Below are 109,347 nucleotides of genomic sequence, written 5' to 3' on the forward strand. Positions count from 1 at the left end.
TTGAAATTGTGAACTATTTTGAAAGTTTTTATTTTGAATAACTTTGTAGATAACTTTGGACAGCAAAATCCTGTCTACTGTTCTAATTTTCATTAAACGAGAGAAAAATGTGACATCACCTGTTTCAATATTTTATGTGTATAAATCATAAAGGCAGGAATTCTTAGTTTGATTCAAATTTTTATTGAATTTTTATCACCTTAAACCTGACATGAAAATGTGTTTGAACAAACTGGTTATAGAAACCTCTCATGGTCAATATACAACTGCGTATGTGGAAACCTCAGAACTCCAGGGCACATACAGGGAGAATCAAAATTTCAGTGAAATGGGAGTATTATATTCCTATTACTTATGCATAAATTATTATTCAAAGCAGAGTATTCTTTGTGTGTGTGTGTGTGTGGTGGGGGGCGTCTTTAAATATTGAATGTTGCTAGAAATGATTCTACAACCATGTGATAATAACTGAAGTAACTTTATTCTAGTGTCAGCAGGATTTATGAACATACAAAAGTGTACACAGAGGTAATGGCGGGAATTTGTCTCAATCCACTCTACCCCCTCCACAGGTGTTAAGACTGGAGCATATTCAGCGTAGAGCCAGCAGAGTGCAAATCATCGCAGTGTAGAAAAACATTGATTGTCACTTTCTCTCAGCTAAAGAGTTAAAACTCTTAAACACGAGGAGGTCCACACATGTATTTACAGGATCTACAAGGCCTTAAGTACATAGCGGCACAAGGCAAACACATGTATGAGGTTAAACAAAAAAAAGCTTGTAACATGTTCAGTATTAACATATGCTCCATTCAGGAAAGAAATCATCAGAGAAACAGGTATGAATTAAATCGTTTTCAGTATCAAAATGTGTTCCAAGATAGAATTGTTTTGATATGTTCGGCTTTGTTCACTACTGTAACTGCTAAAGGTCTGACACACAATCAATAATCACAGTTGGATGTCGCCACACGAGGCAGCCTTTTCCAGATGATGTATGGGCAATACTGTGCTGTCACTAATAACAGGAGTAACAAAGACTTTCTGTTGAATGGATTTACAGTGTTATTGGGCATCAAATGATATAAAACTGTAAAAAAAAAAAAAAAACGTGCACAAAGTCCCTCATTTATTGTTCCAGAAGTTTATATGTTCATCTATGAATAAATAAAAAAATATGCTGGCACTCCTAACTTCATATATTTGGATTTGATCTTCATTCATTTAAAAAAAAAAAAAAAGTAAATATATTTAAGTGAGTGATGCAAAATTAATATCCAGATACTGTGTATAAGTTTAACATATTTGATAGGCATAAAAAAGGAAGAGTTAATAACTTCATGTCGTTCACAGAGTCAGAACTGGTTGCGATGTTTTGCAGTGCAGTGCAGTGTGCTTTCAAGTTTACTAATGCTGAATAATCATTGACAAGCATGTGTAATCCATTTGTTAAAGAAAATCCACTCGGAATACAACTGTAGATGTTGGATGGGTAAGACTTAAAGTGGGAATGGAAAATAACTTCAACAGTATATACATTTCATTTCTATGGGACAGGCTAAAACACTAAAACTTTTTATGACTTAATCCGTTAATTACAGAGCTGCTCCAATAATACTGAGTGAATTTACCCACACTGAGACTGTACCCGGACTAAACATCCAGGAGAATGGTGTGTTATTGTTTACGTGTGGATTTTCACAGAAATAGCTGCAAAGCCTCTGAATATTTACGCAGATGTTGCAGAGTAAAAGCTACAGAGGTCTCCATCCATTTGGTCCAACAGTGCTGCAATTAAAGCAGCTTTATTCTCGAGCTCAGAGTTTGTTTACAAAGTGAAGGTGGATAAGATGTTGTCCTGACTTGAGGAGCGCTTGTACCCCGATGATGAGCTAAAGTATGTCTCCCCATCTGTGCTGATGTCATCATCATCGTCATCCAGGTTGTTGAGCAGCGGAGCAGAGGTGCTCTTACGTCTGGATGAGACAGAACAATAATAAAACCTCCACAATGTCGGTTTAAGGCCTTTCGTTTTTTAAAGCACTGATCTGTCTGTTATGGATGACAAATGATGGATATGGTCCTTTTATGGCTTTACCTGATCTCACTTCGCAGAGCTTTGAGCTGGCTCTGGAGCTGCTCGTTGGCCTCCTGTTGCTCATCCAGGTCTCTCTGCAGCTTCTTCTTGCAGTGTTCCAGCCGGTCGATCTCCTCCTCAGCCTCATCCATCTGCCTCTTCAGGGCCTTTAGACGCAGATTCAGCTTCAACAAAGAAAACAACACAGAAGATTAAGAGGGTTCAAGATGAACAGTTGTGTCTAAAGGATGGTACTGTACAGGTCTTTGCTGAATGAGAGTGTATTACATACTTGGTCCTTTTGATCTTGCATTGAGTGGTGTTCTTCTTCAACTTGCATCATCATCTCTTTTACCTTTCTTTCTAGGCGGCGGTTCACCAGCTGCAGGTTGGCACGCTCCCTAAAACATATTTAAATAAACTCATTTAAATAAATCTTAAAACACAAACAAATTAAAAACTGGTTGATCACCTGGAGTCTGATGGTTCTTTAGAGTAAGAAAATTATACAAAAAGATTCTGGGTACTTCCATTACCTGCCTATCTACCTATTGATTCATAACCTCATCAAGTGCATCTTGCTCCTCCAACAGCTGAAACTTTGTGGCCTGGACATCCATGTCAGTATAAACAACTCCTGGCTGTCATCTCCAAACTCTCCCTAAACTTTTCCACTTCCATCACCTCAACTCCAGCAAATCAAGCATCTCTATTCCCAGTTGGAGCCTTCACCTCACCTTTCCTCCCCCTCCAGCCTCTCCTCCAGCTCCTGTATGCGCTCCTCCAGCTGGGCTACCATACCCTCTTTGTTGGACTTCTGGGAGCCCTCTAGATGAGACACTCTGCTTTTCAGGTCTTTATTCTAGAGAAGAGAGGAAGGTGATGAGGTTCTGTGTGTTTAAACAATATTTGTCTTATACAGATGTAAAAATGAAATTAAACAGAATGGATATGATCAAATGAAAATGGTGACAAAGACACATGAATGGAATGAGTTTGTGATTTGAACTGAGTTTGTGGAGTAACTGTATGTAGTTGTTTTCCTGCAGACAGGAGAGTGTGTACCTGTCTCTCCAGAGCCATCTTGTCACACTCCAGGTCCTGTCTGCTAGCTCTCTCCTGCAGGAGTTCATTCCTCATCTGCTCCACCTGTCAAGCCGACAGTCCAGACACTATCATTGCTGCACTCCCACACAGTCTGATGATTGTTATTGTCTCACACACTACAGTAACCACTGTAGCGTTCTGTGAGTCAAAACGCCAAACAATAGACGAGTTCATGTTGAAAGGGCTCTGGTTAATTGTTGGTGGCTTTTCTTGTTTGACTGCATTCCACCATTTCTCAGTGACAGGGGACAAAAGTATCAATAACAGTTTATTTAATATTTAGCTGTAAGCTTTTTAGATTGAGGAAAAAAATATATTTTTAAACATAACATGGAAACATACAGCATTAAAGGAATAGTTCAGCATTTTGGGTAATACGCTCAGTTGCTTTCTTGGCCAGAGTTAAGATCGATACCACTCTCCAAGTCTGTATGGAAAACATGAAGTTAGCACCAGCAGCTGGTTAGCGCCTCACTCATAAACACATTAGATCTAAAGTTAAAAATGACAAGTTGTGGCTTTACACAGAGTTATGTGTAGGTAGTGTGCTTTAGAGGTTTTTGTTACAAGGCTGCAGATCCTCCCCCCTGAATCCAGTTATCATGTTAAGCTAAGCTAATTATCCACCAGATATATGTTTAATGGACAGATATGAGAGTGGCAGAGATCTTCTCGTCTAAGTCTCGTCAGGAAAGCAAACAAGTATTTCTCAAAATTTCAAACTATTCTTTTAATAATAACTTAGTGTCATCACATTTCAACTAACTGCACATTAAAATCACACCAGAGAGGCCTGACTGCATGACCACGGCTGTTCAGTTATAGTTCAAAGGAAGGGGGGATAATCGATACAGCAGTGACGGTTCTTTCTTTGTAAGAGGAGCTTTGAATTGGTGATATTTTATGCCAATTAGTGGGTGACAGTGGGCTGCTCTGATGAACGATGGCCCCTATAACTGGTACACCCAGGACAGTGCTTGGGGGAGCTGAATCAGCAGACTGGAACATACAGCGAAACTAATCTGCTTTGTGAGAGACGGCAGGAGAGGAGAGGGGAGATTACTCTCATTTAGACAGGAGAGGAGCACCTGGTGCCAAGAGAGACGCAGGTGTTCTTCCTGCTGCCTCTGCTGCACCCCCTCCACCCCATAGCCATACATCCCCCCCTCACCTCCCCACAGACATCAGAGGCCGCACACACACCAGCACATACCCGTGTGCGCCACGCGTGCGTGTACGCTCACAAACACACACCACTCGACCGACTCCGCTCCGTCTGCAGTGTTGCCTTGACAACCAGCCAATGCCACTTTGTCACAACACCACTCTTTTCTCTCTGCCAACATTTTTTAAAAGGGAAACCATTTAAGAAGATTTAAATACTCTACTCAACCACACTAAGCCTCTCCTAATGTCACCACACACTTTATTTTGAATTTTGGTCAGAGCCTTAGAGTCTGGTCCAGGTCGAGGCCAAGGGGAGGCTCTGACCAAGCCAGATCTTACAGGCCTGTCTTTGGATCTCATAGGTTTCTATTTAATATGAACGGGTTGCAGAGGTGCCATGAAACTCTGACTACTCCAACTACACAAGACAGACACATTAGCATAAAAACAGCAGGGTGGCAAAAAAAGCACTGATATTTAGTAAACACTCTCCCATCAGCAAGCAACAGTCTTAAAATCGCACGTACTTTATCTAAACCTTACTTCACAGTGCCTCCGTCAGCAGCTTTATCACAGAAGAAGTTAAACTCAAGCATTTGCTTGTAAGGATATAAAAACCAACTTCAAGCACAAGAACTGCATTTGTTCTCAAGATGAATTTACAAGTGAACTCCACAACCTGAAAACTTGAGACTTTTGGCAGCTTGCATATTTTGGCTTGTGTGCTGTGTATTAAGAAGGGTCTTTTGTGACTGTACCATGAAAATTGAAAAGACGCTCTTAGACCACGCTGGCAGGCTGCCAATCTGAATGATTATGTAAGATCATCTTACAAAGCAATAACCCGTCTGCTTTATCCACACCAGAAATAAACTGTGGATGTTATATGCAAAGACGCACATGCCCGAGAGTGTGCAATGCACCAAAGCACTGATATAACCCCATCAACCTGCATATGAATTCTGATTTGGTTCTTTCAGGACTATATCTGAGACCTGGGACTGTTTCATAGAGGTCACAAGCTCCTTTCATTCAGAGATTAGTGGTTGCAGTTATGATGTTAGAGGTGGAAGACAAAGCAACAGGAGATGTGGATATCATTTACAGGTTGGGATGGAACAGAGACACGTCTGTGAGAACTGAAGTGATCATGAACAGGAGGTCATTGACACAGGTGAGCACTGATAATGACAATGTGTTGAGTGTGTCAATGTGTGTGTGAGATGAACCTGCTCTCGTCCTCGGTCTATCCTGTCCATCAACTGCTCTCCATTCTGACGCTCCTCTTCCAGGTCCAGCTCCAGTTGAGCAATCCTGTCCTGCAAAGCAAAGCAGTTCCATCCGTATGATCAGCCTGTGTCTCAGGTTGTCTTCTACTAACAGCTGGTGAGTGACCTACTCAGTCTACTGAGATGTTCTTGCATTCTGAATGAGTGTCATGAAATCTTTTACAAGGATTTGACAATATAATGTTTGTCACATACAAAGCCTTTATCAGCAGCTTTACATGGCATCCTTATGTACCTGCATGAGTTTCATTTGTCGGGATTTGTCTTCTTTAGTGTTGGCGTTTGTCTCAGCCTCTGTCTTCAGATCCTGAACCTCCTTCTCTAGCTTCTTCTCCTTGAGCACAGCTTCGTCTTGTTCCCTCTGACACTGCCGCAGGTCCTCCTCCCGGCGCGACAGCTAAAGCAAAATGCATCGACACACTTCAAGACCTGAAGAATTACTTAAACATCATTGCTTCTTACTCCGATTCATTTTATTGTCCTGTGTAAACACCCAGAGCACCTCATAGAAAATATTTTATGACAGTGTTCTATCTCTGAAGATCAGTGAAACTAAAGAACCCTCAGCATGTTACAAATATTTCTGCAGTAAGTGCAGATTAAAAGCAGCCCTCCTGTGAAAAGTCTATTTCACTTTTCAATATGTCGCCGTGCTTCTTTTCAAGTATTCCTGCTTTAGCAATAACTAACCATTTAGTTGCTGCTTAGAAAAACTATTATAAGGTTCAATTGAATGAATAATGAATCCAGTAGAGCCAGTATTCCCCTCAGCTGCAATACCCCCCAAAGCTGAAAATATGCCCCCCGCCCCCACCCACTGCTTCATGCTTAGACAAGGAAAATTCATCATCTGCATCTGCAATTTCTCACCAGAATAAATATTTGGCCATTAGTGCAGAATTATTAGATATTTCATCTTGTAAATACTTAAGTAAGACCTAATTTAAGCTATGGCGCTAAAGCTGAGCAAACAAAGACCTAGTAATAAGTCTAATGGGATAATCATGCATCCTCTCACAGGACCTGAATAGCCATTTGTTTGGAAATGAGTGACTTAATGTGTTAATGAATTAATGAGAAGGATCTATGGAGTGGAATGATTTATTGCCATTCTTATGTTATCTTTATGGCCGCATCTCCCTTGAACATCAATTAAATCTGTAAGGTTTTTACCTAGTTAAATATAGAAGTATGTATTCAGCCTACAGCACATTTGCAAATTTAGTAATGATTCGCCAAGTTCACATGGGTGGAGACTGAACATTTCAAAGCAGCTGGAAAAGTGGACTCACTGGGCCCAGTCCAGAGCAATCAGTCTCTCAGGAGAGGCAAAGGAGGAGGATGTGAATATAGCCAGCACAGCTTTCACAACAATGATATCACAATACTGACATCCTCCTCTTCCTGTGGAGCAGCTGAACAAAGACACATTAGAGTGGATACAGACAGAAAGAAAAAAGAACCTGTATGCTGACCTTGTCCTGCATGTCCACTTTACTCACTTTACTCCCTACCACATGACATGTACAGCTGAAAGCTCATCCACATCAACTAATAAATACCTGTTCCAGAAGATCTGTCAATACGGAGGAACTGCCAATAAGCCTGTTGAGCTGAGCATCAAGACATTCACTGCCAAAGCCTCTATTAAAGGACTCAAGTGAAGCTTTTATTATAAACAGACACTGGGTTGCGGTTACTGCATTGAGTCTATCCTCATGTTTTTAAGGTGTAACAAACATATAAGAAGCAAAATTATTTACACACCTCTATAGAAGTTTTGATTTATGCATTGTTTACACCTGTTTTTTTTTTTAAATAATTACCTTCTCTTCCTTTAAAAAGGGACATTTCTACCTTTCAGGGCACATTACCCCTAAAAACTGTCCAGTCAGCAGGACTGTGTATCATATCATCAGTGTGCTCATGGTGACTTTGTGTAGATACAACACAAGGTACAAATAATCTATTTAAATTATAGCTCGGTTTTTATATCAAAAAACATTTGAAAAACACCATAAAATGGTGCCAGTGCACAGTAGTCAAACGCCGTTAGGTTTCACTATTAAGGCATTATGACCACACACCTCGGAATTACTAAGGAATTCACCACATTTGCCTTTTAAATCTACCACTGAGGGTAAACATGAATTTAAATAAAGAACTGAGATTTTCTCTGACCGCAGCTATTGCACTTTAATATCATGTTTTGGGCTTGAGAGGACAGTGGTGATACCGGAGTGATGACATCACCCTCTGAAAGGAGAGGGTGCTGATGGGAGGAGAGGTCAAACTGGTTTAGCCAGAACAATGGCTCATCGTCTGTTGCTCTGTATGGGAGGCTTAGTTTGACCTCACTAACGATAGCCTCGATTTAACCACTCTCACCATGAAAGCAGGGTTAGGATTCAAATCAGTGTTTCCACTCTGAGAGAACATTATATAAGATGAGACCGACACAGCCCACTGTACCTCTTCCTGCAGGGTTTTGGTAGTCAGCAGGTATTTGTCCACCTCTTGTCCTCGCTCCTTCAGAAGCCTCTGCAGCTCCGCCAGCTCCCGGCGGTTCTTTTCCTTATAAATATCAATCTGCTCCTGTAGCTCCTGGGTGGACGACTGGGAGGCCTGCACAATATCATTCATCTACAGGCACAGTAAGAGAGAGGGGGGTGAGGAAAAGAGAGAAATATGAGAAAAGTAAAAAAAACTGTAATGAGGTTGAAGTGGTTCATGAATGAGGCAGGGATTTTATATCATTGTCTCACAATTTAATTCCTCATTAAATTGGCATATTGAACAGAATCTTTTGCATTCCTTAATCTTTAATAACAACAGTGAAATAATCTAATTGGCCTTAGGTGAGAAAATGTTCTCCAGGCTTCATTTCCACCCTGAAAGACACTGAGGTCAAAAACCAGTTGGTATTTTAAACCAGTTAGTCTGACTAAATTTACTGTTTGAGATGAATACTACAGGTAACTTTTGGTTCCTGTACTGCAGACTGAGGTAATCCTCACCTCCCTCTGAAGCTTCTCCACTGTACGGTCCAGCAGCCTCCTCTCATCCTCTATGTCATTCTTCATGTTTTTGAACTGCTCTTTCTGAGCCCTCTCTTCTTGTAACCTCTCTTCCAATTCCTTATGTTCACTGCTCAGTTTGGTCAAGTTTCTCTACAGAAGGTCACAACATTAAAGCAATGAAATTGCACTTGTGATAAAAGTCTATGTTGTTCTACAGGAATGTAGTTCAATGTTGCAAATCTCACCTGCACATCCTCGAGCCGGATGGTTAACGCACGGTTGGCACGTGACATCTCCTCTTCTTGCTCCTTAATTTCTGCCAAAGACTCTTCCAGTTGCTTTTTTTCTCTCTATAGACATTGTTGGATATAAAACAGTCATATAGTACAATACACTACTAAACCTGCAAAATAATAAAACTAGCATCAGTTAACTGTTAACTGCAATTGTCCCCTTTATTCTACTTGGCCCCTCACCTCCAGTCTGCCAACTCTGTCCCCCAGCCTGCTCTCCTGTAGCTTGGCCTCATCGATGATGCGGTTGAGCTTGGCCACCTCATTTTCCAGTTCCTGTGCCCGCCTGCGCAACCGATCGGCCTCTTGGGTGAGCCGTCCTGCTTGGCCTTCCACTGCACCCTTGGCTGCCTCCAATTCTGTCTTCTCACGGACCACCGCTGCGCTGCTCTACAGATCAGAACAGGAAACGAGGGTTCAGTACAAAGGAGGCAGGAGTGTGTGACATTTAGAAGAAAGTGGAACGATGCATGATGGAACATTTGAGACTCCCTGAAATGCCTCATGCAACAAAGAGCCATTTGTGGTCCTCAGTTTCTCTCTGAACTTCTGTTGCTGTGGAGACAGAGAATAACTATGGCCTCCTGCGATTCTCTCACATTTTATAATAAACCAGAGATGACGGCAACTAAATGTGAGCTTTCGCTGGCCTCTGCTGACTGATACCCACACAAAGTTAGTGAGCTAGTAAGGTAGGTCTGCTAGTCTGTGTTGGCACTACATTCAAAGTTTTTCCAGCTGATATAACTGCTGGGATATGGCTGACCCCTACCTATCCTGAGAAATCAAGAGATAAGCCAAATTTATAGTATTAGTCTGGCTCTGGCCTCTCAGGGTGAGGAAAGAACAGGAGACAACCACAACTTTGAATCTTTACAACAAATAACAGGTTTCAATTGTGAGAAACAGCATCAGCTGACAACAGACTTGGCAAGGTTTGATTAGAAAAAAAAAAAAAGATGTTTTGGCACCGAGGTGGAATGTTAGGAAACTGGTTTGGCAAATTGTTGTTTACGTCAATGCCCACACTCATGTACGTGTGGAAAACTGTAACTGTGAAATTTTTCATCTAATAACCACACTTTAAAAACTTCAATAAGTGCAATTAAAGTTCAGTGCTGTGTTCCTACACAGACTTGATACTCTTTGCTACTTAACACACTAATATCCAAGTATGTCACTGCATGGGAATGGGTGCACCAAAGCATTAAAGAGTGCACACCCTGCTACCTTGAAGAACCTGCTGTCTGAGTTGTAACCCAGCACTGACACAAGGATGAAAGATTATGCAGGAAATTGCATTAATACAAACTAAAAACCCGTTTCATGTTCTCAAGAAGTAGCCTGGGAATCTCGACAGCAGACACCTTCCTGCTAAATTAGATAATCACCAGGAAATAAGAAAATATTAGATTCTTTGATGCGCACTTTGAAGCAGGTAACTTTTATACAAATACAAACGTCGGTTTCTGCTGTAATCCAAAGTACTCATCCTCCCTTAAAATCTTTAGTGACTAAGGTGAAAAGCACTTGGTCCGGTTGTTTTGTCATCATCATGCATGAATAGAGGCACCTCTTGAGCCAGAAAGGTGACAGGTGCCTTCCCTGTTTCAGTGCAGGCCAGTCAGACCTGTTTCCCCCGTCACCACGGAGCCACCCTCATCTCTGCCTCGCTGGGTCATTTCCTGTGTACTCAGAGGAACGAGTGCTGTACAGACTCAGTGCCTCCAAATCCAGGCATTACACTGTTTCACCTCCAAAGATTAGCCAAGCAAATACAAATAATGTTGAACAAATTAGAGAAATACCACAGGCCTTTCCAGTTCTACTTACACAAAGTTACAAACAAAGCAGATGTTAATATTTCTACTGAATGACTGTAAAACCAGTAAATAAAAGTGATGGTATTGGTTATACTGCGATTGTACTGAGGGCTGAGCCTCAGGAATGCGAAAAGGGGGTTAGACACAGCTTTGACTACAATCATGAAGCAGTAATAATGTATGTCAGGTTTTTAACAACATACACAACAGGTTCAGGCATCACACTTCACTGCCTGTCCCACTTCCCACAGTGGGTCATGCAAGTTAAAAAGGGGGAGACCCTGCTGCTGTCTGCGACAAGAAGTGTGAAGAGATGCAGTCTTTTAAGACTCATTTAGTGCTTTTAACAGGCCTGACTGACAACTTAATATTACCTATTAGCCTATACACTAGTTATTACAAGTTATTTCATTTTTTTTCTCATCCACTACTACAAAAAGTGAATCATTCATTAAAGGTGTCATTAAAGATTACATAACAATCACTAAAGGCTTAATCCTAACACAATCACTTTATCAGTTATTAGACAATGATTTGTTTATCTTGTATATTTTACACAATGCTGTATAGACTCTTTAAACAAACAAACCTAACAAAGACAACCCAAGCTGAATTCAGTTTATTAGTGCAATCTCAATACAATATGTGTTAATATCACTCCGCTAGGCCATTTTTTTCCTCCTCTACCCTAACTCAAAGTTTGACATCGGTCTTCTTATGTACTCAATCTGTTTGTCTAATGTTGCACATTAACTAAGTGACTTTGTGCAGTTATTGAAGTGCGGCTCGAATGCTGAAGGGTCTGTATGACACTGTGTGTTGGGGTGAGATCTTGGCTCTTACTTTTATTTCCACCAAATCAAACTTGTGCATAATAAAAGAGCTGATGGCCTAACAATAAATGCAAATATCATAATGATGGACGTCGACAAGCTTCATACATTAAAAGTAAAAATAGGCTGAAGTCCTGCATGAACTGGAAAAGTATTTGACATTATGACAAAGACTCTAGATAATAACTCGTAATTCAGTGCAACATTCCAATTCGACGATAAGCTGCAAATTCACCAAACCAGAATGTTCTGAGAAACATTTATGTCAAAATCAGCTGAAAAAAAAACTATGCTATGATTTCACTGATAAAAAAGGGCCCACACCAACACTGACCTACTAATTAACAAATATATTATAGATCTTAGTTCTCTGTGTCTGGCAAAAAGTTTCAAGAGGAAGACATGTTTCTTCACATTTCCCTTTTCTTTCCTTCTTTTGGTGGATTCATTGTTTCCTGCTATTCCTGTTCAATCTTTACTCATGTTTCCTGCCTTCAGTTAATCTCGTTCATGCTTTATCACATCCCACGATATCTGTTCATTTGACTTTCTTCCTGCATCCCACAAACAAACATGTATGATTCTTTCTTTTAGACCAACTGTTGCAGAACCATAACAATTACACCATCACTGCCAACAACTGCAGAAAGTACTACTGCTTCAACACACCTGCTGGCTTTGTACCACAATGGATATAACGCAAACACACACACAAACATATACTGTAAGAGATGACATCTTTGCAATGACACTAAAATATTCATGGCAGGCTATAAAAAGCCTGTTAACTTTTCTACAGTATACTGTATGCACACAAAACAATAGTATGGTGAGTTTTGTATTTACTGGCCAAGCAGGGGTTTTATTGTTCTGGGGATAAAATAAAGCCAAAGATTTTACTTATCACAGGTTTGAGCTTTTTAAGAAGGGATGTAGTCTTGATTTGTGTTTGAAAAGGGGCTACACATCCTAACATGATTACATAACATAAAATTACAAGGTTGCTCAGAGTACAGGTAGTTTTCTGTGTGGTATCGCATTATCTGAACTTAACCCTCATATGAAGGGGGGGGGGGTGTCTTTGGCAGTGCAGACACGTTGCTTTGCCAGCACAAGTTTGTCTTACTAAAGCCGTGCCTCTCCTCTTTAAAGAAGGCGCCCAGACCTGAGGATAACTGGAACAGAATGCCTGTTATGAATGGCAGCACTTAGGAAGCATTGGCATTTCTTGGGTCAGTGGAGGACAGCAATAAAATCTCAATTCTTGTCCACAGAGAAGTGAAAACAGAAACCTGCTCTATGCAAAACCAGACTGCAGCGGTGCTGGCACATAACAGCTCCAGGATGCACTGATATTTCTCTTACAAACAATAATGCTTGAAAGTCCTGATAATATTTTGATGTGATTTCATCACAGCACACCAAGTGTGCCTGATTCAGCCCAATCTGAAATACGCAGGTCATAGGGCCACCTATACGAAAATACGCAGAATAAATTCATTTTTACTAGCCATCAGTATAATCACTGATGATAAACTGTCTATAAAGCTATGCAGTCATATCTAACAAATCGAACAGATTTTAGAATCATCTAATCTATAGCCTTTTGGGTTTGTGAAATATTCAGCAAAGGTCTCTAAATCCATTCATTTCTCCACTCAAAAATCAGGTTCACAACAAAAACTGAAGAACTGTACCAGACTTACAGCTTCATAAAATAATCACATTAATTACAGAGAAATAAAGACTGTTTATTGGGACTGACTCAGAGTGACTTTCACTTAAAGGCCTCACAGTACAAATTCAATCATGCAAAGTCTCAGCAGAAAATTCTATATTCAGGTTTTCCAGGCCAAAGGCCAAAGAAGACAAGTTTGTATAAATCCAAAAATCTACATCCTCCACAACAGTTCAACAGCTAAAACACAATCTCAGCCTTTATTTGTTACAATTCATGTACTAAAGCAGATATAAATTCAAATATAAGACACATCACCAGATCCAGATTAAGGAGTGGCATAACTGTGTAACAAACTGTGCAAGGAATAAGGAATCACCCAAAACTTCAAAAGAAAACAGAGTGACCATGACTTGATAAGCGTAACCTCTCAGGTTTTAACTGTTAGTCTCAAATGGTTTAGGTTATCATAGTATGTGGCATGTATTTAACTCCTGCAAGTTGTTTTGGTAGATTAGACTCCCACCATATCAGGGCTCATAGGCAGTGAGTGAAGAAGCTCTCAGGCCCACACCTGGTTTCACCCAGACCCTATGCAACAACACTTTCTGAATTTAACACTTTCTGACTGAATTTCTGGGTATTTCGTTCCTGTTTTTAAGTGTTTAATGTCATCAATCTATAAAGTTGTCAGTGAAGCTATTTGGAGACCCAGACAACCTCACATTTCAACAAGGATAATTCCGTGCAGGCTCTGTCAATATCCAGAAAGTCTCTTCTTTTCCTTCCACACTTGCGCTTCTGTGTCTCCTTCCTCCTCCTTCCAGTCTCCTACCAAAAGCAGCTCCTAAAGCTAAGCTGGGAAATATAGTGCTATCATCAAAGACACAGACTCATGCGAGAGAGTTTACGTTCAAAACAGGCCCGAGGAGGGGGGGGGCCTCTTCTCTAGGACACCTGAGTTTGATGATCAGACAGTGAGACTTCAGTTCACACAGCGGCAGAGATTACTCAAGAGGCAGGCTGAGATACACGCGGGAATGGCACAGGCCACAAAATGAACTGCTGAGCGGGAGATCACCGCAGCGTCTTGTGTGAAAACTGTGGAGTTAGGAAATGAAAAAGTAACATTTGGAATTGAGGTTACAGATGAGAGCATGATAACAATGTGGCCATGTTACACACTGGGGCACAGGGCTGTAGGTGAAACAACAGAAGCTGGAAATAGTGTGATAAGCACTGGCTCTGTCTCTACAATTAGGATGGGGAGAATACAGCTGAGACCTATTAAAGCCTCTAACCCTGAGAACACTGCAGAGATGGAAATGCAACTGCAGCACCCTAAAGATGTATAAATGAAAAGATCCAAGCCTCTCACACACACACACACACACACACACACACACACACACACACACACACACACACACACACACCGGAGTGGGTACATCATAACGGTGCTGGAGCTGAGGGAAAGAGGAGGTCTGCAGGGTGCACATTCTCCAACTTTGACCCCTACATTCCTGGAAACAAATCTTTCTCTTCACTCACTGCACCTCATCCTCTCGCATTTTCTGCATACCAGCAGATGCTGACACAAAAGCTTAAATCAACTTCCAAATGTGTAAATATAAAACATCACAAAGCCAAGTTAGTTGAGCGAACTATAGGCATAGAAGATTTTTCAACCTTCATAAAATTCCAGATTTCAGCTCATTGAAAACACAATGCAACTTTCAATTTAAGACACAAAACAGGCCCATCACTCCTTTCATGGGGGCTGGCCATGCATCTCCTTTTCTACAACATACTGACCCACTTATTCAGCATGTCCCAACCCCCGCTGCTGGTATTGTGTGAAACAGACTCATCATTCATCACCGACTGAGGTCCACAATTACCCCCACTCTTTCGGGGCACAGAAAGAAGAGGGGACACGACGCAACTCAGGAGCGGCAGCTCATTAGATTAGTGATGGCCTGCCACTGCAATTAACTGGTATACAGAGCAATTTAGTGCTCCAGTTTTCAGCATTCTTCTCTGCATGGGTCGCTCTGGTCACCCCAAACATCAGGGCCACACAAAGAGAGACGCTGCACTTTGGTTGGAAATAGGGCAGGAAAATAAAAGATGCAAAGTTGACTTTGGTTCTGTTTTCTTTCTGACAACTTTAGAGTAGAAACACAGGACGTATAAAATATAAAGATCAGAATACTGGCCACAAGCTGTTTACATTTCGGACTTCAAAGGCCTTGGGGTTTCATAGCAATGTTTATCTTACTACTTTGCCAGACACAGAGAACTAAGATTTATAATATATTGAACTGCATTGTCTTTTAAAAGCTTCCCTTATTTAATGATTATTTAACCTCTTGTCTTTTGTAGAGCTCATTATCCATTAGCACATTTACTCCAACATAAGCAGCACATTTAAAAACACAAAAGCATAAATGGTGCCACTGTATAGACGGAGTTAATGTGTATCCAATGCACAACTGTATAACCAGTAATAATAACCGACAGACACGATCTTCTGATGTACAAATGTCTCCTAAGGAGATTAACTCAAAGACATAAAGGACAAACTCCAGTGAGTGACTTCTATTAGATCTTAAAAGAGAAACAAACAATGACTTCATCTCGCTCAAGTGTTTACAAAGCACTGATGGTAAACCTCTGATGGTACGCTCCCTCGGGGGAGCAGCACCTCTGTTCAACAAAAGGAAATGTTCTCATAGCCTCGTTCTGCAATGCGCTGCAGTGGACCCTGACAGGCCCGCAGGAAGCTGAGAACAAGGACAACTTCCACTCTTGGAGACAAACAGGACACACGGGTCACACAGCAACCTACTGAAAACAATGCGAGTTTAGGCCACTCAGTGCGTGGTGTGTGCTGCTAGTCTCACCAGAACTCACCTTCCTCGATTTAAAAGACAACAGCTGACAAACCCTCTCTGCTCTAAAGAAAATTTACCTTCACATAGTTTACTTTTAAATGATGGCTGCTTCATCACCAGTACTGCCGTCCTAATGGTGTTTCAATAAAACTAATTAGCTTAATAGGAGGTTCAAGAAGGTTTCTTAATTCTAACACTGTTTGCCAGTGTACTAACAACAGAACTGCATCTGTGTCTATTTTTGAATGTATCGGGGCCTTTGAGACTAAATTACCACTGTGACCTTGCCAGTAAGCCAACTTTTCACAACTTCACGTTTCAAACACCATCCTTCCTGTAAAAGCCTCTCCATCGAGGAGAAGGCTGAGATAAGAAACCCCCTCCACACTTTGTGAAAAGTGATGACAAGGTACATGTAACGGTTCTCATCACTTTGCTCTGCTGACGAGGCTCAAGTTTATGCACTCTAGCTGAGCTGAATTTCCACTTGTGCTCAAAAACATACCAACTTTGCACTGCTGTGGGTGAGTATGCAGAGTTAACAGTAATCTATGGGTGAGGATATTTTAAATGTGATGTTTCATTAGATATCAGATACTTATACAGAAATTCAAGGTTGAAGCTCAGTCTCGGTATTTAGAAAGTCAATGCTTCAGCTGTGAAACCACTGAAAATATGTAAATTATGTCTTTTTAATCAGCGACTCTGCATCTGATGGCAAACATATGGCACAATTTACAATTCAAAACACACATGGGTGTGTTTGTTCATTCCTTGCAGGGACTTTACATTATCCTAAATTCTTTTCTTGGAGACTTAGCCTAACCTTAACCATAACCACCACTTACCTACACCGACCCTTAACCAACCCTTAGATCACCCTAAAATTAATGACCTGGTACCTACATGGAGTCTCCACACTGGGAGTGTGTAAACAGATTTCCCACAGTGTGAGCAACACAAAGTGCACACACACACACAGACACACGCACACACAGTTACAGCTCCCCTGATGCAACGCTTATCTCCACACTCCTCTGTGAAAGGGTGTGTTTCGGGCTGGGGGAGGGTGAGAGCAAAGGAAACAAGAAGGAGGGAACATAGGGAGTCAAACTGGAGGAGAGGGCAGGGAGTGAGACTGATTACCTTCTTGGCCTCCTCCAAAGACATCTGCAGCTTGCTTATTTCCTTCTCATACTGCTCCCTCATCTTGTCCACCTCCTGATCATGAGCGGCCACTTCCTCCTTCAGAGCTCCTTTAAGAGCTGTCAGCTCCCTCTCTCGCCTCCTCAGCACTTCCTCCTGCTCCTCTTTGGCCAGGAGAACTTCCTGCATCTCCACCTTCAGCTGCATCATGTCCTGTGGAAAGTTGAAGTTTTTAATCATTTCAGAATTTTAAAGCTGAATTGCAGATTCTGACTGTGACCGTGATGTTTGCCCTTGTTTTTGGTTACACACTCTTCTCTCAATGCAAACACATTTACTAAACTGTCTAAACAGTTTCATAACTGCATCCTCCCACTTGTGAGTTCATTAAGATTTATATATGCTGCAGTGTCTCAGAGAGAAATCTTTCACCATATGTAGTTAATCAATAAAATCTTCAGTAAAATAAAATGCATTCTGTGTTAATGTGGTGTGAAACAGTATTGCAACATAGAACTCAAAACAGCGAGCCCCTTTGAGACAAGCTAGTCTCTACAGTGGTGCAAAGAGCAACCCAATGTCACCTCACTCCAAAACTACATTTTATCTTGTGGTTTTATGTACAATTTTGAGGTTTTCAGAGTCCCAAGTGAAAGACCTTCATCTTTCATGGTGATTTTGGTAAACATCGGCCATCAGACACTGCATTACCGTCATAATCATGTCTTTCTCTTCATCAGCAGCTGACTTCTTGGCTGAGTCAAGCTCATCATGCATCTCTGACAGCTGGTCCTGCAGGTCTCTGATCTCCGTCTGAGACTGTTCCCTCTCCATCTTCACCTGAAACAACCTGACAAACCACCCAGCCTGTCACCACAATACACATACTGTACACATATACTGGACATACGCACCTGCAGCTTCATTTGGACATACAAATGGAAACACCTGCACTGGGTCTGAATGGGAGGCCCACAGAGGTCGGAGGGTAAATTGAAGAGCTAAATCAAAGCAAACTAATAATGTCTAAAATGCCTCTACACAACAACACTGAGTGAGGGGTAAGGCTGTTAAAAGATGTAAGACAACTCAGCACAACATAGACTCAAGTAGAACATCTATTCTGCTGTAAGAAGATACTCAGAGAGGAGCACCCAGGAACTGAATGGCTATAGCCAAAATATATTTTAAAAAAAACTAACTTACTATTGTGACCTAGGACATGTAACCCCCCCAAATAAAACCAGCAAGCTATGAAGGTATTAACTATGTGAAGGGGCGAATATGGAGCTGTCAGAGTTAATATGAAATCAATCGGCAGGCAGACATTATTATGGGGGGGTGAAAGACAAACTTAATAAATGATGGGAACACAAAGGGCTGTATCATAAGACAGAGGGACTAACATGGTAACCACTTCAGTTACTATCAACAGCCTGTATGTTTTCATCAACAGACATCTGACACTGGTATCAGTGTGACACTTCACGGAAATACTGGGTTCAAAGGAACTTTAAGCTGCAGACGATGAATCAGACATCAAGCTTATTATTGTTATTGTTGTTACATAACCTGGTGAGGGTGTTGACAGCAAAATATGTCTAGTAAATCACTTCCTCATTTCAAATGCTAACAAAGAGCATCACCAGGAAGGTGTTAGGTGCAGGAGGTTCATGTTATCCCTCGCTGTTCCTGCCTCCCTCTGTGCAGGATCCCCAACAAATCAGCAGGGATCAACAGTGCAGCATAAAGAACATGATCCCTCACCGGCTTCCCACCACCAACACCGACAGTTATGTTCACTGGAGAACACAACCAAAACAGCAGTACCAGTTGTCCTGTACTTACTCTTCTACTGCGGCCTGAAGCTCAGCCTCCGTTTTGGCCAGTTTTTCCTTCAGATTGTTGATCTCCTCTGCACATCGCTCCAGCTCCTGCTGCAGCTCCTTCAAACTTGCTGTTGTCCTCTTGTCACCCTGATTCTTCTGATGGTGTTGGTGAAAAATGTGAATGATGACATTTCAGTATAGATACATACATGTTTTATATCTCCTGCTCAAAGAGTGAACTGAATTGAATTGATTATGGTAAATCACTGCTTCATAAAAACATTAAATATTGCAAAGAGCTATAATATAAACAAGTACATAACATGTATATTCACAAATTAACTCAAAACCCATAGATACCTTCCCAACAGTTTCAACTGTTTAATTTGTTTAACATTAAACAACAGTAAGCACAGGTAAGTGATTACTGAAATACGCACACACTACACAAAAACAGGTTTTGTCTATTTTGTCAATGAAAATATGCCTTTGTGTTAGGCTTAGCCAGGTCTACCTCCGACCAATAGACCCAAAATATGTCTTCAACAAGTTGAACAGTAATCCCTTAAACCTCCTTTCCAAACCAAACCCTTGATTATCCGATGTTCTCAAACAAGCAGTTCAGCAACAAACTGAAAATGGCTTCATAAAGCGCCTGGTGTGAGAGGCTCAGCCGCAGTGAGACAGTAGTTACCGAGGTTTGTTCAGCAAGTTGTCTCTTCAGTTCGACCATTTCTTTCTCCAGTTCAGCGTTTTGCTCCTGCAGGGCTTTGGTCTGTGCAACAACGTCTAGGGACTGAACAGAACGGACGTTTACAAATAAAAACTTTATACCGGTACTATAGTTTTAGGATTCAATTAGGGTAAATATTTAGTAGGAAGGTAAACTGCCTGAGATTGAAATCATCTGACCCTGAGATCAAGCACAGTTTAAATAGCTTTGAGATCACAATATTTCTCATTTTCTGGTACAGCTAAAGCATAAATATAGAACTGCATGATTTTAATTTAAAAATATTCAAAGATGTCCTGCTGACATGTAAGTGGCATATCACAACAGACGTTTGATATTTCACAGGTTAACATTTTAAACTGGTGCACAATTGCAATAACAGAACTCACTTTGTTGTCAGCCTGTGCGCTCGCTGTGGCTCGAGACTTCAACGTCTGTATCTTCTCAAAGACGAGGTTGACCTTTCTCTTTGTCGTTTCATCATTATCATTGCTTCTGCAGACACAAAATACAAAATTGTAGATTACAAAAATCCTTTCTCAGTGTTTGGGGGATCAGGAATTCCTCCCCAAGTGCTCTGGGAACAGGGTAACTCATTCCCAGCTCAGGAAGGATCAGGAAGGATCAATCTGCTTTGATGTGTCACCACACAGCACAAACAGCTTTATTACACTCACCCAATAAACTATAGGGCGCATGCACAGACGAATTAAACGTATGGGCAGTATCGTGGGATTGTTGGTGTCTAATTTCATTACCTGGAAAACTAACAGGAACCAAAGGTAAAAATGTTACAGCAAAACCATCCAGGGTTTCAGAAACACAGCAAAGTCTAGCACTTACTCACACACCTGGGAAACTACGAGTTTCGTTCTTAAACCTTTATTGGCTGCTACCTCCCAACATACAGATTATAACCTAACATTTACATTCATTGAGTAGTGTTTGTTATATTAATAATTCTAACTAAATCATAATTCATTTTTAAATATTATTATAACATTTATTTTTTTACTTTTTTTTTTTTTTTATTAAATTTTGGTAATCAGGTTTATTTTTTCTCTGGTGGTGGCATATGTTTTACAGTAAAAAAACAGTCTTGTTCTAGACAGTAATAACATTTCAACTTCTCTAGAGCAAAAGAAAAGCAGCTCTGTCGTTGCCATGAACAACAAGCATTTCTGAGTTTATCGCCAGACGTTTGAAAGTCCAAAGATGGGAGGATTACTGTACAGAAGAACATTTAATCCTTCAGTTGAAGTGAAAACATCAGAATCAACAAAACTGCAGTTGCACCACTTTCATACAACAGCAGGGATATATTATTTCAATAAATTACAAGGCTGACACAGAAAGCCAAACCCCCGAACCTCCACTCTCCTCTACAGATGACTTTCGTTAAACCGTTCTAGCCTCCTTTGGTGAATGTTTGTCTTCTGGGCTTTGGGAATGCAGCTCAGTTTCAGCCCCTACACTTCCATCTGTGTTTCCTTTTCTTTGTCCTGTGACTCTTGACCTGTGGTCCGACACACCCAAGCAGTTTCCTGTTCTCTTCCTACAACACCAGAGAGCTTGTAGCACATGCAAGAATTGTATGAACCTGCAAAATCATGCACAACTGCTGCAGAGTATAGTTTAACTGTGTTTAACTTCAACAGTCACTGACTTGCTGCTTCAATGAAAGACAGCACCATATGCATAAACCTCCTGCAGCTGTATGTGTTCTTAAAACATAAACTGAACTTAACCTTTCAAACCAACATGTCTTTTCTTTATAGTCAATAGCTGTCTGATTAGAGAAGCAAACACAGGCCTTTCCCTCGTTTCACACTGCAGGGGAAATGAAGTGGACAGAAAAAGTGGCAATCTGCAAGAAAACGAACTCCAGACAGCTGGATCGCTCACAGCCTAGGTGGGAGGGTAAGAGCACATTCCTTTCACTTTTATCACAACCAGCACAATTCTGATAAAAACCACTGATGCATTCCCATAGAGCTGTTTCTCTATGATGCATTGCCTCGTGGTGCAACTGGCCAACGTGGTGACTTTAGGCTTCAAAAGAAAAATAGACTCAGTTCACAATTAATTAACTAACCAACTACCTAACTAACCAATTAACCAACGAACTAAACTAAGGGTAAAGACTCTAATCCAACAGATGGTCACATAAAGCTTAAACACACTTTGAAAAGCGCAGAGAAGTTAAGATAACTCACCCATCCTTAAGGTAATTGAACAGAATTTGTTTGGCCGTCTCTTCGTGTGTTTGTTGTGAAAGCTCTTGCTGACCTTTCAGGAGATCGGGTGTCACCTGGACATGACAGGAAATGAGAGCGAGAGAGCCTAATGAAATGTGAAAGCTCTTAAAGCATAAAAAGCTAGTATCGATATTTGAAGTAAAATAAGACAGTTATGAAAACAAAAAAATCAGAATCCAAACACAACACTGAGTCATGACACTGCAGTGTTGATCTCTGGCTTTGTACCTGAACATCTGCCTCTGCGCTGTCTTTTTTGTCAGCGGTGGAAGCAGGCTTTGACAGTGTTGTTGACAGTGAGGTCGTTGAAATCTTTACAGTAGGAGAGGCACCGTCCTCACTCTCTTTGCTCTTCAATGACAATGAAGTGGACTGAGTCTTCTTGTAACCCTGGAGGGAGCCGACACCTTTCGGGATGGTGCTCTGGGGGGAGGCGGGTGCGCTGGTGGTATGAGATGAAGCCCTGGAGTCGACCTTACCGTCTACAACCATGGACCAAGAGTCCTGAGCACCAGCTGATTTCTGCAGCCTGAGCTGTGAGGGCCGCAGGACATGCTCCATTGACGTCCCACGTTGGCTGCTAAACTCACCCCTGTTGCTAGAGCCATCTCGCAAACCAAAGGCACTGTCCACACTGCGTGAGCGTTTCCTATCCTCTGGATTAATCCTGTTCCTGCGCCCTGCCCTGCCCCTGCGCTGGTGGCTGCCATCTTTGCCATCAAACTTCTCAATGAGCTCATCAACACCAGGAATGGAGCCTGTGTCAATGTCTCTGCCTGAACCCGGTAGAAAAGGGATGTAGCGGCGGTTCTCATGGCGGTTGATGGTGTCTGCGTACAGGGCCTCGACCTGTTCATCGTATACAACCTTAGTGGTGGAAGAGGATGAAGAATGGCGGGAGCGGGAAGAGGACTGAAGAACCGGCCCACTGGAGTCAGTCCTACGCAGAGGAAGGACGTCAGGCTCACGGTGGGCGCGCTCAAGGCTGGAGCTGCCACTGCTCAAAGTACTGGGGGATTGGCACGATGTCTTGTTCTGCTCACTCATGGGACTTGACAAGGTGGAGGACTGAGCCTGGGACGGAGGCGTTTGTTGGTGCTGAGTTTTAAAGGCTGGCTTAGACTCAGGTGGATTCAGGGCGGTGGGTCTAGACTGCAGCTGAGCCATTTGTGATTGCGGCCTGGTCTGAAGTTGAGTGAGCTTGGCTGGAGGTGCAGACTGAGGCTGTGACTTTGGCTTTGGAAGGGTTGTCTCACTCTGGGATGGAAGCTGCCTTTTCTCCTGCTGTCCAGGAGCTTTACTCTGGTCCAGGCTTGATGACCTGGTGTGGGGTGTAGTAGGCACAGGAGACTGGGAGGAGGAACTCTGGTGTTGGGTCCCAGTCTCAGTCACAGGCAGACGCCTTGAAGGCAGGCTGTGGAAACCTTCAAGGTTGAGGGAGTTTTTCTCTGGATCATATGGCTGCAGTATCTCAGGGTGCTTCTGAAAGTTAAGAAGGGTGGACGGTTTCTTTCCTTGTGAATCTGCAACACCATTTTCAGAGCCAGTGTAGTGCATCATATTCTGAGACCTGTACTCCATGAAGGGGCTGTTGGATCCAGCCTCTTTACCTCCTCCAAAATCATACTCCTGGTAGTTCTCAATAAAAGATCCGTCTGTGTCAATGTACCCATTACTGTTAGGGTCAATAAAGGACTGGGGACTCCTGTCCTGGTTGTTGAGAACTACATAAGGGTGTCCATCTATACCCTGGACGCGGATGCTGAGACCGTATGTGCCAGCTCCATTACTCTGGGGCCTGAAGGGGCGGGAAGGCTGAGTGTAGCCCCGCTGTGGTCCACTGTTAGGAATGCTAGTTACTCTGTAGGACTCCATCAGGAATGCAGAAGGAAAATAAATCCCTCTCCCCGGATCAGGTGGTCCACCTCTGCCGGCAGAGATTTAGACAGAGATCAGACACAACATAATTTAGCAATATCAACAACACACTCAGCCTCTAATGAAACACCAAAGCCTCAGAGCATTTAATGAAGATTTCTCTTCTTGTTTTGCATTCTTTATGCTTTGGCTTCTCTACACATAGACCTTTTCTGTCAAACTGCTCATGTCATGGGCTCTGGCCAGATAAAGACTGGTGCTTATAATATCTCACAACCAATGCCTGTGAAAAAATATGACTCAACATCAGCCACATTCTTTAGAACAACAGATATAACCAGGTAGTGTTTAAAAAGGCCTTACAGGTGAGGGTGTAACAGGCACAGCATAACAAAATGACTGTTTGCTGTAAATGACAGAGATTGTAGGTTAAACAGGTCAAGAGACAGGTGCTCGGAGAAAGATAACAGTCTAACATGAGTCAGGTCTGACTCTGTTCTCCACAGGACTTTGGAGGGCATTAGGTTTAGAGTAAGATGTGCAGTGTGTGTGCGTGTGTATACACAGAGTAGATGATCCTTGTAAATGACACTGTAATTTGCTGCCCACGCTCATGGGAAATGCCATGAAAAGAGAGGCACGAAATCTTATTCTGCTCAATTTTGTCACATTTTATAATAATTGCGGGGTTGTCAAAACTGACGGATTTGCTGCCCGTTCCTGAGAACACAGCTGGCAATAAATATCAAACAGCAGACAAATATTAAAGTAATTTGCGCCTGGGAAGGCGGTAAAAACAAAGTCATCAGCAGCCACCATGTGTTTCACCGGACAATGGGCTTTTAGCTGTTCCTGTTTGCTTTGCTGATAGTGTCCCATTCTACCTGATGATACAATACAAAAGGCAGAGCAACATGGGCCTGGAAGAAGGACAATGATAAGACTGACAACAAAGGCAAAACAGGACATATCACAATAGCACAAAGGAGGTAAAGACAGGCCTCTAGACAACTGATAGCCTATGTAAAAAATAAACACAGCAATATGACAATATATACATCTGTCACTGACAACAATGTTGGCATCTTGCTTTGTTTCTGGGTGCATTAGGCCATTGTAGGTAAAGCGCAAACATATAAGGAGGATAGCTGTATGGTAGCAGTGGGTGTTTTATTAGGTTTGCACTCATGTGTACTGATTTGTCAGGTATTCTGGTATCCACTTTCTCTGGTACGTGGGTTTGCCAGAAAATGGATTACACTACAGTATTTAGCAACATAGAAAATTTCAGGGTTTCCACCAATGATTTGTTTAGCCAAGGCGGTAAATCACACAGATCCTGATCGATCTCGTCTCGCTGTCAGTTTAGTCAATAGACACACAATAGGCACACATGTTAACTATATGGGAGTAGCTAAAAATCACACAGCACCTTGTGCCACTTCTCCCCCAACGTTACGCTCTATTTCATTGTACTGTGTAAATACAGTATATAGTACAGTATAGGTGCTTCAGACAATGTTCTTTCCCTCTGTATAAAAAACTGTTGTGTAGGCCACTCCTTCAACAGCACAAGGAGAATTCGGCTCCACCTGGGTCTGACAAGTCAGCAACTATGTAACTGGTTGGTCCTGGTGCTTCAGTTCCTCCTTAACAAGTTTCACTTTCTTTAGTCTGCAGAGGATGGAGGACAGAAAAAGACCACGGTAAAGCGTCCAGTCTAGGAGGCCAGATTAAAGCTAAAGACAACACAGACCCTTTCATCCGTAGAGCCCAACACACAGGGGCTCCAAAACAAGTGTGCAACTTTCCTCCCATTGTCCTTTTCACTGCAAAATTGGAGGAAACAGCCACTGAGCTGCCCCACTGTCCTTCACGGTGGCCGTGCTGCCTTCACTGACACCTAAGCTGCCTTCAACGACCCCTGCCCCGCAGTGCAGGGAGTTCAGCATTGAGCACAGGTTAGGATTTCCAGGCCTGATCTGATCCCAATCTGAGCTGCGCAGAAACTCATTTACCAAGGCTGACACCTCATTCTTCACCAGTGATCTGAGGAGTTTTCTGTGTGGCAGAGGGTCCTGACCTGCGTCTATAGCTGGACGGCGTCACTAAAGGAGCAGATCAGGACGAAGTGACTGTAGGAGGTGAACTTCCAAGACAGTGAAGGATTTACACTGTGGGGAAATATGATCAGTTGCATAACATGAAGGCGAGTTAACACGGAGGCTCAGGTGAATGCAACATGAGCGCACAGGAGCAGCACAACAAACTCACAACGCCTGTGCGTAAATGATAAAACAGAGCATAGTTAGTTAGTTAGTTAGTTGGGTGCGCTGACCCAACAGCGGCGGGTGGAGCTGACGCAGTTTCTGGATATGTTGAGTGCAACAGGTGGCATCAAACACAGCTCCAGCCTGAGATTCACCCTAAAACTTTGCGTTTACTTCGCGTCTTTCATACGGCAACTAGTCACCCTAACGAAGTCGCGTTTATAGCCTGGTCATTCGCCCCTTTTCCATGTTAAGTGCGGAGTTTTAGCCCTTTAGAGTTTAACTCACCGCAGACAATGAACACTGTAGCTCGGTACTCACCGGCGTCGTCTCTCTCTCTCTCTCTCTCTCTCTCTCTCTTGTTCAGTCAGCGAAAACTTTGCACGTTTGTTCAAAACTAAGAACCGAACAACGCAGTTTGCCAACTTATTTGGTTAGGCGTTGTGTTGTGAGAGGCAGAGAGAGAGAGAGAGCAGCACAGTTTCAGGACGTCCGACCCTCCGGGCCGCTCCGCCTCCAGAAACAAGCGCTCAAACCCGCCCACCCACTCAAAAGCAGTCCGCTGGTCCGGCTGTGAACATGGTCCAGTCCCGGGCCCATTCCCGGGCCCAGCTCAGTCTGCCCAGCCTCGAGAACGGTAGAGTTAGGAGCTGGAGCTGACTCTTATATCAACTTATTATAAACAAACATATTTTTTTTCCCAAAAATCTGAAATAATTGTTTGTCAGATTTTAGACCTGCCTGTGAAGAAACTGGGCCAGCCTTAAAAACTAAATGACAGTTTCTGTTTGAGGGGTGACTCACTATCTTGCTATGGGAGAAAATCTGCATGGGTGGACGAAGTATAGCCTACCCCGTGGAGAAAAACTACACAAATAAGCCAAAAGATATTCCAGGCATATATATATATTCCTATATATATTCCTGGAATATATAATATATATAAGTAACATCAGCAGAATAATATAACAGCCTGGACACTTTAAGTTCATATACATTTCTTGGAAAACTAGTGCTTTTGTAAATGATTGAATGATATACGCGCCCCTCTGGTGTAAGTTTAATTGCATAAATGCAATTTGCAGCTGCATGTCTTTAAAAACCGACAGCGTCATCTAGTGGATGGTGAGAGCGGTTAGTTAAAGGTGCATGCACGATAACTCCCACAGAGAGTGGTCAGTAAACGCCTCACCACAGACAACATCCAGTGACCCAGTTCTTATGCTGAGTGGGATGAACACATGTTGAATACATGCTGAGGATATTATTTCTGTATGATAAGAAACTCTGGACAATGTGAGTAATATCTAAAAGTAGGTAGCAGCAGGAGGATAACAGTCATATTTTAGGTGCGTTGATGTGTCTTATTTTTTATTTTTATATATATACTAAAGTCATCCAAAATACCCCATGGAAAAAAAAAGTGATATATTGTGAGAGCCATATACTGTAGTGTATTACAGAATAAAGCACATAGTTGTGGTCATCATTAATTATTTGGTCTGTAAAATATCACAGAAGTGAAAAATACCTTTCCTAGAGCCTGATGTGACATATTCACACACCTCAGTTTACTATGATATAAGGCAGGAAAAGACAGGAAATTCTCAGTTTGTAAAAATCTTTGGTATTTCTGTTTATAAATGGACCCAAATCATTGATCATCATCATTGTAAATGCATGAATTGAAATGGCAACTCTGATTTACAGTGAGATTCAGAGGAAATGCTACGGTCAAAGTTGTTTTTAAAACTCTTGCCACTGCAGTATAACCTCCCTCAAACTGGCCCAGCTGTCTGCCTGCCTTTGCACTGACCCCCTGTTTATGTTTGAGAGAGAGAGAGTGAGAGAGAGACAGCGCAGCAGCACAGCCTTTAATCGGAGCTCTATGCCACTGTGTTGGGTTACAGCCGCGCACAATGAGAGCTCTGTTCTCTGCTGAGGTGCCACAGCTGGGGCCGCTGGGCATGCTCAATGCCCAGCTCAGTCTTATCCTGATTATACAGTAAGGAGGAGGACTGCAGGGCACCTAACTGACATGTGCCAGACACATCACAGATGCGTTCTAACTCGATTGATTGAATCTTTTCTATTGTTGTGAGTTTTGACAAGAAGCATGCTGGAAAAATGTCTGAACCAACGTGACAGGCAGGAGCTAAGACTGAATACACTGTATCTCTCCTACCCGTCAGCAGCACATCTGTAGAATTTAGTTTCTGTTTCAGCCAATTTTGCCTTATTTAATCCCTATTTATACTTATAAACATATTTGACAGTTATTAATATGCCATGTTGATTATTGTAATGATATATGTGTGTTCTTGGAAAATAACATACCACTCAATAAATCTTAAATAAAATAAATAATGTACATTATGGCAGATGGATTGGCCAGTCCTTCTCTGAGCATACATGTGATCGATCATGTGATCATTTGAGAGTTGCTCTTTGCTATAGGAGGAAGTCACTTGATAAATCTGTCTCACTCTCAGCCCAGAAGGTTTTTGCACTCCAGAGCAATTTTAAGTCTAATTCTGATTCCATACACACAAATGAGGTTTCTTCCCTGGTCGGCTGGCGTGCAGCCACGACTCTGGAACGTTCCCAAAATAAAGGAAGTACTGGTGAATTTTAAGAGTGTTCATCTCCCTCTGTTCATGAACAGCAATGCATTTTAACAATTCAGTGCTACAATAGGAAAGCTCAGCAAAGATATGTCTTTTTAAGACAGCTAAACAAAAATGTTTTGCATATCCCAGGAATTGCAATTTTGTGCAATTTTGTCATGATGGGATCAAAACTTCACCTTCAGAAATGTTTGTCCAGAGGGAACTGCAACAATTAGTGGCCTTGCATACAGTGTCCATCCTTCAGAAAAAGATGAATCAATGCAAATGCATGATTGAAATGAGCCATTGCTGTTTTTTAAACTTCCTCTCTTCTTTTAAAAGCCTGTTATTAGAACTAAGACAATTGGGTTCTGTAACAGCATGCACCCAGAGGTGTCTTTAAAAGGGATAGTCACATTTTTTAAAAGTATGTCCTAAAGCAATATTCACATGCCCACGTCCTTATTAAAGGCTTTCAGTCATTTTAATTGTTTATCCTTCCCATTCTTGAAGCAGTTTCATCATAGGTTCCTAAATCCAATTTTCCCCTTAAGTGAGTTGGGCTGATTTGATCTTATTGTGTTGCTGTTTGTATTCACATGTATCCAACCGTGTGTTAGGCCCTGAACTGCCCAGCAGGAGCAGATTTAACTGCATGGATACAAGAAAAGCAGCATAATTTGTGCAACAGTCAAATTATGTAATTTCCTCAAAAACTGCTCAGTTATGATATGTTCCTTTCAGTTTGGCTTCTCAGTAAATGTCCAACAAATACAAGACATCACCATCTCTCCACTGACTCCTGTCGCTGTGGTTGGAAAGCTCAGATCTGAGTCACTTGGATGGAAAAAAATTTGGATTTCGGCAACTTCAGTACATAATGTGAACATAGAGCTTTTTGGTGGGACTTCAATGATATAAGCCAAGTACTTTATGTCCGCTGTCCCAGCTGCCATGACAGGAAGTCGAACATGGTGGTCCCACTCTTACAGAAAACAGCAACACCCACACCACCACTGCCACCCCATCACACTAACATCTTCTGCTTTTCCCTGCAGGGAACACTGAAAGACGGCAGTCATGATTTATGTTGGATCACCTAGCTCACGACAGAGAAAACAGCAGTCAGCAGTATTCCTCCTCTGAGTGTCATCTCTGTCAAAAAACTGAACTGGGATCAGACCTCTCAGGATGTGATGAGTACGCTCATCCTCGCATCTGCAAGACGATAATTCTGTGCAGATGTACAGGCTCTGAGATTTACAGCACCACAGTCCCTCAGGAACACAGCCTCATTTTCACAACACTTTTGGGATCCATTAACTTCAGTCACAGCACAAGTAGTAGATTGAATATGGCAGTCTAAAGAAAGCTGCTTCCACAGAAAATATTTATTAGAGAATATGGTTTGGATTTGTACTTTTCATCAGTTCTTGATTTCATCATTCCTGCATGCTAGTTTCAGTTCATGTTTCATTTTATTTATTTATTTATTTTTGCTCCTGTAGTTAGTAGTCTTGTGAAAAAAAGTTAAGAATTACTAAAGATACAAGGTCAGATTCAGATAATAAATTAAAAAATAAAAATAAATGTGGTATAAATATAAATATTCTGTGTTGATAAATATTGCATTCGTTTTGCTATAGTGGCTTACATGCAGAACCCGTCTCTGGCTCATTTCCCGTAACTGGTGTCTAATGGTAAAAAAGCAGGACCACAGCACATGTACAGTATGCTGCTATCACACTTTATTAAAAATAGAAACATATACTGTATTCATAGTACTTTTCATACAGACTACAATGGTCCACTGGTATTATTTTCAAAAATTAGTTACATACTATAAAACACTCATTTGGCCTAAATCCACTGTAGAAATGCCTCATAAAACAAAAACACAAAACACAAAACAACAAAAAAGGAAGTTTAAAGTAACCCCCATGTTTCTGAGCTCATCCTACATCATCCTTCCTGTGCTTTTTCAAAAAACAAAACCTTATGGAGAGAAGAAAATGTAAATATGAAGAAGCAAAAATAAACAAATGTGTTTGCTCAGTGAGAGAAATAAATGCACATACAATTGAGTTTAAAAAAGATGGCACATTTATTGCAACATAAATGTTATATACATCGTGTTTTTCTGTTGAAAAAGACAGAAAATTTAAATTCTCCTTGCCGCAGTTTTTTTTTTTTCCTTTGATGTTCATTGACAATACCTTTTGACACAAGAACAAATCTTTTATCAATCAACAACGGAGACTTAAGAATAAGCTGGAGGTCGCACTTTTAGGAATCTGGAGCTCGTGTGAAGCCTTTTTAAGTACTAGACTACGAGCAACAGTTCATCTATGTTCTTGAGATAATTTGTAAATTTCTTGTAATAATCGACAGGTTATGGTAAATAACCGTACATTTTACTATCTAATATAGTAAAATAAAGTAAGAAACTTTTTACTCAAAACTTTTGCTTTCAAAAATCTAGAAAGAGTAATATTTAGAAATCAAGAAATATTCTTACAGTATTATTGTATAAAAGACTAACTACAGTGAAAAATAAGCCAAATGTTTTTTTTTTCTTTTGATTTTCTTATTTTTTCATATATTATACAAGGGAAAGCATCTGGGAATACAGCAATGTGTAACTTGGCAAACAGAGGAACAAAAAAGTATAGGAAGAAGTGGAAATTTAAAAAAAAAAAAAAAAAGAAAGAAGCAAAGAGAGCAGGAAGTGACATACATTAAACCCTCAATCAAAGTCTGCCACGATGAATACTCATGAATACTGAAATGAAGTACAAGGCCACATTCAGTCAGAGAAGACAGAAAAACTGTCTAGGTTGTTTTTTACTACAACAAAGTGTCCCAAATCCTTTCTGTAAACTCTCAGTGTGGCATCCTTTATTCTGATTTAAGTCCCTTTTTGTACAGAATACTCAGTCTGAGCGTGGCAGCCTTGTTTAAGGTGTAGATAATGACCAAAGACAATATACAAAGAAATAAATGGAATATAAAGTAAGTCTTAAGACCAAAGACTTAAAAAAAAAAAAAAAGGAGAAATGTAAAGCATGCACGCTGATAGGGAAAACAAAATAACACCATGACCAATGTCTTGAAACATAAAAGAAAATCCTGTTAATTTTTTGTTCATTATTATGCTACAATTCTATTAATTTCAACAAAATTCATGAAAAATCTACTCTTGCGTACTGTATTGAGTATATCACGGCTTGGATCAAAACATCACTGAAAAATAACTTAAGAGGTTCTCTCTTCTGACTGAAACTGGACATTATAATGCTGGAAGCCTAAAGACAGGACTTGATACAACACAAAGAAGCATAACTAAATTTTACTCAGAATAACTGTTTGAAATTTAATGTCTTGAAATAGTAACATAAGAAAATTTAAAAAGTGATATGTTCATCAGGCCAGGAGAAAGTGTGGTCGTCGTTTCAGTTAAAACTACTTCTTCATTATGCAATCTCTGATAAGCTGGTGGCAGAAAAATGACCGAAATATACCACTTCTGTGCTGTCATCAGGAGTGTAACTGTCAGGAGGCTAAACAAAGACAAGAATCTGCAAAAATATGTCGCTGCTTACATTTAACACTATATGGCAAAGGATCGAAGGGCAGTGAAGTCCCCTTTTCCTTTAGTTAAGACACTAAAAATATGCAGGGAATGCTAAGAATTTACTCTGTATTTTCATTGCTCTAACTAAATCCGAGCTTTCAGTAAAACTAGAGTTTGCCATTTGTCTGTCACCTCTGTAGACAATATTGCTGACATATTCGGGCGTATTATTCTGCTGCCAGTAGCACAGAAATTGATCTAAACTACGCAGAAGCAAACATAGGTAGTTTTGGTTACAGATGAGGCCAGTGGCAGAATGAATAAAATATAAATATAAATAATATATCCTCCTTTTTTTCTTTTTTAAAAATGGGGGCGCCTTAGACTTTCACTTCTAACAGCTAAGGGTAATTTTCAGTCAGGTATAAATATCACTCTAAACCGACTAATAAATTAATCTCAATTTTCCCAGTGCTCAAATATTTTACCCTCATCTCGGACTTGCCAAAGATTTACCCGGCTGGAGTGCTCAGTTTTAACGGTGACACTGGCAAACTATAGGTCAACTGAAAAGCCTCTGACTTCTCTTTGAATTTACTTAACTTTCCCTTTAGACATACACCTTATAGCTCAATAACATAATAAATAGAAAAAAGAAACAGACAAAAACAATTGTTGTTACAATGCATTCGTCAATTCAGTTTAGGCACAAGGCAATTTCCACATATATTTGGAGGAGATTGCGAAGTCTCAGATTGTTCAGAAGCAACACACTTCTTGCAGACAGTGATATGTGCTGAAGATTTTTTTCTTTGTGGGGAGAAATTGGCAGATTGAAACTGGTCACAGGGAGCTGGACGCTTGGCTCTTTTTCAATCTAAGGGCTGGACTGTGTAAGTCTCGTAATTTTGCCTCAAGCGGTCTGTCTCCTCCAATTGGTGTCACAGACTGTGAGTCCTGTCTGTGACTGGGAAGCAAGATCGCCAACTCAAATGGGACAGAAATGATCTGGATCACTTAGATCTGGAAAGAAGAGAAGGAGCACAGTGACCAGAGGTGCATGTCGATAATCACGCAATGCACCAATCAACAAATTATTATTTGAAACTGCTGCAGCAACTGTTTGATAAGATAAGGTCATTCTTTATTGATCCCACAGTGGGGAAATTCAGTTGTTACCGCAGCTACAGCTTATAACAATAAGGTGCAAAGAATGAAAAATAAAAAGTGTGCAAAATGTGTGCAGAGATTAAACATTTTACAAATTTATAAATATTTACAAATAAGAATGCTATACATAATATGTCTAAAATAAAACTAAATAAATAAACTACACAAGATAAGCTAACATGAAAAAATCTATGTGCACAGTTGAGTTTGTTAGATCGATAAAAAATTCTCCTCACAGCTAGGTAAGCAGAGTGAAAACAAAGATAATTAATTTATTAAAGATAAAGATAAAGGGAACTAAGGAGACCTGATGGCCTGTCTGAGTGACTGAAATCATTGATTAATAGATTGCTTAAGAAAATCATGAGATTAATCAATAGTGAAAATAACGGTGAGAGTACCTGTCTGCTACTCAGAGGTGGCCCATGGGGTTGGATGTGTCAGTCATGCCTGGATGGACTCCTGTGTGGCCTTGCTGGGCATCCCCGGAGCCCCCAGACACCTTTTCCTCCTCCCTTCTCTTAAGGCAGGCCGCTTTGGGGTTCAAATTCCTCTCTGGGCATTCAGAGAGACAGAAATCAGACTTTTCTGCTACTCCTTCCTCCTCTGAACACACTGAGCTTTGATCTCTTACACTTCTTTTTATCATACCACATCAAAAGTAAAAAAAATAATAAGATGAGTCAGCATTTCAGTGACTAAGTAAAACATTAGGGGGATTATCATGACAAAATTTTTGACTGATATATTTACCAACTTTAATATCCATAAACATTTAACTGTAGAAAGCAAGTTGACTTGAACAGCTTTCCAGCAGTTTCTCTGTTTGTGTAAGTGGAACAGCTCTGAGTGCAGCTCTGTTTACGGTACTGACATAGCCTTGACATTTCAGTTGCTTTAAAAAGGCTTGGTCATCAACTGAACACTGACCTCTCACTTGTTGCTCCAAGCTAAGTATAACAGCCACAGCCTGGTGGAGGATGAGGAGTTTAGTCTGGGGCTTCTCGCTTTTCAGGTGCAACTGGCACATGCGACCCAGCTCCTTGAAGGCCTCGTTGATGTCCCGCACTCTCAGGCGTTCGCGGGCGTTGTTAGCCATCCTCCTCTCGCGCTCTCGTTCAGCCTTCTGCTCTGGATTCAGGTCCTCGTCTTCAGTGATACTGTGGGAGGCAGAAGAAATGTCATATTTACAATGAAACTAAAATCATATGTAAGTTGAAACTAGGTACTGTGTGCGTGTGAGAATAAAAGTCTCTCTCTCTCATGCCCTCTCTCTGATGGGAAGTCAAATTTGTAAATCTACAAAAAAGTACATCTCAACAGTCACTTCCATTAGCTAAAACAGTTTAAATGCCCAACTGAATTCGTTCTTGATATGATCTGATGACCTGGATGCAATTAGCCCAGCAAAATATTGTCTTCATTATTACTGTTCAGGGGAGAATTTTTGGTCGTCTTTGGTAGTGAGGCAACAGCAACGAGGTGACAGCAAAAGATGTGAGAGATGTTGAAGGACCAAGTGGAAAGCTGTATTATTAAATATGACAATGTAAAAACAACAGAACTATTTGCTTCCCTATTGTGCTTACTGCTGCTGTTACTAAATGGATAACAAGAGTAGGCTGGAGGGTACCTATCCAAGTTCACTGTATCAAAATTCAATCATCTGGTGTAGAACCTTGACATATCTGCAAAAATTAATGTCATTGATCTCTTCCATGCAACTGCTCAGGCCTTGTCCTTGCTTTGTTTACAAAACCACCAAAGTAAATTTGGAAACCAAACTGACAATCAGTTCTGAGACCTGGCCTGGTTTAACATATTTCCACCTCAAACAATTCTTGTTTTCTCACTTGTTTTTGTGTTGACATGTTCTTACCTTGTGCGTGTGCCTGCTCTGGATGACTTCATGTCTCTTTTATCACTCTCGTCGTCTGTCTTGTCATCTGTGGAGAGGTTGTCGTGCATCTCATCCTTGTCTTGTTTCTCCACCTTCAGCTCCAGGGTGGCAGGCACCTGGCCAGCCAGGCCTGAAGTAAGACCTGTTAAACATAATGGAAACATAGAGGTAAGACATATTAGTGAAAAGTGAAAGAGAGTTATATGGCCAAGTATGGTGACCCATACTCTGAATTTGTGCTCTGCATTTAACCCACCCAAGTGCACACACACACACACCCAGAGCAGTGGGCAGCCAGTGCTGTGGCACCCAGGGTGCGGTTGGGGGTCCGGTGCCTTGCTCAAGGGCCTCACCTCAGTCAATATATTAAAGGTGGACAGGGCACTGGCTATTCACTTCGTGCCACCTACAATTCCTGCCGGACCTGAGACTCAAACCTGCAATTTTCAGGTTACAAGTCCAACTCCCTAGCCATTAGGCCACGACTGAACTAACTAACTGCGTGTAGAATGGACAAACCCGGACGCCTTGGTTATTGTCCTAGGAGACTTTAACAAAGGTAATCTTTCCCACGAACTGCCTAAATACAAACAATTTATTAAGTGCCCGACCAGAGAGGGGAACGTACTGGATCACTGCTACTCCACCATCAGCAGTGCTTATCGCGCTGTCCCTCGTGCCGCCCTGGGCCTGTCACGACCACATCATGGTGCATTTGACTCCTGCATACAGACAGAAACTACAACTCTACAAACCTGTTGTGAGGACATCAAAGAAGTGGACCAGTGAGGCTGCGGGGGAACTTCAGGAGTGTTTGGACTGTACAAACTGGGTTTGCCACCAACAGTCTGGATGAGTACACAGACACTGTGACGTCCTGCATTAAGTTCTGTGAGGACAGCGTCATTCCATCTTGCACCAGGGTGAGTTATAACGACAAATCCTGGTTCACAGCTAAACTCAGACGGCTCAGGTCAGAGAAGGAGGCTGCAGGAGGTGGGCAGAGCTAAATCGGTGTGTGGTGAGAGAATGGAACAGCAATTCTCAGCCAACGACTCTGCCTCTGTCTGGAAAGGGGCTTAAGGCGATCACCAATTACAAGCCTAGATCCCCCCACTCTGTGAATGACCTGCGCCTGGCCCACAGCCTGAACGAGTTCTTCTGCCATTTTGAAAGACAGTGGGACAAACCAGACCTCCCCCCACCAGCAATTGACCAGCACCAGTCCCATTTCCATTTCCATACCTGGATCACCTACACAGCTCCACACCTCTGCGCCCCGCTCCCCTCCACCCCTTATGCCTCTCTCCATCAAAGAGGGAGATGTGAATACACTGTTCAAACGACTGAACCACCGCAAGGCTACAGGCCCAGACTCTGTGTCCCCCTCCACTCTGAAGCACTGTGCCGATCAGCTGTCCCCAGTTTTCACAGACATTTTTAAGCCCTCACTAGAGACCTGCCATGTGCCAGCCTGCTTCAAGACCTCAGCCATCATCCCAGTCCCCAAAAAGACAAGGATCACAGGACTTAATGATTACAGACCCGTCGCCCTGACTTCTGTGGTCATGAAGTCTTTTGAGTGCCTCGTCTTGTCCTACCTCAAGGACATTACAGACCCTCTCCTGGATCCCCTGCAGTTCGCCTACAGAGCCAAAAGATCTGTGGACGACACTGTGATTATGGCCCTTCACTTCAATCTCCAGCATCTGGACTCCCCAGGATCCTACGCCCAGATACTGTTTGTGGACTTCAGCTCTGCCTTCAACACGATCGTTCCAGCTCTGCTCAGAGACAAGCTCTTGCAGCTGAATGTGCCTGACTCCATGTGCAGCTGGATCACGGACTTCCTGACAGACAGACGGCAGTTTGTGAGGCTAGGAAAGCATGTCTCTGACTCCCGGACAATCAACACTGGATCCCCCAAAGCTGTGTCCTTTCTCCTCTGCTATTCTCCCTATACACCAACGGTTGCACATCTGCTCACCAGTCTGTCAAACTCCTGAAGTTTGCAGACAACACACACACCCTCATCGGCCTCATCTCTGACGGGGACAAGTCGGCCTACAGGAGTGAGATGGACCGTCTGGTGTCATGGTGCAGCACCAACAACCTGGAGCTCAACTCCCTCAAAACAGTGGAGATGATTGTGGATTTCAGGAAGGACCCAGCTTCCCTCCACCCCCTCATCCTCTGTGATACTCCGGTGACCTCTGTCCAGTCCTTCCGCTTCCTGGGCCCCACCATCACCCAGGAGCTCAAATGGGAGCAGAACATCAGCTCCCTCACCAAGAAGGCTCAGCAGAGGATCTACTTTCTGCAGCAGCTGAAGAAGTTTCACCTCCCTTCAAAGATGCTGGTGAACTTTTACACTGCCATCATCGAATCCATCCTGACACATCCTCCATCACCGTCTGGTTTGCTGCAGCCACAGCCAAAGACAAACTGCAGCGTGTCATCCATGTTGCCGAGAAGGTGATTGGCTGCAGTCTACCATCTCTCCAGGAGCTGTACATCTCCAGAGACATGACAAGTCTCCGGGTCCCGGAGACGCGTAGCCAAGGTCGCAGCCGACCCCTCTCATCCCGGACAAGAACTCTTCCAGTCCCTCCCCTCTGGCAAGAGACCAAGAGACTCCCGTCCATTAGGACCAGGACCGCAAGCCACAAGAACAGTTTCTTCCCCACTGCAGTCATCCTGCTGAACAGTACCCCCGTCACCCCTACGTGACCCCCCCACCAAACTACAATCAGTCACTTTTCACTTTAACACTCAAAGTGCACTACACTTCACGCACACTTCACTTTTCTGTATAGTATTTATTTTATTTTATTTTTATTCTTCTTTCTAGTTTATTATAAAACTATGTACATACTCCATACCTGTATATATGCTTGCTCCCAAGACAAATTCCTAGTACTGTAAAGTGTTCTTTGCTGTACCTGGCAATAAAACCGATTCTGATTCTGATGCTCTAGCACTTTGTGTCAGTTGTACAATAAGACTGCAGGATGCACCAGACCTCTGAATGTTTCCACTTGGTGGTTGAGTTCTGTGCTGGAAGTGGAACCAGCGCTTGGCAGGCCTCCGTGGCTGTTGTTCAGACTGGCAGCATCATCAGCATGGGCACCACCCTGCTGCAACATAGACAGGAAGGAGATGTGACAAAAGGAAGCAGACTCTCTGAAGACGGTACATACAGTAAAACAATACTTTGGAGCAAGAGAAGAGTGCTTGTTATGAGCCTGAATGTAAGATGTACTGGTTCCTAATGGAAAAAAATAGCCACAGGAGGTAGCTCGGTGAGCTGCAGTCCATATACACAGGTCAAAGAAATTTAAAAAATGTTTTAATATATTCAATATGAAATGACAACCATTTATTCTTTTTTTGAAATTTTAATAAAATTCAGACCGGATGTTATTTATAGCCTCTATGTGTTGAAGGGCTGAACTATTCACATGAAAAGGAATTTCTAGTTATCAAAGTATGAACCAAGTTCAAAGTCTACTGACTCCTTCCCAAACATTGGGGGGTGCTTTGGTGATTTGCTTCACAGCAACATATTGTATAATGCATAACCAATGGTGGAAAACACAATATACAAAAAATATGTTTATGTTTAACAATATAACAAATTGAGAAAACCTCCTTCTTTGTGCCTGTCTATATAGCAGACTAGAACTTTATTGTCATTATCAAATTATGTGACATTATTAATCACTGCTCACCGTTGTGCTCAGGTTGGGTTTTCTGGAGCCACAACTGACAAGTCTGTTTCTCAACAGACAAATCCTCCTGTGTTCTGATTTAAAATATGTCAAGGGAAACCCTTTTCACAGTCTGACCATTTCCTTGTTATCATGTCCCTTTAGTGATACACTGTGTTGTACCACGAAATCCCTCCTTCCTGAGGTTTACCACATGTTCTTAAGCTATTTGATTTCCCTTTTGAGAACCAGGGAAAAACAGGGAAATCGTCACTGAGGGCGGAGGGTATCTCCCCCTTTTCTTGCGGAATGTGATCTCCAGTCACTGTTGGCCTCTGTTAACCCCGCCACCCCGGGACCCTCCCCTTCCTGAGTGCAACGCTAATCTTTGCTGTGCTCTCAACAGGTGTCCAAACAACTCTTTGTCTGGAGGAGGAGAAGGGAAGCTGGGGCTCTGGCAAGAAAAGAACGCTGCCATTTTCATGGCTGGGCCTGATTACCATACAGCTGAGGGACCTCTATTTGGGCGGAGGCCGCGGGTTCAGACACACGTTTCCAACGATTCAGATTTCCTGGGTTGTTAAAAAGAAGTGATGAAAAGGGGAGGAAGGGGGTTGAGGGTGGGGTGTCAGTCAGGAAAAAAAAGCCTGTGGCTGTGCCGTGCTGCGGCTGGTGAGCCCTGTCTGAGGGGACCTCCTCCCACACAGGAAGCGCTGTGCTAGTGCAGACACAGTATGTTCTAACTCACAGTCTCACTCGGTCAACATCACTGCCACAGCCCAGCTCTCTGTAACAAATACATCAAATTGAACTCTTCTGACAACCATAGAAAAATTCTTGTCATGGGACAAAACAAGCTACTCTGAAAGCTGCAGCAGCTCTGGCATCAGTGACAACACACTGCCTTCAAACAAACTAAGGTGGAAAATAAATTAATGTTGCCAAAGGAGATCACAGACCAAAAAGGGACATAAGAAATCCTGATAAGAAGTAGGACCAAAACGCAGTGCAGCTTTGATGAGCAAACCAACAAAACAAGTAAAATAAAGTAAACATTAACATGTCAGTCTGAAATAAAACATGAAATTAATCTTTTCAATCATATTCCATTAAATTTCAAATAGGAATCAGAGGAAAATATCTCTATTTAAAGTGTGGTTGGTGTGTATAATTTGTATGCATGGTATGTGTGTTCTGTGATTAGCTGGATGTGTATGGGTTGATAGCAGGAAGATAGCAGTAATATTTACTTTGCTTAATCATTTTGTTAATTGACAGATTAATAATGTAATCAATATTTCTATAATTGATTAACTTTTTTAAAGTCACTTCATGAGAAGAACTGCCAGTTTCTCAATTGTGATGACTACACTTGGATGATCTGCCCCATTTAAATTTCCATTGCAGATGTGTTCAAATCTCTTGGATCGGTAAAATGAAATACTCCGAATGGGTGAACACATCATGATTTATACTGAGACCTGCATTCTTCTGTTTCTCGAGAGGCTTGGACTTTTAACTCTAAAAGGAGTGCAACACACTTCCTTCACTAAAGCACAACTTCACTCCATTACGCCTGTTTTTCTCATTTCTTTCACCCTTGTGTATACAGCCGCTCTCAAGAGGAGGAGGGGAGCTGTAGGCCAGCCATTACACTTATGGAAAATATGTCAGGACGATTTCAACTCTTCATTTGTGGAAAATGTCTAGTTTCTACACATGGCAGCAGATCTATTTCGAACAGGTGGCCAAGCCTTCTTCTGTTATGAAGTTAGAAAAATAACATATAGGAATACACCAAATATGTTTCCACTTTATGCAATATTCTATAGTCATGGCAAATTAAATAATCTAAATACTTGGGTGAAGATCTCATACCATTGCAGCTGTCCGACTTGGAACCAATGCAGAGGCGGGGAAGTTCGCTCCAAGAGCTGTTATTGGCCCATTTGGTGCCTGTCCTAGCAGACTGTGTATGTCACTGGGCAGACTGGCGGTGGAGCCCACTGCATGGTTCCTCAGAACAAGGATTGCATCATCCAATCTGTCCAGGCGATCTTCCATTCGAGACTAGGAGGATCAGAGGAATGGAGGAGCGAAGGGATAGGGAGAGGGAGAAGAGAGGAAAAGAAGAGCAGCTTAGTATAAGCACATTAGGACTAAAATTGAAAACACTGATTGTATGGCATGGACTTTGAAAGACAAAAAAGAACATCTGAAACATAAGATAAAGAAGGTAATTCAAATGCAAGATCAACTGAACCATTTCAGCTTGAGAACAGTCCATTGCGTTTGTTTTTAACTGAATAACTGATAAATGCACTAGAACCATTTGGAGTGTTTCAACAGTTAATTTAGAAGCTAACATCTGCATCTAAGCTGATTGCTGCAAGCTGAAATGCTAGAAAGATAACATAACACGAAAATACATTATGACAACAAAGGCAATAAAATAAATTAAACTGCTTTTTGACTATAACGCATGTGGACTGCAAGTCGAGCTTGTGAGAGAAAACAAAATGAAGAATGCAAAGACGTATGGAAAAAGTGATGAGTATAGGCTCTATCTGAAGAGTACCTCGCAGACATCCTTTAAGAACGACATGGCATCCTGGAGATGCTCATGTAACTGCTGATGAACTCTGTTTTTCTGGCAAAGTCAAATAAGAATAAGACAGGATTATGAAAAACGATCAGTATCTATAAACTCTGGAAACACGCTGTGGATAGAGAAGACACACAGACAATAAAGGCAGGATTTGAAAGGAAGCGCACAGCTGCTGACCAATCACTCTGTTAAGATGTTTTGTTTGTACATTTAATAACCCCCATCTTCTACATTCAAAAACACACAAATGTTTCCTTATACTATTGTGTATTTTGTTAGTTGTCTGCTGGAATGAAAATTGTCAGTGGTAAAAGCTGCATCCAAAGTTATCAAATGAGTGATATAAATATATTCTGCATTATTACTTTGCATTATCATATTCACTATTTCCAGCTGTGGTTTTCAGAAAATGAATATGACATTCTAACTTGCACTCACTCCTTAACTAGCATGGACTTGCAGACTTATGTTTCATAGTGTTATTTCAACACTGGCTGGAATCCTTGGGCATTAAGTTTAGGTATTTTCATTCATTTTTACATTGTCATGTACAGTCAATTTTCACATATGTTTAATATTCAAATTCTAGACTTTTTTTAGAAATGAAATTGGAAATAAATACCATTATTCATGCAGCCCAGATCAAAAATTAGATGTTGCTCATTTTTTTCATTAAAGCTGTAGGCTTGTTAAAACAGCCTGTGAAATGACCTCAAGCTGGACCAGCTGATCTCTCCCTTTACATTTTTCCCTATTATCACTGAAAAGTGAAAAACAAACCAATGTACAGTTTTCTGAAATAATACGTACAATGTGAATATATAATACACAAGAGACATACTATAGTGCTTATCATAATTTTTTGTCAAAAAACATGTGAACAAATTTTTTTTGTAGCTACTACTTCAACTTTCAGGTTATCCGATGTTATCACTTGTGTTACTTTCACTTGTACTGTCATTTACCTTTGGTGGCCGTGGAGAGCCAAAACAAAGTTGAAGACAGTGGGAGGAAAGATGCTCACTCTACACTTGCAATTGGCTGCTGGAACAGAACTGTGTGATAAGTATTGTGGCCTTGTGAAATCATATCCCATATTTTGGTTAAAATGTGTTTAAAGTGTGGATTGTACAGCAGTCTCTAAAAAAAAAGTCAACAGAAGCCAATAGTATGACTTCATTTTTATGCATCCGCAGCAGACTAGACAACCAGTAGCATTTTACTGTAGGTTATTAATTGAAATGGTCAATAGTATCACTAAACAACACTTTAAATACATACTTTTTCAGATTTGCATTGCCAGTCTCACCACAGTGTTTTATGAATTGTTTGGAAATATTGTTTCTTAAAAGCTGTCTTAATTGCAACTATTTTATTATGAAAAATAGAAATGTGCTTCTGATATAAGTGACCTATAATTAAATTGTCTTACTAACTCACAACAGAAAAGTGTAACTACATGACGTGCATCAAGTAGTGATCTGGGCGAAAGGTGATCTGTAGCTGTTGTCACATGGTAGCGAAGGAATCCTGGAGAAGCGGTCCAGCAAACAGCTGCCACCCCTACACCAGCCCCTTTAACTTAACCCATCCCCCAACTGTCATCCCTGCCCTGGCCCATGGAGTAGAGGACAGATGGCATGCCCCAAGGGACAGGTATTGTTCAGTTTGGTTATCCCTCTACCCCCACGTTCCTCAGTAAAACATTTGTCAGACAGCAATCTCCCTGTAATTCAAGCTCAATCCTTCATGGGTAACTTAAAGTAAGCATCCATCATATCCTGTGCAGACAGGGAGCTTACCAGTGACTGAAGGGAGTTCTCATAATTTGGAGAGGAAGGGGTCTGTCCGCTAGCACGGGGCCACTGGTTGGCACCTGATGAGAGAAAGAGATGTGGCAGAGGTCAACATTAGCCATCCTGCGATTTAGCTACATATCAACATGGCCGATAGCTGCATCCTGCTATACTGGGTGCACTAATACAAAGCTAACAGACACACACAATAACACAGTTTTAACACACTGACATCCTGATTTTCTGGTTTCTTGTTGTTCTGTATGAGATATTTTTATCTTAGGGCTCAACAGCATCACTTCCTGATGGCTGGACTGCATCCTGACACATGAGCCAGCAGAGGGGTTGTCTAACACCCACTTCCACCATGAGATGTACTCATGTGCAACTGCGCTTTAATAAGCATAGCTATGAGAGCAATATGAGCAGTGACAAATCTGATTTTACTCCTAGCTCTTCTTCACACCTCCTTTATCCTGTAAACTTTGAGTCTCCAGAAGATCATCAGAATTATCAAAAATGCAGTGTGTTTGGTCAGCGTTTCAGTACACAACCTTCATCAAGATTTTTAATGATGGAAATATGCCAAAATCTAGGTTCAATCCATCATTACCTAGCATTACTGAGTTATCGTTTTCATTATCTTTTTTGTCAGTCAAACACCTATTTAGTGATGTAGAGGAGGTGCAGTTTGTTTTTCTGTACCACCAAGACTCACATCTGGAAACTTCTGAGTACCATTACTTATTTATTCTGTTCCATAAAGCCAAATCTACCATGGCACATTGCCTCTTTTCATTCTAAATGAAAAATCATGCATTTTAATCACATAATCTAAATATGGAGAAATTTAAAATACTCTGCACTGGATATTACAATTCATCTTTAGCTGGAAGAAGTTCACAGTGCATTTTGTAGGTTTATGTGAGCCAAAACATTAAACTACAGGCCAGTACAGGAAAGCAAATCAAGCTGATCTGATCTGGTGTAAATTAGAGCAAAGTAAAAGGAATCCACATCTGCTCATCACATTTCCACCTCCAGTACATTTCTTTCTTTTCCATTTTCTGAAGTACAGTCATCCAAGTAACCTGCCAGCCATGTGCAACAGGAGGCAATGCATTATACAATTAAATAACCTTAATGGACTTTGACAATAATGAACCTTTCCAGGCTATTTACAGGAGAGGATGTCTGTGGGCCTTTCCAACCAAGGGCTCTCAGTGCTCTTCTGGTGTCTATTATAGTGGAAGGTTGCCAAACCCAGCCCTCATTCTGGTAAATGTCCACCGTAGCACAATCTACAGAAGGAGACTTTTGGTTGGCATATCTATCATTATGTATAATTCTAAAATCTCATTTACGGCACTGTTCCCCACTTCTTAAAACAGCGAAGCATTTAAGAAACAGATCGGGATCAGAGAGACCTTTTATAGCATCGAGAATGCTGACAGGGATCACACTTTATTCATTCCTAATTTAAACAAATGTTACAAATTGTTGGATAATATTTTAAGTCTCACTGGTGTGAAATATTTTTACTCATAACTGTTTGGTGTTTGTTTTTGCAAATCAAGGGCAATGTGATCCAGTGAAATATATACCAAACCACTGAGTGCAACAGCACGTTTCAGAAGAAAATGACAGTGACGGACGAAAAGCGAGACAATACGATAGCTAATGTACAGTACACATAAAAAAAACCCTTCCTTTAAGTTCAGCAAAGTGCACAGTAAGTTTTTTCATTGATTCCTTCCAATAGCTGTCTCACTTATCTTCTATAGTCTTCTCTACTTGAATTTTCATTTCTTCCAATACACATACACAAAGACTTTAATTAACAGACTATTAAAAGTAACTTTGGAAGAGGAAATGAAAACGCCTCTGTTCTGCCTGAGCTTTCTCCCAGGTGAGTGAGACAGGAACTCCACATGAGCCTCTGCTGGCTGGCGGCTGTGAAATATTAGCCTGGGGCTCTGGTCCCCACGTGCACCAGAGAGGGCTAATTGAACAAACCCATCTTGAGTAATGTGCTGTATATTGGTGTAATCCTAATGATGAATGGATTTTGTGGTTAATATCAAGGTCAAGCCAAATTTTGTGCCAATCGTTCTTTTTCTAACCCCAGAAGCATAAAAAGGATGAATAATAAGTGAAACAAGGATGAATAATAAGTGAAACATTTATTTCCTACAGTTTCAGGTGGATTTATTTTACAGTAGTCTTATTTCTCCTATATCATATATTTCATCAGTAAAAATAAACACTAAACTAGTCTCCACTTAAAAAAGAAAAATGAAAACCCGCACAAGCACGGGGAGAACATGCAAACTCCACACAGAAAGGGTCCTGCCATGTTTTGAAACAAGAACATTCATGATGAGAGGCAACAGTGCTAACCAACAAGCCACTGTGCTGCACTAGTATTATAAAACATATTTTCAATTTTTTAACATGCTGCCAGGTATGGCATGTTGTACAGTAAATAGGTCAAGAGTGGGGATCTCCCTCTGTGAGGCTGTCAGAGTCCCCCATCAGCTGAGTCACAGCCACCCTCCTTCACCCACTGGCAGATAAACAAGGTCTTTTGCAGCCTGGTATGTGTGTGCGCATGTGTTGGAGGGGAACAGCTGTCCATGGGGCAGGGCAACAGCTGAGGATGAGGGGGGCATACGTAGAGACAGCTGTCACCACTCCATTACCACACATGACACAACTGCCTGCTAAAACAACACACTGGGCTTTCCTTTAGTGACTCCCCTCATTCACTTTCCATTACTCTTACGTGCTCTTCAGCTGTACGTTGGAGATACGCTAACTACATTCCTCTTATTGTTCTCTGTTTGTTGCACAATATAAATACAACTCAGAGAGGTCTGCCTGTCCATCCTCAAAAATGAAGCTGACAAAAAACACAAACACGGATATAAGCATTGTCTCAAAAAACAGGATTATATAACATTAAATCTATCCCCCTCAGTTGCTCTTATTACAAAGTAAGGCAAGTGACATAATCTACAACTATAAGTCATTAAAACATGGAGTACAAACAGCAACGTAATTCAAACCCCACTTCAAAACACTTTAAAGATTGCACGATTAAAAAAAAAGTAAGCACCCTAAAAACCTCAGTTCCCATCTTTTTCATTTACTGGACTTCTCAATATATCTTTAAGATCCAGACTGTAGAAGAACTTCTGTTATGCTATTCCAAAGAACATCAACAAAAATTTTCCTAAAAATTGGAAAGCCAAAGGTAGTCATTGATATCCCTGGCAGTCAGTTTGGATCGGCTCTCTCTGCGATGTTGTGAATACTAGGCCAGACAGTCAGGTATTGTTTAAATGTGCAGGTGTGTTGTTACATTTCGAATAAATTTGCAAGAGTGGTTTTACGTCTTGTCTACAGCTCACATTTTTGTGTGCTCATGGACTGCAGAAAGGAAGCAGCTAGTATCAAATGTGGCTAAATCAAAGCTTATATTCCTTTTGCTACAGATGAGTGTTGTGCAGGATCCAGGAAAACACATTTAATAATATTAAATTACTTCCATGAATGTGGAGACTTATCGCAGACTAAGTTTCTTTTAGAAAACTGTATTAACTACCCTGGCATAGATAAGGCACAGAGAACAAGTATGATTAGAGCTACTCTATAAAGCTAAAAGGGGTATTAAATTAAGTTTAAGGAAAACTTTTCACACTTCAATCTGCTTAGGCTTTAATTAATCCAACTAATGCAGCATATAGTAGAAGTAATTATATTAATTAAAGGCATATTCATAAAAGCCTCTTAATTAGCTGGGTTATTCCAGGTCAGGGGCTAATTATTAAACAATCTGACGTAGGACTGTCACTGGTTCGGTGCTGGTGTAAAATCCTTTATAAAGCAGTATCTTTTTATTTTACAGCTGGTACCAAATGTAAGTGTGCAGGAAGTGCGTATGACATTAAAATCCAAAGACTGGTGCTCTACCTGGCCTTCCAGATGGGGTGCCGGCAGCAGTCACCACAGTACCTGCTGAAGCAGCACTTGCTGTGGCTGTCAGAGGTGAAGGAGAACCCACAGGTGTTGATGGGTTGGATGGAAAACTACTGCTAGTGTGGTCAGGTGAGTAAATCTGTGAAAGCAGAAAGGAAACGATTGAGAAAGAAAACTAAGATTCATCAGCATCCCTAAAATAAAATATGTATGCTGTTTTCTTACAGCTGTTGCCATCCTCAAGCCAAAACAGTTTCATCATTTATGGGGATTTTACTGCCAGGGTTGTCATAAAACTGCTCAATGCATACAAATGAGATGTTTACTGTCATCTGCACTCAGAGCACAGCCTTAACAAAATGAATCATAAATAATATTCACTTTGATGTCTTGTGCTTGTGTCTTGCTCCGTATCCACTTCTGTAAATCAGTCGATTGCAGGGGAAGATTACCACGAAGAGACAAATCAGTCTGTGCTGCTCTTTAAATTGTTTCAAATAATGCTGCTGAATCATGGCATAGAAATCTTAACTATATTTTTTTTTATTTACTGATTTTAAATGGAATTCTCATTTTAAGTCGGATGCTCTTGTAACAATAATTACTACTGTAATGGCAATTACACTCTTGATGGTGTCTTTTTGAGTAAGAGATTTATTTTTATATAATGTTGCGCTCTTAACATAAAAAAATACACAAAATATTAAATCATGACAGTTTTAGTTTCTGTTTGTGTGTTAGTCAGTTTGAATACTGCTCTGATAGTGAATTAAGGAGCAAGTAAATATGCCTCTGTGGTATGTTAAACTTTTCATGCCAGTCAACTAAAAATAAATAAATAAATAAATAAATTCATGTTCAGTTTTCAAGATTTCAGCTTTGCAAGAAATGTCAAGACTCAACTGTACTGATCACACTAATTTATAACATAAATTTCACCCAACAAAAAATTGCACCTGCATATTATAAATAATATGAATAGTTAAATAAGCAGGCACAAGTGTGATTTGTTCGATTGGTGATTTTAGATCACACTCTGATAATGCCCTGCAGCTGAGAGGTCACATTAAAATACATTAGAAAAAAATGCATAAACCTTGTTCTTTTAAAAGGGCACTGTTTGTTTTTCAAATGTATAGAGACTGCGCTTGTATGAGCCACTCTACTAATTATTCCACTGTGGTTTAAAGAAGTGCAGATGCCCAACCTGGAAACCCCGATAAGCCAACACCAGAAAATCTCATGGGCATTTCAGCCTGCAGCCAGATTGTATTGTGAACCATATATCAAAATCTAGTAGTATTTTTGTATCTTTCTAAACTTTGCAGTCTCCATGAGGACCACAACTAGGGCATATGAATTTCTGCAGGATGCATAAATGAGCCTGAGCTACTTCAGCAAATCACAGGAACTTGTGTCATTGTATCCTCTGCTAGGTTTGACTGAGGTCAGGAGTTTTGGGATGACATGTCAATCACCAGGGAATGAGGAGATTACATCTTCAGAACTTCCACTGGGATTGCATTTCTTTAAACAAATGCTGGATTAAAGCAGAAACAAGTCCTCATCTTTTTCCTTTAATAAGAGGATATTGTGCTGTAATAGAACATGTCTCAGAGAACTCTGGGTATTATGGGTGAATCCTGAATAATTAGCAGAGAAAAAAAAACAGCAGACCCACAGAGATTTCTCCTCACAGTTTAGATCAAATTGAGCTTGCAGAAAACCATTTGAACTTCTGTGGGATGATAGAATGCACTCATTATTAATAATCTCCTTAGTCAATCTTGATCTCTGGGCTTTCGTTTTTCAATCAACTTGGACTATAAGGACAGAGGTTTCACTGAAGTGTGTCACTGTGGAGGAGGAGGGATCAGCCCTTGTCTAAAGGGAGGAATGACTATTTATGCTTAAATACACTCTCTCTACTCAGTATTTCCACACTCAGACGAGCAATTCAGTCAGAATTATTAAAACAAAGTAAGAAGGAGGACTAATGGTGCTTTCACACATACAAACAAAGTAGGTGGCGTTTTCAGTCCCCTCTGTGGATCTGTAGCTCTGGGGTTGTGTTATGTTGAACACGTAATTCACATAATGTATAACTTCTAGATTTGTTTCCACATGTTGTACTTCCTTTGTATGTCCTGGTAACGGGTTAAAGATATGTCATTAACAACTGGCAAGTTGGAGAATGCAACAATCATCCATTTTGTTTAAAATATAGTGGAACAGGGTAGTGCTTCAGGTTCTGTTGGAGTATAGATAAACTGATTGACTCTCACCTTTCTGTCATTCGCACTGCACCAGAGGACATTTGTATGAAGTTGAACATTTCTCAACTTTCCTCTGTAGTGTAGCTGGGTACATTTTGAGTCAAACTCCATGGGGGACACAGGGCTGCAAAGCCAGGATTCATTCAAATTGAACGGCAGCTGTTGTTGGCTCAGCCTTTTGCACCCATGTGTGTGAATGTACGTTAATAGTGTGGTCACCACTGTGCAGAAACCAGTAAGGCTCAAAACAAAACTCCAAACATTTCTTAGTTTCTCATAAAGCAAGCTGTTTCTAACCATGACTTTTGACCCGACAATATACGACTTTCTATTGTTTTCACTTACTGGCTACTAATGCTGCATTCAAAGTCAACGCAGCTCATTTTACTGGAATAAATGAAGCTCCGCCTCATCATCAGTTACGCTCCCGCAGGCAGCATGGAGCCAATAAGCATGGCCAATTTAAAAGGGCGGAGAACAAAAGCTTCACAAAGGGCGGCCTGTGGAGTTGAGCCACAGCAGCCACAGCAGTTATAAACTCCCCTGTGCCCTCTGCTCCATCCACCCACCCCCACCACAGTCCAACCGTGTCCATTTCACTCCTGCTTTGTCATGCTAATAGAATTGAGTCTGGAAGTATAAAGGACTTAATTTGTTATTACCATCCCTGCACTCTCATATTTTGTATTTACACTGGTAAGAAATTTTCCTCTCAAATGTACAGCTTGTGCTAGAATGTGTGAAATGAATATGTTACTGAATATAACACCAATCTGTTAATGCACACATCATGTGTACGAAACATATGCCTCAAAGGCGGAATTTTAAGGCCCAATCTGAAACTTGGAAATAGAAAACAGAGTTCCAGGATCAGGATGTTATTCCAGTGAGACAGTTTGGGAAGAGCAGCTAAAGGAAATTACATGGATAAGAAAAAGCCCATTATTTTGTACTGACCTCCACATAATTTTGTTTTTCTACTATTTTATGTAACTTTACTCAACTTTTGTACAGTATTTTTGATTCCACCTGTACTTGAGCTGTAGTTCTCCATACTGTATACTGTATCCAAATTTTGCTTGTAACAATGCTATTACAATACAGTAAACCCCTGAAATTTGCAGAGGTTTTGTTCCTAGAGCACCCACGAATTGTGAATTTTGGATATGGTCCAAAAAATGACTATTTTTATAGTTCAAACCCTAAATACGTCCCCAAATATGCTCCCAAAACACTTTCACAAAAACACAATTTCATTTCAAACTCAGCTTAATACATTATTAGTAAACAAATTTGTGAACTAAATTAGTAAATTACATTATTCTTAATAATCTAGCATTGAAATGCATGAAAAACTATATACTGCCACAAAAAAAGTCTTAAAAATTGTGGAGGATATTTGCGGGTTCTGTGAAATTGTGGAGGTTTCCTGCGAACAATTATTAGTTAGGTTCTAAGGAAAAATCTGCGAACGACTGAGGCTGCGAACTCTTAACCGCAACTTTGCGGGGGTACACTGTACACTACAATCAACCTAAAGGCTTATGTTTAAGGTTAACTGTTAAACCATTGGTTGATTTCTCTTCAATGTCTAATGGCAAAATTCTCTCCTAAGTAAAAGTCAAAAACTGAAGGAAGGTGTCTGTCATATTCTCTTTCCTCATGTTTTCATGATAAAAAAAACAAACATTTCTGTATCCAGGTTTAAAAATGTTTCTTTTACTGTGATACATCTAAAGCAGAGCTTTAGGATACCCAAAAAACACAGGAAAAAAATTAAGCATAACCTCTAATTTATCCCTGAGCTGAACCACAGGGAAGAACTAATAATAATGTAAACCTCAGTGAGCTACAAATATGTTAGACTATACATTACAGGATGTCACAGACACCCATGGCTGATTTACAAAGTGTAATCCACTGGCTTTAAAAGTATTTTAATGTACAATTTTCTTTCTTGAATACTCTTAGTTTAAGCCCACTATTATCCAGGCTTAGGCTCAAAAACAACTACAAAAATGCCCTCTAGGCTTTTTTAATCAGCATTCACCATAGCACTTAATTCCTTCCATGATTACTGAGGTCACCTTCTTAAACATAGAAATTATTCTATTTTGATTTGGAGAAAAATCATGACTTTTTTGAGTGATTGTGTGCATAGAAGTACATTTCACACCCTAAGACAAGGTCAGACTTGAAGGGGTATACAGAGCCATTTGTGTAAACCAAAACCAAAAGCTTAAGTCACAAGTCACACCCAGAAAATAATGCAATTTTTTAATAATAAATTTGTCCTTTTAGTGTAATTAACTCTAAGCAGGGATTCCTAATGTGATGAACTGGGCTGCAAAAAAAACAGGGTTATAACTTACCGAGGCTAAAGCCTTGCCCAGTGCATCTCCAGTCTGTGAGCTTCCAGTGGCGTTCCCCCGATTTCCAGCAGCTAAGAAAATACAGAGGAAGGCTCTGTAATATCAAAGTCAGACAAATTCATAGTAGTCACAGTACACAAAGCAGCTGTGTATCTGCTTCACTCACTACCTATACAGAATGGATGGTGAACAATAATTACATTGACACCAATGAATTACTCATTTGGGCAGGTATCACAACTGTTAATATGAGAACATACCCATAACCCCATCAGCTGTGTTGACGGACGGGGTGTGTGCTGCGGTGACGAATGGTGAAGTGCTGGTGTTGCTTCGGTGGAAGCTGGACATTGGAGGAAGACTTGCATTGATGTCTGGAGAGACGGAGTGTGCGGGGTAATTCTGAAAAAAAAAAAAAAAAAAAAACACACACAGATGCCCTATTTTCAGTCATAAATGTGTATTTGAGAGAAAGAAAATGCATATTTGTTCATTGGATTTTATATTGTCCTCTGACATATCCCAGGCTGGGATGAAAAAAATGTTACTGGGGGGAGGGACAGAGATAAAGAGAGGGCAGGCAGCATCTGCAGGCTCCCTGTGATGCCCAGCCAGCTGAAGCAGGCAGACAGACAAGACCAGATCAAACACTGACACAAAGAGGGTCAGCAGTGTCTTCACTGATAATAACCAGACAACAACTTCAGACACGCACACCCACTCCAACTGCGGGAGCTATGTCGAGGGGGTGCAGGCCTGAAAAAGAATTTACATGTTGTATGTGCTGTAACAAAACACATTGGATCTCATAGACGAGTGGTACAGCAAGTTACTAACAATTATTTGCCACCTATTAATTACTGCTGAGCAGTGCTGCTTACCAAACGCTCGTGTGAGTGCAGGCTGCTGTAGTTTCCTGACTGTGGCATATGAGATGACGATCCTGCGAGCATTCCCCCATAACCAGGCTGACTGATCCCATTGGACGAGTTCCACGGGTCAGGAGAACTGTGGGTACCATCTAGAAATAATAAATAAATCATGTAAGTATATAATAGAGAATAAAAGGCCCCAGTATATAGTTTAGTTTTGTTATAGTTAGTGCCAGACGGCGGCTAACCTCCATTTCAAATTTGGGGCCAGTTTAAATTTTTTTTTCTTTTTTTTACTCTTGGGACTGGAACATGATCCTTGTCCTGAACACAGCTGAGATAACACAGAGCTAAAATCAACAAAGATGTCTGTTTTTCTGTCTAGATTTGAGGCTCACACCAAAATAGAGACTGGGCACAGACTTAATACTCCCAAGACAACTGAATCTGTGTGGCAAAATCAAAATATCAGTATTAAAAATACATTGGTAAAATATTTTGGCCTTCTGTGTGTCACTGTCATTAAATTAACAAATTCTGTTCTTGAAAGCAAAAAAAGCCAGTGGGGAAAAAACTCAACCTAGTAATACACAGATGCTTTGGGTTCAACATGAAAGCAAAACAAGAATATCAGTATAAGAGTATTAGTCAAAGAGTATTAGGAATAAAAATAGTATTTTATTTTTATTCAGTTGCAGCATTTGATAATTATTTTAATAATTCCACAAATTCCCAAAACTGTAGCATAAACATGGCCATTTGGTTTTGAACTTACCGAAGAAAGTGCTTGCAAACATACTGCTGGAGGGTTTAGGAGAAGAGTAAGAAGGTGAATCTCTGTTGAAGTCTTCTGAGTTTGGAGACGGTGCATACACCTGACAGGAGAGCATAAATATTATTAGTGTGACCCATCAAACACTAGAGTACTGTGGGATCCATTCGGTTGCTGTCATACAGTACTGAAGGTATGATAACACTGAAACCTATAAAAACTATCGCTGTTCTTATCTCAGTTAAAGTAAACACCTTCAAGACAAAGTACAATCACAATTATGAATTTGGGAGCATAAAACTATGCAATCTGACATGCATCTACACACACACACACACACACACACACAAGTAATAACACATACTGTAGATATGGTCCTAAAACCACAAGCAGGCACACACATTTTGATGACTAGCAAGCAATCAAGCTCATGAAGGGAGGACTGGATTATCAGGGGTATTTGCATTTCAGATCAAATGAGCTTCTAATGGAAGTATAATGATACCCGCTTACATGCACTGACTAAATGCCTGGCAAATTACAGCATTCCCAAAGAGGCAGAAATCAAATAAGTGGTACAAACCAGCCTGCATTGCTTTTTTTATGTTTATACCTGCAAGCTGGTGGTAGAGTGAAAGGAGAGCAACAATGGGCATGCTGTTGTACAGCTGTTTGTGTGCCAAGCTAGGCGGGAGGATCAAAGACATGGGAGGCCAAACACCACTGATGTGGTCTCTGACTTCATCTACTCCAGATGGAGAGAGAGGGTGTGAGCAAGAAAGACCGAGCCCAGGGGAGGGAAGACAGGAGAGGTCTGAACAAATTCTCCCTCCCACAGACAGGACTGGATGACCCCACCGTCGTGTAACACTAATCAGATCCAGACCTGCCACCAGCGAGATTCCACCTGCACATTTCCAGCTTGTGTCTCACACTCAACAAAATAAAACACCGTATTAATGGCCTCACATCGCACTCAGATGTTGGTATTAAGACAGCTCACTCCTCAGATTGGTTTCTGATGTCTGTGGATATGATGAGGGCCCCAAAGGTTGTTTACTATTCCATGCTTAAGTTGTTTTATGACACAGAGCTGATGGAAAATATGCATCACAATCCAAGTAAATAAATGCGATTCAATCACTTGCTCACACACGTGAGCATTATACCAATACAGAATGCAGCTTAAAGGGGACTAAGGGCTGATGGGCTTTGCTGAGTGAGCAGGACTCCACAGTGTTGTTGTCTGGGTGTATAATTAAAGTGCTCTGGGAGGGGTGGAGCTCTCATGGGTCTTCTGGCTTACACATGTGACCAGGGTTGATAGTATTTCCGTGCAGATCTCAGGTTAGCCTTGCACAGGAGCCTGTGCTTTTGTCTTTTGCCTCTGTCAGATGCTCATTGGGCAGCATATGGCAGCGGATAATGCTAATTGTCCTTTTTACCCTGGGCTAACCAGCCAAACCATTAATAAACCATCCCAAACACTGGGTGCCTCATTCCGCCAGCCTATGGAAGGGAGGGTCTGCCTGGGTTTCCTTTTATAAGGCCATTAATTAAAAAAAGCGTCACTCACACAGATCAGCACACCATCACAGACCTATAATAGGTATTTGATAATCAGAGGAAATCGGTTATTAAAGAATACATTTCAATACCCTATCTTTCCCACATCATAAACTGAGGCTCGTGACCTTGCATTAAGACTTCTGTTTTGGACTGCATAATGTACAAACATTGTCAACTAATATACAACAAAGTTAAGACAATATTATATGACACTGCCAATAATGAACATTAAAGCACAAATAACATCACTGGGACAAAACTGTGACAAACCTAGCAATCCCCTGACAGCTACTTTCTGTGAACAAATAACAGCTAGGAAAACAATGAGGTGTAAATGTCAGGATGAGGGATTTGTCTCCCTGTTGATAAGTGAATGATAAGCTATATGGACTTCCAATTTAAGGAAGTAACTCAGGATTTGAGCTGGTGGTGAATCATACCTGCTTGGATAAAAGATACTGTTTTGAGTTATAGGTCCAGTTCTGTAACTTGACTCTCTGCCTAAGCTGAGAAGTGAATTTGTCTTGCATGCCATCCACCATGTCTCTAAAATTGTGGTACCTGCCTTTGAAGCTTATGCCACACTGAACAAAAGATCAGCTGTTAACACATAATCTGTCAACCAACACCAATGAAGAAAGAGGGAGGAAAAGGAAATTAAAAAAATAAACAAAGAAAAAAAAAATCAGGCTTAAGGCCAGGAAGCTCAAAAAGAAGAGTTCAAATGTTCTGTTAATGGCGTGTCCTGTTTTTGTGCTGCATGTCATTACCTGGAATCGAGCCACATCTCTGGGGCATTTTGTTTCAAGTCCAAATCACATACACTTGGAACGGTTTGCAGCACAACAGACACAACACTTCTTCAAACTACTGCTCAGCTAAGCCTGCTTTGGAGAGGCGTTGTTCTTTACCTCTGCATATGTGTCAATGTTTTCTGGAAAATGAAGGGCTCACTGACATTAACCTTACAAAAACTCTCACAAAAACCAATGTAAACCTATGTTATGTCAGGATGACACTATGTTTTGATAGAAGTTATTTTGACATGAGGAGTGTGTATGACAGATGCAAATGTATTAAAGGCTACAACCATTAAAGAAACATTTCACACTTAGTTGGGAGAGAGAAAATTAAGATAGACAATTTCTTATTGTCCTGTTATGTTAAAACTACATTATTAAGGAAATCCTGTTAAAAATATGACCTCAGTTGCACTTGACATTACAGATATTAACATTCTCAAAAGCCTGTTTACGCACACATGGAACTGCAATATAACCAGGTAAAGGCTCTCACACATAAATAAGTTATTACTTTAAAAATGTAGCCATACGGCAAGTTAATTTGCCTTGAGCTTCAAACATTTTACTAAAAAGTCAAAAAACACTGGTATGCATCTGAATGCATTCTAATACATAAGGTAAAATTATCAGAAAATCTAGCATTGTTTTCTTTTTCTTGTTAGCAAAGCAGTGAAATCTTTTATCCAAGTGCACAGTATCTCAGCAGAGGAGCCTACTGGGAGTCAGAGCAGCTAAAAATAGAACAGCAACCACATTGCAGATTAATACCTTCCACTCGTTAATGCCGCAAAAATTTCATTTTGGCATAAATGTAACCTCATTAGCTATGAACAACATGTTGTATGCATAACATATATATATATACGATACATCAGCACACATAAACACACCACCAGTCCCACAGCCAAACATGCATGCTTCGATGCATGTGCAACATATGTGCAAATTTCTGGGGGTGGGTGATTAGCTTCTGGCAATGACTGCTAACCTCTAGAAAACATAATCTAACCTGTTGCACTACAAAAATAACAACAGCAGGTCCCACCTAAAAGAACACATGTTGTCTCTTTTGTGTTTTCACTATTTTTGGATCTAATTTTATGACATTCCACTTGTGGAGGGGAATTTTCTGTGAAGCCAAACAAGGAAAAAAAGGGTCTAACAGTCACTGCAGGGCTTTCGCTTCAGTTTTTCTTTTTCACTAATAGGCAACGGAAGAAAGATCAGTGAGTTGTTCCATCTGTATTGGTTCTGTGCCACCAGTTTACAAGCCAATGGCCCACTGTGAATTCTCCCAGTGCTCCAGATGGTGAGACTGCTATGCAACTCTGCATTATAGCAAATTAATGTGGATCAAGTTGATGCAAAGAATAAGCACCATCTTTCTTCTTCCTTGCAAGGAAAACAGAAAAAAATGTGCTGGTTATTTAACAAGTGCTTTTGATCATAAAGTTTGCCCACTCTGTCCACATGCTATCAATTTTCTCCCCATCACCAACTGTAACACAAGCCTGTTAATACTTAATATGAAAAAGATCAAAGTCATCTTTCGTGCAGTGGGAACAAAGGAAATGCTGTAATGGGTTATAAGGGAAGTTAAAACACAAGCTTAAGTAAAATGATCTTATCAATACAAGATCATAAAATGGCTTACCCCTATTTTCCTTCAAATGCATATTTTAAGAGCAAAAATAGCATAGGCAATGACAAGCGGAAATATCCTTGTGTCAATTGCTTATGACAGGATCAGTACTTCAGGATTACTTAAATGCACTACAAAGCTCATTTAGCCACTGTTAGATAATGTCGCTGAACAGATTCACAAGCCCACTGGATTGTTTTCTACAATAACTTTAAAAACAAATAACATGAGAAATAATCTTTTAAAAAATTTCAACACAAACAAAACTCACATCTGTAATGTGCAGCACACATACACATCGATGTAATGTAATGTATTCATGTATTTAAGTACTTGAAAACTTTTTCGTAGTAACAAAAATCAAAAAGGCCATTACAGAGAAGTTTAGAAAACACATTAGGGTCCCTGTGGCGACAAGAATGCCAAAGTGATTAAAAACAGATGGAATAACAGCAACACTGGTGCTTGGAGCGCAATCTGCAAACAGGAAAGTCTAACCTCAACAGGCAGCCTCTTTCCCTTAATCATTCCCAGACTCCCACTTGTTATTATTTCAACCCAGTCTCAGAGTTGAAGAAACCAGCCAGTAAAAATAAATTCAAGGCTGCAAAAAATTGCCACACTATGTCATTCTGCATATAAGAAAAAGTTATGGAAATAACAAAACTTTTTTGAATGTCTTCTTGTTTATTCACAGTTGACGACGTGTTAAATGAAAAAGTAGTCTAGAATAAGTTCTGACACTTGACCTTGCAATATTATAATTGTACTGTCCACAGTTTTAACTGATGTAATGGAAAATCAGAGAGGAGCCTCAAGCACATGTATTCATACACACACACACACACACGCACACACGCACACACAGCAGCACAGTGCTGGTAACTACAATTTTAATACAAAACCAAAATTATACATGCAAGGACAAACAGAGGAACAACAGACCGACAGTCTCTCTCTCACACACACTTCTTCCAGATCTTCTCTATCCAATAAACACACATTCCCAAAGAGACTACTCACCGATTTCCCGTTGTAGTAATACATTAAAGAGTTACTGCCCATTCCAGGGACAGGGTAGGCGCAATACATTATAGCTTTAACAATCTAAGTGATAAGGGTACAATACAGCAGCACACCAGCTTTCTCTCTAGACATACATCCAGCCCGTTCAAAAGGGACTAATAATTCTTTCAGTACTGGCCTCCACACACGACCCACTCAGAGGAAACTTATGCAAAGCAGGAGTGTACCATTCCGAACTGTGGGGAGGGGTGGTTGTCAGAAGGGAGTGGCTCATGTGGTACGTCCCTCTCTTAAGCCTCTAAGTGCTGAGGCAAAGAGGAAAACGACTAGGGGGAGGGGAGGCGACAGGGAGGTGGGTATAGAAAAGATAAAGGGAAAGGGGTGGGCAGAAAACAAATGTGTGAGCAGATTTAGAAAGACCGAAAAAGATGTTTAATTCCAAGCATAAAAAAATGTGGCTTTTCTGCAAGGGAACATACTACATAATTACTACAATGAACTACAATAATTTCATTTTAAGCAGGACTGCATTAGTGTGATTCTTCAAAGGTGGTCAATTGACTGTAAAAATGAGTGCCGTGAGCTTGTTCTCTTCCACACATTTTAATCCCGAGTGTCTAATCTTTTTGTCTTTGTGATGATTAAACAAGTCTACAGCCAGTGTGGCTTTTGTAAGAACATATCCATCTGGCGCAACACTTTACCTGTTCCCACACACAATGCACGCACCAATCTGGAGTCAATAGTGAGAGAAAGTGAAGGCTCAACATGTAAGTAAAAAAAAAAAAGCTCAAAGCCATGTAAGCCATGACAGCAAAGAAAAAGATTGACTATCTGTATTTATAAAATGTGAAATATGAGTTTTGGTGTTGGCGGACTGAGACCTTCAGCTGAGAAGTGCCTGTTAACAGAGTTATAAAGCATGCAACAGCTGCAAAGGGGTTGGCTTGTGACGTCGTAAGAGGAAAATAATGCTTCATTTCCTAAACCCTGGGGGCCTCAGAAAGGGTGGGGGGGGGGTGGGGATAGGTGGGTAAAACATCGACAGCCATTTTACCATGGTTTATTGTCGCTGCAAACCACACCGCTCCCCTTTACCTTTATCATGTGGGGGGGGGGGGGGGGGAAGAAAGGAGAGGATAGATACCATATTCCACCGAGAGCCCGGGCTGTTCAGTCTAACTGGAGCCTTTCATGTCTACCACTCAGAGCTTCCTGGACTAAACACAGGCCTGTAGTCTCATTGAGAACATCACTGTAATAGAAAGATTAAAGCTTCAACTTCCCTAAGAAAACTAGGCCTTTATTATGCTTTTCCTTTTAGTAGCCTACTGTTATTATTTATCCCTCTTTCTTCTCTGGGACTCTTTTAAACTCATCCAAAACACTGGCTCTACATGCTGTTACCGCTTTATATCTGGCGCTGTTTCAAGTTGATGCTTTAAGGAAAATGGCCATGATAAAAGTGTTTGAAGGGGTCTAAAACAAGTCCAGACACACAGAGCAGTGTTGTGAGGAAAATACATGAAAGCTTGGAGAAATAAGCATTAATTTGAGAAATCATGCACACATATCATACCACTGCTGGCTGACTCAGGGCATTGTCAGCCCATTTCTTTTGATACAGGCTCAACAGGAGACACGCATAGCATACCTAGAGATTTTAAGTTTTATTTAATTCAACTTAATCAGTGCAAATGACACACATTACACAGCCTTGAAATTGTAGGAAACAGCAACAGACTGGAAGATGAAGTCTCAGCTCCACCTACCTGTTAACACTACGGTGTTGAAAAACACTGAAAATCCACAGGCTGAGGTCACCGCCAACTAATGCATGGTCTTAGAGATGATGTCATCAGACGGTAAGATTGTTTCCTGTAAGAAGCTCTGGTTCTAATTAGGGAGGGCTCACTCTCATAGTAGGGGTGCACTGGGGATTCAGACCCTCATCCGCAAACTCATGGATGGACAAATTTTACAGAATTAAAATTTCAGTCTTTCTGCACCTGTAATGCAGGAATGCAGTGAACACGATATCCAGACAGACAACTATGTGTGCAGCCTGCACAGACAGTAATTCACCATTTTTGAGAAAATTACAAAAAAAAAAAAAAAAACAAAAAAAAAAACGAAAAACACGAGAAAATTCCATGACCACTCAATAACCAGTACCAGCAACAATTTGCCAAGTTTAACTTCCCTCTCTGCCTACGTCATGTGCAGTTTTGGGAAAGATGGTTTAAATAATTTGTCATGTAAAACTAACATTTATCTTTTAAATGGGTATTTTCAAGGCAGATTAATTATAAATTTTTAAAAAATGAAAACCTGTCATATGCTCTTAAGGCTTTCCAAGACCTGCAGATAAATTGATGCTGAAAAGTGTTCCTGTTTGCATAATAATGTTGACAGTTACCTCTTCCTTTAAATATTAATGCCTACAAGAAACCATTTATAAACACATTACTGAGATACCAATGCTACACTTCTACAGATACATTCCTGTTTCTTGTTTGACTTGTTACTGAACCACTAACCATATTATGATCACAGAAAACAGTTAAAAACTCAACTCTGCTCATTAATCAGTGGTTTATAACTGCTTGAATTCTACATTTATCTGTGGTGAGAAGCTATATATCATTTGACGCGATCAGTAAAGTGTGGTTCTATAAATGTCATTAATTCTTGTTAATCTGTCCTTGTAATTTAAACGCCATTAAAAAAAAAGGTACTAACTTCTAATTAATAAAAGGTTTATAGCCAAATTGAAGATTATGATATAATGAATATATAGCCAAATTTGACTTATACTCCTAAATGTTTACATTTAATGCTTTATTTTCATATTTAACTGAAACCTATATGACAATTTTAAAAGGTATTATCCATCCATCCATCATCTATACTCGCTTATTCCTAATCAGGGTCACAGGGATCTGCTGGAGCCTATCCCAGCTCTCTTTGGGATGAAGGGCTAAAAGGTATTAATAACAGATAAATGAAATCCGTTTTTATACATTTTAGCCATAGGAAGGATTGCACAGATTCAGTGAGTTTGTTTTCCATTCCATCTTTGTCAAAATGTATTGTGAGTACATCTAAGCCTAGTATTGTATATACTGAACCAGACTGTGAGCTGAGAGTATTATTAAACTTCTAGATAAGACATATGCTACATTAAGGTCTTAGAATTTTTTTAATAACATACAGTGTGAGCTGTAAAAATATTGTATAAGTATATATATACTATATTACAATAATATAATAATACTTATTATTTTTAGTAATAGTAGTAGTAGTAGTATTATTGTTATGCAGCAAAGTCTCACCATTCCTGCCTATTAAAAATGTGACTTTGGTGATTAAGCTGCATGCATTTATGTTTTTGACCATGTTTACAGACTTACAAGAAGGCTATACACTAATGAATAATTGGACACAGCAGCCTTCAGACAACAGCTATTAAAAACATGCTCCAATCGTCTAGCAGCTATAAATCTATGCAGAAAAGCTGCTAACTATATCCATTCTCAACGCCAGCAGACATAAAACAAAACATATCACATTTGTTCGACATCTGTCCTAAGCCATGTGCAAAGGAAAACTAAAAACCTCAGAATGTAAATATATTAGCTCACTTTGTTCAAACTCTAATGCCTACATCAGCAGATTTCTATTATTTCCCATTTCTGTATTAATGTAAGAATAAATAAATAAATAAATAAATAAACAAATAGGAGAGCTAGAATGAACGAAAATGCCCAGGCAGATTCAAGAAAATAAAATGGCACAATATCACACTTTTGAAATTCTTATTCTTACATCTAACACTGAAAAGGAAAGTCATCCACTATTACATTGGACTGGTGTGATTTATCCCTCACACATACCATATTACACATAACCTCTGACCTACAACTGAGTCCTGGAGCAAAGAAGCTCAGCTACAACATGAGCTTCATGTGGATCAGTGGTGTACTTTCCAGGTCATAGCCGCCTGGCTTAGATGGTCTCTAAATAACAAACACTCTACCTTAGTGATTGCTGACAGGTTGTCTTCTTTAGCCTGCCAGCAACCTGAAATCAAGGTTTGCATTAGTGTTGTACACTCACGCAAGCCCTACATTAATAATTTACAACAGGCCAGAATGTGAGTAATGACTTTAATCTGTGCATTATTTTCATGCTCTTTGTCCTTTTAACTCGTTCTCCTTGCAGATGAAAGAGGTCAGGCCTCTGGCTTGTTTGTCTGCTCCATTATCTACAGCCTCTAATGTTAATGGTAACTTTCAGCAACCCAAACAAAGATAAACACAAAGCCCACAGTCCCAGAGGTGGCTGCAACTGTTCAGCATCAGTGCTGTCAAACTAAAGGTGTCTATCTAATCAGCCATCTGATGGGGCCATCTCTGGGGAGCTGACTAACTCCGGTCAGGGCAGAACCTAAAACATTGTCCCAGCCTGTTGCACAAGTTTAACAAATTCATCATCTCTCAAGTAACCTACCTGACCACACCTAACAGCCCTGCAACAGAGAGAATACACATCTTAAAATCTGTATTATAACACAAGTTCCTTTCAGTCATGTTTCTACTACAAAACTAACCCACAATAACTGAGTATAGATGTAGATCACACACAGTCACATGCCTGGTCCACATGCACAGAAGTAAATCTCAAATCTTTAACAGCAGCATGAATGTAAAACTTTAATGAATAAAAAAATTATTTGCTATGTCTGCAAAACAGACACCAAATACTGTAAGAGTGATGACGTACACACACACATACACGTCTTATCCACTTTCTTACAAAGCTGAGAGTAACAAAAGGTTCAAATGGTTACAATGTGCAATCTGCATCTTAGTATCTTACACCCTTTTCTCCTTTAAGTCATTCACTAACCGTCCATATCATTGTGGTCTGAATTTCAGATTTGAAACTCAATTACTTAGCTAACTATATTCACATGATTCGAGGACTGAATGTGTTGTACTTTAAAGTTGGACTTTTGTTATACTTTACAGTTATATTAACCAACTTTTCACGAATTATCACTACTGCTGTGGTGGCTGTGATATAAAGTACCACTGGCTTTCAAATGTATTCACAAGAACTACTGTCACATTTTGCAGGCAAAGTGCACAATGGGAAGCCAGTCCATGATGACACCAAGTACAACATTCATTCATCCTTTAGTATCAGTTTGAGCTGGGCAGGTAACATAGACATGGCTGACGATAGCTGACCGACATGAAAGATCCTTAGAGTTGCACAGATGTTGAGTCTCAGTGTGTCTGTCTGCATAAGCTGCCCATGAAAATAATATGTATTTTTTGTTTCCATGTCATAATCAAGCTATTCTGGTACTGATGGGTACTGTTAGGCAAACTATACAATGAGGATCCATCTCATTCTCAGTATTCACATCTGCAACTGATTTGCAGTAATCTGTGTATATTAAGATCAAATTAAGCACAAGTGCAATGGGCTGCAATTGTTAATTTTTGGAACTGAAATGAAACAAAAACTGACACACAATAACACTTTCTATATTCTCAAGAAAATCACTGATCTAAAATATATTTAAGTGAGTGACTGCAGCACTCCAGTGTTTAAACAGTGTCAGCAATCATTCTCCTTGACTAATGACATCCAGATCAGAACACACATTGTGGCTTGGAACGGCTGAGTCTGTGTTTTTGCATTATCAAAATAACAAAAGCCAGAAATATAAAACACACTGCTTTACACCATTTTGCTGGGTGGCCCTAAAATCTAATTTGCTTAGAGACCTACAAAGACCTGAGCTGATCCTAGTTGTTTACATAGGCCTTTACTCACTGATTTTCTATTAACCAAGCGCTATTACTATGTTCCACCCTGCAATGTTTCAAAGGAAGAAACAAAAAGGAGCTGCTCTCTCAGCAACAGGCACATTAGGTTACTGTTGTAGTACCATATAATGATCTCTTGTCTTTGAGCTGTTAGAGCCAGATGGATAGAGAGATAGAGACATAGAGAGAGAGAGAGCGAGAGAGAGAGAGAGAGAGAGAGAGACATAAAAAGGGAAAATATATCTTTTGAATGTCATACACAAGACAGCACTGCGAGGAACATTTCTGGGACTTAAGATTCAGAGCCTAGAGCAGACTTCCTTTCTTACAATGCTCAGAGTACAAATCTCTTGGAAACAAGGGTGTCTGAGTGATCTGTCAAAAGCAAATGTCAATCTTTTTTGTCATCCACACTCAGGGTTCTCGCTAGCAAAAGTCCCTGAGGGCAGCAGACTCTCAGCCCACCACTTTCTTTCTCTCATCCTGCAGCCATACCACCGCCAAAGCCAGGGAGGAAGTGTCACATCAAGCCACTGTGCCTCTGACAAGAGGGTGGGGGTGGCGGTGGGGGGGACACTGCTTGCACAAACAAACTGACACACTTGCACATACACACCATGCCCTTGCAGCTTCCCATAAATATCCTACAAGAAGCAACTTTCCCCCACAAGCTACAAAACCCTCTCCCTCTGTCTTCAGTCCTCCTGTCAGACAGGTGCCCACGCAGCTGCCCATCAGCATCCTTCCGTGTAGCAGCCTGTCTGTCCAATGACAACATGCTTTGTCCTTCGCTCTCAGAACTCAGTTTATACAGTCAAATAATGCAGGAAGCCAATTATAGCAAAAGTGTCTACAGGAGTGTCTGTAACAAAAAAAAAAGGTAAAGCTTTCATGCTTGAGCACTTGATGTTTATCTGTCACACAAGGTGGCAAGGTTTTTTTTATGTTCAACTCTTCCATTTGGCAAAGCTGAAAAACTAAACAATCCTTAAAATAATGGTGGATCATAAGGATTTATTAGGCATATGAAACACACAGTTATAACCACATCTGCATTATCCCATGTCTACAAACACACATCCAGCAGCCCATAGAGGTAAGTATGTGTGTGGCAGAGAGGGGAGGGTGTCTGTATATAAGATGAAAAAGCCCTATAAACATTTAAATGTTTGCAATTGCCAGCTGTCCCGTCTAGATAGCCTTCACATCCTGCTGCACTGCAGTGGCAAAACCTAAATGCACAGAGGATGTGCTCCTGTAAATATTTTCATTTGGCTTCGTCATGTAGTGTACACACACACACGTGCACGCACGCACACACACACACGCGCGCGCGCGCACACACACACACACACACACGCACGCATACACGCATGCACACACGCATCATGCTTGGACTTGCAATTTACATTGCGCATCTGATTTAAAAACTCCTCCATTTATTTTTAGACTAAAGTGCAAGATATTACAAGATGGAGGAAAAAGGGGATTTGAGAATTAAATAAATAAATAAGAAAATTCCCAGAAGTAGACATAATGATAGGAAGTACTGTGTTGATTTTTTTTTTTAAATCAAGCAGCTATTCAGGTCTCTGCTGAGACTCTCGCGCTTGCTTACACAAGCAAAAGCTTTCAGTGGCATCTGCAGCTACATTCATGCTTTACAGGTACACTGCAGGCTCTTCACACATCTGCCTCTGGCAAAGTAGCTCTGACTCCAGGTGCGCCTTCCCCCTGACACTTCTCAACACCACCCTCACTATTTCCAGTGTAGGTGTCAGCAGCTCAAACACAGGCCCTGGCTAATAACCACCACTTAGACATACATCAATAACATTCTGCAACAGTCACTTTTTTCAGGACTACAGGTAGCCTTTTACAATAGTTCATGCCATCATACCTCATCTATGCTTTCTATTACCCAATACCAACATCCTTCCAAAAGCTGAAACACAACCTCCCACTCAAGCCTCTTCCACATATGCATACCACCTATCAAAAAGCTTTATGTTTTTATTTAATTGTTAGCAAGTTATGAGAGACGTATAACGCTTTATTCCACACTGCCATCTTTACTCTTTTAAATAGGATCAAAGACTGACTGGGATAATTCCTCCAAGCTCCAGGTTTTATCTTCTGAGCAGCACTGAGTGACAAGAAGAAGCTGTATTTTATCCTATGCTCTGTCACCATTTTTCCCCATCTAGCATTGTACTGCTTGATTGTACTCTTATGAGTCAGAGAACCGCACCTGCGCCCATGTGTTAAGTACTGACAAATAAAAGCCCAGAGTCCATTTACACAACAAAGAGATGTAACCCGCAAGGCAACCATTCTTTGGCTCCCTCCCTCTGTCTGACAAGACCTCAAATATATCACTTACTTAAGAGGAAAGCAGCGCACGTTCCTGCTGCTCCCAGAGACGGCGTCTCTCCCTCATGCTCTGACAAACTTCTTTTCAAATACAAATCCAGAAACAAAACACATGCCAGCCTTTTATGTTCCCTGGCCTGTTCCATATTTGATTCCAGAGTAACAGCAGTAGAGGTGACGATTATCAAAGCTCTGAAAAGCAAATCCAGTCTCACACTCCCTTACCAAAAAAAGCCCTTTTGAGTAACTAAGGAATGAAAAGGGTGGGATTTTGGTAAACCAGTTGCTTCTTATTAAAATGAAAAAAAAAAAAAATTCTATTCTATTAGTCTTGTACCAGTTCTAGGAATTTAAGGCTAGGCTTAATAAAACCTTTGCCAATCCACCAGGGTTTTAACAATGAACATCTGACTTACTGATTTATGCATATTAATGAACTCCAACACCCCCTGTCTAAGCGAATGCAAGCTGAGCTCCACACTTTCCCTGCATCTTAATGGTTTCTGCTCCACCGGGATCATTACCAATAGAAATTTCAGATATTCTGTGCTATTAATCTCTGTCTGTCCTCCTGTTCGGCTACGTAATGACTAATTAAACATCAAAAGAGCAGAGCTGGGGATTCGCACTGACAGCCTCTCTTTCTCCCAGGAGAGGCTGTGAGGAGGCTAGACTGTGACAGGGCAGCACTGAAAATCAATCACCCCAAGGTACACATGTGCATGCATGCACACACACTCATGCATGTACACTCTCTCTCCCTCAGACACACGTATAAAACAACAAAAAATCTACAGAAAGCTTTACTCTACAGAGACTTCTACATGGTATCAAACAAGCATGTAAACAACAAACATGAAAGGTCAGAACTCTGTTTTTTCCAATTAACAGGTATCACTAGTGACAGTTTTTCAAAGACCAAAAAAAGAGCTGAATTCCCATGTAAGATGTATGGCAGGGATGTCAAGAGTGCTCTTTGTGCGAGAAGGAGGGTGTGCGTAGCAAAGATGTGTGTGTGTGTCTGCTTAGGTAAGCTCACTGTGAAATCTATTTATATGAGAGGTAGATGATCTTCCACTCACAGATGAAGGCAGGCCAGGAGGGACCTTGCGAACCTTTTTTGTTTGTAGAGGATCTGTGGAGAGATGAAAGCACATCTATTCATTCATAGGCAAAAAAGGAAGTGACTGTGAATATGCTGTAAACAAACCTGAACTCTGTTTTTCCACAACACTGATTTACCATCAAATTTTTTTTCAAACTACTATTTGTGAAAAAAAAACTGACTGCCACACACAAAAAAGCCTTAAATGTACATGAAATTTATTGTTTCACAAAAATTGTTTATTTCAACCTATCTTGTTTAATTGCACTTCAACTATATTCATTTTCAACTGTAAGAGCACTGCATCAAAGACAATGTTAAAGCTTAAAACAGATGGTAGCAGGCTTACGGTTGTCTGTATTTCTTTAATATTTCAAATATATTTTATTGGAGTCTTAAGCCCAAATTGGACTGGATTTATTTCTCTAATATATAAGTTACCTGTTCGGTTCAGTGACTGTAATCTTGCCCAAAACACATAGGTGACTTTTCACCTCCTCCCCTATAATAATTGCAGCCAAGATTACCTTACCGTACCTCTCAAATTTGACCTCCTGTTATTAAATTTTATTTAAAGTAATGCCCTTGCATTTAAATGAATGTCTGAGTTTTTCCTTGAGGAGAAAGCATAGAAAAGTGGTTCAAATAAAACTATATTATCATTCTTAGGACATTTTGTGTCAGTAAAATCATTGTAATGGCTCTGACCAATGGGCGAAGGATCCTGTAGAGGACGTCTTCTAGGATTGGCCACAGTGAAGGAATAGAAGGGAGCAGCTGACTTCCCCGTTGTTGTCACTGAACTAGGGCTTGCCAACCCAATGTCCGACCTTAGAGAAGACTAGAGAAAAACGAACACAAAACACAAAAAATCTGAATCAGTGTGCTTACAGTTTCTAGTAGTTTCTAGTAACAATAAAAATATTGTTTTTAGGAAACATGAGGCATATTAGGTGATATGTGACTCTGGTTTATTTCATCAGAGGACAAATTGCTCTCAACACGCCCTCCTATCACCAATATCGATTTGACCCCTACAACCCCAACAAACTAGGTTAAAAGGCCAATTAGGAGCTTGGTCTAATTAGAGTACTTGGCTGCCAAATAGTAGAGTGGGGATGATGTCAGTGAGTACAACTCAGAGGGATGAGGTGTAGTTGGCTTGGAAACTCATCTCATGTGCCTCCTTGGAATCCGCTTTGTAGACTGATTGACACAGTGACCACTAAGCCCTTTCTAGCAGATGTTCAGTGATTTTTGAACACAAGTACTAACAAATTCAAAATCACCTAAATTAAGTGTAAACATTTTTCAAAAATGCAAATTGTTCAATTAAAAAATAAGATTATTTCTCTGACCTAAAATGTAGGTCATCAAATACTGTCAGTAACACTGGATCTCTTCTCTTTTATACATGCTGTCTGGGAAGGAAACTCTAAAGGAGTCATGCAAATTTGGATGTATGAGTGTCTCGGACATTGACACCTCTGAACTTAACCAGCTGACAAGCAACCAGTTGACAAAACACACACTAAAAGGTACAATTAAAAATACTGTATAGCCTTTCCAGTGTCTGTTGTTCTTTAGGCTATCACTATACATTGTTTGTGGTTTATCTGTAGAAACAATTGGATTTGTATTGTCAAATCAACAAAACACCTATTCATCCCAGATCTCTGCAGCTGTCTTAAAAAGTGTTCTTTCTAACATGTTTTTATCAGTAATTACTAACTGAAACCATGTATTATAAACATGCGGCGTCATGTTGGAGAAGATTCTTTCATGATGAACTGAAACAGTCATTTTTCCTAAAGAGAACTTCACAAATGTGTACACCAATAAGTATTTTTTTTATAAAAACAGGCTCCTCTAGTCCTTTGACTGCAGAATCCCAGTTCCCTTTAGTGTAAAAGATGATCTATATAAATTTGAAGGCCAGACCCTAAAGGTCTCAGGATATTTTCACTTTAAGGCGTTATACTTTTCAGATGATCTGCTCAAGCCTTAGAAACTAACAGTAAGGTTTTAAAATCAAATCTAAAATTAACAAGTGAGCAAAGCTAAGAATTTGTAGTGAAGTACACTGAAGTTGGTGTCTTATCTCCCAGTCCTGTATAAAGCCTGACTGCTGTGTTTGTGGTACTTACAATGCAGGCAGCTCATTATTACTTTTATTTCATGGTATCAAAATTGTATGTATCAACATAAACATTAACAGCTATTTAGAAAGTCACCTGGCAGCCAGTTGCTCCAGAATCCCTCCCATAGCCACCAAATGAAGCCCTCTCTGTTTTACCTGTAAAGACATAGAAGGGTAGTTATAATTACTGTTGTCTTCTATGGAATACAATGGATTAATCACTAACAGGCTGTATACATCATTCATATTCACCATGTTTACAAAAACACTTAATTTTCTGCCATAAAAAGTTCTTTACTTTGCAGAAAATAATTTGTATTTCACTGTGTCTCTGTCCAAATTGCCCAACCAGTGCAAAAGCTATGCCAAAGCTATTTTGAAAAATTTTTTCGGTTAAGTCTGAACTTTCACACACTGTACTTTTTAGTATATAGTCACAGACAGTGCTGCTGGGTACTGGTTCCTCCTCCTGTACTGGAGAAATTAAAGCTGCTAGTCCCATTAACACCAAGTAATTGATGAAAATGTAAGGAGCAACATTTCCCCAGATATGGTGTCCCCACTAAACTGGCAATTCAAACCAGTGCCATAGCAGGCATAAATGTACTTCTGAAATGTCTAGTTTAGTGTTTAAAAGAAGAGATCAACTGTTGTGCTAGAAGGTACTGAGTATTCTCAGAGAGCTTAAGATATGATGTGATCATTATTGATGCTTTTATTGTAGCCAATTTAAATATGAATATTACACACTTCTAAATACTGTATACTGTAAAGTCAAGAAATAAAAAGCGAATAGACACAGAAATGTACAGATATTTGCGAGGTGGACACCAGAGTGTGTATAGTGTGCAACCAGAATGAACTACGTGAATTTCACAGTGGTTTCTAATCATGTTTGATTGTTTTTTTTTTACTATAGTAATGAAATATCATTGGCACATCTTAGAGGTGTTGTTCTGGGGTAAACATTCCAAACTCACTTCATTTTCACTTTTATTTACCACATATTGCGATACTGATGGTACTTACTGAAAGCAAAAGAGGAAGGAGGGACAGATAAGCTGATGGAGGAATTCAGATGAGCATTTAAAACAAGTGTAAGAAATGAACTTGGGTTTCAACTGTAACTTTTCATAAAAATTGGACACCCTCAGGTCCTTCAACAACGTACTGTGTACTGAACTATTTCAACAGAGACAGAGTCGTTTAGTCGTTGGTTCTCTATGTTGTAGTACACTGGATCCACACTAAGACAAACCTATTTTAAAAAAGCAAAAACTGTAAAACAATGCAGCAAGTTTTCAATATGCAAAATATGTTTCAGTGGATTAATTACTGATAGAATAAAAATTGTCAGCGTCTTTCTATCAGTGTCACATCCAGTGTGCACACCTCAAGGTTCCCAAGCAGCCATCAGAGGAGAAATAAAACTTATTGCACACAACAAACATGAATCATACACATCACAATATCCAAACTCAGCAGTTTCACTCCCCTGGAAAACCAAACAAATGAGAGCTCCTATGGGAGAATGATGAATAACTTTATATATTAAATAACAGCATCGTACTTTATTTTTGTCAGACTTCCAAATATTACATGCACAGACACAAGCACTGGAACTAAATTCTGTTTACTCTGGGGAGATTGTAAATATTTTTTGTGAGTTCAAAACTTGCATAGCCTGGATCTTTTGTTACACAATGACTGATCTGAACACTGCTTTCACGAGCGCAGGTGAACAGAAGCATAGCTAAGAGAATCCACTTGTGCTTATCTGAGCAGTCTTGCAGGAGACAGTTGTTATGCATCTGTGCAGACTGTCTCTAGAGACCATGAAAGCTGAGGAAATCAGGGAAGATGGTTTAACTGGCAAAGCTGCTTCTCTTGTAACAGTAATGTGATACAGTCCTGATCAATCACTCTTGCAAAAGGAAATAGGATTAAGCTGTCGGTTACCACTATCACGTCTGGATGATGAAACATCTTTTGACAGGGAAATTAATTTTTTTATTTTTCTCTGCCTAACCCACCTGAAGAACAAACGTCAAACACTTTTGAGGATGACAACGTACACAGCTTGGACAGGGAAAAAAATGGCTTGAAAGTGTGAAGGAGACCATGTATGTGCAAGTGGAAAATCCTGCTCTCAATTTCCTTTTTTTTTTTTTCAACTTTAATTTTTATTTTACTTATATTTGAACTTTATTTACAAAATTTTACTAAATTTACAAAACATAGCTTAAAACTTGTTTTCACATCTGTTAAAAAAAAAAAAGGTAAGAGGGTGCATTGCAGCCACAGTGGATTCCAAAGGGGTGGGCGTGGGCAATCTGCTCCAATGCCCTTACGGATAACTTTATGCACTACTTGGCTCTACTCTACTCAACTCGACTCGGTTTTGGTCATTTTCCATTACAATTGAGTACCACCTCAACATGGGAGGGGTTGTCGTAACACAGCGGCGTGAAACTGCCGTGACACCACCAAGCACAGAAACATCCACACCTCCTCATAGGACCACGGTGTTGCTTTGCGAGTAGCGTTAGCCATTTGCCTTGCTAAAGACTCTAAAAAAGGAAAAACAAATGGTTGCTGTTGCTGGTTTTTCAAAATGGCAGGTTTGATTCTTGTGTCGGATGTGGTCGGACATCGTTCTCATGACTCTTCCAGTGACATCACTCCCTGACCAACCAGTGGACCAGTGAGTCAAGTCGAGTAGAGCCGAGTACTGCTAGTGGAAAAGCCCCATTAAAGACACTGTCTACTCCCACATTCCCTGGTCATTACATTGTAAAGACTTTCCCAGTTCTCTGGTTTAACTGGTTTTAGTCATTTTACCTACTTCTTTGTCCTACCTACCCTTCCTCACTTTCTCTGGGGTCCTTAAATCCTTTTGAATTAATTAAATTAAATCCTCAACCAAAGGGGGGGGGGTTGATCCTGGAGGATACAAATTTATGATTTCAACTTCAACTTCCCGTCGTAGACAAAGCTATTTGTATGAGTAGTGAAATGTTTTGACCTGAATGTTTTGACCTGAACAAAGAAGTCCACTTGACATGGTTCAGCTTCCAGATAAGCTCACCGGGATGACTGAGAATCTCCACAGAATTTCAGCCCAATATTTAAAAGCAGTTCACTGAAATGCATTTTCAATCCTAAAAGGTCTTCTGAGGGAAAGGTCTGCTCTAGTGCAAGAGTTAAATATTCATTGGCAGCATGTGTTTTGTCACACATACTGTGTCTGTTGTGAATAATTGATGATCACTGTTTCAGGGCCCACCAGGGCAGACACATGTGTTAAAACTAAGTCTCAGTCCACAACCTAAAACAGAGAAGCAGTCTTACAGCTCCCCAAAAACTGCATAGCCTGGCGAAAGGTGCTCTGTGCATCAACTATAAACTATAAAGAATCTTGATTTGCAATCCTGCAAGTCACTTGCAGAAAAAAATGTATCTCAGTATGACTGAATGTGAAGAAGAAGAACATTATAGTTACCACTGATTTCACATTACATTCCCTCATATAATTAAGTGGCAGCCATTATACTTCTTTACACCCTATTACACACAACTACATTTGACAATATTAAATATCACACCCGTCAGCTATAACTGAAGATGTCCCTTCTCCTTTAGGGAGTCTTCAACAACGCTTCTTTTGTGAATATAGCACTTAGTGCTTCGGGCTATTGTGTGCATATGGGGGCAACCTGCAAGCTTTTAATAAGTCTATAATCTCTTTTACATGGTGTTAGGTAAAGTGTGATTTTACCTATGATCCAGTCTTTCTGTGGACTAGAAGAAAATGAAATAGTAACTCAAGGTCATAAAATGAGTAGTATACAAGACCAGAAAATTCAATCACAGAGCAAAGTATGTCAAAAATGCCATGATTTGCCATGACCAGTGGGTATGCACCCACACCCCACCCCCCATTCAGACACTGTTCTCTACTCCACCTCTTATGACCCAAATCAGCCAGCAAGACTCGAAGGATTCAACAGTGCTCAGAAGACGTGGGCAGTGTACTTGGGGATTACCTTCAGTACCATGTAATGAGGTCATGGACAAACAGGTCTCTTAGTTTTTTTAGGCTGTTTGCCTGAATATGCAGCAGCTCTAACTACTTAATTTACTTAATCTGATCCCATATGTCTGCCTTCAGCAGTGCTAAAGATATGTAGATGGCTGTCTTGATCAGTTACTAGTCTGATCATCTGGTCTCCTCCATTTTCTTCTCAAAGTCCACCTGGAAACAACCAGTGATATTTTCTCTTCTTCCTTAGCAGAAAAAACTGAGATGAAAAAATAATCTGCCAAAAGTAAGTCATCACTATTAAAGCCAGTCCCTTATGTAATGTGTGCTACAGAAACTCATGTCTCTTCTCCATGTAGCTTCATAATTATAAAACGACCCAAGAACAACAAGACCTTGCAATGTGGCAAATATTTACAGTGTGCAACTATGCTGCTATTCAAATTTAAGGAGACTGCATATTTCTGATGTTGAGTAAAAGTAGAACAAAGTGATTTATCAAGTGCAACATACTGCTGGGTTTGCCTGTTCTACAGCCAGGAACCTAAATTAGTTAAATAAAATATACCCTTAGTGACAAAATCTCTCATCTGATGCACAAATACATTAAGTCATTCTGAGGAAAACAGGTCACTGGAATAATTATTTCCCAGTAAACAAGACGTTACTTTTTAGGTTCCCTAAATTAACTATTTAAGTTTAAAGCACTACATTATAAATAAGGAACCATTACGCTGGAGGAAAGGAGGAAACCAACAGAAGTCATTAGTTTCACATGAGTTATAGGCCTGTTATTAGAAGCAGGCTTGTGTGATCACAGCCTCACAAGAGCAAAAATAATATTATTATTTCTTGAGTATGCCCATTTGTTCTAAGCAGGTGTATGAGATACTAACTATGTGTTTTCTTTTTGTGTCACATGTGTACCAATGTGTCTGAATTACAGTGAATTGATAGCAAGAAAATGTCTGCTTAAAAAATCTTAGATGCTTAAGATAAAAAAAAATGCAACATACAATATCAATAAAGTGGTTTGATTATTGCAATCGCCATTTGAATATGCAAGACTGGCATCATGAATCATATCCTCAATACAATAAAAGAAATCGGGAAAACAGTTCTGATTAAAATATTCCATGTTTTAGCAAATCACTCTGCAGTGTGAAGGTGTGACTATAATTGTCACTGCAGAAAACATTTTATACTCCTGGAAGAGACATTTAACAAAAGAAAAAAAAGAGAGAAAAGGTGCCAAATTTGTGTCTAGAATAAATACTTACAAGATGTCTCAAAGCATGTTTTTATTACCTGTAGTAACACTGCTCATTGGCAGCTTATAATAGTCAAAAACTAGAATCTTGCAGCTGTACAACCACCTGGAAAAGGGATGTGCCAACTGCATTCACCCAATCAACGGTTTGTAAAAAATGAGAGTGAATAAATAGTTAATTAAAAAATTCCCAGACTCAATACACTGTAAAAGCACTTTTGGCAGCAATTATAGCTTAGGATCTTCTTGACTACCTCTACCTCAGCTTCGCAAATTCAAACACTACTGCATGTGCTCGGTCAGATTGGAAAGTGAGCATCTGTGGATAGCTATCATGAAGCTATTCCATTGGCTCCACGGGCATTTAAGCTTTGCAGAAAGGAAATACTATAAGATTAAGATACCTGAGGTCAAGATTTTGTCAGAACAAAAATTAATCATGTTACTGTAAAATCTTTGGCACAGTGAAACAGGATAACCTTAATAATCTGATTGTATCTGGCAAATAATTTGGCTCCTCACAGCCTGACTGTACTACCATCGTGCTTTGAGCAGGAATGGTGTCATCGGTGCCCAGTTTCTGCTAAATATAGCTCTTTGTATTACAGTTGAAGTTCAAGTATTGCTTAGCCAGCTCCAAAAATCTCCTTGCTTCCTAATTTCAGTCTTTCTTCTTCTATAATCCAGGCTGTTGTCATGACATTTACACCAGGACTGGCTCATTTCAATTCTGCAATAGAACTCAATTTTGAAGCGTTACACTGGCATCTTATTCTTCTGGCAAGGTCTCTCATTACAGCCAGGCAAGTGCAGGGTTATCCTCTAGCTTCCTGGTCTCCTTTCCTAGTTGAGAAGCTCTGGGTCTTGAGATCCAGTGTCCTTTCTGATGATTACAACTGTTGCGCTCTTGCACCACTTTGAATTACACTGAAATTTCCTACTGTCCTAACACTGGTTTCAATTACTCTACACAAGGTTATAATTGGGTGCTTTGCCCAAAGGGACTGCTATAAATTTAACTGAAATAAGGGCTGTTTCTCTTTCCCTAACCCAAATATTCTCTATTTTTGCATACATTTAAATCAGCACCTTATAGAAACAAGCTTCTTGTATCTATAAGGTCTAGTTATACTAACCAGTTTCTCATAGTTTGCCTACTTATTGATCACAGAGCAGCAGTACAGCACAGTCAAGCCCCTTATTTTGATAATGTGAGAGGTAGTGACCTAAGCATCTCCAGGGATCAATTCAAAACCCTCACCACAAAAACAGCCAATTAGTGAGCATGCTTCACTGCCTCTCAAATGCATTCCAAGGGCTTCTTTTTTCCATCCAGAAAACAAGTCCATTTTCCTTGCTCCAAGGAAAGCCAAGTCCATGAAAACAAACACATAATACAGGATGAGGAAATGTTGTTAATGTAGAAACCAAATGAACTAATCACATGCCAGCTCACTTAATTTGTTTGTTCTCTGAGCACACATGTTTGCTGTTGGTGTCCGTGCTCATGTTCCCGTGTGATGATTTCCATGGCACCTAACCACAAAGCATTATTCCCATCACGTTAATGGGCTATTTCTTAATGTCAGACCCCTGGCAGGAGTAATTCATGGCAAACGCTACTATATAGCTTAGAGTTGTTTTTTTTTTTGTTTTGTTTTTTTTGATTTGCTACAAATGGGTGAAATACAAGGATCAGACTCTGTGAGGATTAAATAATAAACACTACCCTATTTGAAATCAAGCTTGGCCTCTGTGGACATCTTGGATGTAAAATTAAGACTCTATACTATTACATTCCTCTGGCAACAAAAGGCAGCACACTGAAATCAGATGTACGCATACTCACTTCTTTCCATACCTTTTAAAACTGCTCCCTTTGATTCCTTGTCTCAATACTTTATGCACATGCATCCCGTTCAAAGCTGTTTGCTGCTTCTACCAGGTTCTGTCTGACAGCAAATAAAAGCTGGCTGGGTCACAGGTTAGGTCAGTGTGGATGAGGAAACAAAGATGAGAGGTAGTGTACCAAATCAGCTTCTTCCCTGGCTGGGGGAAGCATGTTTACAACCCACCATTAGAAACAACAGCAGGACAGTGAAACATGACAGAGCCACACAACACTGAAGAAACATGCCTCCCTTGCCCTGAGCTCAACATTAATTTCTACGTACAGCCTTGTCAGCAGTGACATTATTCAAAACAGCAAGAGCAAATGTTAATGAGTTCTGATTTGCATATTTATTTTTTTCTTTGTTGAAATGTCACTGATTATTACATACTATGATGATGAATGCATCTGCTCATGCAGCCTGATGTGTAATTAGCCATTAGGTGGAATGAATAGATCAATTAAAAGCAACGGACCAGGATTAACAGAAATCAAACCAAGAGGAATGCAGGAATGAGAATAACACAGTAGGCTTGGGGGGGAGGGTGGTTTCCTCCATTGCTTTTATATTAGGCTAAAAATCCAAAAAAAAGGTTACTAATCAAGAAAAGGTGTCTAAATTCTCAGCAAGATCAAAGATATCCCTTGTTTTACTGCACATTTTTTCACCCTGAAATAATGTATAACTTTCAACATGAGGAGGTTCATACTAGCTAAACAGTTTATTTTCCCCTAAAATCCATCTCTGTGTGAGACAGAAGATGTGGATTTCCTGATTGTATTTATTCCCTCCTGGGATAATCAGGTGCCATGACTCGACCTATTTGAATTTTTCTCTTACTTCAGTAAAAAGGAAAAAGGGGAGGTGGAAAGGGGAAAATGTTTTCGCTTGGCCTTTGCCTTTTTCCGAGCCCAACTATTCTCCTGCCAGTGCTTGTTATTCACAAATGAGGAAAAAAATGCATTACTGTGGACCAGATGGGAACATTCCACATGACCAAACCAATCAATCACCTTGGTGGGACGCAGGTGTGACACAGCCGTGCAGCAACACACCATTTCACAGTCTATCAGGCACAAACACATGGTCACCAATCAATGGCACCCTGAGGACCGATGAGGAGGGGTGCTTCTCCACAGCCTCACTGGTTCATGGCTGATGACTTCATAATCACACATCCATTCTCTCAGAGAAGAAACTCGATGAGCTCCTTAATAACGTCTCCCACCATGTGAACACCAACACTGTAATGGATGCTGCTTTGGTAGGAGCGCTAACACGTTACCCTGCATCATATAGTAAGCTCACCAGCAATGTCCCAATCAGGTTGTGAGAGCTCTGTTCAGGGGAAACAAGAGCCTATTTAATAAGAAGAAGAAATGTCCCCCAGTTGAAAATTAGAATCAAGTCAGTGTGTAACATCAAAGTATGTGTTGATGTTTGGTATTACATGCCAAACAACTGTTGAACAGTGAAACAACAGAGCTGAGGTGAAGGACAAGGAAGGATACACACATGGGTTAGGAATGTTGATCCAACTCCAAGCACTGGGGGCATATTTCCTTACGCAGAAAACCCTTGCAAACTCTAACCAGTCATCAGTTTAAGAAAACAGGCCTGCATTAAATAAAACACTAAAATGCCCTGAAGGGGATCAGTCTTTTGATGAGTGTGCTCTGGGGGATGCGGGCAAAAACTGTAGTAGCCATTTAAAAGAGTTTTTTTTATATTCAGTTGACAAAAAAAAAACAAACAAAAAAAAAAAAACCATTCCCACCCCCATATTGCTGGCAGAAAAGAAAAAGTCTCACAGATCCGTGCTTCTCTTACACGTCCCACACTTCACACTCTCAGGGCTGTGCCAGCAGAGAAGAAAATGTCAGGCATTGTCAAGTGGGAGAAAAGGCGAAACAAATGTTTGCATTTCATTAACCAATGACTAACCACTACAGTCCAACAAGAAGGGAGTGTAACATTATCTAGTGTTTTGTTTGCTAATGTACCCAGCACAGACACAGAATGTCTGGACAAGCAGTTGTGTGTGGAAAAAAATGGAAAGGGGAGTTTGGTGAGGTTGGCATAAGAAGTAACTAGCAATTGTGACCCAGGCTTTCTGTAGCTCATCTCAACAAAGATTCAACCTTTGATACATTTTCAAATTAGTTGCTTTAGGTGGGGAAAGTTCCCTAATACCTGTCAATGCTTAAGAGACTAATGTCCAGGAATCAAGGGTCAATTTCATGCACTCTCCTATGGCATACTTATTGTTCAATTATACTGGGGTGCTATAACTAAACTTTGAATTCTTATCTTATATAGATATGTATATATAAGCACCTTTTAAAGCACAATTACTGACAAACATAGGGGATTGGCTGTAGATCTGTGCAACAGGTGTGTACAGTACGACAGTATAGTAAAAACTGATGTTGTAATGCACTCAAGACAACATCTGTAAATTCCAGCGGTACAAAATGCAATGCCAACACTGCATAATGGATCAAAGTTAAACCAAACATTTGTACAGCCATCCAAACTAATACTGGGTCACATACACACTAGTGTGGGGTCTGTTTAAAGTTCTGTAGAGTAAGTTCAGTATTCTTCACTCAAAGCTGTTGGCAAGACAGCAAAGTTTAATTGTTCCACTAAAGGTAACTCTTCTGAATGAAGTATTTCCCTTTTAGCTTCACTATCGTATTAAACAGTTCAAGAGAGAAATGCAAGAATGGGGGTAGAGAGCAAGAGGGAGATAGTATAAAATGAGATATGTGGGACAAATAGGACAATAACCCAGCACCATGGGACTTATTAAAAATACTTATCAAAACATCTTTTAACCAGTTCTCAAGCAAATGGGGTTTTGAAAACGGAACTTCACTTTTTTGTTGTGCAAATATCTGCAGTGACATACATAGAATTATCCCTAAGTATCTTCTAACCTTATAATCACCAAGGATGCCTGTTTTTGACCTTGAAAATGTATAATGTATAACAGACAACAAACACAGTGAAGTAACTGCAACATGCTACTTAAAGATACCTTTCCAATGTTCAGAAATATGACTGTGGAGCTCTGACGAGGGCAGCTGCTTCCACACACTCGTTATGTCATTGTACCTTGGCCATACCCCAGCTCTTCTTTTCTCTTTGGAGAGACAGCCCTCCAGGCCTGCTGAGACTACAGCTGATACTCTGCAGCTGGGCAGCCTCGCCAGTCGCATGCTGGGGGCCAGGGAAAGGCAGGGGTCGGGCAGGGCCACGATGTGCTGAGAGAAGCACAAGGGCGGGAAGGGGTGGGGTGTGTGGGGAGATGTGTGTGGCATGGGGAAAGAGAAGAAGGATTTGCACCCTTTCAGCTCGTCTTCAGCTCTTCATGCTCTACTGACCACAGCAATAGATAAACACACCCTGCAGCTCTGCATAATGACTGACTACATCAACTAAACTCTACTGCACCACATGCCGTGGCCTTCCCTTCTTTGCTTTCTGCTCTTGTCATATATATAATTAATATATACTATACATTTTATAGCTTTGATAAAGTAATTTCTGTAAAACAATTGTTGGAGTTGATACTGTATTACTGTGAAGGCTTCTGGTATAGTTTATGTGTGTGTGTGAGCATGAGTGTGAATGACAGAGTGGGGATAGGGAGCAGCATTGGCAGCACCTGGGACCCACACTGCAGAGGGAACTGAGTGCACACCTGAACAGCACCTGGCCACAATCACAGCCTGGGTCTGAGGAGGGTATCCCATGGGACAGAGCATTAGCACATGACACCTGCCCCAGTAAAACACACTGGGGATGCCAGTGTGATGTGGGACTGGACACTTTATGAAATCCTTTGAGAAACAATTACAACAGAAAGAACAAGATAAATTCTTCTCTAGTGCAAAAACTACCCAATGCAGCATGGTTGTATAATGTCACTGAAATAACTTCACAAGAAGAAAGAAAAAGTAACTGCTGACAACGAATACTATTAATATTAGGAACTTTCCATCGGCCAGCATGCACTATGGGTTTTAACAATTGCTTTTCTTCTCAGGTGAACTGGTAACATAAGTGATAAGATGAAGATGAAACTAGTAGATATTTGGGCTTGCTTCATTTTACAAAATATTAAATTATTACACTGTTGGAAGTAATTTGTTATGAAAACTGTAAAAAGCTTATTGCATAAAAATCCTAGAGTTAAAGTCATATTATCAAGCACTCCCATTGTCATTTTGCACCTCAAAAGTCTAACCATTCTTCGTTGGAATTATACTATTGCAATTAATCAGTTATTTATTTTTTACTTTACTGGCAAGCAAAAACACAATTCATGTAGTAAATATCAGAAATGTGCAGTCCAAACATTTTCTTTTTGCCATAATTAGCCTGCATTAAGGTTGTACCTCAACAGGCTGGGAGAAGGATGCACATGGCTGTATGCATGTGTTGATGACTGCATTAAGCTGATTAGTTTTTATGCAGAGTTAAAGCTGTGTGAGTAGTTTGTATTAAGCACACCAGAGAAACGTGAGTACAAAGTTACAACTATCACACCCTTGGGCAGATGGCTGGGAAGAACTGATGTAGAAGTAGTCGGGACCATGGCATACACTGGGATCCAAAGTGAAACCCAACTAAAAAAAAAAAACAAAAACAAAAACAACAAAAACAAGGAAAAAGTTTTCTGGTTTTTGCTAAGAAAAAAAAAATTTGGAGTGGTATAGAAAGTATTTTTATAGGAAATTAATTTTCACCACTCCATGATACAGACAAAGGAATTAGGCATTGGCCCTCTGTCATGGACTTTTAGAGGACTTGATAATGCTGCATTGAGACAGATTTTCACTCTGTGTATTAAAAAAAAAACAAAATGCAGTTCTCATTCTACTGGGGGCTGGCACCATGGGGCCAAAACGATGCAGCACTGCACGGAAAAAGGTAGAGCCTCAGCATTTTCTGTAATGCAACATGACATCATCCATTCAATCATATACATGCAAGCACGCATTCCTGGTGGATTACTTTGTAACATGAGCACAGTATAGCTGCTGTTTATCATCAGAAGAAGATTCCATTGTGGTAACTTTCCAGAGTTGCACAATCCTGTCTGTGACTATTACAAACCACTGTGCTCTGTTTGATGTCTAATAAGCCCTGAACACATAAGTCTCAACTGGACTTACTAGATCATTTTCACCACCATTATCAATACAGCTCACTGTCTTGTTTATAAATGTATGACAAGTGTTTGTCTGAATGCTGAATGCTGATTTTTCTTCATTTTGACAATTATGCAGCTACAACCACTTTTTCACACTTCTCTCATGTTCCCTGCTTTTCTAGCCAGGCCATTGCAAGCACAAAAATAAATCACCTAATGTTCATTTGAGTTAGCCAGTGATGAGCAACTTGAAGTACTTGAAGAACTTGTGATGAGAGGTAATCATTTTTATCCAAACAGTAAATTCGGCATAAAAAGTATAAACTAAATGAAAGAATAATGGTTAGGAGTGATTTCCTAGGTTTCTCTAATTTTCCTTTATCCCTGTATAGGCAAACAAACTGTGACCAATGACAGCTGTGAATAGCTACATCAACCCTGTCTTACTAATTAGCATAGTAACTTTAAAGCATTATCTGAGGTTAAGCCTAAGAATCAAAAGCCTTTCTACACTTAGTGGAACACAATATCAGTCCATTAAGTAAATAATGACAAAAAGGCAAACATTAAGCAGTGTACACACGCACACACATGGATCCAATCACAATGCAGCGTGAAATAAAGGAGCAGAGTGCAGCTCTTTCAGTTGTAGCTCATCGGCTGTGGTAATTGCCCAGATTGCTTGAAATCAACCTCCCCCACTGACTTCCCCTTATCGAGCTGACACCACAAGAAAAAATCTCAGCAGGTAATTAGATCTAAACATCCCTTGTCAGGGCTATGAACTGTTGGCTATCCATGTGGCTAAAGAATTAGAACAACTGAGTGAGAGCCAACACTCCACCACAAGACCTACTGAAGACCTTAAGTACTACTACAGTATTACTACATACAGAGAAGGAAACAAGATTCATTACATCCATTGAACCCATCAGCTGCAAAGGCGCATGAGACAATCAGGAAATAACAACTGTGTAAAATTAAAAAGCTAAATGTGTACTCCTAGATCACATGTAATCCCCGAAAGGTTAGATAATGAAACATTTTTTGTGTTGGAGCTGAACAGTAAAGTGATAATTCAAATTGCCAACTAATCAGTGATGTTCTACCATTACAGGGAAATGCACTGATGAAGGTACCATCTTCAGAACAGTCTGGATTATAGACAAAACCACAAAACTCTCTCTTTATGCCTTTTTACAATACATATAAAAGACAGGTTCTGCTGGTTTATTAGTGCAGAGACTGATGACTAAGGAGGACAGTGTATATAGCTGGATGACTGCTCTAGTAGCTAGAACTGCCCCTAAAAGAAACAAAACTTAATAATAAAAAGAACCAAATGAAACAAAAAAGTATGTTTATTTACAGCAAGGTCAGAAAACCATCTATCATCACTGTCACATTTTTCCAACCACATTAAGTAGATACTGTCTGTCCATCATAACAATCACACGTTGTACAGCTGCAAATCTCTTACACTGGTGGACAGCAGACTGTCCAACTATAGCCTCTTTCCATTCGTGTGATGAGCGGCTGAGTCAAAGGAAATCACATGTGCAAGCCTGAAAAGGTTTGTCTGTAGTGCACTATAAGCATGAACAATGTGGCTGCCACCTGTTTGGCAGCATGCAGTGGATGACATGTGGGTTAGAAAGAGGATTGCAGGACTAAAGGGTGGGGCTAAGATGCATGTGAGGCCTCAACCAGCTGATTCATAGTCTGCCTTGACATGGGAGCCAGCCGCCCCCCTCCCCCCAGGGATAACAGTGACATCGTTAAGCAGTCAGCAGCTCCCCAGCATTTAACCAAAACCCCATTTGTCAGCTTCCACCCCTCTCACAGCTCATGTCAGCCTGGGCTAAGACCATGCTATTTCAGAGGAAATCTGAATTCTATTTTGGTTTTAAAATAACTTATAAGACGCATGGTTTATGTCAATGGCCAAAGACAAAAACAACTTTTGATTACATAACAAAATATGGCAAAACATTTCTCAGTTGTTGTAGATTTATATGTAAAACAAAGCTAAAATGTTTAATTACATATAATGTAATATACCAAATATATAAATGTAACATAACATTCTCTACAACCATTCAATGATCACTTACTTGTTTCACTCCTTTAAATCCACAAAACCTTTTAATTAGCTGATGCTAATTAAAATCTTAACAGACAATATGTATTCTGTAACTACATTAAAAAATGCAAGATTAATGTTTTTCATTAAATTAATAAATAAATTGGGTTCCCCTTCACTGTAAGTCATTGCATTCATGATATTTATATGAACACATCTAAAAATACAGACACCAGAGGTGTTGATCCTAAGGATCAGTATCAAGGTCGATTCATGCATATTCTAACAACTGGCTTTAAAAAAAAAAAACAAAAAAAAAAAAACTCTCTCCTCTCCTCTGGAGTGATGAACTGCTCACAGAAACACATAACATTGACGTTGACCATATGTACAACAAAATCAGCCAGTAATGGAGCCAGTATGAGAAATTTATCATACAGCTATTGAACAGGGAGAGAAGCAACACTTGCCACTTTGCCCACTGTGAACACACTAAAGTGCCCTTTTTCCCTCTAAACCAGTAGAGGTGCATGTTTATACAGTCAAAAACAAAAATTGTATGCAAATGTTGAGTCTAATTAACTACCTGCATGAAAAATTATTATTCTGTTAATTCTAATTCTACTCTGGTAGAATCGGAGGCTAGGACGGGCCAGCTAAAACATTTAAGTCACATTAAAATAAAGCATCTAGCAGAATTTGGCAAGTTCTCAAAAGTGAGATTGGTAAATGCAACATCTAAGTAACAAATTTTGGAGGGAGCTATTAATTATTTGGAATCACACTGAACGCTATTACATATATTGTAACATGAATATGCAAGAATACACTATAAACCTGAAATTGTGCATACAACAGAAATCAATTAGTAAATATGCAATAAATCCAGTCCATGTCAACCATGCAGGGATTACTGTGGATGTACCCAAATTCACATAGTACTGTACATATTGTACATGATATAAGGTACACGTTCATTTCTCTAGGACATGCAAACCCAATTTCAACCACATCCAAATCATACAAGATTAGAACATAATACATAGTTATTGCTCATCTCTGGTTTCTTTGATCTACATTATTGCTGTTATTGTGACATTTGGGGGGCACATGTTAGAGGCAGCAGATTATTCCACACAGGCTGCAGAGCATCAGACTTTCACGGTAGGTGAATTCAACATGAAGTGGTTTGTTTTTCCAGTCTTGATGGTAAGAAATGTTCTTTATGATTTTCGTCTCTCTTTATTTTATAGTTTATGTTTTATTGTATTTTATATTTTTATCTAGCTTAGTTTCACACTTACTATTTTTAATTTATCCTTTTAAAATGCACTTTGTTTTTACAGTTTCTCTTGCTTTCTCATGCTTTCACTTGCATTATGTAAGCATTTCAAATAGTCTTGTGTACAAAATGGGCTATACAAATAAACTTGCCTTGCCCATGTCTCCAGATTGACATTCTCCACTGTGTTCAAACTGCAGAGATCTCTAAATAAGAATAAATTCAGTTTTGAAGCTATTTGGCCAAGCAGAAGTATGACTCATCAGTTAATGAGCAACAGAAGCGAAATGACTAAAATGAGAACAGATATCCTTTGCAAGAGCAAAAGAAAAGGTTATAGTTAGTATTTTTTCCAAAAGAAATTTCTAACAGTGTTGTATCTTCTAATGCAAAGCATATGGTGCTGATAAACTAGATTTATATCCTTGTAATCATGAAAAGTATGTCAATGGAGTTATGAATTGGTCAGTTCCCATTTTAAATAACACATTGATAATAAGCAGAAAACATGAGGGCCTAGGTAGGGCCATTTTTGAAAGTGTGTAGTTTACCCTAAGCAGACCTAACAGTAGCAGCTTCACTAACTCATGCTGAGTTGGGAGTAGAAGACGTCGGTGAGATTAAGCTTTCTGACCATCTGTTGAGCCTTGTAAATCTGTGATTTTGACAAATTAGTGCACATCCCTAGGTTTTTGTCTCTGATTTGTTTTCCTGTTTTTGATCAAAAATCAATTTATCCTGTTTGTTAATAACTGTGAAATAAGCAGTACAATTAGAGCATTCCCATTATATTTGGGTTAAACATCACCAAATTTTAAGTTTTTTTATTTCATGTACCTGATGACTATCTGGTCAACTCAGAGGTTCAAACACTCTAGTGATTGACTGGATTCCAGTGCAGTCTACAAGAGTAATTTTGAATGAAAACGTCTCTATATGTCACTCCTACATGGTTATCACTGAAGGGAAATAACTCATCCATCCATCCATCCATCCATCCATCCATCCATCCATTTTCCATACCCACTTATTCCTTAACCAGGGTCATGGGGATCTGCTGGAGCCTATCCCAGTTCTCTTTCAGGTGGAAGGCAGGGGTACACCCTGGACAGGCCACCAGTCCATCACAGGGTGGGAAATAACCCATCAGACATAATTTAATGAGGGTGCTGCATACCATAAATCCACGTAAGCTGAAGATACTTTTAACTTTAAAATTTAATAAGGTCTTACTCATCTTGATTTCCAACCTTAAAAGAATCCAAGTTTACAATCACACTGTGAATCTGAGATGTCACTGCACCCGATGAAATCTATGTTGGACAGCTGCTAAGTGTAATTACAGGGACAGCTAAAGACAGAGGAGATATGCAATGAGTGTGTAACAGTCGTGATCAATTAGAAGAAAGATAACATTTTGTTTCAATTCAGTGGCACCCATTTGTGAACTAATCGCCTTACTTGGAAACCAGTCTCCAGGGCCATTACATAATGAGTTGAGATGTAGTTAGCCATAAAACTGTCAAGTGATTACACATCACAGGACGCCAGGCCAAAGAGCAGGATAACTAACAGCTTTTAATTAATATAGTGGGAGAGCATATGGCAGTCAGTAATAAAGTATGTACTTGAAAACTTGTGTTTACTTCCAAAATAGAAAATAAGATTTCTTAGTAAAAAATGCATCCAAATATTTGGATTCAGGAGGAAAATAAGACCTCTCCTCCAACATGGCTGTGGGGGTAAATAAGATGAAAAAGTAAAAAAAAAAAAACCACTGATCTAAAAAACAATATAATAAATGAAAATTACTACTGATCTCAAAATTAAATATATCATAAAAGACAAAGTGGTGGTCCAAGCAACCAAAGCACTGAGGACTAGCATGATTTTACAAAGACTACATTAAAAAGGATGGCTGAATTCAATATTTAATAATCTACATTAAATTATAAATTTCTAATATTTCAAAAGAAGGTCTTTGATTCAACTTTCTGTTTACCCTCACGCTCAAACCCACAAAAGCCTACTGTCAGTACAAGCTGCTGAAGGCAGTTTTGATGTCTTAAGAGACAACTTCTTCTGATGGAAAGCTATACTGATGGCATGACTTCTAGCCTGGGGGAGGGTCATCACAGGAGAAGGAAGAGAGAGCTACAGAAAGGGGAGGGGGTTTAAGTGAGGAAATTAAGACAGCGGGAGCTGGGAAAAAATAGCCCTATAGCTTTTCAATGCTGCTGCCTCCAGATGCATGAAGTGCCTCAACCTCAATCAGTCCATTTTTTTCAGAATGTCTTTCCAACACCAAAGAGCATGTGAGGGGTGAGTTCAAGAGAATCACTTACCCATTACGTTCGAGTTCATAAAAGGTGTTGGGGACAATCCTTCATGGGACACTAATCGACTGTCACTCAAATGATCGCCATAATGAGGGCTGTCTGCAAAACCCTGGGGGGAAGAGATCAGAATATTAAGCACATTATTGGGCAACTTCACTAACTGAGTGTTATAATAAACCACTAAATGGCAATAGGAGAGCACAACTGGTTTGTTATGTCAATAAACAACTCCACTCTTATGTGTTATAGTTCACATTTAAAATCCATGAAGGTGCAATCATTCAGTGGCTTTGCTTGTGTGGACTTGTATAAGAACAATACTATGCTTTGCATTGCTCTTAACCTTATCAAAGCTCAACCATGTCTTGTGGATGTGAAAACTACCAGTGTTCATTGCTGCCCTACAGGTTTTATCTAAAATATGACATAAACTAAGGCTTTTTATTAGCACCTCACTTCAATCATCAAAAGATGATGTTTTATTTTATTTTTTGTTCAATTTATATTTTAACTGTGCATATTTTACTTCTCTCTTCTCCTTGAAAGTATTTTAATGTTTAGTGTTCTCTTCTCTTTATTTGCCTTTTTCAATAAAGCTTGAAAGGTGCTTTATAAATGAAGTTTAGTGCTATTATTAGAACTTTTGGGGTAAATTTTAAATCTTGAAAAAAATATATTGCACTTCCATATATGCGATTAAGTGCTTTCCTCCATGATATTGACTGGTTAAAAACTTTTATGGCCACCTTTTTTTAAAAACAAACATATGTTCACATTTACCTATTTATTTTAATTTTAAATGTTTATCTATCTGATTTATATACTATTTCATGTATGCATTTCCTAAGAAGGTGTTTAATAGAAGGAGAAGAAACAGAGAGATGCAATCCTACATCATTCCCAGGTACCTGCAGCTTAAAAAAATTGCCTTTTTCTCCTGCAGCTTAACAGTGCCTTTTCATGACAGTTATCAGCTTCGGGGGCTTAGGACTAAATATCGGTCACAGTATGGTTTCTGAAAACTTGGGGTCCCATGTAATAAAAGATACTCTGTTACAGTGCTAATCCCAAGCCCTGTGAAAATCCTCCTGTGCTCCAGTCAAATACATCCCCCCAAACTACATTAACTTTCACCAGAGGGACCGAGCAGCAGTGGACTTACATTTCTATGGAACTATTTTCACCAACTCATACCCTTTGCATTCAACCTACAGTAAAAAAAAAGTAAATCTTATTATCCATCTTTTTTTTGTAAGTGGATGGTGATGGAGTAATTTCAAAGGCAGTGGAGTGCTGTGCTCTGTCGAGGGAATCCTCAGAGATTCCCTATTGTGCTCCTGCCAGGCCGTGCACACTGTTAAACACACCATGAACAGAAGCAGTAACAACAACAGCCCCGTGAGAGGCTCTGGCAAACATGCACACACACAGACACTCGCATATACAGCAAGCAAAAATCATTTCCTCTCATCTACAGTAAAACAAGAAAATGCTTCCAACTGAAAATTTGAAATAATTTTAAAATATTATGAGAAATATGCTCATTATCTTAGTTAGATGAGAAGATTTATAATACTCTCAAACTGTTCATTAAATATTTAGCCATAGCAAGCAACTGATTAGCTTAGGTCAGCATAAAGACCTTATGCAGGCGAAAAGAGTTACCCTATTCCTGCGCAAAGCTTTGAAACATCTACCAGAATCTCAGTTTAATCTGCACTCCTAATGTGAAAGTGGTGTTGAGGCTTTCAAATAACTTTCTGCCATAAAGCAAATAAGCATATGTCTCCACATGTAATTTTTTTTCTTGAAAATAGATATTAAAGCAAAAAGTGGTAATGAACACTGATCATTCTCCAACAAATCCCTGACTGTTATGACTGCCATTGTTAAGTAGGAAAAGGGAGTTAGCAAGGCAGGAAAAAAAAAAGGTAAGGGAGATAATGATGAGTCCAGGTTCAATATGTTTATGTGTGTGTCAATGCCACACTATGTTTGCTCCTCTAAGAGTGTTAGATCATCAATCACAGATCCCTCATCAGTCCAAAACACTAGTGGCCTACATCTATTGGAGACACTAACACACAATGTCATTGCTGCCACGGGGCTACTTTAGCCCTACTGGCTAAATAACTGTCAGATCACTGTGGCAGCATGCAGGCCGGAGCTCACACCTTTTTCCCCAATCATCCACCACTGCGTTTAAAAAGTCATCTCTTCCATGCTGTGTGTTGCATCCGAGGTGAACATGTAGCTGCAAGTGGCAGCTTGGAAAGTCATGATATGGTCATGATGGATGCGTGTGGGTTTGAGTATCAAGTCGGGGCAGGACACTGGGGAAGTGGGGGTTGTCATCCAGTGGTGGTGGGCACAACCCTGACTGTCAGACCGCCAGCCTACAGCCACAGCTGCCCAGGATACAGCGGCTGGCTGGGAGCCAAGGTCAGCACGGCAGGGCTCGGGACTGTTCACAGTCGACTGATCACACACTCATAGCACACCAGCTTAAACAAGCTCAGGGACAAGACTGAATTCCCATTGTAGCAGACTGAAAGATGAAGCACTGAGGATTTTGAGAGCCTTGGCCAGATATTGTGAATACAGCATAAAATGGGAAAATTGTAGAAAACATCTCTATTTTAAATCAATTATCTGATACTCATTGAATAAAAGAATGGAATGAAGGTAGTTATTCCTAAAAATATATCCAGAAGTACATTTTCACCAAGGAAAAGAATTAAGAGTCTGGGTCTGTGCTACAGTGAAACGTTGTTACCTTTTCCTTTCAAAACTAAGGCAAAGTAAAAATTGAGGTTTCATCTTTACAAACGTACAGACACATACAAAAAATGTGTTAACTGGTTCTTTAAAATGTATTTGGGGGAAATGGTGTCTTTAAATAGCCAGTAGGTGTAAATGTAAGCCTCTTGCCCAGCGTGTGCAGTGATAAGCTGCGGCCCTAAGGAGTAAGTGTTTCAGAAAACGGACAGGATTGGATTTGAAATGTATCAGTGAGAAAATCTCAGGCAATACAAATACAAATACTCTGTACTATACATTACTAATGTTTCTGTTTGTGAAAAAAATCATAATATAGTGTAAAGTTAAATAATATATTGTATTAACAATGTCAATGTTCAAGCAGTTCATTTATTTTATGTTCTTTTACATTTATTTTACGAATCATTTCTATTATATGTAGTCAGCTACTTGCAAGTGTCTTTCCTTGTACAAAATTTCAGTTCTGAGATGTTAAATTTAGGATTGTAATGCACAATACTTAGTCAAGTATTATTGCATTCCTTGATGATGAGAAATACAGTGTCATCGATGCCAAAAGGGGGCAAAATAGTTTCATTTACAGGCAGCTTATTACTGGTTATTTGGAATTAATTGCACTATACTGGATAGATATCGTTACATTTTCATTCAACCGCTGTGAAGTATGTAATATTAAGGACATACACAGAATCAAACTTCGTTTTTTAAATCAGTTTAACATGTTTTCACTTTTTACTTAAATGTCACTGCTTTGGCTAAATTCTTGATTACACTTACTAGCTACATTTTTAATCACTGTACTTTTGAAATGGATGTATAATCAGTTAATCAGTTATTTGTAAACTCAATTTAATGACAATCAATTAATGATTTAACATTAACAGATTATTTTTGACTACTGAGTGTGATAAGAATTGCCAGCCTCTTGCAAAAGTAGAATTGGTGTGAGAAAATATTTTATAGGTTATATCAATCAAGTCTGTATCAATATACTGTGTATGCAGCTGTGTGTGAGTGCGGAGTGTGGCATGTCAGTGTTTGTGTGCACGCCTTATGGAGGTGCAAACAGATGTCTGCTGGCTGATGCTGTGTCTTGCAATGTCAGAAACACTCATTTATATGCACCTGGAGCAACGATATCTCAAGCGTCTGTGTCTTATAATTCAAATCAAGCTGCCTATGTTACCATAGCCTGTAGATGTTCATTCGGGAAGGGCACAGAAAAATAAACAAGGTAACCCAGCCTGGCTGGCTTTGACATTTAACTGAATTCTGATAGAAAGTGACAGGAGATTGACATTAAATGAAATTCATACAGGGCATCTAGAGCAACCAATGTGTGAGGGACAAACAAACAGGGGCAACAGCTCTTCACACTTCCTCACACACACAGTGAGATGTTGTCAAACAAAACAACAGAGATGCAGTTTTGCATGCACTGTTTTATCTATGTTTCATTATTCCACTGCATTACACTTGAAAATATCTTGAGGATATACGTTTCCCATTAAACAAACATCAATATCTCAAACAGATTAAGTAATTAAAAATAGGCTGCATGACTATAATACATTTCTAACTTAAATATCTTGATTGATATCAATAACTTCCACCACTTACAGGGGATAAAGACTCTTTTTGCTATAATTCAAATTTTGATCTTTTGCATCAATCTGTGACCCCAAGCAAAATCTCATAATATAATAATACAGAAATAGAACAAATTCTTCAGCTACATAGAAGGCTGATGGTCTTCATGCAGTGCAGAAGACAAGTTTGAGACAGAGGGTTTGTGTCAGTCTCAAAACAGCTTCATATCACACACAGACGAAGAGGTGTAAAGAAAACAGCTTAAATGTGTCTTTATTCTAGACAGGGAATGTAGTTACAAAATACTGAAATGAAAATGTGGCAGTGAATAAGGTGCTTCATTTAACTCTTATGGGCATAGACATAAGCCATGTTTCCCCACCATTCAATCACCACATAGTAGTTGGTTGTCATTTTTAGTGTTCTGCTTATCCTGTAGACATTAAGAGAAAAGCTGAAGCCAGTCCCAACTGACACTGGGTGAGGGGCGTGGTACACCCGGGACAGACCAACACTCTATCACAGGGCTATCTACTGTAAATACACTAATCTGCAAAGATGCTGAGCAGGTGTAAACCATTTGTAAGCACAGGATCACAACCTGAACGGACAGCTTTCAGTCATCATGTATTCTACTGAAGACTCACTAGCATTTACAAAACATATCTGGCAGCTAGAAAAACAAACCAGTGTCCCTGGAGGTCTGACAAACAGAGGTCAGTGAACCCCAATCAAGCCCTTCTTAAAATCATGTATCAGTGTGAGTCACTTTCACTACACTGGCAGGTGTCATCACCATTATAAGACTTAGCAACTTGTTACTACCTGTATAATAGAAACACTCTTAATTAAAGCTGAGAACATAAGTCAATCAATCGGTAGGCTGATCGACAGAACATTAAATGCTAACTAGTTTGAGAATTAACTCTTGCAAGATGTCATGTTGTGGTCTAATAAACTGTAATGGGCAATTTTCACATTTTTTTAAAACTTTTGTAGAGATCTATTACTTTGTTAATTAACAAATTAAACAACAGCAAACTGTTAGTTGTAGTCCCATTGCTTTTTTCATAAAGTGATGTTTCCTTCCCACTCAATGTTAAGGTTTTAACACTAGATACAGTTTATTAGTAGTAGTTTCACTTCAACTCTCTGCTGGAGAGAAAATTCATAATGTGCAGAATTAATATATAATTTTAGCACAAATATTTTATCAAACCTCAGATAAATCGCTTAATAAAATCAGATTTCAATCACTTATTTTCCACACCAGATACAAAAAATATCTGGTTATTTTGACCATATATACAGTGGGTACGGAAAGTATTCAGACCCCTTTAAATTTTTCACTCTTTGTGTCATTGCAGCCACTTGCCAAAATCAAAAAAGTTCATTTTATTTCTCATTAATGTACACTCAGCACCCCATCTTGACAGAAAAAAACAGAAATGTAGAAATTTTTGCAAATGTATTAAAAAAGAAAAACTGAAATATCACATGGTCATAAGTATTCAGACCCTGTGCTCAGTATTGAGTAGAAGCACCCTTTTGAGCTAGTACAGCCATGAGTCTTCTTGGGAATGATGCAACAAGTTTTTCACACCTGGATTTGGGGATCCTCTGCCATTCTTCCTTGCAAATCCTCTCCAGTTCTGTCAGGTTGGATGGTGAACGTTGGTGGACAGCCATTTTCAGGTCTCTCCAGAGATGCTCAATTGGGTTTAGGTCAGGGCTCTGGCTGGGCCAGTCAAGAATGGTCACAGAGTTGTTCCGAAGCCACTCCTTTGTTATTTTAGCTGTGTGCTTAGGGTCATTGTCCTGTTGAAAGGTGAACCTTCGGCCCAGTCTGAGGTCCTGAGCACTCTGGAAGAGGTTTTCTTCCAGGATATCTCTGTACTTGGCTGCATTCATCTTTCCTTCAATTGCAACCAGTCGTCCTGTCCCTGCAGCTGAAAAACACCCCCACAACATGATGCTCCCACCACCATGTTTCACTGTAGGGATTGTATTGGGCAGGTGATGAGCAGTGCCTGGTTTTCTCCACACATACCGCTTAGAATTAACGCCAAAAAGTTCAATCTTGGTCTCATCAGACCAGAGAATCTTATTTCTCATAGTCTGGGAGTCCTTCATGTGTTTTTTGGCAAACTCTATGCAGGCTTTCATGTGTCTTGCACTGAGGAGAGGCTTCCGTTGGGCCACTCTGCCATAAAGCCCAGACTGGTGGAGGGCTGCAGTGATAGTTGACTTTGTGGAACTTTCTCCCATCTCCCTACTGCATCTCTGGAGCTTAGCCACAGTGATCTTTGGGTTCTTCTTTACCTCTCTCACCAAGGCTCTTCTCCCACGACTGCTCAGTTTGGCTGGACGGCCAGGTCTAGGAAGAGTTCTGGTCGTCCCAAACTTTTTCCATTTGAGGATTATGGAGGCCACTGTGCTCTTAGGAACCTTGAGTGCTGCAGACATTCTTTTGTAACCTTGGTCAGATCTGTGCCTTGCCACAATTCTGTCTCTGAGCTCCTTGGGCAGTTCCTTCGAGCTCATGATTCTCATTTGCTCTGACATGCACTGTGAGCTGTAAGGTCTTATATAGACAGGTGTGTGCCTTTCCTAATCAAGTCCAATCAGTTTAATTAAACACAGCTGGACTCCAATGAAGGAGCAGAACCATCTCAAGGAGGATCAGAAGAAATGGACAGCATGTGAGTTAAATATGAGTGTCACTGCAAAGGGTCTGAATACTTATGAGCATGTGATATTTCAGTTTTTCTTTTTTAATAAATTTGCAAAAATTTCTACATTTCTGTTTTTTTCTGTCAAGATGGGGTGCTGAGTGTACATTAATGAGAAATAAAATGAACTTTTTTGATTTTGGCAAATGGCAGCAATGACACAAAGAGTGAAAAATTTAAAGGGGTCTGAATACTTTCCGTACCCACTGTATATATATATATATGTGTGTGTGTGTGTGTGTGTGTGTGTGTGTGAGTGAGTGTATATGTAGAGAGAGAGATTATACAACTCCACTCTATATTTCTGAGTCCTTTCTGTCTCAGAGAAAGGACTGTGAAGGTCAGTGCCTATCTGTTATAGGTCATACAACATGACTGGTACTGGTGTAAAACATTGTGAATGGAGTACATTGATGTAATGACTGTTAAACAATGTGCTGTGGAGCAGAAAGGCCAATCAGAGGTGTTGCAGTGTGGGTCATCTTACCCGGGAGGACTCATAGGGAGGACTGGACTCGCCACCTGGGGCCCAAGATGCTTGGTTGGTCCGATCATCCATACCTGTCACAGGGAGAGATGCACAACTCAGTGAGCAAGCCAAGAAAACTCATATACTGTAGTTCAAAGTATATAAAGTATATCCACCTTCTCTGTATTTCTTTTACACACTCAAACACAAACAAAAGAAGAAAGCTGTAAACAACAGAATCCAAATGACAAAAACCTTACAGGTCATTCAACACATTTATGGTCATTACACATTTATGCAGTGTCTCTGTCGTTGGGTTTAACACAATGTCTCATCTTGTCTTTCTTGTATTAACTACCTGTGCTGTACATAGAAGAAGGACAACTCAACACTTCAAATAATGCATTCAAGTGGTTCCCCCAACTTCTCTGAATATTACATTGCAAAAGGCATGGAAGAAAATACTCTTTATTTCATTTGTTCAGTGTTTTTAAATACTGGCAGTATACTCTGGGTGAAAGCATTAGTGCATTAATGTTGAAAGAAACTGTCACAAGTCCTAATTGGCCGCCAAAACAATATGTTTGACCAGAGCTAAAACTAAACCAAACACTGAAATTCTCTTTCACTCCTCATAGATGACACAGATCTGACTAGTGTTGCAACAGCTAAAATAGCTGACAATGAATGTATTTATTGATTAGTTAGAGCTAGTGATATAGTTGTCTGCAGCCGCTCACAGTGACACGAGGAGCTGTTGCAGAGATGCAAATGGGAGAAGCAGAGAAGAGTGAAAGTCACGTTTTCCATAATTCAACAATTTTTTATGTGGATAGCAGTTTGCAAGAGCAAATGTTCTACATGAGCGCAAATGTGAAGTTTGCAAGACAAACTGTGTGCACAAAAATGTTAATCAAGCACAGAGTGGCCTGTGAGGACTATCAAATGAAGAGTAAAAACAAACATTTGAGGAGCAAAAAAAAAAAAAAAAACACAATTTGAGCCTGATATTATGATATGCATACATGCAGGTCTTTTTTCTGTGCATGCAAATTTTACATTTGTGCTTCCAAGCTTCACATTTGTGCTTGCAAGTGGGCTATTTACGCTCACAAACTGTGCAGGTCTATATTTTTCACCCAGTGTTTTTGAATCCTCTAGTCTTGTAACGCCATTCTTCTATTTTATCTAATGTCAGTCAACACTGACTCTAGAGGACTTTACACGCCAGGAACGATGCATATAAACATCATGAAAAAGCAAAATATTCACATGAGAATGAAACACACCACAGATATTCACATCAAACGCAACGTGAATATGTGACAGCAGCTTCTAAAAAGTCACGCTACAAAAAATGGATTCTTCATCAGGCAATGATGACCTTGTGCAAATTTACTAAATAAAAGGATAAAAAATAAAATGTGGGTTGCACCTAATACAACGCACAAGAACATCTGCTATATTGCACCCAATCACACTCATCATGCCGTGTATAATGCCAATAACTAGTATCTGTTTTAGCAGGATAGTAACAGAAAATGTGCTGTCCATATTCTGTCATGATTCTCAGATAAATGGTAATAAACTGTAACATTATGTTTTATATTGCTCATTATTGTATACTATAAGGTTATGCCGGTAGATGACTATACCATGAAAACAAAAACTTGTTGGCAAGGAGTTTCACGTAGTCACTGTTGACCACAAACTACTCAGTAGGCCATAAACAGGCTGCAGTCATAATGCAGCCCTACAGCTATATTTTTCTATACAATGTCCTTATACTTGTTGTCCTTTGTAAGAACTCTCTTAGCTGAGTTAATAAGATGGTCCGCCAGGCTGAATGTTTTTAAGTCAAGAGTATAAGTTGCGATTGATGTGAGGATTGTGACAGTCCATCAACTTATCTTGCTCCTATGTTATCGCCCACAGGCCACCAGGAAATGTCTCGGTGCTCCCAACAGCTCTTCCTCCACTGGCTCAAACCATGACAACCAAGTGCTTAGGAGCAAAGTCTGGCTAATATCTGTTCCACATTCCTCAGACCATTGCATTTTTACATGCAGCTCACCAGGATGATGTCTAGCAATGTTTAAGTGCATGTCTGAAAGCATGTCACTTCATTAGGGTTAATGTGTCACCTACTTTTGCGTGTGTATGAAATTCTGGTAAATAAATGCCTTTTTTAATATAAATGTAATGTAATAAAATTTTAGATTTGTTCAAATATTGTCACAGAAAAATAATCATAGTTCTGTGTGATTAATGATGATTGAAAAGTGATTAATATCTTCAAAGTTAATGATAAAAACAACATTTTCCTGGTGTCACCATGGCCAAAAATAAGCATTCATTTTAAGCTTCAACATCCCTAAAAGAAACTGACATCTTCACAATTTGGCATTGATGTATGCCAGACTACTTCTAAACAGCTGAGCACTAAAATTCAATAAAACTCTTTTTTTTAAATTAAGGAAAACCTGTGTTTCAAAGTCCAACATATAAATAAAATCAATAACTCCAACCAAACTGTAAAGCTAGACCATTTGGCATATGTTGAAAAATATAATATCTGATCTTTACAATCTAATTTGATATAGTCATAAAAGAATATTTGATGCCCCATTTGTTACTGCTGTTTTATTCTGTTGCAGTAACAGCCAAAGTCCCCAAAAACAAAACATAATTGCAGAGCGGGTAAAGCATCAACATTCTCCAAGTTATTGATTGTCCCTGTTGTAATTTCATCTATCTCACTAAAATGCAATAGTACCATTTGTTCATTTTGAACTTTAAAAAAAATCTGATTTAAAGAAATTGTGTATACTCAGAAAACAACAGAGCCAGTAACAAAAGTTTTAAGACTAAACATGTTTTACCTTAAAATTTAAGATGCCTCCACATAGTAAAATTGGGTATATAATCCAAGAAGTAGGTTTTACGTGAATGAAACAAACATTCAAGTAAAAGCAGAAGTAAAACCTGCAGAGCTCAAACCATGTGAACTAGTCAGATTTACAAAGTCAAAGTATAGCTTAGGAATCAGAAATATACAAAAAAAAAAAAAGCCATCAATTTCACCTTATCCTATCCAATCTTATCTTGGGTTAATGCAGCTTATGTGGTAGTTTTATAAATCATAAATAAAATAAACATAAATAAACAGTTTCAATTTTAAACGGAGAATTTTGATGCTGCAGAAAAATTATAATAATGAGCTATAATATGGTTTTGAGGTAGTGTTATATCTAAGTATACAGATCATTTTGCAGTATTTTAAAAATGATTTGTCATAAATAAATCTTCATGCTGACAAATTTGAAACTGATCTTGCTGTAAATCTAATTATGTACTTAACTAGAAACTCAGTGTCATTTCTCTAACCAGAAGTGATGCTTCAGTGAGCAGAGTTATAGATGGGTTTCATCCTGACAAACATGATGTTTTGCTGCTAACACACAGTAGATTCATTTCCTCTTCTTTAGAAGCTTCATGGAAAAAAACATATATAGTAGGTAATCTGTCTCACTTTCCATTTGGCTGTTCTCATTCACAGTCATAATGCTGATGCTTGTGTTACTAATTGGTAACTACATTATGTGTTACTAATTGCACAAGGGTCCAAATTTCAGTGAGAGCCCTATCGTGGCGCTGAGGCCTTTTGCACACTAAATGTCAGTAGAATAGTCAGTGCTCGCTCTCTGGGCCACTGGCTGTCATCTCGTCTGATCACCATCTCTTCCCAGGGCTTAAGGGTCCCCTCCCTTTTCCTTGCACAGACATCCAGCACAATAAGATTAAAAAAAAAAACCATAAAAAACATAATTAGGAGAACCAAGATTCCTCTAGTGTTTAGTACTCAATAATCAATGTTTTCCAGGGAAAACAGATAAATGTAACAAAGCCCAAAATGAAAAATGACTACAACAGAGATAGAATGTGTTTCATCCTGTCTTGAGTAACCCTGGTCACTTATCACAACACTGCTTTTAAAGCCAGCATTAGGATCTTTAGACTAATTTAGTGTGTAGGCCTTGCACAGCAAAGGGTTATATGGTAAGCATAAGTTGCTGATGGTTGCAAACAGTCCAGTGCACACACCTCCCAAATCTCTGAACAGATGCATATGTTTGCGTGTGTGTAGTGACGCAGAAGTCTAATTTCGGCTATACTTGACTTGTCTGGACAGGCAATGAAATGAATCATGAAACTTACAACTCTACTCTCCTGGACATTACATTTATATACAACTAAACAGCATCAGATTATATTTAACAGTAAATGTAATCACTGACTGGATTATGTTAAACAGCATGTTTTGAGAATGAATGAATCAATCTGCACATTCAGCAGTGTCACACCACAAACCAGAATACACATCCACAGTCTGTTTTTGGTTACGATATGTTTAGGCAAAAAAAAAAAAAGCACACTGGTCGTTTCAGTGCCTAAACAGAACTTTTCATAATCCTGCAGTTGTCACTGAATACTGTACAGCAAGACTAGATGTTTTGGCAGAAAACAAATACGTTGGCTATGAACATTTTACTGCTATATTCATCAGCATATTTGCAATTTGCCAAATGCAGAAAATATAAAAAGGTTCTAGAAGAATAAAACCATCTTAATGATGTGATCATTAGCTATACAGTGGACATTACTTGTAAACGTGATGAGAAGATGGCAGAGTAAGCACAGATGTTGGCTATCATAATTGACTGCTCCTCTCTTGGAGTCTCTACTGGGTCATTCATAAACAGCTGCATCCTCCACACACCCCTAATTCAGGAAAATTCCATCCAAAAGAAAGACTGAGACCATTTTTGTACAGATGGAAAGATTTCAGAGACTTGAATGAACCTCTCTTGATGTAAGATCATGCAACAAAGCTGAAGCACTGCAAAGTGTTGGCTTAGCAAACAGCAGGAAGAAAAGGCGAAGTATCTGCCTGTTTATTTGCAATTTCATGATACAACAGAGTATCAACTCAGTATTCAAACAAAAGGTAAGGACAATTAGTCCCACACTGAGAAGACAATCTACTTTCTCTATTTAGGGAGCTTTAACACCTTATCTAAATTTTGGTTAAATGAACTCTGCTGCATTTTTCTGTTTACTATGATGTGTTTGGGTTGGTGTGAAGGTAGTCAAACTCTGCTGCAGGAATCCACCTTGTATTTCTGTTGTAAGATGCGTTGTCCTTTTTTTCTTATTCAAAACAACCAGCTTTGATTGGACTGGCGGTAGGAGAGGTTTTTCTGAAAAATTTCACTATGTAAACAAACTAGCATCTGAACAGTCTTGGACAATGGACCCTGAAACCGATGAACTTGAAAATGTCTTTTCACAAATATACGACAGAACACAACCATATCATTTTGAGCCTGTCAGAAATGAGAGCGCACGCACAGCCAAGAATAAGAAACAATGGGCACAGGAGAGAAATCGAGTGGAGTAGCCTACAGGGCAGGTGTCCTGGTGAGTTAGGCTATAGCTAATATTGTTTGGTCCAGTCCAACGAGTAATTATGGTCAGAAAAAATCAAGGCATCCTGCAAGTAATGGTATTAAGTATAACAGAAATACGTGTCGTTGGTGTGGAAGTTCTTCTCTGAGTGAAGATGACACAAAGATTGCAGTATGTAACATTTGTAAGGCCAACATACAATGTAGGGAACAACCATTTTTGTTACTAAGCCTACTTTGTTAGTTATATTTTATTTCTACCTTTTTCAAGGCGCAGAGCACTTTATTTTGCTGTTAAAGTTATTTTGTTATGAGAAGATCCTGTAATGTTTAATAATTTATTTTATTATAAAATAAAAAATTTCATTGAAGAAAATATTTCTGTATATGCTTTCATTACAGTTCTTTTAAAAAAAAATGGAATCGGCCAAGAAAATTGCAATCGGTGCATCTCTAAATAAATGTAAAGTAAAACCTGAACTGGGACAAACCAAACAGTCTTCACAGGGACATGATGTCAATACAATCCTAGCCTCAATTTCTTTATATAAACGCACTAAGTTAAACAACATTTGTAGCAATATTTAGAATGTGATCCTAAACAAACATAATATGACTCATGAAAATGGGCAAGAGTAAATGAGAAATAGGCTGATAAAGAGTACAGCCACCACTAGTCTTTGTATTTATTTTGCATTGTTTTTCAGTGAAAAAACACCAAAAAACAAAGACAAAAAATGTTTCCAGAATTAACATCCATGCATGAGATACACTAGCTCCAGTTTTCATCATTATGTACAGTAAAATTGAATGGATTTAATGTATTGAGTTAATGTTTCAGTCTTTATTTTACAGACAAAAGGTGAATCTGTCAAGTAAGACAGCTGTTTATTTTAGTGATACAAACCTGTTAATAATAATTTCATCATTTGCAAACAGACTGATCTGATTCAGATCCCAACGGACCACAGCCCAGGCTCTCGTTGTGACATGCCTTGGTTTACCCATCAAACATCAGTAAGGCTCATTGTAGCGGTGCCCATGACAAAACATGATTTTTTTTTTTTAGGATCCAAATGACTGACAAACACTACATAGCTGCTGGTCACAGCTAAAAAATGCACTACATACTACTAAATGAATTATCCCCATGTAACAGCAGCCAACTACTGCCCCACTAAAGCATCAATGGCCTCATCAAATCTGCATCATCAACACAGCTGGAAAGGAGAAATGAAGAGTGTCTGTCAGAGCCACTTTGGCTATATTTTCCAATCCATCTTTCTCTGGCTCACTTTTGAAGAGTCTTGCCAGTTCCACTCTGCTTCAATTATGTGGCTATGCCCAGCTGAGTTGCAATAATCCAAACTCTCATTCCCTGCAATTTCCACACTTGTGTCTGCACACTCACTTGCCTTATGTTCACAATCACTTATGTAGGTGCCTCTTCCTCTGCATCGAGCATCAGAGACACAGGAGCACTACACTGTGGGCTTAAAGGAGGAGGGAATTAGCTAGTACACTCTTCAAGGTGTAGCACTTCATTTTGACATCTTTATATCTTATATAAAGAGTTTTGCACCCGAGGTATCAGTGTGACTACTATTCTGTTGCAGCATATTAACATTAAAATATATGCATGCAGACTAAATTTGACCTCCTGAAATTATAATACACTCCGGAGTCAAAGTTATGTAGATGCTTGTTTTATTAATTAACAAAAAATCATGGTGAAGTTGTACTCTTCAGTTGTACTCTGAAACAGGATCAGTCACAAAGACATTAAAAAACAAGCAAAATTACTTTCGAATTGCTTTCCATCCTTTTGATTCCCAGCACACATTTATTTCATAACTATCAACAAGAAACAATTAACCGGTCCTCCTCAATAGGTTTCCAGTATGGTCTTTGAGGCACTGGGGTAACACTTAAGATCTGATTTGCCATTTTACATACATCCAGACATCTGAGTCTGAAAAACACTGCAAACCACAAGCCAAATCGTTCAACTGTCACTGTGCGTCAGCTGAACCATAGCAATAATTAACATAGCAATTCAACACAGAAGAAACAAACAGGAAAGTTATCACAGATCACTCACATGAGTAAGAATTAAAAGCTATGCAAGTCTTGTTCATTAATGTTTCATTTAGGACTGAATGAATCCACCATCATATATACATACTAAAAATATAATTTTATGCACAATTATCAGATTATTATGGATGTCCCTCAAAACTTATCTATGAAGCTTAAGTTGATGACAATTCCCATGAGCTTTATAAATCCTGTTTTTAGGCCTTTTCAGATAGTATGAAATGACAGCTGTGACAACAATGTATGCCAAAATATAATACAGCTGAACGGACCACTATTTTTAATAATACTGTTAAACTGTTAACATAGAGTACCAAGATTTTTATAGGAAACTATAATATTCTAAATAAAACTAAAGTACCTTTTTCCAGTCACAAGATGTTTTTTAAAACTTGAGTTGACAGGGGTACAAAACAACAGCTCATATATAGACACTATCATGATCCTAACAAACAAAGCTGGTCAGCAGACAACACACAGCTATGGCAATGAGCTTCGACTATAACAAACAATTCACCTGAGAGTCTCCAATTCTTTTTTGTTCCAAACGAAAAGTGCCATGCTGATGTTGGGCTATTTTTGCAAGGCCTGAATTTGGATGTGTATGAAATATTTTGTCCACATGGTAAATAAAACACCTCAAATGATTCAAAAACCAACTGGAACAACACTAGCCTGACACCTTTTGACATTAACAAATAAACACCTTTTTGTAAGAGCTGTCCCAGAACGGTGCGACTATTCTCAAAAACACACATCACTTTGACCAAACTTGTCATTTGTTTTACCGCAGAGAGCAGGCACACACACATACATACACACATACACATTCGCCTGACTTGAACGACTGGGTTTTCTGAAATTCATCCTTACAACTCCATAGTTCATGTGTGACAGTTCTGTTCTTGTTTCTTTTGTCTTTTCCACTAAATGTGTGCCTTTCGTTTCACAGATAACTGGACTACAACGAGGCTTTGTGGATGCACACAAAACATGCTTTCACAAAATATAATGCTTGATTGTTGACTTTCTCTAGGAGCACATCAGACAATAGATGTGCTTTGGATTAATGTCCTGTAGCATTTATAGCAAGGAAGCTATTCAGAACCAGAGAATCTGAACTCCTATCACAACCAAACCACCTATGAACTTGTTAAAAAATACAGGTGCTCACAGATAAACCAAAAAACAGCAATTATTTGTGGAAAAGACTTATATGTGTGTGTGTGTGTGTGTGTGTGTATGACCGTTATCAGACAGGGCTGACAGGGCACTAAAGAATAACTCAATGAAAGAATTTCTCACACCCCACTTAGACATATTAATCTGATTCAAAATCTGCCTCCAACACACCTCATAGTAAGCCCTGATAACAATATACTGTACTGTTTCAATTAACACTTACTGCACTGGCACATAACACCCTTCAATCAGAGCAGTCACAACATACCTCATTTATGCTTTATTTATGCACCTGACAGTAATTTAAAACATGAGTAAGATTCATGATATTACACTCTAATTACCTGAAAAAACATTTAAACATTTATGACATGCACCACGCTTTGTTCTACATCTTTACTACAGCACTGGACTACAATTCCAGGTGGAGAGCTCATGTTTCAAGCGCCAGATGTGAACAGCGCACACAAGCATCACAGAGAGGAGGAAAAGTAGCACATGCAAGATTGAAAGCTGAAACCTTTCTCTTTCAGCCTTCATTTATAAATAAACCAAACACCGTGTAAACAAAAATAGAGGTCAGTAAATGAGTGATTTTGGTGTGCAGATCTGTGAGTCATGGAAACAGGGGTAGAGAGACCACACATTAAAGCGTTTACTGAAACTGGTTTAAGGGATCAGATCCTACCTGATGCACTGAACGGACTGCTTCCAAGCGTTGTGGGCCTGTTTTTCCCTCCGCTTACTGGTGGAGAGAACATCTGAAAGGAAGAATATGAATATGTTCCCACAAAGACTCCACTGTGCAAATGCAACCACTCAGATATTCAGCTTCAATTATCCTGAAAGCAGCTCATGACATTAGAAAAATCAAAGAGCCCTTGGAAAATCAATCATTCTCTCAATTCACTCATAGGAATTGATCAATTAGTTATGGTTTACCCTATTTGGTCCTCACATCACCTAGCCCCTAGAGCTGCATGGCACCAAAGGGTAAGAGTGAAAAAGAGTTTAGAAAAAATAGCCATCCTACCGCACTAAAATCGAGCAGGTCACTTAATTCCTTGTCTGTTCCAAGAGCGGCAATCCGCTGCTGAGGATTCATCCTGGCGATCTAGAAACCTGGAGAAGACACAGTCCATCAGGTCACACCTTTGCTGCTTTATTTCACGGCAGGCACTGGTGCCGCTGGAAATGACTGTGAGATGTATTTCTTATGGATGCAGTAAAAAGACCATCACGCTGAAGTAAAGTTGGCTGTGGCATCACATGCAGAGGCTGACAGTTCGGGCGTACTATAAGTGATTAAATGATATAAATATATTGTTGAAACACGTTTTTTTTTTTTTACCTACACTGTGCAACGTAAATTAAAAGCAGATAGCGCCGTTGGTGGGATGAACAGCTTGTTAAAACCATGACCTGCAGCATCGTGCTCTTGTAGTACCAATGTTTTCCTTTTAATCACACCACATGTGACTGGTAATGCATTTACATAACTCACTGATTATGCTTCCACTGACGGTGTTATTGTCAGTGATTTGTGTGGCAGCTTTATCGAGCATAACGATGGTCCCTGGTTTGCTGTTAGCTGAGGCACCGACCGTCCCCTTAGCTAGCCGGCTAACGCTAGCTGCAGTCACTGGTTCATATGGATTGAAAATAGCTAGCAAGCCGAAACCAGCTGCAGCGGCACTGGTCCATGTACACATGAGCACACAGAAAACAGTGCCGTTTTAGCGACACAAGCCTAAATCACACAGTATTTCAAAATAAGTTACACAGCCACAACCAGACAAATGACATTTTCAATCCCCATCTCCAGAACACCAAACGCAATGATGGTCTTCCTCAACTCCCAACTTCTTTCACAGGTCCGATAGCTTTTGGCAAACTCCCACTCATATTTTACCTTTTTTCCGATTAAAATCCCGACTAGGGTGATCTGAGGGAGGTTCGCTTTCTTCCAATATGTCTCCAAATAGCGAAATGTGAGTTTAGACGGCAATGCCTGGGAAATATCCTCTATATATATCAGTTACGAGTTTCCCTTAGGCAGACATTTTTGGTTTGCAAAAGCCTCAGCACCACGATGACATTGGTTGTTGTATCCCTCCGCCGACACAGTGACATGCCGGTCCCGCACAGAGAGATGCTGCGGGAGTCAGCCCGCACCGTCCCACGTTTATCTCTGTTATATCAACGCTACATTCAATGAATGCCAATGACAATCTGCATCACAGAAATCTTCACATTTGAAGCCCTGAAAAATGTATTTGTTTTTAAATCATTATTATTCCTGGCTCTGTTATAGTCTATTATAAAACATCGTCAGCAGCCTTTGTAATAAAGCAGTCATTATACTGCATGTTGGCAAAATACATTTCATGCAGCAGAGAGGTGTGAACACGGCTGGATTACCAACCAGGAAAAGTGGACAACTGTCTGGCCTCTTATCTCAAGAGGCCCGCTAAAAAGGCCCTGTACATTCATAATGAGCTATAGTACACTAAAGTATATATCATCATCCCTAGATATGTACTAGATATGATGCCTTACTAAAAGCCACTGACTTTTGTTTTGTTTGGATTCTCTCATTTATGACGTGAATGGGGGACAAAGGCTATTGTCCCCAAAACCCTACATGTAACAATACAAAATTTCAATGTACTGCTCTGTATTTATACTGATCATTCTTACATTGTGAATATGTGACAACTGCTAATGTATATATGTTTAGGACAGAGCTGAAATTATGGCTTACACTAAACTTACACTATAGAATATAAACCGACTTCTATCATGCAAAAATTCACCTTTTGTTCAGTACATTTGTGTACACTTATAAATTGGACATTTTCATGTATGTATCTGAGAACTGTAAATCCCTTGCTTACTGTGTTTTCTTTCAGAAACCTAGCGCCTCTATCATTTCACATGAAGAACCACTCCTTATTGCTGTCTCAAATCACAATATGAACTCATAGAGTTAACCTTATTGTGTTATTTATGTCATTCTTATTAATTTCGTGTAAATTTTAAACTTTGTCACCTTATTTGTTGTTTCTTCTCTTTGTTATTTTGTTGTACGTGTTGATTTTGCGTTATGTCACATTTTCCATGTTACCTCTTATATACCACACTGACTTCTTAAGTTCAGTTTATAAGGAATATTTTGACAAAGTTTGTGCAATAAAGCCAAATTTACGTTTTTGACACATTTACATTGAAAATCATGCCTTTATTGCGAAGGGTTCAGACCAGAAGTGGGGATGTTGTTAATCAGGCGCCTATTTGAAAACAACTTATCTTTATCTATAACTTTCCGTTATCATGCATATCATGAAATTATTAAAAAAAAAAAATGAAAGAAGAGTAGTTGTCCTAATGCCAAGACAACACGGCTCAGTGATATTATTCAAACATGAGGTCCAGTGGCCAAAAATGTAACCACCAGTCCGTCTGTTAGAGGACAGTCTGAGGGAGAAAGCACAGCGACCGTCTGCGAGGAAAACAAGGATAAACATCTCTTATTGTTTCACAAAGTGGAGGAAATTACCAGAAAGGAAAAAAAAAATCTGTGGGCCGATGGAGATGTCCCTAACTATTTCTCTATCTCTAAGTATTTGGTGTAATCGACTGTAATCATGTAGTTTTTTGCTAAATACACATTATTACTGAAGCTTACATACCAGGCTAGATTATACAGTAGAGAGGCTGGTTGTAAAAAAAAATATCTTGAAAAATTAAGGGGTGAAATACCCCCCTGTCGTCTCATATAGTCCTGTATATGGCTTATACTTGTTCCTTTTGTTCATATTTAGTAAATGCATGTATAAAGAGCTAATTTAAATCAAAGATGACAGAAAATGGTAGCATTTAAATGAATCGTTCTGCGAAACATGACAGCTCAGTCTGTCTACAGGTGTGTTCGGGGCTAGTAACATGCTTTTTAGCTCTCACGGCTCCGTATTGCGAGTCCACTATGATGGGACTACTTTTTCCTCCGCGCGGCGAGAAACCGCACAAGAGGACTGCAGTAAAGTTGGGCTCATATTGGCTATCGCTGTGGCTTGGGGATGCACAATAAAAGTCTGCTACGTGAATCTTACCTTTTAGACAAGTGATAGCATTGCAGGGAAGCTAAAAAGCACTGGTTCACTCCAGCAGATCACAAATAGAAATTTAGTAAAACCAATCAAGTAAAAGAGGATGCAACTGCAATTATTCATCCATTATCTATACCCGCTTATTCCTAATTAGGGTCACAGGGATCTGCTGGAGCCTATCCCAGCTCTCTCTGGGTGAAAGGCAGGGGTACACCCTGGACAGGTCACCAGTCCATCACAGGGCCACATATAGACACACAAAGACAAACAACCATACACCTCACACTCGCTCCTATTGGCACTTTACAATTACCAATGAGCCTGACATACATGTTTTTGGACTGTGGGAGGAAACCTGAGTACTTGGAGAAAACCCACACAAGCACGAGGAGAACATGCAAACTCCAC

The 109,347-nt window shown here is 39.7% G+C and overlaps 2 protein-coding genes across 10 annotated transcripts; both read right to left on the bottom strand.

Moving 5' to 3' along the window:
• Positions 1-462: 462 nt before the first annotated feature.
• Positions 463-26,810, bottom strand: cgnl1 (cingulin-like 1). Of its 3 annotated transcripts, none has more exons than XM_026319923.2 (19): positions 26,620-26,809; positions 22,379-24,077; positions 22,109-22,203; positions 20,282-20,387; positions 19,854-19,955; positions 19,179-19,315; positions 18,042-18,180; positions 17,331-17,543; positions 9,137-9,343; positions 8,906-9,010; positions 8,658-8,810; positions 8,113-8,283; positions 5,876-6,037; positions 5,581-5,670; positions 3,143-3,226; positions 2,815-2,939; positions 2,370-2,478; positions 2,099-2,262; positions 463-1,976 (listed from the first exon to the last, which is right to left on the bottom strand). In XM_026319923.2, exons 2-19 carry the CDS (start codon positions 24,023-24,025, stop codon positions 1,829-1,831), a joined length of 3,957 nt encoding a protein of 1,318 aa, XP_026175708.1. In that variant the 5' UTR covers positions 24,026-24,077; positions 26,620-26,809; the 3' UTR covers positions 463-1,828. The 3 variants fall into 3 exon arrangements, with proteins under 3 accessions (XP_026175708.1, XP_026175709.1, XP_026175710.1); XM_026319924.2 differs by having other exon boundaries at positions 26,587-26,809; XM_026319925.2 differs by lacking the exon at positions 3,143-3,226 and having other exon boundaries at positions 26,620-26,810.
• Positions 26,811-31,851: 5,041 nt separating this feature from the next.
• Positions 31,852-106,902, bottom strand: tcf12 (transcription factor 12). Of its 7 annotated transcripts, XM_026319744.1 has the most exons (21): positions 106,743-106,902; positions 105,864-105,952; positions 105,519-105,591; positions 96,102-96,175; positions 88,518-88,620; positions 70,534-70,595; positions 69,008-69,140; positions 68,277-68,329; positions 53,942-54,041; positions 53,176-53,315; positions 52,555-52,696; positions 52,295-52,365; positions 47,641-47,785; positions 43,672-43,745; positions 41,840-41,911; positions 41,140-41,331; positions 38,574-38,685; positions 35,531-35,693; positions 34,582-34,811; positions 34,053-34,206; positions 31,852-33,504 (listed from the first exon to the last, which is right to left on the bottom strand). In XM_026319744.1, exons 2-20 carry the CDS (start codon positions 105,933-105,935, stop codon positions 34,064-34,066), a joined length of 2,154 nt encoding a protein of 717 aa, XP_026175529.1. In that variant the 5' UTR covers positions 105,936-105,952; positions 106,743-106,902; the 3' UTR covers positions 31,852-33,504; positions 34,053-34,063. The 7 variants fall into 7 exon arrangements, with proteins under 7 accessions (XP_026175529.1, XP_026175526.1, XP_026175525.1 ...); XM_026319741.1 differs by lacking the exon at positions 41,840-41,911; XM_026319740.1 differs by lacking the exon at positions 41,840-41,911 and having other exon boundaries at positions 35,531-35,696.
• Positions 106,903-109,347: the final 2,445 nt, after the last annotated feature.

The sequence above is a fragment of the Mastacembelus armatus genome, chromosome 3 (assembly GCF_900324485.2).
Source record: "Mastacembelus armatus chromosome 3, fMasArm1.2, whole genome shotgun sequence".
Taxonomy (NCBI): Eukaryota; Metazoa; Chordata; class Actinopteri; order Synbranchiformes; family Mastacembelidae; genus Mastacembelus; species Mastacembelus armatus.

Excerpts from the sequence above, each read along its gene's own strand:
- cgnl1 (XM_026319923.2), bottom strand. The coding sequence starts at position 24,025 with ATGGAGTCCTACAGAGTAACTAGCATTCCTAACAGTGGACCACAGCGG. Across the intron at positions 18,181-19,178 it reads CTTCAGGCCGCAGTAGAAGA|GTTGTTTCAGGTGAAGATGG; the intron begins GTAAGTACAGGA and ends GTGGTTTGTCAG. Across the intron at positions 9,011-9,136 it reads ACAGAGTTGGCAGACTGGAG|AGAGAAAAAAAGCAACTGGA; the intron begins GTGAGGGGCCAA and ends CAATGTCTATAG.
- tcf12 (XM_026319744.1), bottom strand. The coding sequence starts at position 105,935 with ATGAATCCTCAGCAGCGGATTGCCGCTCTTGGAACAGACAAGGAATTA. Across the intron at positions 69,141-70,533 it reads CTGGAGCAACTGGCTGCCAG|TCTTCTCTAAGGTCGGACAT; the intron begins GTGACTTTCTAA and ends GTTTTTCTCTAG. Across the intron at positions 47,786-52,294 it reads TGGGCAAGGCTTTAGCCTCG|ATTTACTCACCTGACCACAC; the intron begins GTAAGTTATAAC and ends CTGCTTTCACAG.